The sequence below is a fragment of the Artemia sp. Qi Xiang Cuo genome, chromosome 6 (genome assembly GCF_049724085.1).
Source record: "Artemia sp. Qi Xiang Cuo chromosome 6, ASM4972408v1, whole genome shotgun sequence".
Lineage (NCBI taxonomy): Eukaryota > Metazoa > Arthropoda > Branchiopoda > Anostraca > Artemiidae > Artemia > Artemia sp. Qi Xiang Cuo.
The window spans coordinates 9,400,374-9,525,002 of NC_142799.1; the positions used below are offsets into that span (position 1 = coordinate 9,400,374).

Genomic DNA, 124,629 nt, shown 5'->3' on the forward strand with positions numbered 1-124,629 from the left:
TACCATTTTCCGTCCAAAAATCATTTCTTCTCCTGAAAAATATATATGCTGGAATTGATCATAATTAGTTCCGGGAATGGTTCATCTTATCCATTGAAATCACAATGAGATGATCTATAGTCAATTTACTCCAATTTGGTATGTCAATCAACAACCGTCTTTTTTTAGTTATAAAACATAATTAAAAATAGTTAATTGTGTGCTTGCATGGTTTTGAAGCTTTACATCGACACTTTTTGAATTTTCATCTACACTTTAGTAAAATATGCAGGCATATAACCATACATAGCCTACTATACATGGTTCAACAATGCATAGCATAAGATTAATCATGTATATTTTCAATTCGGCGGTAGAAAGATATCATAAGGAATTCTGAAATAAAATTGTTTCGATAGCAAAAAACAGAAAGCTTGTGAAAATTTACCCAACTTTCAAAAAAGAGGAAAACACCCCCAAAACATTAAGTGATCTTAATGAAAATCCCACCATCAGATTCAGCATATTACAAAGCTTTATGCGTGTTTAATCATGGATGCGTGTTTATTGTTATTTTTTGCCCCAGGGGTGATCATATCAAACCGGTGATTCTAGAAGATCAGGAGAGGACTCATTTGATCGGAAATCAAAAGGTTCTAGTGCCCTTCCTAAGTGACCGAAAATGTTGGAGGGCAGCTAGCCCCATTCCACACCCCTTTTTAATCCAAAGTCACCCGATAAAAATTTTGAGATAGCCATTTTGTTCAGAAGAATCGAAAGATCTAATAGCTATGTCTTTGAGAATGATTTGATCCCTCACAGTCCCCAGGGGAAAGGCTACGAACCATGAACTTTGCCCATTGTTTACATATAGTATTGGTTATTGGGAGGTATACGGATATTTTTCCGGGGTGGGGGGTGTTCAGTGGGAGGACCTTTCCTGGGGAAGGAAATTTTCCATGGGGCCAGATTTCCCGACAATGTTCAGATAAAATAGATAAAAAAGATCAGAGATAAAATAGAAAAAAACAAAAGTTTTCAACTGAAAGTAAGGAGCAACATCTAAACTTAAAATGAACTGAAATTATTACGTGTATGAGGGGGTTTTCCCCTCCTCAATACCTTGCTCTTTACGCTAAAGAATTTTTTAGAGCTTCTAAAAAAGCTTGTTATTCTAAGTAAACAGCAATTGTCCTTCAGGATTCATTCTTAAATAATTGGTACCAAAAGTCAACAAAAGTTTAAAGTAAAGAGCGATGTATTAGGGAGGAGGCGACCCCCTCATATACGTAACACTTTCTCTTCCTTTTAAGTTTTAATGTTGCTCCTTACTTTCAGTCGAAAAAACTCGTTTTTTTATTCAATTTATCTATTTGGAATTACCGTAACTAGGAGATTCTTTTAATATAAATAAATATAATTAACTTACGCTCTTGTCACTTGAGCCTTGTGTTAGTGCTTATCATTTTGTTAATTTGGAGTATTAAATGATAGTGAAAACCTATGTGTGGCATTATAATTACAGCTTACTCTGCTAATTATAAAAAACTTGGAAAATGAAAGTTAGGGTGACTGACTTAATTCTTGTAAAATCTTTGGTTGATAAGTTAATCGGAGCTATTAAGCCATGGACTTAGGTTTAGTAGCCTAATTGTAATCTGTTGAAAGTATTATATTTGAAATCTCGTGGCGGTATTTGCTTATTTTTTATGCTTTTTTTCTTACTTTCACCGCTGTAGCTATTACCACTACTATGGATGTAATAGTCAGGTTAACTGTAAGGTTGAAGGTCTGAATGCAGGTTTTATATATTTGCTATGTTTTGTACAGAGTAAACAATTTATTATAATTTGTTAGAAAATTTTTAGGGATCACATCCTACTATGTACCTTTGGCAAATTTTTCCACGTTTTAATTTTGAGATTTCTGTATTTATTTCATTAAAAAATAGTTGTTGTTTTTTACTAAACCTTTAATTTTTTATAACTTAAAGTCTGGTTATAAAATGTGACATCTAATTTTCGTTGCTGGAATAAAAAAAAAGGTATTTGTATGATATACCCTCTACCACTCAAGAAGCGAAGTTAGGTTAATCCTAATAAAATATACCTAAGTATGACGAAAAAATAATACTTTAGAAACCAACTTGGGTTACATTTTTGCACATTACAGCGGGTAAAGTACAGCGGGTCTACATGCAAGGTGTTTCAGTTACTATTATTCTGATATTATGAAGTAAGAATTGTTTTCTGACTTCACACTGTCCAATACTTTACCCCCACCCCCCTCCCGAAATGTGCAAATTTACAGCCCAATTATATGTTTCCCATATATTCTGTAATTTCTCTTTGTCTTTTATCATGCTAAGTTGAAAGAAAATAGCGAAAGAAACAGTTTAAAGCTCTTTACGTTTTAGTTCGAACTTTGTTCCAATTATTTGAGAATGACCCCTTAATCACAAAGACTGTTTATTTAGAATAAATAGCTCTTATAAAATACTAAGAAAACTTTAGCGTAAAGAGCGAGGTATTGACTAGGGGGCGAGCCCCCCATATGCGTAAAAATTTCTGTTCGTTTTAAGTTTTAATGTTGCTCCTTACTTTCAGTTGAAAAAACTTGTTTTCTTTAATTTAATTTCTGATCATTTTTTATATAAAGATGGGAAATCTGGTGTTTCCTTCATAGCAATGTCCCTTCCCCCATGGAAAGATCCTCCCACGTAACCCCCCGTCCCCCCCCCATTACCAGAAAAAATCCCCCTGAAAACGTTTGTATACTTCTCAATAACCAATACTATATGTAAACCACAGTATATAAATATTAGATTATCTAATTATCTTTATACAGTGATGTAGGCTAAACATTGGGTAAAGTTCATAAGTTGCAGCCCTTTCCCCGAGGACTGTGGGGGATTAAGTCATCCTTAAAGACATAGTTACTATATTTTTCGACCATGTCGAACAAAATGGCTATCTCAAAATTTTGATCGGGTGACTTTGGGAAAAAATGAGAGTGGGAGGGGGCCTAGTGGCCCTCCATTTTTTTCACTTAAAAAGGGCACTAAAACTTTTAATTCCCTCTTACGATATTCTAGGACCACTGGATCGATACGATCACCCCTGGGGAAAAAAAAAAAAAAAGTACACATCCATGATCTTTTTTCTGACAAAACATGCAAAATTCCACATTTTTGCAAATAGGAGCTTGAAACCCCTACAGTAGGGTTCTCTGAAGCGCTGAATCTGATGGTGTGATTTTCATTAAGGTTCTATGACTTTACGGGGTGTTTCCCCCTTTTGTCGAAAATAAGGCAATTTTCTCAGGCACATAACGTTTGATAGATAAAATTAAACATAACGAAACTTACATATTTGAAATCACCATAAGAATCTTATTCTTTTTGTGTATCTATTGGCATCAAAATTCCGCTTTTTTAGAGTTTCGGTTACTATTGAGCCGGGTCACTCCTTACTTACAGTTCGTTTCTGCGAACTGTTTGATTTCGAAAAGAAATTATACCAATTTAGATTTCAAGACTTTTAAAAAACAAGCAAAACATTCTAAAATTAAAAAAAAACGCTGATCAATTGACGGCAAGCCGCCGATCAGGTTTCGGCGGCGCGCCACCACCGAGCATAATTGCGTCCGCCACCTCCAAACTTTATTTCGGGGCGGCTTCGGGGATTAGTTTGGAGGGTGTTAAAAATAAATCAAGACACTAAGTATACTCAGGTTACAATTTCAGAGCATTTTGAGAGGAATATTGATCAAAATATACAATGTATATCCAAATTCTCAAAAGGGCATATCTGTTATTTATCACGAATTTCTAAGGCTATAAAATTTAAACTTTTCAGGGGGAAATTTTGTCTTTATATCTTGTTTATCATTTGTGATAAGATTGTCTTAGGTTATGATTCCTTCACTGAGGCATGTCACAGATTACCTTTTACGTTTAAGGAGATTTGTATGTCATATTAGAGTGATGTAAGCATAACCATAAGATATATTCTGCTTTTATAGGTAATTTACCGTATTTCCTTGGCTTAATTAACGATTTTTTAGGTTACACAGTTACCTCCAAGCGCCACACTTCTGACAAAGTCCCCATCCATACAGTAACTGTAAATCCGCACAGCACAGTAAATTTTTTCCGTACGGTTACAGCTAGAAACACTGATGATCAATTGGTCAAGCATATTAGTAGATATGGTCTACCTCATGAGATCCTCAAAACTGTCAACAGCTGATACAAGAGAGTGCTGGTACGAAAGGAAGGACAAACTAAGCAATTCATGGCTGGTGAAGAGGTGATGTATCATTAGGCAGCAATAAATTCAGCGTCTCTCGAAGAGGGCCTTTAAAGTCCTGAAACAAGTGGGTCCAGTCAAATACGGGATCAAACTCAGTGGGTTGCGGAAAAAGTCAGAGATCTTTTAAGCCGATTTACTTCGTCCTTTCTTCCGATCAGTCATAAGTATCTACATTCTTCGTTCTCAAAATTTACTCTTGCTGTTAGTGAAAAGAATTAACTTTCACTCTCTCGGAGCAAAAAAAAAAAAAAAAAAAAAGTCAAAGAAACTGTTTTCTGGTTTCCTGTGATAAATGACAGCAACGTCAATATATGGGAACCAGACACGAAAACAGAGACAAGCAGGGTGCTTAGAGCCCAGATTCTCCTGATACGTTGATTTCTCTCACAATTTTTTGTATTTTTAATATAATTGCCCCATCTGTTTTCGCAGGTTTAATTTCAAACTTATCCCTATGAAACCAGTACCTACGAGATATGCCTGATAGGCTCTCCCATTAGTTTTTAATAGGAAGGAGGCATTTTTATGGAGGTTGAGGGGATGGGTAGAGGCGTCAGTTGATGAGGCGACAGGGGGCACGTGCCAAACATAGAAATGAAGGATGTAACAAGGTAGAGGGTTAGAGCTTGAATTACCCTCCCCCCTCCTCTCTTAAGAAAACATATTTTTGTAACTCGTAAATTGGTCGTAAAAACAGAGGCGAAAAGACTATTTCTCTTAAAAAAACAAGAAAATATTTCTCTGACTCGCGAATTGGTCTTAAGAATGCATATAAGACGCTTAACCACACCCTCCCACTCCTTCCCAAACAAAATGATTTCGGTGATCTTTTCACCAAATTAAAATTCATTCCCCCCCCTCCTAAAAGCAGCAACAGCCGGGTATAGCCCTGATTAAAAATTATCTCAATTTGCTCACATTTTTGAACTTCCAAGGGAAGAACCAAATTCTCAGCCGACTGACACTCTTGTGGCTGCTCGACGTCAAGGTCAAATATAGTCCTAAAAACTGTTTTTGTTTAGCGGTACAATTTAACCTGAAAATACCCTATGAAATCCAAGACCGAGAGCCTGATATTACTCTAGCTGAAATTCTTAACGCACTTAGTACGCACAAAATCAGCAGAAATTTCGGTTGAGAAACATAAAAGCAAATATTTTCAGACAAGAATTAGTAACGGTAAAAAAGGATCTAGTTCAACCCTATAATAATGAAACCGAGGGCTTACAAGTACGGTTAAAAAAGTAGGACAACGAGAAAAGAATAATAATAAAAGTAACATATATTTTACTTTGTCCAGCCAAAATAGTAGACTTAATTTTAGGTCAAAGCAAAAAACATTCTTCGCAAACAAAATCAGAATAAAACCAGAAAAAGTAATCAAAATTCAGCGCCACAAATTTCAGTCTCTTAACTTTTCCTTGATTTATCTCCAGAGCTGACAATGCTAACAGTTAGCTCTTTGTTTGCGGCAAGTTTGTTCTCCATGACTCGTTTCGGACTAGGAATATCAGGCGTTCTACCTGCAATAGTGTTTTCGGGAATATTTGCATGCAATAGTTGCGTTAGTCGTCTTTGTTGCAAGAGCGAGGGGTTAGGGATTTCTCGAACGCTAGAATTTAAACTCAATCTTGGATTTGACATTGATGTAACTCTTGTATTTTGTTGCAAGTCAACAAACTGACGAAGATTCCCTCTGACTGAATCATTGGTTGACTTGTGACACTTAACTGTTGGTTTTATCACATTTGATGCTTGCGAAGTGACAAAATCTTCTAATCTATCAGAGGGAAATCTTGAAGAAAGTCTAGGGCTTTCTTTAAGGGATGTGGTGGGAGGCCTGTGACCCTGTAAGTGAGCAAGAGCATTCCATGTCAACATATTTCGCATCCGTTCAAACTCAGCTGGGTTTACTAAGGGTGATGTTGCACCACTACCCTGTTTAGCAGCAGAAGCTGCATACATAGCAGCTTGCAACTGCTGCAAGTGTTGTGTTTGTGCAAGCGCCATAGATTGGAGTATGTGATTCTGAATTGAATTCGGATGAGGAGTGCTCATGGTATTGAATGATTGCACAGGGGCGTTACCAAGGGGAAGTAAAGAAGCTTGTTCAGGTTGATATGACTCTTTGTTAGTTGGGTTCATAGGGGTTGATTTTGGGGTAATTCCTCTCTCTGTTATAGTAACAGCAGGCATTTTCGGAACATTGGACATCATTGTTGTAGATGGAGATATTTTCTTTTCGTGAGCACTACAACTCAAACTTTTTGCAGACGATGTTTTTTCTGACAAGTCAAGTATCACTGCCGAAGATTGAGGAGAGGTGTCTCCATCTTTCAGTGACGATTTCTCTGGCTCATTGTGCCTAACAGCTTCAACAAGTCTAACGTCTGGCTTTCTACTACCAGCTAGAGTTTGCACGTTCCGTGCAACGAGTGGAGTAGGAATTTCAGATATTGCAATTAGATTTGGCATTGTCCTAATCGGTCCGCCATTAGAAACTTTCCTTTTCTTGGACGAAGGCTCACTCTCATATATGCTACTTCTCGAGCCAGAAAAAACATCACACTCAACAACTTTCTGACAAGGCGTTGAAGAGACACTTTCTTGAACTGTTGATACTAATCCATTACTAGAACTCTCACACGTAAGTGAAAGCAGTTCAGATGCGATGGTTTGGTCTCTAGATGAGATCGAAAAATCTTTGACAGGAGAACCTTTCGACAGGGCTCTGTCTTTAATTTCTTCCAGAAGTGTGTCAGAAAGAATGTCTAATTTTTCGGGGGCATTTTCTGAGCTTATATCCAAAAACTGTGTTGAAGTACATCGGTCCATTTCATTCAATACCGGTGTTCTTTTTTTGACTTCTTTTTCACAACTATTTTCTGTTTCTGTTGATCCCATTTGCTTCTTTGCTGTTTCTCTTGTATTCGATACTGTGTGCCTTGGGTCAAATAAATGACTAGAATCAGTATGATCAGGTCCACAATGTTTTTTAATTTTTTTTCTCATGTTGTTATTCTTTAATTCAATAGGAAATTTATCTGATGGTTTAGTGCCAATCCTCGCAAGAGGGGGTAAAAAAAAGTGATCAGATCGCAAAGGTTTTAGGTCACTGTCTAGCTTATCTAGTTCTGCTTTATTTTTTTTCTCAAGTTTCAATCCAGGTTTCACTGCAGAGGACAAATTCAAATTATTATGGTTGGGCTCTTTTGGACAATCCTTTTCAGAAGGAGACATAATAAGCTGGAATCCATTACAATTGTTAAATAATTGAGGATTTCTATTCGTTCTCAGTTCATTATGTCCATTAAGCTTTTCTGATTTTACTTTCGCAACCAATTTTAGCCTTTCGCTTTGACTAGTTTCATTTAGACGTTTCTTCTTTGACATGCTATTCATATCTCTCTTCAAATCCGTGTTACAAGTTTCCGGCGCGTGTCGCTTGGCGCCACGTGTTTCTCCCAAATTAGCATCAGAGGAGGACAGTCTAATAGGAGTTCCCTCACTAATTTTAGCACTTTCCTCTTCACTTGTTTCAACAGCTTTATCTTCCTGGCATTCGACTACGGGCGGAGAAGGCTCTGGAATTTCATAATGACATTTGATTTGATAAATCCGATAAAATAGTCGCAATGGCTCCTCCTAAAAAGATAAAATCGTTAGCTTTTTTGGATATACCATTTTACAACATCAATTTTGCCATTTAAGACAAATAAATATTAAGTAGAGCAGTGGTGTGTAAAGAGAAGGGGCACAGGCCCTATTCTCTATTCTTTCTAAGAGATCTAAGGATTATGATCATTTCCTCAATACAATCTAACATCGACACATATACAACAAATGTATTCACCAATTTTTTGGTGTTTTTTTTTTTTGTAAGAGTTTGAGCCTCGAAAAATTACAGCTTACCAAAATAAATTCCTACGAGCAAGAAGAAAGGAAAGGTCCGTTCTTTATTTTTTAAGAACTAGAACAATAAATGATTGTATTTTTTCTATACTACTTCACTTATCGCAAAGTCTCTATATCAACAAAGACATAGACAGTGGTCAGGGATCATATCGTTAGTATGAATAATGATCCCTACTATAATAAGCAGGGATCATATAAGATTCCTACTTATTTATGCAGATCTGAATTCAGTTCTGTGTTGTTATTTTGAGCTTCTTCTTATTACTTGTAAGCTTAAAAAACGAAAGAGACTATTTAAAGTTTAGAATCTAAACGAGTTCCCAAAACTGAGATCCAAAAAACTTACATTTACGCTCTGCTATTACGATTGTAAAGTCAGACTCTTTCTCAAAACTCTATTTTTTTAAACAATAAAAAACTTTAGCATAAAGAGCGAGGCGTTGAGGAGGGGACAGCCCCTTTCATATACGGAATAATTTCTGTTCGTTTTAAGTTTTAATGTCGCTCCTTACTTTCGGTTAAAAAAGACTTGTTTTTTTTTTATTTTATTTCTGAACGTTTTTGAATTAATGCAACTTTAATTTTGGCTCACTTCACATGAATAATTAAAATGAAATTTGCATATTTTTTTTTTTTTGCTAAATGGCTTTCTCGAAATTTGGTTCTGACCTAACTTACGAATTAACTTACGTAACGAACTTCTACACTCATATATTTTTATTACGTATATTAGGAAGTTCGCCCCCTAGTCAATACCTCGCTCTTTACGCTAAAGTTCGAATTTTGTTCGAATCACAAACCCCAGAATCAAAAAGGCCGGTTAATTAGAATAGGTAGCTCTTTTGAAAGTACTAAAAAAAAAACTTTAGCACAAAGGGCGAGGTATTGACTTGGGGGCGAACCCCCTCATATACGAAATAATTTCTGTTCATTTTAAGTTTTAATATTGCATCTTACTCTCAGTTGAAAAAACTTGTCTTTTTTTAATTCAATTTCTGATTGTTTTTTAAATAATGCTGGGAAATCCGGTGCCCCCTTCATAGAAATGTTCCTTACCCCGAGGAAAAATCCTCCACAGAAAGATTCTCCCGCGTAACTCCCCCCACCAGCCCCCCCCCCCAACCAGAAAGAAATCCTTCTTGAAAACGCCTGTACACTTCCCAATAACCAATACTAGGCCTATATGTAAACAATGGGCAAAGTTCATAACTTGCAACCCTTCTCCCGGGAACTGTAGGGGATTAAGTCATCCTCAAAGACATATTCATTAGATTTTCGACTATGCTGAACATAGCATAGGGATGTTCCTTCCCCCAAGGAAATAACCTCCATGGAAAGATCCTCCCCCGTAACCCCTACTCCGACCCCCCACTAGAAAAAAATTCCTCCTGAAAACACCTGTACACTTCCCAATAACCAATAGCATATGTAAACAATGGACACAGTTTATAACTTGCAGCCCTTCCCCCGCAAACTGTGGGGGATTAAGTCATCCTCAAAGATATATTTATTAGATTTTTGACTATCCTGAACAAAATGGCTATCTCAAAATTTTGATTGGGTGACTTCGGGAAAAAAATGAGCGTGGGAGGGGGCCAAGTTGCCCTCCAATTTTTTTTGGTCACTTAAAAACGGCACTAGAACTTTTAATTTCCGTTCGAATGAGTCCTCTCACGATATTCTAGGACTACTGGATCGATAGGATCACCACTGAAAAAAAAAAACAAAAACAAAAAACAAACAAATATACACGCATCCGTAATCTTTATTCTGTCAAAAAAAGCAAGATTCCACATTTTTGCATATAGGAGCTTAAAACTTCTATAGTAGGGTTCTCTGATAGCCTACACTGAATCTGATGGTGTAATTTGCATTAGAGTTCTATGACTTTTAGGGGTCGTTTCCCCCTTTTTTCGAAAATAAGGCAAATTTTCTCAGGCGCGTAATTTTTGATGGGTAAGACTAACCTTGATGAAACATATATTTGAAACCAACATAAAAATCTGATTCTTCTGATGTATCTATTGGTATCAAAATTCCGTTTTTTAGAGTTTCGATTACTATTGAGCCGGGTCGCTCCTTACTTACAGATTGTTACCACGAACTGTTTGATTAAATAAAAAAACAAGTTTTTTTACCTGAAATTAAGGATCAACATTAAAACTTAAAACGAACAGAAATTATGCCGTATATGAAAGGGGCTGTCCCCTTTTCAACGCCTCGCTCTTTACGCTAAAGTTTTTTTTATCGTTTTAAAAAATAAAGTTGTGAGACGGAGTCAAACTTTAGCGTAAAGAGCACGGCGTTGAGAAGGGGACAGCCCCTTTCATATACGGAATAATTTCTGTTCGTTTTGAGTTGTAATGTCGCTCCTTACTTTCAGTTACAAAAACTTGTTTTTTTTATATATTTAAGTTCTGAACGTTTTTGAATTAATGCAGCTTTGATTTTGGCCCACCGTACATGAATAATTAAAACGGAATTCGCATATTAGTTTTCCTTTTTGGCAAAATAGCTTTCTTGCATATTAATTTTCCTTTTTTTGGCTAAATGGCTTTCTCGAAATTTTGTTCTGACGTAGCTTAAGAATTAACTTACGTAACAAATTTTTATATTCCTATGTTTTTATTACGTATATTAGGGAGTTCGCCCCCAAGTTAATACCTCGCTCTTTAAGCGAAAGTTCGAACTTTGTTCGATTCACGAACCCCTGAATCACAATTTCTGATCGTTTTTTAAATAATGCTGGGAAATCCGGCGCCCCCTTCATAGATATGTCCCTCCCCCAAGGAAACGTCCTCCATGGAAAGATTCTCCCCCGTAACTCCTACTCCGACCTCCCCCCCACCCACCAGAAAAAATTCCTCCTGAAAACGCCTGTATACTCCCAATAACCAATACTATATGTAAACAATGGGCAAAGTTTATAATTTGCAGCCCTTCCCCCGGGAACTGCGGGGGATTAAGTCATCCTCAAAGACATATTAATTAGATTTTTGACTATGCTGAATAAAATGGCTAAGTCAAAATTTTGATTGGGTGACTTTGAGAAAAAGAGCATGGGAGGGGGCCAAGTTGCCCTCCAGTTTTTGGTCACTTAAAAGGGCACTAGAACTTTTAATTTCCGTTCGAATGAGCCCTTTCAACATATTCTAGGACTACTGGATCGATACAATCACCCCTGAAAAAAAAATAATAATAATAAATAAACAGACATCCGTGATCTTTCTTCTGGCAAAAAATACAAAACTCTACATTTTTGCAGATAGGAGCTTGAAACTTCTATATTAGGGTTCTCTGATACGCTAAATCTGATGGTGTGATTTTCATTAAAGTTCTATGACTTTTAGGGGTTTTTCCCCTTTTTTCGAAAATAAGGCAACTTTTCTCAGGCGCGTAACTTTTGATGGGTAAGACTAAACTTGATGAAACATATACATTTGAAATCAGCATAAGAATCTGATTCTTTTGAAGTATCTATTGGTATCAATATTCCGTTTTTTAGAGTTTCGATTACTATTGAGCCGGGCTCCTTACTTACAGTTCGTTACCACGAACTGTTTGACAAAAAATACAAAATTCCACATTTTAGGAGATAGGAACTTGAAACTTCTACAGTAGGGTTCTCTGATACGTTGATTCCGATGGTGTGATTTTCATTAAGGTTATATGACTTTTAGGGGGTGTTTCCCCCTTTTTTCAAAAATAAGGTAAATTTTCTCAGGTGCGTAACTTTTGATGGGTAAGACTAAACTTGATGAAATATATACATTCGAAATCAGCATAAAAATCTAATTCTTTTGATGTATCTATTGGCATTAAAATTTCTTTTTTGGAGTTTCGGTTACTATTGAGCCGGGTTGCTCCTTACTTACAGTTCGTTACCACGAACTGTTTGATAATTCCGGTGTCTACAGAATTCCCTTCTCGTGCGGTTTATGATGCATCGAAGGGACAGAGGAACACTTTACGGATTAAGATATCTCACCACTTTAGTTCAATTGGTAGCGCCCTCAAAAAGGGGGAAAATCCTGAAAGTTTTGTTTCAGCCCTTGCTGAGCACATTTATGACCACCCGCACCATAACATTTTTCGGTACTAGCGCATTAAACGTACTGTATTATATACTGTATATGGAATGTCAAACTGGAGATGCTACAGATACCGGGACAGATACCCGCCAGACTGGCAAATTTTCTCAGGCGCGTAACTTTTGATGGGTAAGACCAAACTTGATGAAACATATACATTTGAAATCAGCATAAGAATCTGATTCTTTTGAAGTATCTATTGGTATCAAAATTCCGTTTTTTAGAGTTTCGATTACTATTGAGCCGGGTCGCTCCTTACTGACAGTTCGTTACCACGAACTGTTTGACAAAAAATACAAAATTCCACATTTTAGAAGATAGGAACTTGAAACTTCTACAGTAAGTTTCTCTGATGCGTTGATTCCAATGGCGTGATTTTCATTAAAGTTATATGACTTTTAGGGGATATTTCCCCCTTTTTTTAGAAATAAGGTAAATTTTCTCAGGTGCGTAACTTTTGATTGGTAAGACTAAACTTGATGAAACTTATATATTCGAAATCAGCATAAAAATCTAATTCTTTTGATATATCTATTGGCATCAAAATTCCGTTTTTTGGAGTTTCGGTTACTATTGAGCCGGGTTGCTCCTTACTTACAGTTCGTTACCACGAACTGTTTGATAATTCCGGTGTCTACAGAATTCCCTTCTCGTGCGGTTTATGATGCATCGAAGGGACAGAGGAACACTTTACGGATTAAGATATCTCACCACTTTAGTTCAATTGGTAGCGCCCTCAAAAAGGGGAAAAATCCTGAAAGTTTTGTTTCAGCCCTTGCTGAGCACATTTATGACCACCCGCACCATAATATTTTTCGGTACTAGCGCATTAAATGTACTCTTTTATATACTGTATATGGAATACCAAACTGGAGATGCTACAGATACCGGGACAGATACCCGCCGGACTGGTTATTTCAAGATACCGCTATTAATAATTGGAATGCAAAGAGTAGTTTTCATTGCGTTAACGAGATTAACACTGTTGTTTTTTGGGTTTTAGGGGAGGGGGGACAGGTACCTGGGTTAGGTTACGTATTTAATATATGGTATGCTTTTCCCCCCCCCCCCTAATTTGCAAATATATAGCCCAAATTTGTTTCTAAATTATTATATATTCATCCTATTTTATTTTGTTTCATTAGCATTAACCAAACTTGACTTCCTTAGCAGTATATAAAAGAGTACATTTAATGCACCAGTACCCATTTCTCTTTTACATTACTTCTTGGGTTTCAAATAATAAGGGTGTGGGCCAGTAACATAGAGCCTTTTGAAATACATAAATATCAAAATTTAAATTTGGCCCAGAAGAGAGATATGGATGATTAAAGATAGAGAGATAAAGAGATAAAATAAAGAGATAATGAAAGATTAAAGATAGAGATAAAAGAGTACGTTTAATGCACCAGTACCCATTTCTCTTTTACATTACTTCTTGGGTTTCAAATAATAAGGGTGTGGGCCAGTAACATAGAGCCTTTTGAAATACATAAATATCAAAATTTAAATTTGGCCCAGAAGAGAGATATGGATGATTAAAGATAGAGAGATAAAGAGATAAAATAAAGAGATAAAGAAAGATTAAAGATAGAGATAAAAGAGTACGTTTAATGCACCAGTACCCATTTCTCTTTTACATTACTTCTTGGGTTTCAAATAATAAGGGTGTGGGCCAGTAACATAGAGCCTTTTGAAATACATAAATATCAAAATGTTCTATCTTTTATCTGACGTAGTATTTCCTGAACTAGCTAATTGGGTTCAGTAACCTAATGAATAAAATATTTTTTTTACCAACTCAGTCACTGATTAGTGTTGTCCGAGCAGCATTTTTTTTGTTAATTGTGGAGTTTGATGAGTGCTTACTCATTAATTACTAATTAGGATTTTTTGGCTTTTTTATTCTACAAAGTTTTGATTTTATCTGTTTGTTATTTTCATGGCTTTCCACATTGTTTGGTTCTTAGGTTTTGTAGCTCTTCTAATATTAGGTTTATTTTTTCTGTTTACTTTTCACGTCATTTATTTTTATCCGTGTTTTCGTTCAGAAAATGCAAACGTGTTTCCTTCCTTCTTATACTACTGAAGAAGAGAGGTGGTTGTCCTTTCGAGAGATCCGTTATGCTTCGTCCATTATTTTCGTTGGCCTTATAAAATCTTATTCTCGTTTTTCTTTCCTTTGTTATTTTTTCGATTCTTTCATTATATACGTCTATTTGGTGAGCATAAATAATCAAGGTGACATAACTTATAAATCATTGGCGGCGCATAGCGCTGCTTAAGTAAAGAGCAAAGTGGGCTCTATCTATTATTTATTGATTTTTATTGTCATTGTTTTTCACCAAGGCACTTCGTATGGAAGGAGCACAGTTTATATAATTATCCAGTATGATCTTTCCCTATCTCACCCATTATAAAAACCCGGACCGAGGTGCGAGTGCTCCAGAGAACGTTTTTGCAGATATAAACATAAGCGGCATTAGATCTTTTCACGGGTAGACAAAGAATAATCAGCTACGGCACAAGTACTAACAAAACCACTTGGCCGGCTCAACCAATAAGTGGACAATAAGTGCAGAAATAAGTGGGAGGAGCTTTTTGTTCGCACCGAGAATGAAGAGCCAGAAATCATCTGCAGTAAACTTACTATATACAGTTTATATTATATAAAGTGTGGGAAGGAGTTACAGAAACTTCGGAAGGCACTCATTTGACCGAAAATTGAAAGCCCTGCTGCCCTCTTTGAGAGTTAAAAGACACAGATATCTAGACTGTACAATCATCCTAAGAAATATCTTGCACGAAGAGTCTCCACGTATATTAACCTGCTCCCAGTTCCTTTGTTTAAGCGATTCAATGTATATTTCCCAGTTGCTCGATCAGCTTTGAAAAATAGTGCGAACCTGTATTATTTATGATGGCAAAAACAGAAAGAAAGGGCGTGAGCCGGCGAAGTGGTTCGGTACTTTCCCATCTCCCAGATATGACGTATGACTTGAATGACTGGTGGATCCAGGATTCCTAAAAAGGGGTTTGTGTTAAATTTTTAGAAAATACAGACATTTTCAGTGTTAGCTTGTGATTAACGCTGCAACAGGAAAATAGCCGGAATTTCGTATGCAGTGGGAGAGGGATCCGTGATCCCTCTCCCAAGTGGCAGGACTGTTTGAAATTTGCCACAAAATGTTTCACCACAAAGGGGCAACCGAATAGTTTATGCACAGATTATCTATAAGTTTTCAGAATAATATGTGGTTTTAGACAGCAACATTGCGCCATGGAGCGTCAAAACATTTTTCCTCTTTTCTGGACCATAAAAATGTCTTTCGAAATTTGATATAGGACCTTAATTTTTCTTCTAATTAGTGGTGGAATATCCCTATCCAAGAAAATACCATACGTCTGTTAAGAACTGCGTCATGAAATTCTTATAGAGTTTTCAGAAAGAGACATCAAAAGCATTTTAATTTTGTTATAAGAAGAACAAAAAGTAATGCTTGTTGTTATCATTGTTGTAAATATTCTGCCACGATCTAGCAAATTACGTAAAACTTCTCATCAGAAAGCACTTTTTTATAGCTCATTAAGTTAATCCTCACGATTTTTTTCATTATCTTTCCAGTTTCGGGTTATGTACAAGTTTGGTATAAAACTTGGAATGTTTCAGAATTGTGTTAAGATTATTTGAAATCATTCTAGTTACCAAGTTTATTGTCAATTGCCAATCAAACTTTGTTTTGTCCAGGGCATGTTTGGAGCAGAGGGAGGGGGGTATGGCCCCTCACTAGATCCACCAATGGCTTGTTTGCATAATTTGCTCTAGCTTAATTATCAAGCCTTGATATGACATAGCAAAAGACTTTTGCAAACGCTAAAACAAATGATTTTAGTCATGCGCATTTCTAGAATTTTTTTTTTTGGAGAAAGAGTCCTGTTTTTTTTTTGTTTGATTCTTTGCATTCACTTCTTGTTTTAGTTGCCTTGGCAGAATTAGCTTCGCTTTCTAAGAAAATTGTCCTCGCTTAGGCTTTGAGCGTTTGGTAACAGAATTTTCTAATGCCCCTTTCTGCTTTTGAATATCTTTGTCTTTTGTCTTATCCACCTTTCCACCTGTAAAGGTTAAATATTTGAAAGCTTAATAAGAATTAAGCGTAAATATTTGAAAGCTGGATTTGAATGCCTCTTTCTGCTTTTGAATATCTTTGTCTTATCCGCCGGGACTAATCCATCGAATCTGGCTTGAGTGCAAAGACTTGAACTGGGAAGTTGACTGCGAGGACTTCCCCCTTGAACAATTTATTCGGTATTTTTTTTTAGCAAACTTGCATATTATGAAGTGAAATTTAAGAATCGTGAAATCAACAGAAATCACAACCAAGGAAAATAAACTAATAAGTAATTATTTTAGTTTTTAGTAGATTACAGGGTTGCCACCCTGACCTGGAAGAATTTACTAAATCGGAGAGGAAATTTTTTTTTAGCATTTAGTAAAAACAGATGCGATCTAGTAAATTTTTCCTCTCCGATTTAGTAAATTCTTCCAGGTCAGGGTGGCAACCCTGTAATCTACTAAAAACTAAAATAATTACTTATTAGTTCATTTTCCTTGGTTGTGATTTCTGTTGATTTCACGATTCTTAAATTTCACTTCATAATATGCAAGTCGGTATATGCAATCATAATATGCAATCGGTATTAATAAATAAATGAAACCTAAAGCAAACAGAAATTAAAATAAGTCAAACTCAAAACGAGCAGAAATTAATCTGAGTAGGGTTCTAACCCGTATGATTTCTAAAAGCCAGAATATAATTTGTACTTTACTGAAAAAAATTCTTTTAAATATTTTCACTTTTATAACTTTAAGAAATCAAAAATTAATTAAGACTTTAAGGAATAAATATCAGCATATGGATATTAAACTCACAATACACATTTTTTTCAGTAAATTCGTTTGGATTTTTTTCATTAAAGTACAATTATATTCTGGGTCTTAGAAATCATAGGGTTTAGAACCCTACTCAGATTAATTTCTGCTCGTTTCGAGTTTGACTTATTTTAATTTCTGTTTGTTTTGGGTTTCATTTATTTAATACCGATTTGTGGTAGTTGTATGCTTGGTAGATTATTTGATTCTATTTCTGTTTATTTTTAGTTTAATGGAGTTCTTTACTTTTTTTTAAACTTATTTTGTGCAAAAAGTTTTTTTGGTGAATCAAAACAATAAACTATGTGAAAAAAGGAAGTGATTAAATTTCATTTAGCTGCGAGTCTGTATTCATGCCAACCACATAATTTCCCTTCGAGAAAAAATTGATAAAACTATGGAAATGGAATGTCAATGCGAAGCGCCAAACTACCTAATCAAATGTGATCATGTTATGGCATTGTTCAAATAAAACTTATTTTCACCTTGATTATCCTCATAAATTCATTCTTTATTTTTCGATCCATTCTTAAACCAATGTTATCTTTATATTTTGCATTATTATAGCCAGACCAATTATTTTCCTTTTTTATCTATCCAAGGTATTACATTCTTCCTTATCGACCTTATCCCCTAGACGCTCGATTCGTCTTAATTCTTTTCCTGATTTCCAGGCTATGAATACCGATGCCACACACGTGCCTACCCATGAAAAATCTAAAATCGCTTATGTTTCTCTTGTTTTATGTGTTCTACGGAGGAGCTCCATCCCGGTCCAGCTTTGTCTAATGGTTGAGATAGGAGATGATCGTATTGTCTAAATATCTCTTCTCTGGTCAAAGGTGACTGGAGGGCAACCAGTCCCCCTCTTACGCCACTTTTCCCCCGAAGATATTTGATAAAAATTTGAAAGTAATTTTGTTGAGCATAGTTGAAAGGTTCACTAACGATGCATCTGGGGACGATGATCGCCCACAGCGACTGGGGGAAAAGCTGTAAGTTATGCAACTCGTCCAGTGTCTACATACATTATTTATTATCAGGAAATGGGGGTACGTTTAACCCACGGTGTCTAAAGGCCAAGGGATTCAGGTGAAGCTTTCAGGGAATGTTGAGGGGAGTGTCGAACTAGATCAAAATACACTAAGTACATGCACCTTGTTAAAAGGGTATATCTCAGGAATGGCGAGGGGGATGATCAATCGACCAAAAGACAATATATGCATGCTGCTGCTACTGCTACTACTACTACTACTGCTAAAACCACCACTACTACAAGTACTACTTCTATCGCGACTGCCACTAAATCTGAAGATACTAAGGTGAACATTTCAGAAAATGTTGAGGAGGTAGTTGAGCTAAAATAAAACACGCTATATGCATACTGTCTGTCAAAAGGGTGTATCAGCAATACCTCAGGAACGGCCTAGAGTAATAAGTTAAATTTTCCAGGGCATGACGAGGGGGATGTTAAATTTACCAAAAGATAATATGTGCACACTACTACTTCTGCTACTACTGCTCTTACAAAGAGTACTACTACTACTAAGGCTAAGGGTATGAAGATGAAAATTTCAGGGAATACTGAAGGGGAAGTTATACTGAATCAAAACACACTATGTGCATACAGGTTGTCAAAAGCCGTATCTCAGGAAAGTCTTAGGGCAGTGGTTCTTAAACTTATTTAGACACTGTACCCCTTTTTACCAACAACAATTTTTAGATACCCCTTCTCAGTTACCGGTACTAAGTAAACTATGGCTAAAACATAAAAAGGGTGATTTATTTTTTGTTGGCCGGCCACGTTCCCCCTAAAAAATGTTGCGTACCCCCAAGGGGCACGCGTACCACAGTTTGAGAACTACTGGCTTAGGGTATTAAGTTGGACTTTCAGCGAATGATGAGGGGAATAATCAATTGACTAAAGTACATTATGCACACGCTACTACTACTACTACTTCTGCTGCAACTAGTACTACAACAGCTATTACCACTATTATGACTACTACTAAGGCTAAGGGTATTGACATGAAAATTTCAGGAAATTTTGATGGGGAATTTGATCGAAATTAAAGCATAGTACGTGCATACAGGTTTTAAAAAGGGCGTATCCGCAATATTTTAAGGACGGCTTGGATTATTAGTTTGAAACTTCCATGGCATGATGAGGAGAATGTTCAATAGACCAACAGGTAATATGCGCATAATACTGCTACTGCAAATACTCCTACCACAGCTACTGCTATTACCACTACTAATACTCCTACTTTTAATAATATGACTAGTACTACTACTGATAAAGTTAAGGGTATGAAAGCGAAAATTTTAGGAATGACTTGGAGTATTAAGTTGACTTGTTGGACTTGTTAACTTAGTGGACTTGTTGTGGGGGATGTTGAACTAACCAAAAGGCAATATTTATATACTACTACTTTTACTACTATAACTACTACTGCTACCACTACTACTACTAAAACTAAGGGTATTAGGCTAAGGAGGAAATCTAAGGGATGTTGAGAGGATACTGAACTAAATCAAAACACAATATGCGTATGCAGGGTGTCAAAAAGACGTGTCTGCAATGTCCCAGGAACTGTTTAATGGTATAAAGTTGAAACCTTCAGCATATGTTGAGGGGGATGTTAAAAAAAGGGTGCTATGTGTGAAACTTTCTGGGAAGATATACTGCAGTGAGACTTTCACTGCGGATTTTGGGGTGTATGTTGAATTCGAACTATATGCATGAAGGCTGTCATGAGGGCGCATCAGGAAAATTACAAGAATGGCTGAGGATATTAGCCTTTCAGCGCTACTATAACTACTACTATTTCTACTATTACTTATGCTACAACTACTACAGCTATTGCGACTATTTACGACTGACTGCTTGCGTTTATGACTACTTGCGACTGCGAAAGCTTAAGATTGTGACTCCAACTTTTTGTAACTGCGACTATGACTGCTTGGAAATGCGATGGCGACTACATGCGACTGCTACTACTACTATTACTACTGCCATTACTGCTACTTCTACATCGACAGCTACTACTACTACTACTACTACTACCATTGAACTAAATCAAAAGAGTATAAGTACATCAAGATTATTGAAATGGCACAGATGCAGTATCTCAGGGACGAAAGAGTTAAAACTTTCAGGGAAAGTTGAGGGGGATGCAAAACTAACTCAAAATAAAGGTTGTTAAACCAGATTGTAAAAAGGGTGTCTTTGCGACATCCCAGGAAAAAATCTGGGTATAACGTTGGACCTTCAGAGCATGGTTTTGGCAATCAAACAGTTCGTGGTAACGAACTGTAAGTGAGGAGCAACCCGGCTCAATAGTAACCGAAACTCTAAAAACGGAATTTTGATACCAATAGTTACATCAAAAGAATCAGGTTTTTATACTAATTTCAAATATATAACTTTCATCAAGTTTAGTCTGCCCACCAAAAGTTACGCGCCTGAGAAAATTTGCCTTATTTTCGAAAAAAAGGGGAACACCCCCTATAAGATGCAAAACTTTAATAGAAATCCTATCATCAGATTTAGCATTATAAAAATTCCCAAAGTAGAGGTTTCACGTTCCTATATGCAAAAATTTTGAATTTTGTATTTTTTGCAGAAAGAAAGATCACGGATGCCTATTTGTTTGTCTATTTTTTTTTTTTCAGGGGGTGATTGTATCGACCCAGTGGTCCTAGAATATCGTGGGAGGGCTCATTCGAACAGAAATTAAAAGTTCTAGGGCCCTTTTTAAGCGACAAAAAAATTGAGGGCAACTAGGCCCCCTCCAACGCTCATATTTCCCCAAAGTCACCCGATCAAAATTTTGGGATAGTCATTTTGTTCTGCATGGTCGAAAAATTTAATAACGGCCTTTGTGATTAAGGGGTCATTTCTAAAGAATTGGAACAAAATATGAACTTTAGCGTAAAGAGTGAGGTATTGACTAGGGGGCAAACCCCCTTATATACACATTAAAACATATGAATATAGAAGTTCGTTACGTAAGTTAATTCGTAAGTTACGTATATTTATTGCTAACAAAAACTTTCGTAAATAAAATTAAACAACTTTCGAGAAAGCCACTTAACCAAAAAAAAAAAGAAAAAGAAAAATTAATATGCCAATTTAGTTTCAATTATTCATGTACGGTGAGCCAAAATCAAAACCTGCATTAATTCAAAAACGTTCAGAAACTAAATTAAAAAAACCAGTTTTTTTCACTGAAAGAAAGGAGCAACATTAAAACTTAAAACGAACAGAATTTATTCTGTATATGAAAGGGGCTGTCCCCTCCTCAACGCCTCGCTCTTTACGCTAAAGTTTGACTCCTTCTCACAACTCTATTTTTTTTCAACAATAAAAAACTTCAGCGTAAGGTGCAAGGCGTTGAGGAGGGGACACCCCATTTCATATACGGAATAATTTCTGTTAGTTTTATGTTTTAATGTCCCTCCTTACTTTCAGTTAAAAACTTGTTTTTTTATTTATTTAACATTAAACTAAATCGAAAGACACTCTATACATCCATTTTTATCCATAGACCATATCTACGATATATCCAGAACGGCTAAGGATATCAAATTAAAATTGTCGGGGCATGTTGCGTGTGATGTTGAACTAAACACAAATGGAATAAGTGCACCAGAGGTTGTCACAAGGGTGTGTCTGCAATATCTCAGGAAAAGTTAAGGGAATTAAGCTGAAAATTTCAAGGCATGTGGAGGGGGGATATTATTAAAAGTTATTGCGAAATCTCGTCCAATATATAAACAGTAAGTCAACATCTGGATTCTTAGAGAGAAAAGAAGAAAGATTTAAAATATTCTTTTCTTAACCAATGAAAAAAACATGTCAACTAAAACGAACGGAAATTAATTTTAAAAAGCTTTGACCATAAAAGAAGTTTTCCAAAGAAATGTAAAGAGCTACACTACACCAATGATAAGCATTAATTAAGTCAGAACATAATGTGAACTTTGCTGAAAACATAATAAAGTTTAAACATCTTCTATTTTTGAACTTTAATAAATCCAAAATTGAATATCAGTATATATTTACATATATATATATATATATATATATATATATATATATATATATATATATATATATATATATATATATATATATATATATATATATATATATATATAGTCAAATAAAGGGATAAATATAGCAGAATAACCTGAATGATCTATCTGAAAATATATTTTTAGAGGTAAGTCAATTAACTAATTATTTGATTTTTTCAATCTTGAATAATGTTAATAATATTCATACTAATGCATAGTTTAGATTTATGGAAGTGTTTGTCTTTTGCTAAGGCAATCAGGAAAGTTTTACTTCTAAAGCTCCATGATAATATATTCTTGATAATATATTGATAATATATTCTAATATATTCTATAGGGGAACGCTCTACAGATATGTAGGGTACCTCCATAGGAGGCACAGACCAAGGGGGGATCTTGTCCCTGGGGGTCCATAATAGAAACTGGGGCACCCTCGCCCCAGTTTCATAATACAGGCGGAGGAGGAAGAAGGCCCCTCAAATGTACACTCAAAAGGTCCCACTGGTTTGTCCATAAGTCCCATGAGTTGCAAAACTTCTCCCTGTAACGGGTTGAATTGTATGGTGACGCAGAACACCGTCGCAGGTGTATCCTCTATTGGATAAAAACTCCAGCAGGGAGCAATATCCAGGTCTATAGACAGAGTCCTCTGCATAGGGCTGCCTCGACCCTTTCAGGGCACCCGTAAGACCAGGGGCCTTGCGGTCAACTCTATTCCCACTTGAGGAGTGGCGTCCGTAAAGTAAATTGTAGCCTAGTAAACGACACAGCATTCGCACGAGATTCTGACTAATGGACAATTTTTCTAGGCTTGGTATGTTTTGATGGGGGCCTTTGGGCTGAAAATCCTCTTCCTAGCTAATTTATCTATTATGAGTTGCCTCCCCGTAGTAGCACAATGTTTGTAGGCATGAATATATAATGAGTCGGAGGTAATAGACTTGAGGCTGTCTGTGCAGGATCTTGACTCTTGTTGATAGAAGAGCATCGCCAAGTGCTGAAAACCATGTTGTGACCAAGATGGGCCCAGGATTCCACAAAGCCTACATTCATGGAGGTCCCAGGGACTTCTTGCTGTCCGGTTCTAAGCCGGCTTAAGCACTTCGGTGTAGACCTGAGAAGATATGTGATCCCCATCCTACACTGGTATCCGGGATCATTGCTTTTCCTGAGGCGAAAATAATTTCAATGATTTAAAGAACATGAAAATTGGAACTTGGAATGTTACGACATTAAAAAATGACTATCGTATCGACATTTTGACTGACGAATTCAAACGATTCGAATTCGACTTATTAGGGATTTCAGAACTCATATCTCATGGGCAGGAAGCATGAAATTAGGTGATATAGAATTTGTTTACTCAGGCAGGAAGTATGAAGTGCATAGACAGGGAGTAGGGCTCATGATGAATAAGGAAGCTGCTAAGTCTTGTTTGGGCTGGGAAGGTATTAATAATAGAATACTAACTGCTCATTTTATGACTAAAAAGATCAGGGTATCAGTTATAGTAGTATACGCCCCTGTAGAACCGACTGACGGAGATACTAGTGACTCAGATGTATTTTACTTACAGTTACAGGAGAAAATAGACAGGGTCCCAGGTAGAAATATGATGTTTTTACTGGGAGATCTTAATGCCCAGGTTGGTAGAAATAGGGATAGATGGTATCCTAGCCTCGGAAAATTTGGTGTAAGAAAAGAAAATAGTAATGGATACAGACTTGCAATTTTGTAGGTATAACAATCTAGTTATAACCAATACGGTGTTTGGTCATAAAACGGCTCACAAGTTTACATGGTATTCACATGATGGTAAGACAGCACACCTTATTGACTTAGTTTTAATAAACCGAAGATTGGCAGAATCATTACAAGATACAAGGGTATTTAGGAGTGCTGTTATTGATGTTAAAAGTAAAGATCACCATCTAGTAGTGTCAAGGGTTAATTTAAAGCTGAAATTTTGGAAGGGTAACTACCTCCCGGGAAGTTATGATGTTGGTAGACTTCAGGATGAGAATTTGAGAGAAACTTTCCAGGAACAGTTGAATACTAAACTTCAGAGTTTAAAATTTGATAATGTGGAAGATGGTTGGAATAATTTTAGAAAAATAATTTGTGAAGTTGCTGAAGGTGTATTAGGGAAGAAGGCTAGAACTGCAGCTAAGAATATTAGTGAAAAACCTTTATGTTTAACAGAAAGGAGAAAGGGCTTCTACAAGAATTATCTGAGTGATAGATCGTATGAAAACAAAAGAAATGTAAAGGAAGTGGAGAAAGCAGTAAAATATGAACTAAGGAGTTGTGAAGTGGAGGCCATGGATAAAATTGCCGAGGAACTGGAAGATGCAGCTAGACGGCATAATAGTAAAATATTGTACTGGCACGTTAACAAATGAGAGGAGGAGTCAATCCGGACTTGGCCCAGTTAAAGATACGAATGGGGTCGCAATTAGCGATAAGGAAAAAACTAAAGAGAGATGGGCCGAACATTTTGAGCATTTGCTTAACCGAGATAGACTTGCAGGGAAAAATATAGAGAAAATTTAAAAAGTTTGTGATACCTTGGATGTGAAGGAAGATTTCTTTTGTGAGGAGGAATTAGCAACAGTACTAATAGGATTAAAGAATAATAAGGCTCCAGGTGCTGATAGGGTGGTAAACGGGTGGTAAACAAATTTAATTAAGCCACTTTATAAGAAAGGTGATAAAAGTGAGTGTGGTAATTATCGAGGCATTAGTCTGGTCTCTGTAGGTAGTAAATTACTTAGTAATATGATACTTTTTAGAGTGAGAGATGCAGTACAAAAGGTTTAAAGAAAAAAAGATTGCAGTTTCAGAAAGAGCAGAGGACGTGTCGACTAAATTTTCACTCATAGGTTAAAAATTGAGAAGTACCTGAGTTTTCAAATAGCTGTCCTCAGTTTTATAGATTATGAGAATGTGTTTGATTCTGTTGATAGAAGAGCTGTAGTAAAGGTTTTATCCTTGTATGGTATACTAGACAAACACATTAAAGTGATTAGTGCTATGTACGAAAATAACTCTGCTACGGTTAAGGTAGGAAATAAGGTTAGCAGCTGGTTTTGTATTAAATCAGGAGTTAAGCAGGGTTGTGTTCTATCCCCCTTTGTATGGATTATTTTGATGGACTTTGTTTTAAGGAGCACAGGAAAGGCAATGGGAGACCACGGAATCAAATGGGGAGGAAAAAGTCTCCTGGACTTGGATTATGCTGAAGATTTAGATGAAAGCGTGAGCAAAATGAATGAAGTTTTAGAGGTTTTGCGAGTTAGGGGGTCTAGGATTGGTTTGAAAATTAATGTTAGGAAGACAAAGTCACTAAGGCTGGGAATAAATGAAGGTGAAAAGGTGACGTTGGGTAATGAAAAGATTGATCAGGTGGGCAGCTTCACTTACCTTGGTAGTATTATTAGTAAAGATGGTGGGAGCATTGAAGATGTTAAATATAGAATAGCCGAGGCTCAGTGTGTTTTTTCACAGTTAAAAAAAGTCTGGAAGAATAGAAAGATAAGTCTGCAAACCAAGATTAGAATATTATAAGCTACAGTGATGACAGTGGTCAAATATGGCTCTGAAGCATGGACGCTCCGAAAAGCGGATGAAGATTTGGTAGATATTTTCCAGAGAAATTGCTTAAGGATTGTTCTGGGTACCCGGCTGACTGACCGTATTTCAAACAATAGGCTATACGAAAAATGTGGTTCAATACCGCTCTCTAGGGCTATAATGAAAGAAAGGTTGAGGTGGCTAGGGCACGTTGTGCGGATGAAGGATGACAGATTGCCGAAGTTTGTTCTTTTCGGCCAACCATCTAGGGCTAAACGGAAAACAGGTCGTCCCGTCTGGGGTGGGAGGACGTCATAAAGAAAGATTTAAAGGAAGTGGGAGCTTCGTGGGCGGGTGTAAAAAGGGAGGCTTTGAATAGATTGGGATGGAGGAGGAGCGTGCGTAGCTGTTTATATATATATATATATATATATATATATATATATATATATATATATATATATATATATATATATATATATATATATATATATATATATATATATACAGGGTGTTCCAAAATGGCTTACCCCATTTTGTAGTCCCATAACTTTGGCAATCTTTGTTGGAATGACCTCAAATTCTCACAGCTTGTGTAGAAACGTTTCAAGTTTTTGTGTGTAATGTTTGGTATTTCTATCTTTTCAGATTAAGATATTCCGTTCAATTCAAAAGAAAAGGCGTTTTGCGTCTTAGAGTACGCTCGGACTAAGTCACCTAAGACACTGCAGCGTGCTTTCTTCACAAAATTTGCAAAGAAGACACGAACTACAAAACAAATTAGGACTTGGCACCAAAAATTTCAAGAAAACGGCTGCTTATGCATATTTAAATCGCCAGGACAGCCATCAACATCAGCAGAGACAGTGGAGTAGGTTCGTGAAGCCTTCCTGCGTAGTCCTCGGAAGAGTGTTAGAAGAGCAAGTGTGGAAACCCACATTCCACAAACAACAGTTTGGCGAATTCTGAGGAAACGATTGCGATTTGAACCTTAAAAGCTTCAGCTCGTTCAGGCCTTGAGGGAAAGTGATAAGCGAAAACGTAAAGAATTTTGTGTTGAAATGCTAGATAAACTCGAAGAAGACGATTTGCTTCTGAAATGGCCACCACGATCACCCGACCTTTCGCCGTGTGATTTTTTCCTCTGGGGCTATGTGAAAGGACTAGTCTTCGTACCTCCTCTTCCAGCTAACATTGAAGAACTGAAACAGAGAATTACAGCTGCACTGGAGACTGTTACCGAAGACATGCTACAGCGAGTTTGGCAAGAGCTCGAATACCGACTCGACGTTTGCAGAGTCACAGGCGGCGCTCATATTGAACATTTATAAAAATCTGTCTTAGAACCAACAAATATTTGTACTTATTTTTGTAAATTTAACCAATAAAACATATGACCTTCAACATAAAGTGTATTTAGTTTCATTAAGATCCATCGAGTAGTTTCCGAGATATGGGCATTTAGAATGGGGTCAACCATTTTGGAACACCCTGTATATGTCAATTTACATTTATTTGTTTTTTTTCCAGTGATTTTGATTTTAATGTGATTTTTTTTTTACTAAATGAGAAATAAAAAAAAATAGCTCAAAATAAGGATTTATTTTCAGTAAAGTACAAATTGTATTCTAGCATTTAGAAGGGATGGGGTGGGGGGGGGGCGTCCGCCCTACTCTTCTTAGATTCTGCTCGTTTTGAGTTTTACTTGATTATTTATTGTAATTTCTGTTCGCTTTGGGTTTCATTTATTTATTGACAAATCAAGGAAATTCAAATCCTAAAATCCAGAAAGTTGTGAACTGCGTTGCATTAGAAGCAACCGGCGATTTGAGTACAACGCAAATGAAGAAAACTTCGTATTAACGAAGACAAGGGATTAATGCCCACCCCCATCTTAGATTCTACTTTTGCTCTATTGAAAAACTATTCTAAAAAATGTGCTCCGTGCTAAAAAAAATGCGAACAAATATTTGTTAGCCTCCTATTTGAATTTTTCCAGAAAGTTTCCTCCCATAATTTCGGGGAGGGAATTCCTCCTTATCCCTCATGAAAGTCTTTAAATCACATAAAAACTTATTTTGAAACAAATAATATCTTTCCCACAATAATAATCAAATTGTTCATGGGAGTAAAGAATGACCCTTGTTAACAATGTGGAGTTAGAAAGCTAACTAGTTTTGTTTAAAAAAAAAACAACTTTAAGTAAATTTACTTGTTTAATCGAGGTTATCCAAAAGCTAACAAGGTCGTAATATTCATTTAACAAAAGTACAAAAATTTCGCGATATTCGAGAAACAGCGGAATTTATGAACCAAGAAGTAGAATTGCTAAAAAAAAAGAAAAAAGAAGGTAGCCTAAAAGCCCTGTGAACTTGCATGTATCAAATGTTAATAGAATTCGTAGTTGTATTACAAAGTACGTCTTAAAACTCAGTGTTTATGAAAAGGGACAAATACTAACACATCATCCAGTATTTCATAGGCAGCGCAATAGCGCTGCGTAAGTAAAGAACGATGTTGGCATAATGTGTTATTTATTTTTTAGTTTGTTTGTTTCCTTTAGACCAGGGCACTTCGTATCGAAGGAGTTGTCTTAGAACGTTCGAAAAGGGCTCTTTCGATTGGAAATTGGAATGGCTAGTGCCGTTTTTAATACCCGACAGTGATTGGAAGGCAAATAACACCCCTTCCGCGCCCACCATTTCCCTAAACACCTCCAATCAAAATTTTGAGATACCCATTTTGTTCAACATAGTTGAAAGATCTGGAAATTATGTTTTTGAGGACACTCCCCCCACAATCCTCAGGGAAAGGGCTGTAAGTTCTGCCCTAGGGGCATATAAGGTTTTTATAGAAAGTGTTGTCGTAGAAACTTCAAAAAGGGCTCATTTTATTGAAAATTCAAAGGACTAGTGCCTTTTTTAATAGACGAAAGTGATTAGAGGGCAACTAAACCCCCTCTCACGCCCACCATTTGCCCAAACATATCCAATCAAAACTTTGAGATAGACATTTTGTTCAACGTAGTTGAAAGTTCTGAAAATTAGGTCTTTGAGAATGAAAACCCCCTACAACCCTCAGGACAAGGGTTGTAAGTTACGCCCTGGGGACATATAAGGTTCTTATAGAAAGTGTTTTTGTAAAAACTTCAAGAAGGGTTCATTCGATTGGAAATTGGAAGGGCTAGTGCCCTTTTTATACCCTAGTTTCATCTTTTATGTCTATATTTCATTTTTTACATTTTTCTTTTGTATTTCTATATAATATTTGTATTGTGTCCTTTGTAAAGTAGAATTGCCAAGGCTCAGGGTTTTTTTTCACAGTTTTTGGAAAAACAAGAAGACAAGTTTGGGAACCAAGATTAGAATAGTGGAAGCTCCAGTGATGACAGTGATCTAATATGGTTCTAAAGCATGGTTGATCCGAAAAACGGAGAAATTTTTGCTAGGTGTTTTCAAGAGAAATTGTCTACGGATTGTTCTGGGTACCCGACTGACTGACTGTATTTCAAACAGTAGGCTGTAGCAAAAGTATTGTTTAATCCCGTTTTCTAGGGCTATAATGAGAGAAAGGTTGAGATGGCTAAGGCATGTTCCGCGGATGAAGGATGACAGATTGCCAAAGATTGTGCTTTTGGGTCAACCCTCTAAGGCTAAACGGAAAGCAGGTCGTCCGAGGTTGGGGCGGGAGGATGTTGTAAAGAAAGATTTAAGGGAAATAGGAGCTTCCTTGGAGGGTGTAAAGAGGGGGGGGCTTTGACAGGAATGGTATGGAGAAGCGTGTGTAGCTGTGTTGGCCTTGGGCGGATTGATGCTAAGGTGAAAGTTATTATTAGTAGTAGTAGTATATGTATACTCTTTTGTATTCATAGAAATCTTGTTTTGAGATTCTTGGTTCCATCAATAGGACGATAGGACCACTAAGGGGAAGGAGTAGATAATATTTGAACCAAAGAACTATCAAAGGACTGGACAAGTGACCTCCAGATGAAAGATATATAGCTCTAGCACCGGAGCAGAGGCAAATGCGTTTCCACAGATATTCTGGCCGTTACTAAATTTGACCCAAATTTTATGATATCCATACAAAATGAACAGTTATCATAAACAATTATTTGCAAACTTCTTTATTTTATAAGCTTTATGGTCTAATTTACTCAAATTCTCCGAGTTCAATACGGAACTAATGAGATGGGTTGCAATTTACTTCCTATCCTTTTTTCATTTGGAGGAATATTTATGGCTCAACGTCAAGAGAGAAAACTCTAAACACTAAAATAATATTCTTTTGAAAAAAAAGCAAATAGCGAGGTTAGATGCTTATAGGAGCTGAAAGAACTCAAAATATGAAAAGTCCCATCACACACCCTCCCCCGCCCCCCAATTTAGCAAATGAAAAAGCTCATTTCGACAATCATAGGTAGCGCAATAGCGCTGCCTAAGAAAAAGAACGATGTCAAACCCTAACAGGAAAATCGGACAAGGCTGAGTGAGGTATCCAGTGAAACATTGACATCTAATACACCACGCTATATCCGGAGGTAGGCGATAACTAAATTTGATCCCCTCCTGATTTCTGTTGCCTGTAAATTGGTTTTCTAACTATAAAATCCAATTGGTTTTTACTCCCCCCGCTCTAAGTTACTTTTACTCCCATTGAACACTTCTAGGATAAGACCAGTCTCTACTCTCTTACCAAAACGCAAGTTAAACTTCAGCTACACTCCAACCGAAGCTTAACCGAGTGGAATATCAAGAAGAATTCAAAAAAGAAAAACAATTTAGAACGAATTGCACAACGATAGACATAAAAGATAAACGAACAAAGATTGCGGATGGGCGCAATTATGGATGGGATTTCACACCTTCAGCATCTCCTGGTCACTGAAGTCTGATATAAATTAAACTAAATTAAGGATAAAGAGTAGCAGGAGCGGATCCAGGATTTTTTTTTTGGGGGGGGGGGGCACAAAATAGGTTGATCAAAAAAAAAAGTTAGGGGGGAGCGCAAAATAGGTTGATCCAACAAACTTGCGTTAGGAGCACGTTTAATTAACGCAAACTTGAGTTAATTAAGTAAATTACACAACTTTAGACTACGCTAGGGGGCGCGCGCCCCCTTTGCCCCCTGGATCCGCCACTGAACAGTAGCAAACAATAGTGATAGAAAAGTAAACTTTAGCATACAGAGCATGTGTTTTTTTTTCGGGGGGGGGGGTTCAAACCATAAACTAATTAGTACTTAAACGAAAAAATATAGAATGTACTCTGAATATAAGTGGGGCTGCTAACCTCCCCGTTCCTCGTTTTGCTCAAACTTTTAACCTGCGCATCCAGGAAAGTATTGTCGAATATAATAAATATAAATAATTGGAAATTATAAGTCTTGTATTTATTGACTGCATTTCAAAACATTTGGACTGAATATAGCTTCATTTCAGGCAATACTTCAGACCATCAAGATGAAAAGGTTAAATTTTAGCGTGTGTTAAAAGGGTTTGGCAAAACCCCTTCATATTTATGGGTCATATATATTTTGGAAAGCTTTATCTTTAACTAAGTGATTATATATGTGATGAAGTGTTACCTGTGTCCAAGATGTTGCATAAGCAACATCTAATAAATGATACTCCGGTAACAGAAGCTCAGAATGACATAGTATATCCACCTGAAATTTAAAGACTGAAGATAATACGCTGTTTTTAAAGAGAAAAATAATTTTTCTCAAGATTTTCCTTGAGGTTAAATACAAATTGATTCATTGGAAAAAAAAAAACAAAGAAAAAACGCTCAAATAAATAAACGTGTCTAGGAGATAAAGTGGAAGAACGTAAAGACATTTCGCATTTCGCTATAAGAGTGTTCCACTATGCATGCATGCCTGAAATGCTTGTGGGCCCGGTTTTCGCTCCTTATGTCAGGATTTTTATATTTGTGTACTTTTTAAGACGTTTTGACTTATTCCACTTATGATTTTCAAGATACCTTGCAAATTTGCAGTCAATGACCATGTGTTTTACACCGTTACAATGTTTCATTAGAAACCTTTGTTTTCTTTTTCTCTTTCATTATTTATGCTCTTCTTGTGTCTGTTTATTAACTATATTTACGGATTTTATGGAATGTTTTATTTGCACATCTTTATAAATGTTACGGTACTCTAGAGCTCCCGATTCATTTTATGTTTCTGGCATGCATATTCTTTCTCTCTTTCACCAACACCTGTAAGAAGCTTGACTATGTTTGTTCAGCACGAATCTCGGGTTTTCATCTCCGACACAAAACGAGAGCAGCTAAGTGATTTTTCTCTGAATTCTGGGAAAGTAGATTTCAGCTTTTAGTTTTCTGTCGTTTTTTCAGATCTTCATCCAGGCTGTACAAGTTATGGGGAGACCCGCCAATCAATTACAGAAAGTTCGGCTAAACAAACTAAAAAAGTTTATGATGGATAAAATAAAAGTTTTAAAAAAAATTTATAAGGAACATCGCTGTAGCCTAATTCCAAAACGCTAATGAAGATTTTGAAACAAGATCAATGAAATCTTAAAATATGATCATTAAATCTGAATAGCTCTCTGGCATAAAATGGGAGAAGTCGAATGGTTTTTCTAAGATTTCTGGAAAGTAGGTGTCCGCTTTTGCGTATATCCGACTCTTTTATAATATCTTTTATTATAAAAGAGCCGGATAAACGCATTTATCTGTAATATCTGTATATCTGTAATATCTTTTATCCAAGCTCTGCAAGTTATACCAAGATTGCCAAATCAATTCTATACAGTTTGGCCACACAAATTAAACTACATTGGACGACATAGGGCGACCGTCTAAGGTATTGCATCCCCTTAAGACAAGGACGTATTCAGGGAAGGGGGAAGGTTAGGAGGTTTGAACCCCCCCCCAAATGTTTGTCACACTCGAAAAAAACGTGACAAATGAATGTTAACAAATTTTTGATGAGCTTTTAAAGTTTTTTTTGTAGCCCCCTTCCCCCAAAAATTCTTTTGTAACCCCCCGTGGAAAAAATCTTGGATATGGCCCTGCATTAAGAAGCACAAATTTTTTTGTTCTTTATGTTTCTCTTTTTTCTTTTCGTTGAAAAAGATGCAGATGAGTGAAGCTGCTGCAAAAATCTGAAATGTTCAAAAAAGTGTCTCTAGGGCAATAAAATTCATAGAGCCAAGGGAGCAATGGTCACAATTTCTGCAAATATCCTATTTAAAAGCAAATGCTTCATAGATAAATTTTAGTAGAAAGGCAGGCATGTTACATCTTGTTGATATCAGCATCATCCAAGAATTTTGACCAGTTGTATATTTTTAGGGCAGAGCCCACTCAAAAATACAGACTGGTGACCTCGTCTTTTAACAAGTGACTGTTCAAGAACAATTTAAGAAGTGAGGTGACCGCCCCAAATCAAAGCACGGTACTATCAGACATGATATTACGTTTCCTTAAAAGTTGGTACCTATAACAGGGACATATGCAGCTAGGGGAACTCGTCCTCTCTGCCCAAAAAACAAAATGTTCTTAAGTTTTATGGATAGTTCTTATTCAAATTATCGAACAAAACCTACTCTTTTATTACTCTCCCCCCCCCCTCGAAAAAAATCCTGCGTACGTATCTGATTTAAGGAAATGTTATACATTTATCAAACAGTTCGATGGTAATCAAACAGTTCGTGGTAACGAACTGTAAGTAAGGAGCGACCCGGCTCAATGGTAACCGAAACTCTAGAAAACGGGTTTTTGATACCAATAGATACATCAAAAGAATCAGATTTCAATGCTGATTTCAAATATATAACTTTCATTACGTTTAGTGCTAGCCATCAAAAGTTACGCGCCTGAGAAAATTTGGCTGATTTTCAAAAAAAGGGGGAAAGACCCCCTAAAAGTTATAGAACCTTAATGAAAATCACACCATCATATTCAGGGTATCAGAGAACCCTACTGTAGAGGTTTCAAGCTCCTATCTACAAAAATGTGGAATTTTGCATTTTTTGCCAGAACAAAGATCACGGATGCGTTTTTATTTGTTTTTTTGTTTTGTTTTTTTTTTCCACAGGGGTGATCGTATCGCCCAGTGGTCCTAGAATATCGTGGCAGGGCTCATTGGAACGGAAATTAAAAGTTATAGTGCCCTTTTAAGTGACAAAAAAAAGGAGGGCAACTAGACCCCCTCCCACGCTCATTTTTTTCCCAAAGTCACCTGATCAAAATTTTGAGATAGCCATTTTGTTCAGCATGGTCGAAAATATGATAACTATGTCTTTTAGGATGACTTAACCCCCCGAAGTCCCCGAAGGGAGGGCTAAAAGTTATGAACTTTACCCAATGTTAACATATAGTATTGGTTATTGGGAAGTATACAGAAGTTTTCAGGAGGGTTTTTTTCTGGTAGTGGGGGGGGGTCGGGGTTTATGTTGGAGGATCTGTCCATGAAGGAAGTTTTCATGGGGGAAGGGAAATTGCCATGAAGGGGGCACCGGACTTGCCAGCATTATTTATTGGTTATTGGGAAGTATACAGACATTTTCAGGAAGGATTTTTTTCTGGAGGGTGGGGCTGCAGGAGGGGGTTACTCGGGAGAATCTGTCTGTGGAGGATTTTTTTTTGGGGTAAGGGACATTTCTATGAATGAGGTGCTGGATTTCCAAGCATTATTTAAAAACGATCAGAAATTAAATTAAAAAAAAAACAAGTTTTTTTCAACTTAAAGTAAGAAGCAACATTAGAACTTAAAACGAACAGAAATTATAACGTATATGAGGGGGTTCTCCCCCAAGTCAATACCACGCTCTTTACGCGACAGTTTTTTTTAGTGATTTCAAAAGAGCTATCTATTCTAATTAAACGGCCTTTGTGATTCAGGAGTTTGTGAATTAAATTTTTTTTAACTTTTAACGTAAAGAGCGTGGTATTGACTAAGGGGAGAACCCCCCCCATATACGTAATAACATATACGTAATAAAAAAAAACAATAAAAAAACAAGCGATACGGCTCAATAGTAATCGAAACTTTTAAAAACGGAATTTTGATGTCAATAAATGTATCAAAAGAATGGGCTTATAATGCTGATTCTAAATATATAAATTTTATTATGTTTAGTATTACTCATCAAAGGCTACGAGTCTGAGAAAATTTACTCGATTTTTTAAAGAGGGGGGAAAAATCCCCTACAAGTGAAAGAATTTTAATGAAAATCACACCGTCAGATTCAGCGTATCAGAAAACCCTACTACATAGGTTTCAAGCTCATATCTGCAAAAATCTGCAATTTTGTATTTTTTGCCAGAAGAAAAACATACGAATATAGAAGTTAGTTACGTAAGTTAATTTGTAAATTACGTCATAACCAAATTTAGAGACATCCATTTAGCAAAAGAAAAGTAAAATATTTATGCAAATTTTGTTTACTTTTTCAATAACGGTGAGCAAAAATAAAAGCTGCATTAACTAAAAACGATCAGAAATTAAATTTAAAAAAATAAGTTCTTTAAACTGAAAGTAAGGAGCGACATTAAAACTTAAAACGAACAGAAATTATTCCGTATATGAAAGGGCTGCCCCCTCCTCAACGCCTCGCTCTTTACGCTAAAGTTTGACTCTGTCTCACAACTTTATTTTTTAAAACAATAAAAAACTTTAGCGTAAAGAGCGAGGCGGTGAGGAGGGGACAGCCCCTTTCATATACGGAATAATTTCTGTTCGGTTTAAGTTTTAATGTCGCTCCTTACTTTCAGTTTAAAAAACTTGTTTTTTTATTTAATTAAAATCAGGAGCAAGGAATATTTTAGTCTAGTCAATTTCAGAGTTCGGGGACCCAACCTCTTCTCCACCTTTATAGGAGAAAGTTAGGTATGTCATATGTATAAATCTCGGCACTTGTGTCTTATATCCACCACACTCAAGTTCTATCTATCATAATAGATAGATACCGACATTTAATAAAGCTATATTTTAATTAAATATTTAGTTGGTATTATGGTTATGTTATATTAGGTTACATATTTAATAGAAATGCGCTCTGGGCGGCGCTCCTTCTATAATTCTTTGTTGTAATTTCCATATTTTTGTAACTAAACTGTTATATTTTCATCATATTTTGGTATATATCATTATGACTAACCTAACTTGAATTTTTGAGTGTGTACTACATAACAAATAAGTACCTTAAAATACACCTACATTGTAGTTTATCTCTCTCTCACATTTTATTCTCTCACAGTTTATCTCTCACATTAAGCTGATTATCACCAAGTACATACTGAAATACAGAAAGAAGCTGTTTCTACTCAGACCAAGAACTTGAGCGTGGTGGCTATAAGACACAAGTACCGCAATTTCAATGTTAGCATTGATATGAATTTCAATTTAGCCTTCCCCAGAATATAGAGGGTGTCGTAGAGAGGTCATGTTCTCTGAGAGAGAACCTGAGAGATCATGTTCATTGAATATAAAATTATAGTGACAGTTTGGACGCACTTAAACAGATTGAACAAAAACAAAAACAGCGGACACAACTTTGATCGTAGTTCAAATGTGAAGTAACCAAAGTTAGAGCAGATTTGCGGTTTAGAAAACTGTTATCTGTGGTTGCAATTGGCAAGTACGACAGAAAATGCAACTGTCTCAAAGTAAAATTCATTAAGATCCATTCGCAAGACGCCCATCAAGTGCCATAAAAGGAATCCACGGAATTCTGTCAGGTGTACCCAAATTAAGCATCAATGATGTTTACAACCCGGGTATGACTGAGAACTGGTTTAATATAATAGATGCTACATGAGATCAACTGTACACATATGGCTAGTTTACACTAGATTTTTAAGGCTGCTAAAACGATTAGCCAATGAAAATAGACATAATAAGGGGTTTCACTAACCTTGTAGCGATGTTCTAGATCATATTTGAGACGAATGAACTTTTGCAAATGGCCGATTGTCACGGCTGCTGGACAATAGAGATATCTCTTGCCAAGAACCTAGAATAAACAGATTGAAATATGGATTCAGGTGTTATTGAAGTAAATTGAGTTGTTTACTTACCATATTAATTAAATCTGTAAAAAAAAAGGCATTGAAAACATACTGTGTATTTTCTCTATTTTACCAGTACTATAATCTTAAGTGTCAATAATTATTTTACAACAAGAACGATATCATTAAATGTTAGTTTTTTCGATACTAATTTGAATAAGTTCAAAATGGAATGTACTTGCTCAAAGCAGTGGCGGATCCAGGGGGGCGAGGGGGCAAGCCCCCTAACATAGTCTAAAGTAGTGTAATTTACGTAATTAACGCAAGATTGCGTCCATTAAACTTGCTCCTAACGCAAGTTTATCGGACCAACCTAATTTGTGCCCCCCCTAAAAATAAATCCTGGATCCGGCCCTGGCTCAAAGACAAATCATCCTTGCTCGAAGACCCATGCAAATACATATAGCACAAAAAATATATTGAATTTTCACAGCAGATGGTCTATATGTGCGAAAATTTAGACAAGCAATATCTCTATTTCTTGCACTTAGATACTTGTTTTATAGACTTCGTCATTTTGATTGGTGTACGTTGCGTACGACTCCAAGCACGATTTGAGTATTATGCTTTTGACATGACCATTTTCTAGTATTCCCCTCTATACTTTGTTTTCTAGCTTAAAAAACAAAAGAAAGGGTGTATCCCATTTGAGCGCTTTCCCATTTGAGCGCCATGGCGCGCAAATGGGAATTTCCTATTTGCGCGCCGTATTTTAATTAGTTCAGTTGTGTCCCATTTGAGCGCCAGATAATTAGGTCAGGTGACCTAATTGCGTAAGCGATTGCACAACCGTTTACCCACAAAATGCAATAGGATTTAGTGTGGGAGCATATTTTTTTACCCTCTTATAACAAGTATTTAATGATGCCAGGAACAATATTTCTGGTTAGTATTAATAAGTCAGTTTGACAATGAAGAGCTCCAAGAATAAACAACTGCTAGAACACGACGGTTTCGTCTACAGATTCGATAAGCCGATTTCTGGAGGAAGAAAGAAGAGCTGGAGATGCATGAAGAAGGGATGTCTCGGGCGGTTACACACTGATTCCAGCGACGGCTCACCAGTTTCAGTTGGTACGCACGACCACAGCGCTGATCCTCTGCAGACCCAGCAGTACAAATTCCGGTCAGACCTTCGAAGCGAGTCAGCCCGTACTACTCGTCCGATTCCCGCTATCTACGACGGCCAGGTCGCAAGTGCTGCTGCCAGTGGGCTGAGTGCTTTGCCTCAGTTACCCTATAAGCACGTGAAGTCGTCCATGTACAGATCACGAAACAAGCTGATACCACCACTGCCCGCTGATACTATATCCGTACCGACGCCCTTGCCCCAGGCTTTCAGTGAGACGTCTGCAAACCAGAGATTCCTCCTCTTTCAGCTTCAAAATAACGCTGCGATTTGCTTTGCAACCGACGAGTCGTTAAGTCTGCTTGAACGAAGCCCGGAATGGTATATGGACGGCACCTTCGACTCAGCTCCTTCCCCATTCGGCCAGTTGTTCACCGTTCACGTTTTCTTCGGCGACAAGCAACTTCCCGCTGTCTTCGTGCTCATGGAGAGCAAGTCTGCGCAGCTTTACAACGACGTCTTCAGCGAGCTGATCCTACAGGCTGCGATGAAAGGAGTGACACTTCGCCCGACGACCGTCGTCTCTGATTTTGAGACCGGTCTGCTGACATCCGTGAAGCAAGTTTTTCCGGCCGCCAAGCACCGTGGGTGTTACTTCCACTTTTGCCAAGCAGTAATCAGAAACTTGGGGCGTCACTCAGTCCGTGAGCTGTACATGACCGATGCAGACTTCAACCTCTACGTTCGAAAGCTTCTGGCTCTGGCGTTCCTACCTCCAGCGATCGTCAGAATCAATTCTGGTCCAATCATTTCTCACATCGTTCGTACCTGGCCTTCGGCTCGTCCGTTTGTCACTTACTTCAGCCGTCAGTGGTTCGACCAATGTCCTCCTCATTTCTGGTCAGTCTACGGCATCCAGCGAAGGACAAACAACGACCTCGAATCATGGCACATGCGGTTTAACCGAAGAGTCGGTCGCTACCACCCGAACTTGTGGCAGTTTATCTCTTTCCTGAAGGAAGAACAAGCAGTCGTCGTTTCTGCACGGACACAGCTACTCCAGGGTCATGTCATCCATCGGACGAACAAGAAGTATGCACGGCTGAACGAACGACTCGAAAAGCTGTCGACGGAGTACAGGGCTGGAACTCGAACAGCAGACGAGCTTCTCTTGGGTGTCGCACATAACATTTCGCCGGATGTGTGATATTAGCAGTTTTTGTTTGTATTTTTACCAATATATTAATTTGAATTATCCGTTTTTGGCACGATTTTTGGGTGATTTCGTTCCATTTCTAAACGATCGTTGTGAAATAACTCTAAAAAAAGAGCCGAATATTTCGACTTGACGAGCAAGCCTTCTTCAGCGGCAATCACGCTTCATCCACGCTTCATCCACCGCAAAATCACAATTTTGGGTTTGGCGCTCAAATGGTACTCCGTGGCGCTCAAATGGGAACAAAATTCCGTGGCGCTCAAATGGAACAAAATTCCGTGGCGCTCAAATGGGAAAGCGCTCAAATGGGAACACCCCAAAAGAAAAAGTAGGCGAGTTATATGAAAATTGAGCAAATATAGAAATACCCGTCAAATCCTGGAATTTTAAGAGATGTGGAATATTTTTTTCTAGCGCCCTCATTCCGTGTTTGTTTCTGTTTTTCACTCATTTTCAAATAAACTTGTCACTTCGGTCAATTATTGGCATCCTTGTCACATTATCCCATCCCCCCAAGATTTTGCTCTAAATCCGCTCTTGCTCCTGTACAGTTTCATGGATGGGGTTCCGAAATTTTCCTGCTCCCTTTGTGTGAGATTCTTTCAAGAAATTAGTCAACATTCTTAAATGTATGTTTTATAGGTTTCATTAATAAAACTGGGTCGCCTGGGAAACACTTGTAAATTTTATGACAACAGTAAACACCGTTTTGAGGTTAATTCACGTGCACCAGGACGAAGAGAAATTCCAGGTCCCGTCCACATATTCGAAATCGAAAAGTATACCTTTAGACTTCAGAGAAGGGGCCAGTTATAAATCCCCCGATGTAGATTCCAGTAATTCAGCCATTTTTTATTCTTTTATTATTTATTTTATTTATTATTTTATTTTATTTATTATTTTATATTTTATTTATTATTTATTCACTATTCGGTTCTTAAATGGTAGAATGCCACCACATAAAGAGGCGCATATTATTTACTTTAAACTAAGGATTTTGAATCTATAATCAACATACTCTGATCCTACCCTATATAGTTTTATTTATTCCTTTTAAATTCAATTCTAAGTATGAAGAACAACATTTCTGTTATCTTGCGAGCATCATTAGCGCATCAGCTTCTTTTGACTACTTGTATTCATTTTCTTTAGTTTTTTTTTGTAAGATTTTTATAATTTACAATACATGATTTATGTAATTTACAAGAGATAAACTTACAATACATTTGCAATGTTATAGTTTATAATACAGGACAAGAGCAAGTTTTTTTTATACTTAGAAACCCTGTTTTAGTAATTTAAGGATTACCAGGTCATATATATATATATATATATATATATATATATATATATATATATATATATATATATATATATATATATATATATATATATATATATATATATATATATATATATATATATATATATATATATTTTTTTTTTTTTTTTTTTTTTTTTATATATATATATATATATATATATATATATATATATATATATATATATATATATATATATATATATATATACTTTGTTCTTATCTTGTTCAAGATTAATTTTACAAAACTTTTTACAAAAAGGGGTTTTTCAAAGAAAAGTAAAGAGCCACATTAAACCAAAGACGAGTGTAAATAAAGTAAAGTAATTTCAAGTGCAAAACTACCATAAATCATCATCCATAGATAAATGAAACCCAAAGGAACATAAATTACAACAAACAAGGGAGTCAAAATCAAAACTAGCAGAAACTAAGAGGAGTAGGGCTGACGCCCAGTGTGCCTTCTAAAGATCAGACCATAATTTGATCTTTACTAAAAACAATCCTTATTTATAGCTATGTGCTTTTATTTCTCATAATATCAAAATAAAAGAAAAAATCACCATCATAACCAAGATTACTGAAAAAAAGAACGTAGGATTGACAGTTTAATATATATGCTGATATTCATCCCTAAAAGTCTTAATAATTTTAGAGGTATTAAAGTTAAAAAAAAGAAAACATTTGAAAGGTGTTTTGTTTTCAGGTTTTCAGCAAAATGCAAATTATGATCTGGTTTTTAGAAGGCAGGGAAGTGTCAGCCCTACTCCTCTTAATTTCTGACCGTTCTGCAGGACAAATGCAGATTTGTCCCTAACAAAAAAAAAAAAAAAAAAAAAAAAAAAAAAATCGCGAAGTTATATTTCATATTTTCTTCCCTTTCTTCTTATTTTATCGAACAGTTCGTGGCAACGAGCTGTAAGCAAGGAGCGACGTAGCTATATGGCAACCGAAACTCTAAAAAATGGAATTTTATACCAATAGATGTATCAAAAGAATTGAATTATTACGCTGATTCCAAATATATAAGATAAGTGTTACCCATGAAAGGCTACGGGCCTGAGAAAATTTACCTGATTTTCATAAATGGGGCAAACACCCCCTTATTGTCAAAGAATCTTAATTCTTTGACAATGTCGGTTATTGTCGGTTATTGGAAAACACATTCAGTGTGTTTTCCAACACATTCACATTCAAACACATTCAGTCGGTTATTGGAAAACACATACAAGGGTACTTGTCGGTTATTGGAAACACATTCAGTAATCACGCTTAGGTTACATCTCAGAAAATCTGCTTCATTGCTACAAAAACAAGTGATAGATGATACAATGCGTTGGACCTAGACAGAATGCATTGACTTGTATAATTTGGACTATATATTTGCAAATTAAGGGTGGGGTGGGGGTTGGTTAGGTTACGTTCGATTGGGTTAGGTTATTTTTCCATAATTTTGTTTCCATAATGTTGTTTCTTATTATCATGTTTCGTTATTTTTCATTATGATTAACCTAACTTTACTTTTTGGGTTTGTTTCCAATAACCGAGAAGTACCCTCTAAAGTAGTGGTTTCAAGCTCCTACCTGCAAGAATCTGGAATTTTGTGGTTTTTTTTTTGCCAGAAGAAAGATCACGGATGCGTGTTTGTTTTATTTTTTATTGTTTTTCTCAGAGGTGATCGTTTCAAACCAACAGTCCTAGATTATTGGGACAGGGCTCATTCAAACAGAGATTGAAGTTCTAGTGCCCTTTTTAAGTGACTGAAGTGATCAGGAGGCCTACTAGCCCCCTCCCGCGCCCCTTTCCCCTTAAAATCGTCCTATCAGAATTTTGAGATAGCCATCTCGTTCAGCATAGATGAAAGGTCCATAGCTACATTAGTGGCGTAATTTCGTCAAAATCCTGAGGGGGGCAAAGTTGGGGCCAATTTTCCAAAATCAAGTGAAAATGACAGTAAAAACTAAAAATTCATTCATTTGGTACCATAAAGGTACTATTTGGTACAATGAAAGTTCTTTAAAAATACTTCATAGTACTATAAGGTAAATATGAACTATAAAAATTGACCTGTTTCTGTTGATGCTTGAATTATGCAGGTTTGTCTTAGTTTTGACAAGATTTTGGAAGAAACTAAATTTCAGCTGAGGGCAAACTGGAGTATGGAGGAGGGGAGGGGGGCAAACAAAGGTCTGGGAAGGGCAATTGCCCTCTTCCCCATAGCAAATTACACCCATGAGCAATGCCTTTGGAGAAAACATGACCCCCCAGCCTCTGGTGAAAGGCCTTTAATATAAATTTGCCCACTGTTTACGTATAGTATTTGTTATTGGGAAGTATGCATATATTTTTCAGGTGGAAGGGGGGTTAATTTTCTGCTGAGGGGATTTTCCGACGGGGAGAATTTTCCATAGAGAAGCTTCAGGGGGGGGGGACTTTTCAGGAGAGATTTTACAATGGAAAATTTGCCAGAATTCCTGTACGGAATTTTTTTATTTGTCAAACTTTCTCTATGCCAACTCAATTTTACGTGTGAAGATGTTAAGAATAATTGTTCGGGGTAAACTTTCACCGCGACTGAATTGTCTAGAGGATCTTCTCGTAAGGTATATTTTTCCGTGGAGGTGGAGCCGGATTTCCCGACATCATTTCAAAAAGACCAGATATCAAATAAAAAAAAAACAAGTTTTTTTCAACTGAAAGTACGGAGCAACATTAAAACTCAAAACAAACAGAAGTTATTACGTATGTGTGGGGTGTTTCCCCATCCTCAATGCCCAAAACTTCGCTCTTTAACCTAAAGTTTGAATTTCATCCTAATTCATTAAGACCGACTCCTGACACACAAGGGTGGTTTAATTAGAACAATAAAAATTTTTCAACTACTAAATGACTTTAGCATGAAGAGCTAGATATTGACGATGGGCAACCCCCTATATATGTAATAATTTGTGTTCGTTTTAAGTTTTAATGTTGCTCCTTACTTTCAGTTGAAAATGCTCGTTTGTTTATTTAACTTAGGATGAAAGCCACAACAACCTGCTACTACTACTTCTACTACTAACAGCTCACCGCAGCACCAAGCCACCTGAGGCCAAAACAGCTATGCACCCTCCTCCGCAATCCCGATCTATTCAAAGCCTCCCTCTTTACACCCTCTCAGGACGTTCCCCTTTCCTTTAAAATTTTCTTTATGACATCCTCCCACCCCAGACGAGGAAGACCTGCTTTCCCTCTAGCCTTAGACGGTGGGCTGAAAAAGACTATCTTCGGCAATTTGTTTTCCTTCATCCGCAGAACGTGCCCTAGCCATCTCAACCTTCCTTTCATTCTAGGCTATTATAGCCCTAGAAAGCGAGATTGGATCACATTTTTCGTAGAGCCTACAGTTTGAAATACAGGCAGTCAGCCGGGTACCCAGAACAATCCGTAAGCAATTTCTCTGGAAAACATCTAGCAAATCATCATCCGCTCATCCACTGCTTCAGAGCCATATTTGACCACTGTCATCACGGTACCTTCCAATATTCTAATCTTGGTTGCAGACTTATGTTCCTATTCTTCCAAACTTTTTTCAACTGTGAAAAAACACCCTGAGCAATGGCTATTCTACTTTCAACATCTTCACTGCGCCCATAGTCTTTACTAATAATACTACCAAGGTAAGTGAAGCTGCCAACCTGATCAATCTTTTCATTACCCAACGTCACCTTTTCATCTTCACTTATTCCTAGCCTTAGTGACTTAGTCTCCTTAACATTAATTTTCAAACTTATTCTAGCACCCTGAACTCGCAAAACCTCTCATAGTTCATTCATTTTGCTCACACTTTCATCTAGGATGCTTAAATCATCGACATAATCGAAGTACAGGAGAGCTTTTCCTCCCCATTTGATTCCGTGGTCTCCCATAGACTTTCCTGTGCTCCTTAAAACAAAGTCCGTCAAAATGATCCACATAAAGGTGGATAGAACACAACCCTGCTTAGCTCCTGATATAATATAAAACCTGCTGCTAACCTCATTTCCCATCTTAACCGCAGTAGTGTTATTCTCGTATAGAGCATTAAACACTTTAATGTATTTGTTTGGTATACCATACAAGGATAAGACCTTTGCTTAAGCTCTTCTATCAACAGAATTGAACGCTGACTCATAATATATAAAACTGAGGACCAAAGGTGTTTGACAACTAGAACACTTATCAATTACTAACCAAAGAGTGAAAATTTGGTCGACACATCCTCTACCTTTTCTAAAACCGCACTATTCTTCTCTTAAAACTTTGTCTACAGCATCTCTCAGTCTAAAAAGTATCATATTACTATCATATTACTAATTTGCTACCTACAGAGACCAGACTAATGCCTCGATAATTACACACTCACTCTTATCACCTTTCTCATACAGCGGTTATATTAAGGTTTTCCTAAAATCGTTAGGTACTTCCCCTTTTTCAAAAATCATATTCGTAATCTTCAGTAGCTGATTTTTAACCTCAGAGCCACCATATTTAAGAAACACATTTACCACAATATCAGCACCTGAAGCCTTATTACTTTTTAATCCTTTTAGTACTGTCACTAATTCTTCCTCACAAAACAAATCTTTCTTCACACCCAAGGTATCACAAAATTTTCATTTTCCTCTATCTTTTCCTACAACTGTATATCTGTTTAGCTCATTCTCAAAATGTTCCACCCATCTCTCTTTAATTCTTTCCTTATCATTAATTGTTGCCCCGTTCCTATCTTTAACTCACAGTTTATATAATTATCCAGTATGATCTTTCCGTATCTCACCCATTATAAAAACCCGGACCGAGGTGCGAGTGCTCCAGAGAACGTTTTTGCAGATATAAACATAAGCGGCATTAGATCTTTTCACGGGTAAACAAAGAATATTCACCTACGGAACAAGTACTGACAAAACCACTTGGCCGGCTCAACCAATAAGTACAGAAATAAGTGGGAGGAGCTTTTTGTTCACACCGAGAATGAAGAGCCAGAAATCATTTGCGGTAAACTTACAGGGTAATTTTATAGACTGTGCTTTAACTGGGACAAGTCGGGATTGACTACTCCCTCTCAATTTATTATCATGCCAGTGCAATATTTTACTATTATGCCGTCTAGTTGCATCTTCAAGATCCTCGGCAATTTTATCCAGGGCCTCCACTTCACACCTCTTTAGTTAATATTTTAATGCTTTCTCCACTTTCTTTACATTCATTTGGTTTTCATATGATCTATCACTCCGATAATTCTTGTACAAACCCCTTCTCCTCTCTATGAAACATAAAGCTTTTTCACTAATATTCCTAGCTGCAGTCTCAACTTTCTTCCCTAAGACATTATCAGCAACTTCACAATTTTTTTTTCTAAAATTATTCCAACGATCTTCCACATTGTCAAATTTTAAACTCTCAAGTACTGTTCCTGGAAAGTTTCTTTCAACTTCTTATCCTGGAGTCTACAAACATCACAGCTTCTCGGGAGGTATTTACCCTTCCTAAATTTTAGCTTTAAATTAACCCTAGACACTACTAGATGGTGATCTTTATTTTTAAAATCAATAACAGCACTCCTACATACCCTAGTATCATGGGCGCCCATATGGGGGGCAGGGGGGGGGGGCTGTCGCCCCCCTGGCTGAATGATGTCGCCTGTTTTTTTGTTCTGAGATTCCTTTTATGTAACATTAAAGTGCCAATTAGTCCAGGTTTGCCCCCCCCCCCGGGGATTGAGCGTATGGGCGGCCATGCCTAGTATATTGTATTGATCCTGCCAGTCTTCGGTTTACTGTAACATAATCAATAAGGTTTGCTGTCTTACCATCATGTGAATACCATATCAACTTATGGGTCATTTTATGACCAAACACCGTATTGGTTATAACTAGATTGTTATAACTACAAAAATGCAAAAGTCTGTAGCCATTACTGTTTTCTTTTCCTACACTAAATTTAACTAGGCAAGGATACCATCTATCCCTATTTCTACCGACCTGGGCGTTAAAATATCCTAGTAGAAACACCATATTTCCTGTAACTGTAACTGTAAGTAAAATTCATCGAGTCACTAGTATCTCCGTCAGTCGGTTCAGCACAACAGGGGGATTTACTACTATAACTGATACCCTGAACTTTTTAGTCATAAAATGAGCAATTAACATTCTATTATTAATACCTTCCCAGCCTAAACAAGACCTACTCCCTGTCTATATATCCCATCCTTCCTGTCTGAGTAAACATCAATAGCTTGATTATATTAATAATCTTGGTAATTAAATAATCACCAGCTATGAACAGTTATTTAGTTGATATAAAAGACCAGGTCTCTCCAAAGACAACTGTTTTTCAAGATAAGGAAGGGCCAATGACCGCTATTGGCTACGCTCGAAGAAACATGTTGATTTTTACCACAACCGCAAGTATTTAGTTGATGTCATTTCAAAGCAGGATCATGATAAAGCGGTTACCTGTCTAAAAATAATGGTTCCGCCAAAGAGAAAAATAGAGAATATCTAATATAACTTCTGCATTAGAATAGACAATTTAATTCAATTAATTTACATTTGTGACGTTTTTTTCGCGTGATTTTGTGTTTTAAGAGGGAAAAAGAGTTAACCTCCTAGATTAGCGACTTAAATGAAGGAAACGTCTACATAAAATGAAACTAGTCCCAATAGATTCCTTATTCTATGCTCTTTACAAATATCATATTCGCCTTTTTGATATAAATCCAGATATAGACCGAAACAATGTATTTCTTTGTTGTTTATCATCTCGTGATGGCTACTGTTTTCTTTGTTAAAAATGGGTTTGTTGAATTTCTGACCCGTGAAAACCCCCCGCGGCACCTCGCCTAAGTGATTTCAATAGAATTGTTGGATAGAATATTACTTAGAAATGCGAACAAAATGGGAAGAAAACATGATCATTTGATTAATAAAACCATGTTGTATATTATACAGTGAGAATGTCATTGTATTAGTGTTTTTTTTTTAAAGTTTTGTATATACAATAGGGCTATACCTGGGCCCATCAGGGGGGAGAGTGCATTGTTAAAAACGCCAAGTATATTTTAAAAGAGTATAGAATAGAGAACCTAGTGTTACTACTTTTATTTTAATAAGATATTTCCTTCAGTGGAGCCACTAATCTAAGATGTGGCCAAAAAATAGTCCAACAAATTTACAAAACTGGATAAACTAATGCTAAGGGATAAATATAGACAGAAAATATAATGTAACTTTTGGAGAGAAAACTAATTCCACCTTGTTATAAACAGATTGTTGCAGAGGGCAATAGACGAGCGCATTTTCTCAACAGAACTAGATTGACCTCTTTAAGAAATATTAAGCCAATAAAAAGAACGAGACATTTTTGAGTCATAACATTTCATGCGAAATAACTCCCGCTTCTCTGTGGTTTTGCAGTATTTTGAGGGGAAAACAATCTTGGACAAGATATTCAAGGTTCACATGCTACTGAGAGCAACGAATTGGATAATTACCGAAATGTTCACTACTTTCGCAGTTTCCAAATGATTATAAAATTGTTGCGTGTTTTTCGAAGTTGTACCTCCCTCTGACACGTTGGAACTTTCCAAAACAGGTTCCTGTGTCCGTACCTGGTAGCGAGTGATATACAGATGCATTGTGCCTGACAAATTGTTTATCGTCAAGGCCCATGCCCATACAGGCTATAGTTTCTTTTCTTGACGCAACAAAAATTTTGAAACAAACCTGAAAGCAAATATGTGTATCTTATTTTTAGGAAAGCCATCCTTTGGCTTGACAAATTGAAAATATATGTATACTCTCTTCAATGTCTACGACCTTTCTTCCTCCGCTCTCACCTCTCCTTTCCTCCCGTATCTATTAAAATATGGTCATTCCAAAATCTAATTGGCCAATGTACGAAAATAGGGAATATGTTCATCATTATGTCCTTCAACTAAGTCTTATGAATGGGTATCCACAGAAATACTCTGAGAAAGGGAAGGTGACTATAAATGCATCCAGAGGGAGAAGGGATATTTGAAGAAAAATGTCTATCTTTTTTCATTCATGGAGGTTGCGGCAAATTTTCGGTCTATAGCTCATATAGGTACCCATAGTCTTATGCATAATGGAAGATTGTGGATCATATTTGGATTGCTTGAAGTGCTTCAACAATTTATGTAAAACAAATGTTTCAGACAGAACTGAAAAATAAATATATATATTTTCCTCATTCCCTTTGGCCTAATACACACCATTTACATAGGTTTATTGCGACTGAAAGGAAAAAGTGTGAATTCAGAGAAGATTACTAATGTCCAACTCTTTTAACAGTATTTAATAAAATGAGAGCCTATAGTTTCCTTTTTTTGTGTTTTATTAGGGTTTATAAAGAAGAAATGTCTGCATATTATAATGAACAATTTGCCGCTATTGGCCATCTTATTACCAGGAAATGCAGCAAGGGGTCGCATTTGCTTAGCCATTGGTCTCAATAGGGCTTTTCCATTCTTTGCTTTCAGTTCTCACTGAAATCGAGTCTAGAGTAACCGGTTTGGTGGTTTTTTGCATGCACAATCGGGGTAGCAGCCTGTTCATTATAGGAACCAGGGGCATCTAAAGTCGGAATAGCGACAGGGCCGAATAAAGGGTGATTGGGCCCAATCGGACCCCGCATTTGAAAGGGCCCAGCGTTACCATCAAAATGAACAATAAAAGATTTTGAAATCTAAAGCAAATTGTTTTTTACAATGAGGGATAAATTATGAGTTATTCAAATAATTATAAATACATTTATCTTAAGTATTCATTGCTGGATGAGATTTTTTGATATATTTATTACTGAATAATATACACTTTATAATATAGGTAACTGATAACTGTAAGAGTTCATGTCAAATTTATTGAATTTAATCGGGATAGCCCTATATTAGAGAGATTTTGCACTACGTACTTTAACTACTTTTACGTACGTAAACTACTGTGTAGGTATGTTTTATTTAGATATTTAATATATTAAAAATATATTTAATTTTTTTCCATAAAAAAATTCAATCGAGCCTCGAACCAATTCAATTCAATCCTGAATACCAGCTTACTAATTCTGGTCCCAAGAGAAAAAATAAATAAAATAGATAGCAATAATATCCGCCTGTAACAAGGTGGTAATAGGATTATTGCTAATTTTGGTTCTCAAAGACGTTTATTCAAATATAACCTCTCAAGTGAATGGAAGCTACAGAGTAAATGACCCTTTCATGTTGACTTCAAGAACCTCTAAGAAAACTTGTTAAATTTGGGACTGTAATGCTTTAACCCTCCTGACACACATCCCTGCACCCACCTAACTTTCGTAAATTCTCATCATTTCACGTTTATGGTATTTTTGGGAAGGAGAAGAAGTAAATAAACATAGATTGACTCCAATTTTTCATCTGCGAGCACTTTGTTGATACACATCATCACACCATCAGATTCATCGTATCAGAGAATCCTACTGTAGAGATTTCAACCTCCTGTCTGCAAAAATGTAGAATTTCGTGATTTTTGCCAGAAGAAAGATCATGGATGCGTCTATTTGTTATTTTTTTTCTTAGGGGTGATCATATCGAACCAACGGTCTTACAATATCGAGAAAGGGTTCATTCGAACGGAAGCGCTACTTTGCCTTTTCAATTGACCAAAAATATTAGAGGGCAAGTAGCCCGTCTCCGGCACCCCCTTTTCTCCAAAAAAATCGTTTAATCAAAATTTTGAGATAACCATTTCGTTCAACGTAGATGACAGGTCCAAAAATTATGCCTTTGGAGATAACATATATCTCCTATAACCCCTGGAGATAGGTCTTTAAGTTATAAAATATATATATCTTATTTGTCTTACCTTATCTTTGCAAACTCAATTTTGCATGTGGACATGCTCCGAGGGAATTGTCCGGGGAAAATATTCAGCGGGTTTGGATTTCCAGGAAGTAATTTCCACGGAAGGAGGGATTTCTGGAGTGATCGGAAAAACGATTAGAAATGAAAGTATTTTCAAATGAAAGTATGCTAAGGAGAATTTTTCAGGCTGAATGGTCCGCAAGAAATTTAAACGAAGGGGCGGGATATTTTCCGCGAGGAAGGAATTACCCGGAAGGAATTTTACTGGGGCTGGGATGGGTGTATTTTACGTGGAAGAAACTTTCCATGGAGGATTTTCCCGTGAGGGGAAGGAATTTTCATTGAGGGTGAGCCAGATTTATCGGTATTATTAGAAAAGCGCTCAGTAATTAAATAAAAAGCAAGTTTTTCAACTGAAAGTAAGGAGCAACATTAAAACTCAAAATGAAACATTAAAACTAACATTAAAACTCAACATTAAAACTAAAACTCAAAAACTCAAAATGAAAACTCAAAATTCCGTGTATGAAGGCGTTGCCCACCTCCTGAATACCTTGTCCTGTACACTAAAGTTTGCCTGTTTCTTCCATTTTTTTTAAGAACGGCTCATGAAATACAATTAGAATAGGAAGCTTTTTATAAAGTACTAAAAGCTTTAGCATAAAAAGCAAGATATTCAGGAGGTGGGCAACCACTTCATATACGAAATAATTTCAGTTCGTTTTGAGTTTTAATGTTGCTCCTTATTTTCAGTTGAAAAAACTTGCTTTTTCATATTTAATTTTATATGAAGCTGAACTCTCGTTAACACAAAGAAAAGTACAAATCCCTCTGAAACTAACCTTCTTTGCTTGATTGTGTGCCAAGTTTGTTTCCTCCTCTCTGTCTGCAGATTGTTTCAATTCTTCCGAAGTCTCTCTGTTGCTAAAAATAAACGAAACATGAAGTCATTTTGTGGAATAAAAAGTGGTACTGGTGCGCTATACGGACACTTTTGTATATTGTACACGGAAACCAGTCACGAAAAACCCGTCAAACAAGATATTCCCAAGAGACCCCTAGCAACGCCGTGGTTTCTCAATGAGTTACAATATTTAAACGATCGTTTTTTGGGTTTTATGGGGGAAAAAGGTACCTAGGTTAGGTTAGGTAACGTATTTAATATATGCTATGTTTTACCCCCCTCTAATGTGAAAATATACAGCCCAAATTTGTCTACAAACTATTATATATTCACTCTATATTGTTTTATTTGATTAGCATTAACCAAACTTGACTTTTTAGAAGTGTCCGTATAATACACAAATACCTAAAAAGTTTAGCTATAAAGCCACTAAATCAATAACAAATGAAACACTCGTGTTTTTCCGATATCCTATGAACACGCCTCTTCTACTCTTTAACCAGAGGCGTCGTTTGGAGGTGGCAAGGTGGCATTATTTTCTTCCCAATAATGTGGAGAAAAAAATATTATACATCTCATGCCCTATGACTATCGAGATATGGACCCCTCTTGCACCCCCCACAATAAAAATGCTGGAGATTTGCCCCTGTCTTTAACTGTTACCTGATATTCCAGTTTTCTTTCCCCATTGGTTTCACCCGAGAAATCACTTGTGCCTTAATTCCTCTTGGGAAATCAACGACAGAAAGCCTTTCCATGTATGTTTTACTGCAATGATGTAAATTAAACTTTTATTTCTAAGAGGTTATGCAAGGGCCCGTTGGTAGGAACAGGGCTACTCCTAGAATTGATTGTGCCGAAGGAAAAATAATCCTCACCTGCCACTCAAAAATTTTCATAAGAACTAGGAAATGACTGATACAACTGCCTTGAAAAAAATTGTCATGGTGCTTCCATCCAGCCAGAGTAGCTTACTAAAGCCCCTCTTTGAAATGCCCCAGTCAGGGGCTTATTCAAGGGAATGGGGCAACATCTTGAAAATCCCCAGGCAAATTGGGCAAAAAGCTAAATTTGGGTAAAATTACCAAATTTTCAATATTCAGACAGGAGACATAGCCCAATTGACTCAACTCCCGGACACTTTATATTTTTGTAAGTGTTTAAGTGGAAAAAGGAATCTCTACCATTTTTTTCAAATCTTCTATATTAGAGCAAAAAATAAGTTTCCACATTGAATTTTGTGTAGGCTATATGGATCACCTTTTGGTTTTGGAGTCAATAAGCATTGATTTTCCAGTGTTGCATTTTTTTTGTAGCCTAAGTGTGGTGCAATTATTCACTTAAATGAGTATTGTGCTTACTTTTGCAATTGACACTTGTGCAGGATAAATACAATGGTTTTAAAACGTTTGGTAGATGAACAGTCCTTATGTCTTCTGTCTCAGAAATGATCCAAACGTGATATTTCCCCAACATGACATTATTTTAAGCAAGGGAATATGTTCTTTGCCATTAAGCATGATTACTTAAAAAATATCTTATCTTCCATCGGTTGCAGGGAATTTACGTTTCAAATGGAATCTCATTTGAATATTGTTTTATTCAAATATAATGATACAATAAAAACTTAAAAAATGCATCAAAAATTACTTATATGCATTTGTGTCACGTTTTTAAGAGTCGGGTAAACATTTTGGATGGGAGAAGGATCAAACCCCGTACCCCCCCCCCTCATGGATGCGGCCTTACCTTTACTATATAACGACCCGCATGGAATTACTGTTTCAAAAGGTTACCCATTCCAAACAGACAACGCCTATTGATAATACAAGCTATTACCGAATACCAATTCCTCTCCATTCCCCTCTTCAATTCCCTTTTGTGTGGGTGAAAATCATTCTCATTTTAATTTAAAATGTAAATAACAAATACGGTACTACTTTCAATGGTTGCCAAGGAGAAATGCCGACAGGCACGAAGGGAGGAAAAGGAGGCGGCCGATCAATGCATCACCACCCGCCCCATTATATACGAGATTGAATATTTCTCCCTCGAGTATTAGCGACAATCAAGAATCGGTTGCGAAGAAATCTATTTCGTAGTACTTGCCAAAATGCTTGGATTGAGCACCTTTCAAAATAGACAAAACAAATGGGAATGCAGTAATTGCTGTTGCAGTCTACAAATCGATGACGGTTAAACATTTCGCGGTGAAGAATTGTAAGTAAGGAGCGAGTCGGGCCAATAGTAACCAAAACTCTGAAAAAGAAATTTTATAACAATTAATATATAAAAAATTGGCTTTAATGCTAGGTTCCCAATAAACGATATTCATTAAGTTTAAAGGGTACTGTTCTATTAGCTACAAGACACGCAAGAAGTGAAGTTTGGTTAATACTAATGAAATAAAACAAAATAGGATGAAAATATAGTAGTTTAGAAACAAACTTCGGCTATATATTTGCAAATTAGTGAGATGGGGGGTAAAGCATAGCATAGATTAAATACGTATTCTAGTCTAACCTAAACTAGGTACCTTCCCCCCCCCCTTAAACTCTCTAAAACAAAAGTTTAAATATTAAACGCAGTTAGAAACCACAGTTTGCAATCCAATTATCCATTGAAAGACCCCATTTGACTAGTTTCTTTTATCATCTATCTTCAAGGCCGTACCCAGAGAAGGCGTTAGGGGGGTTTGAACCCCCCCCCCGAAATGTTTGTCTGACTCGTAAAAACGTAAAAAATGGATATAAACAATATATATATATATATATATATATATATATATATATATATATATATATATATATATATATATATATATATATATATATATATATATATATATACGTGTGTGTGCGATTTCCTTTTTCTCAAGGCATTACTTGCTAAAGTTACATTTTGGTTTTAATGAGTCAGGTTTGAGTGGTGGCAGCCCTCCTCGATTTAAGGCATCACCGAACCCCTACTTTTTACGCTAAAGTTTTATAGTGCTTCCAATTTCAATTCAACGGCCATTGTGTTTGAGCAACTGTTTTTCAATAATTGGGACAAAAGTCAAACTTTACCGTGAAGAACGAGGGGCTGAGGAGGCGCAGCTTCCCTTATATATGGAATACTTTCTGTTCGCTTAAAGTTTTATTACCACTCCTTATTTTAATTCGAGAAAAATTTTTTTTTATTTACTTAATATACTCACACATCTACGTAAGTGCGTAAAATTCATTGCAATTAATGACGGACTATTCAATACTGATAAAATGACTTGATTGACCTCATTCAAAGACCAAGGCGGTGCTAAATAAAGCCAGATTTATATTACAGATAAGAGAAAATATGATTATGCATTTAGCCATAATTAATTCATGTAGCGATTAAAATATCTAGGCCATTCTAAGTGTCTTTAAAAGTCGTATTGCTGATGTTATCAAACACTTTGGTAACAAACTGTAAGTAGGTTTATTTTGTACTTATTACAACATTGAAAATAAAAATTAGAGTGAAAAAAAATGATAAGCTTTCAGCAATTAATATTATTATATATAAAAATATTCAGTTTAGTTTTATTACTTCTATCCAAGACTGATCAAGACGCATACAGTTATACAGTTCGTGGTATTGAACTGTAAGAAAGGAGCGGCGCGGCTCAATAGTAACCGAAACTCTAAAAAAACGGAGCTTTGACATCAGTAATAAAAATCACAACGTTATTTGTTATTGGGAAGTACGCATAAATTTTTCGGGGGAGAGGGGTGAGTTTTCTGCTGGGGGGATTTTCCATGGGGAGGGAAGCTTCGGGGGGGGGGAACTCTTCAGGAGAAATTTTACTTTGGAGAATTGGCCAGAATTCCTATACGAAATTCTTTTATTTGTCTTACTTTCTCTTCGCCGACTTGGTTTTAAGTGTGGAGATGTTAGGAGTAGTTTCGACTATGGCAATTCCAACGATGTAATGATTGAAACGACAGACATGAGGGCTTAGGAACAGTGTGGATTTTATTATTATACTTCTCGTTTTAGCGTTCGTGCAAATTCTGTTTTACTCCTTAATAAGTAGTCACACGTCCTTGGTTCTCATGCCATGTCAGGCTATTTGAGTTCAACTCTACTTTTTTTTTAATGTTTCAGCGTAAATAAGCTCTAGATCAACTTCAGTAAACAAAGGTAAAGGCTATCTTAAAAAATCGGAGACAATACTGGGAAAATGTAATTTTTTTTTAGCGCCATTGAACGCCAAAAAAGATGCTAGAGGTCCATTTGACAAAGTCTATACTAAAATATACTTAAGAGCATTCTACAAACAAAGCAAATCAGCTGGAGTTTAAGGAAAAAAAACAATCCTTCAAAACGACACATCAAGCTTTATCTAGATCGAAAACTTTTCTTTATAATATATTTTTTGTATCATACCAGGGCTCAATATATTCCAGTGACAAAGAAATCTTGTCCTTCGGCGAAAAAAACAACATTCTGGAACAAATGCTCCCATCTTGAACTGAATCTGCAAATAAAAAAATGCATAATACTATGAAGGTTTCAAAAATAATTAAACTGCATATCATTTAATATAAAAATATCTCGATCTGTAAAATACAAGTGTAATTTATGGGTCAGCCTTTTGAAATAACTCTTGTGAAATATCTGACGGTACACATTATGTTATACGTTCGTCGTAGGAATAGTCAACCTCAAGATCGATTTTAAATGCACACAGCACTATTCAATTGATAACCTGACTTACTGTTTTAATGCGTTTCTGTATCCACGAAAGCCCCTGAAAGTTCGACTAAAACCCTAACTACTAATCAATGGTCCATTTAATTGATATCTCTCTAATGGCTTAGAACGACAAAAATGTGGACCATCCATCATAGAAGTTAATCTAACAGGGAAGTGCAAGATTGTAACAGTGCCTGTTACTCCTGTCTGGTTCTATCGAACCAGAACTGAACCCTACAGAGATCGAATCAGATTCAAGCCATTGAAAGGAGGAGCAACTATGAACCTATCTCTTTTTTTCTTCAAATATAGTTGGGATCCAACACACCTTTTTTTTTAGCGCAGGTTTGATGAAAATGACTGAGGGATGCCTTTCCCTGCGCTCCCCCATGACGTCAGAACAAGCCTCGACTCCCAAAAGCAAGCTTGGCACTCTAACTTCCCATTAGAATTGGTTAAGATCTAACGACCGGTTCTGTATACATCGTGAAGAATTTGGGGCTTTCTCAGAAATGCCAAGCCCGATCCCGTATTTCAAAAGTCGTAAGTAAAACATCAACTGTTACCCTTTCCCCCTTTTAAGGAAATTTATGACTGGAACTTAGGGCTCTTCACCTACAGATTTTTTTGACTGCTTTAACAACTGAAAGGCATAAATAGGACACTAGCTGCTAACCTCTCATCAACTTTGGTTGAAATCTTATAAAATCCATTAATTACAATAACATAAACCCTCTCCCCATCTCATTCCCCAAAGACGCAGGATTGGGCCTGGATCCAGAATGATATATTTTGATCCAAGATAGGACCATATCCAAAAAAGATAGGACACCAGACCTTAATTCTAACCAAGTCCGATCACGATCAGATAACTTCAATTCAAAATCAAGACCTTAGCAAGACTCGCTAAGGTCTATTTCTATACAGGGCTGTCAGAAGGGCCCAAGGGGCTTAGTACGAGATTTGGTCATGCAGCAATTTCCATTACAAATTTAAATTTCTATATTCTCTGGAAAATTAAAACATTTTTACTAGGAAATTTAGCATAGCCTAGTTTCTTTTTTCCACTAAAATACAAAATTTATGATAGGAAGGAATCTGCATTCAAAACGCCTGAGGAACTTCACGCTGTACTGCACAGCCTGACAATACAATTACAGGGGAGTGCTAGGGGCAGGGGCGTCGTTTTGGGGGGACCGTTGGCCCCCCAGTACTTAAAAAAAATATACAGCCCATGCCCCTTGACTATCCAGATATGAGCCCCTCCGGCTCCCCCCCCCATAAAAATGCTGGAGATTCACCCCTGGCCAGGGGGATGTGACTTGGAATTCTTCTCTTATAATTCTAGTGTTCCTGCTATGACCTGTCATAATAATTTTAGGTAAGCAAGGGTTGAGCCGTGAAGATATGTCCGAGCGGCCCAGCTTTTGCTCTCAACTGTCCTAGTCGATTAAATCTAGAATTTTAGATTTAGCAAAAATTAAAATTAAGTATTTCGACACCGACTTTTCCAGATTTATTTCCAGGAGATCTCTAAAAGAGACATAATTTTGAATTCAGGCTATCGAAAACAAAATTCAACATTCTGCATGATATCCATGGTTCATAGAAGCTTACTTTCAGAGCTAGGTTTGTTTTGTTTTGCTTAATTTTTACACTACTTAGTAGCCTATGTTGAAAAAAAAGCCTTCGAATTTTATTTAATTTCTAGAAAACTGCTGTAAATTTTTGCAGGCTTCACAGTCAACACGTCAGAATTTTCTTTTTATTCGTCATCTCAGCCTCCAAGGTACAAACCACTGATCCTTTGAAAAAAACAAACAAAAAAAACAGAAGCTGTAGTGTCGCTCCGTAGGACTATAGTAAACTTTTAGCTATATTTCATAATATATAGCAAATAGCAAATACATATATATGAGCAAATTGCCCTGGATGGTTGGCCGACAAGAACGGTCTTGGGCAATTTCGTTTTTAATGGCTTGGAATTTCATTCGTAAGAACCAATCAGGTTCTGCATTCCTCATACTGGCTTAAAACTTGACACGGCAGCAACGGATAAGAAGGATGGAGTTATTTGACTTCCTTTTCTTACTTACGATACACTAAGATTAGCCAGCAAAATTCGTAGTAAGATAAACCAAAGGAGTTAAAACAAACTGTTCAACACAGAAATAAAGGACAGCAATAAGCCTATAGGCTATCTTTTTCAATTTGGTCAAAATTTATATAAAAGTTACACGGGGTTAAAGAGCTAAGAGTTCCCTCATTTTCACGGTGATTTCTATCAGTTTTAAGGGTCGCCCAAGCATCATACATTACCGAACGCAGTAACTTTGTTCTCATCACAAAATATCCGCTCTCTGGTGATTTTTCGCTTTACTACAGACGTCTATGCAACATTTGCGGTACGTGATTTATCTCTGATTTCCTTACAGAAGAAGGAAAGAATTTTAGCAAGACAAGTTTCAGATTCTAGTAATAGCGTAATTGATAACAGTTTACCTTCGTCAAAGACACACCAATCACTCAGGAGCTAGGGCATTTTGGTTTCCTAAACCCATCACTTACCCCTGAATTTTGAATTCAAGCTAATATTGAAAAAGAGTGAAATAAAAATGCCGACTTTTAGTATTAAAAAAAAAAGACTTGCAGCACCAACGACTTTTCTTTGCAAATGTACCTTTCTTCAGTTATATGTGAAAACTTGTAGCGGAAAATATACGAAATAAAAAAAAAATGTCTTCTGGCAATGAATTTCATAATTGCAAAAAAATAAACACCCCAAAAATAAATTCGGAAAGTTGCAAAAAATTTGGAAAATTCGGAAAGCCAACTTTCCGAATTTGGCGGAGCTCCTCGCGCTAGAGAAAATCTATTACAAAAAAGCTATATTAACAACATGGGTACTTGTCAGTTATTCGAAAAACACTCAAGAAGCAAAGTTAGGTTAATCCTAATGAAATATAACTAAACATGATAATAAAATAATAGGCTACTTTAGAAACAAAATTACGGAAAGCTAACCAAACCCAACCTACCCCCCCCCCCCATAATTTGCAAATATATAGCCCAAATTAAGTCCAGTGCATTCTGTCTAAATCCAAGGCAACTGTATCATCCGTCACTTGTTTTTGTAGCTATGAAACCGGTTTTCTGAGATGTAACCTAAGCGTAATTACTGAATGTGTTACAAATGACCGACAAGTTCCAAAATATTTATTAGAAATAGAACAAATGTACTGCAGGCAGTAAACCTGCTTCCATATACATCAAGGGCGCCAGCAAAAAATTTTCCAGGGGGGAGACGCCAAAATAATAGTAGCGGTTTGGTGACAGGGAATATACATTTCAGGATATTTTTTTTCGTAGTAATAAGTTGGTTTTTAAATACTTTTAGGGAAAAACTCTCAAATAAAAAGAGAAATTAATTTGCATGCAAAATGAAACAAAATACAGAAAATTTTGAACGGCATGGATTCCTGGCATCGGGATCAATTGATTTAATCAATAGGCTAATGTATTTAATTATTAAGCATTTAATCTTAAAAGAAAATCAAATTCAAACCAAAATTACCGAAAGATTTATTGCTTCCGTAGATTATAGCAAGTGTAGATTTGTCCTTATGCAATATCCCACGCCTTAGAATAGTTTAAAGAAGGAGTAGAGATATTTAAAAATCATTCTGCCCACATAGATACCACGCTTTGATTTTATAACGGCCATGTAAAATATACCTTTTTCATAACAGGACAATTCTCCCCAGAACATTAATCCCTTATAAATTCAGACACTTAAAAAATACAGAATAGCGAAAGAAAAACAAAATTTAGACTTGCTATCCAGCTATGAAATTGACCCTCTTTCTTTTTATTGTTCTATTCAACTAAATAAAATGAACAGGTTCACAAAAAAATCGCCACAAATGCTTGTGATAAAAAACTGGAAGTAAAAGTAACTTGGATCAACATTCACCAAAACTAAAAATGGAATTTTCATGACAATTGCTACGTGGAGAATTTTCTTTGGAAAGGAAAGTTTCCAGAGAGTAAACTTTTCAGGAGAAATTTTACATTGGGTGAATTTTCCTGAATTCCTATACGAAATTTCTTTATACGTCTTGCTTTCACTTTACCGATTCAGTTTCACGCGTGGAGATGTTACGGGTAATTATTCAGGGTAAATTTTTGCAAGGATTGAATTGTCCAGAGGATATTTCTGTGAAGAGGGGGATTTTTCTGTGGAGGTGGAGCCAGGTATCCTGGCGTTATTTAAAAACAATCAGAAATTAAATAAAAAAACAAGTTTTTCAATTGAAAGTAAGAAGTAACATTAAAACTTAAAACGAACAGAAATTATTACGTATACGAGGGGGGTTGCCCTCTCCTCAGCACCTTGCTCTTTACGCTAAAGATTAAATTTCGTCCCAATTCTTTAAAAACGACTCCTGAAACACAAGGATCGTTTTATTAGAACAATAAGTAACTTTTCTTTTAGGTGCCGAAAAACTATAGCGTGAAGAGCGAGTTGTTGAGGAGGGGGCAACTCCCTCATATACGTATTAATTTCTGTTCGTTTTAAGTCTTAATGTTGCTCCTTACTTTCAGTTGAAACAAACTTGCTTGTTTATTTTTATTTAATGAAGCTCAGAGACAAACATTTTTATAAAGGAAATGGAAAAAGTATGTCACTTAAAGTAAAAGTAAATAAAAATGAAAAACGTAAATAATCACAAAAATTACACAAAACAACATCCTACTTACAAAAACTTAGATATAAACTACCAGCATTCGGTTCTGTTGAGCAATGCCGAAGCATTGGACGGATATATTTTAACAATATCGACAGTTTTGACCTTGGTTACCACACCAAAATATTTAATGCCTTTAGACTCTGTTTATAAAAAGTACCGCATTATCAAAGTAGTTTGCAAAGTAAAACATTAAAACTAAGATTTAGAAAATCAAATAAAATTTTAATTCATTATTTTTAAATTAATTTTTAATACAAAAAAACAATATATTTGACACCTTTATACTTCATAACTGTAAAAAATTAAATCTGTTTCAAAGTGACAAGTAGATAAATACAATCACTCCTGGAAAAAGAAAATAAATGATAATAAAACACAAAAACGTATACGTTCAGGGGGAAAATACAGAAATTCCCAGCATTACGTTCAGGGGAAACATTTCTGATTATAGTGGCTTCATATATCAGCTCATAGGTATACTCTTGCAATGCAAGCAAAAGTTGACGGCATATTTTTACCGAAATTACCCCTAATTAATTTGTTTTTCTTGTGTTTTCTATAATTATACGAATTTTCTTGTGTACTAATAACTGCACTAATTATTGATAAGCTAATACATATTTAGGATCACCATAAAAAGCTGATTCTTCGATTGAATGTTATCAATAGTTAGGCTCTTATACTTTTGTTATTCACAAGGATAGTTATTTACTTACCACTCATTAATATGAAGAATTTGATTTTATTTTGTTGCTACTCCAACCAAATCATATAGAAAAAAGGTTTGTGGAAAACTGGAAAGTGGTAACTCAGTCACACATTAGAACTTATTTTTCCTTATTAAGGGTAAAAATTCTATTGGTAGATGACTAGATAGCCAACAATGTGAAAACACACATTTTTTCCATGGTTTTTCCTTATTCTGCTCTCTTCCCTTTGGTTTCCTTATAATCAATTTATAGTTCCAAATTTCCAGGGGACATGGCCCCCTTGTCAGCGCCCATGGTGTACATATTGTGGCCAATTATGGGCCGTGGTGCATTTGATCAAAGCATCACCTTGTAGCCTTGTTCATAAGGAGCTTGTATTCTGAGGTTGATTTATTTTTGAAAATTTTTATTTCACAAAAATAGCAAAGGCTCGAATCTGCTCGCCCAGATAAACACTATGCAAACTAGATTCCAAAAACATGGAAGTCAGCTAACATCATAATTATATCTTTGTCATGCTTATCCTAGCTGAGCCCCCTCCGCCCAATGACTTTGACCCATGCAAGTGCACAGGGTTTCCTTTTGACCCATGTCCTTCTCCAAGATTTCAAGATCTTTATGATCATTTCACATTTTAAATTAATCCGTCTTTCCTCGAATTTTCGTCAAATTTAAGCATCCCCTAAAATTAATCCATATATACGTTCCTGACTGGCATGAATTCTAAATTCTGGCAACAAGCCGTTGGTGTTTATGGACAGGACATAAACGTAATTTAATTTGCATGGTAAATTATAATTCTGTCTGCATGACTTTAAGTCATGTGTTAAAGCCATAAGTAGCTCACGTAATGCGGTGGCAATAGTTAATATTACAAATCCTGCAACGCTAGATTTATTTTACAGTATTTCCTTTTTCGGCCTTCACCAAATCTCGGTTGTGTACCGTAATTGTTTCTTTATTTGAAACTCTGAAATGAAAACGTCCCATCAAGTCGCAATTCCAAGAAAACTACATCTTTCATGGAAATGCGGGTACTTGTATGATATACACCCTACCTAATTTTCTTCTAATATGTTTCTCTGACGCTCAATCCTAAAGAAATATACCAAAGTAAGAATAAAATGTAACACTTTAGAAACAAATTTGGGGTATATATTTGCACATTAGAGGAGGGGGGAGGGGTAAAGTATAGCGGATCCTCCCCATAATGTGCAAATATATAGCCCAAATTATAGGCTATATTTTCCATCTATTCTGTCACTTCTATTTATCTTGTCTTACACTAAGCTGAAAGAAACTAATGAAAAAAAGTTCTATAATGCGTCAATGAATGAACAACTTGAAACGGTAGGGCGTTTATCATACCAGTAACGAAACGCGATACATAGTATTAAGCTGTCACCGGTTATGCAAGCTGAGTGGATTTTCTAAGGGTATGGACCGCTCTCCCCGCGCAAATTATGACACGTAATTTAGAAAAAATGTTGGTTGGTCCTTTGTCTCCTACGTAAGAACTGTCACCTTTGTGGGTAAAAAAAATCTTCTTACAAGATTTTCTTGCCCCTCCTTGAAAGAAGAGATATACCCACCGACCCTCCTACAAATGGCGTCTTTATTGGTGTTCTATGTAATCTATAAGCAACCTTCTTTTCTAGTCCCTCGTTAGAGAAACAATCATCGATTTCATCTCGAGGAGACATTTTGAAACTTTTTGTAGTAGCCGACCGAATTGACTATCCACGGGAAAATCATGTCAACGTCAGCCAATGAGCAGATTATGTAACTAATAAATACCGCCTTTTTATAGGATTAATCAAAGAAGTGATTGCCATTAAAAATAACAGCAATTGATGGGCACAAGCAGGTTTGAACTTACAAATAGCTAATAATTTCCAACATGAGCTATGATGCAGCTAAAGTTACCGTGTTTTTCTTGAAAATCGTAAAAAAATTACCTATTTCATTTCATTGTTTGAAACAAGCAATTTATTTTCAACCCTAAAATGAAAACGCCCCTCCCTCGCGATTTTTTTCAAGTGACCGAACGCGTTAAAAGTTTAAGAAATGGTCGCTGCAACCTCCCCTCTTACTAAGTGACCTATATTAAGAATTCCTCCAAAATTCACATCATGTAGGAATGTTTGTGCATTATCTCATCAATCCTAATAAACCAGCCTAGAGTTTGCCACTTTCCAAAAGGCATACAAGATTTTTATAGCCAACGAGCCCTCGAAGCAAACTGGGCTAAAACTGCACAAAGGGCACATACATTTTCGCAAATATAAATCCAAAGGAGTCTGCGAGGAAAATTTGAAAAATGTCAATATAAAAATTCACTTTTATGTTTTCCTTAGTAAAAAAAATCACGCACACCCCAAACCTAAGCATGGCAAGTCAGGTCCGTAGCTTATCGTTTAAATAGGATAATATTCTAAAACAATATAGATTTAGTTTTTTAGGCCAAAGCTACCTAATTTAGCACACATAAGACGAAATAAAGCTTTGAAAAGCTGTGACGGAAAATACTGAATCAAGTAGAAAAATTCTGATTATTAGTTTTGGGGTCGATCAGCAGGCGAAACAAAAGCCTATTAAAACATTTACGTTCTACAGGCGCGGTAATCACCGTCGAATAACAAATAACTATTGAATGAGATAATTTTCACATAAAACATTGACGATTGGTTTTGTTTCTAATTCAGTGGGTAGCATGGTCTGCCGAGGCACTTCCTTTCAGGCTTCACTTAGGGGAACCCACAAAATTTGGAAGTATAAATTAGCATGGGCGTAGGGAGGGAGGGGGGCAGCTACCCCCCCCCCCCCTAGACCTTCAAATTTACACTAGATATGGCTGAAAAAGCAGACGGTTTGGAAAAAGCAGTTGATAAAACTCCATCACACTGTCGACTGCCCCCCCCCTAGACAATCTGCTGCTTAATGCTGCCTACGCCCATGGAAATTAGCCTTATTTGCCATTTGGTTAGGACAATCGAGAGTGTAAAACCCAACTTCTCAAAGGAACTAAAACAAACTTTCTCTAATCTAGGAGTTACGAATTAAACTCGAAGTCCAGAAGTTGACGAAAAAAGCATGCTGAATCGCCCCAAATATAGATGAGTCATTAGATTTAACATGTGATTCTTTTTAGAATAACATACTGCTGGGATTCATTTTGACCTAAATTGTATTCTTAAGTTTGGATGCAATTCAGCTTATGGATGTAATTTTCAGGCCGTTTAGAATAAAAATTGGCCTTTCCCGGATTTTATTTTCTGGCAAGCTTGAATAAAAAAAAAGAAATAAAAAAAGCTGGCTGGACCATTTTTCCCCTTGTTACATTAGAATCCAGCGTTCGAGTATATGTGCGTACCTTTTTTCCAATAGGCTAGGTTACTACCACTCATATAAATTTCGGTGCCAGGCTTATTCTCCTCATTCCACTTCCTGGCTGAAAAGTCATGAAACAGAGATCGGCACCGCTAGTAAGGATTGTAAAATCCAGTGTCGTATTCTTTACCTTTTCCCCTTTACCTTATTCCCCCCCACCCACAGAAAAATCTATCCCGTAGAAAATTCCCCATATGTAAAATTGAGGAGCCACAGAGAAAGTATGGCAAATAAAAATAATGAAGAAAATAAGGAATTTTGAAACATTCTACGCATAATCAAAAAAAAAAAGAAAAAGAAAAAAAAAGGCAGAATATGTGATATAGAACAGGAGTTGGCAATTATAATTATAGTTTTAAAGCACATTGTAATTATTTTTTTAATAAAATGTATCTTATTATTTTAAAATGGAAGCATCACTGACCAAAACGTCCCTTTAATATTCAAACATTGTGGTCGATTTTAACCCAGAGCCAAGAAAGGTTGCCGACCCCTGGTGTTCTATAGTATTTATCTTCAATTTTTTTATTATAATTCTCTTTTTTCGTGTTTCTGGGGGTTGAGCTCCCACCACGCTTGGAACCAGTCGACCCCACGTGTCACAATTCTGGCACTCTTGGCACAGTTCCAGCGCTTGATATAGTTCTGCAACACGTGGCACACTTTCGTCCCGCATAGCAAGCGCCACCTGGTGTACGAGATCTCCGAAAGAGGGCGCCCTCTCGACAAAATTTCAATAAAGCTAAGACATTTACTTCGTCTGACTGACGATGAAAACTCAGAAGATTCAAAAATTCAAATGGCAGAAATATAAACATTTGGGTGTACAACATTAAAGCAAATCGTAATCAAGTTAATAGATAGAATATTAAATTATTTGTATCTAATAATTTAGATACAAATAATCTAATAAATAATTCAAGAAGTTTTAATAAATTCAAGAAGTTTTTTTTTTTTAGCAAAATTAAGTTTCATCTTGCACCTACTTGTATCTGGGTGTTTCGAATAAAATTCTTTTCGACGCGCCATTTCTGATCGGAATAGTTCAGGTACCATTTTGTAGACGAGATCTTGGAGTGTGCGATCAGGCCTAAAACAAAAACAAAATGAGCAAGAGAGGATATTTGACGGGCTAAGTTTAAATGCGAGCATTATTTATTATCATAAATAGGACAAAGCAAAAAAAAAACTTGATAAAAACAGAAAATTAAAAAGCTATAAAAGCCGATTTAGTATAAAAAGAAATTTGGGTGAAAATTCGACAAATACAAGCTAAAAACAAATGGCCCTAAACAGCTTAAAAAGCTGTAGTAGCTTTCGTTTGAAGAAGATCTGATCAGATGACTCGATGACATTTTACAATATTTGAAAGCAGTCTAACCGATTGTTTTCCAGAAAAAGAGCCCCTCAAAATTAGACATCAAAATAATATGTAATGTTTTCTTACCATTTTTTTTTAAATTCAAATATTATTGCACCTTCTGTTGATATTTGTACCAGGGCCACACTTAAGGGGCCAAAGAGCCACATACGGCTCTAGAGCCGCACTATGCCAACCACTGATCTCATTTGAAGATATTTTGAAGCACCTAACTCAACTCCTACTCCCTCCAGAGGGCACTGATCTTTGATGATCTTTGTGTTACAAAAGTGAATCGTTCAAAATAGGTCTTTATGATTTATAGTAAACAAAAACTGCTGCTATCTTCCATGAATTCAGAGAGAATAGGAATTAGGGCCCGTTCATTACAAATTTCGATTTCGATACGTTAGATATTATATCTACTACATTTAATCGAATTCCTTTTCCATTACTTTTATTTTTTATCGTGTTTTCAATTCTATTGTGGGTGCTTTTGTAGAGCTACTAAAGTCTTCTGGAAAACTTGAGCTATTAATTAAGTGATTGGCTTTGTTTCTTCTGTTGTTCTTTATAGATAGATATATAGGTTCGTCAGCTGATAGACCAGTAACGGTCTTGTAACGGTAATGTAATCCTAGATAATCACAAGGAATAATACATGCCTATTCGAAAAAATTAACAATTTGCAATATTTGTGTCAAAAAACACATGCAAAAAAACTATTTTGATGCAATAAAGATCATTCGAAACTGATTTTCAAAGTTACTAAGAGTGAAATTCTTAGTAATTTTGACTCTAGAAAATCAAAAGTCTGCATTTTTGTCTGCATTTTTGACTCTAGAAAATCAAAAGGAATATTACATGTCTATTCGAAAAAGTTAACAATTTGAAATATTTGGATCAAAAGACAAACGTAGTAAAAAACTATTTTAATATAGCAAAAATTATTGGAAACTGATTTTCAAAGGTATTGAGAGTGCAATTCTTAGAGGAGACTGTAGAAATTTAGTTTAATATAACAAAATTATAAAGACAAGAGTGGTACTTTTAAGACTGAAAAACTTTGAAACGTTGATTGAGATTTAAGAAAATTCATGGAAATATCTGATACAAAATTCAAATCGACCCACAGTTTTTTTTCTAGTTTTAGCATCAAAACACAAAAATAGTAGAAAAACAACCCAAAATGCACTTTTTGGGTGTCATGACACTTTACGATGGCGTTTCAAGTCAAATTTATAAAGCAATTAGATATAAAAATTAGCTTCTAAATGAGCCCTTAAACAGCTCTCTATCCTGTTACAGTAGCCTTCTATTAGGTCTATAGCCTCCTATAGTCTTCTAAAGCATATAGTTCCGTTAGTAAGTAAACGATTTCTGATATCATAAAGGGGCTGGGAGGAGAAATATCCCAAAAGGGGTAATTGCAAGCCTCAGATATATGGTTCTCAGCCACGGAGATTATAAATAGTACCTATTTCGTTCTTCCCAGCATTTCCATTCCGGGAATGATCCTCAAAATGCATTTTTTGGGCACCATATGACACTTTATGACGGTGTTACCATTTATGAAGTTGAATTTACAAAAATCAATTAGACAAAGAAATTAGGTTTTAAACGAAAGCCTGAACAGCTCTCCATGATGTTCCAGGGCCCACCCAGCCCTTCCGTTCTGGAAATAGCAAGCTAATTTTTCTGCGGTGCCATATGGCACTTCACGACGGCGTTATCAAGTCAAATTTACAAATAGCAATCAGAAATAAACATTTTCTTTTCAATGAGCCCTTGAGCGGCTCTCTGTCATGTTCCAATTATCTGCTAGCGGCGAAGAAAAAAAGAAAAGAAAAAGAGGAAAATTCAGTGCCACCCATGCAAAAAAGCGCGTTTCCGTCTTGTTCAAAGCATGGGGCTAGAAATGTCCTAACTATGGTTTTTGACAACTGTAATTTCACTGGTGTATCTAATGTTTTGATCTGATGGCTTTTTCGAGGTGTTTCCGGCTCTTTTTCAAAATCCCTGTAAATTTGTTTTCAACATAACATTTTACTATCAAGATTAATTGAAACAAATAGTTGTCATTTCTGAATCTGCCACGAACGGCAATTCTTTCTTTCTAGACAATTATTAACAAGAAGGCCCAGTTAATACTTCCCGCTCACGGGCCAAACACCTTGATCCGGCGGGGTCTTACTGCACGTAAAAATTAGCTGTGATTCTTCCTCATATGAACCAACCAGCTGGATCATTCCTCAACAGGCTACACGTTTTGCATTAGGCCTATTACCAAAAACGCATCGCTTATTGCAAGGGCTCCTAAAACCCTGTTGTAAACGCAAGAAATGATCTGAAAAGGGCTTTAAGAACGAGCTACAAGCCTAGCTAGCTGTAATATTGATCGGGAACCACAGGGACATGTTATCAATTTGGCGTGAATCGCTGTTTTCGACAATTCTGATGAGCTATCTAGAGTGGTGCCGCCGTCAGTCAAGGGAAACACGCCAAACAAGATAGAGTTGGACTACGCGGAACATGAGGAGACGGCAAATACTGGATGCTTGAAAAAGAACAGCTTTGTCAGACGCAGTAATTCCGCTGAGAACGGTGTCTCAACGGGCGTCAATTCTAAAAATGCGTCTGTAGATTCCTTCAAAAGTGAAGTCAAGAGACACAAACCTAAAGAGGTAAAAAAGAGTAGGCCGTGGCTGATATACTACGACAGGGACATATTAGGTCTCAAGTTATTCGTCGTTTGGTTCCATAAAAAAGCCTAACTGGATTTTTCATAAGTGTCGTCGCCAGTCACTGCACGCCCAGATATTCGGATATTTACAATTACCTGTGATGTCGCTGTAATCTCCTATTGCTTTCTTTAATTTGTTTCTCTTAAATTTGACGGGCTCAAGAACCAAAAAATTCTTTTCCTTGACAAAATAGAAAGCTGATTTATATTTTTTAACCATACGAATATCAAAGGCTACATATTAAACTGTAAAATTTAAAAATATATAAGCTTTTCCGTGTTAGATAAATAGTTAAATTGGCAGTTTCTGTCAAATCTCAGTTTCCTAGATGACTAGTTTCAATATTGTAAAAGGACAATTCCTGTCATGTGTCTGGGTGTCATCCTGGTTTTACTGAATATAAGCTACCAATTAAGATTATTTTAGTCAGTTCTGAATCTGTCCTCGTCGCCTATATACGTTTATTGTTCCAACTCTATTACATGTATGAATAAACATTTTATACTCTACAGATAAACTTTATGAAAGTTAGAGATGCTAGATATCCTCCACCGGTCAAACCCCTTATTGTGGGCCAATACTACCATAGGATTCCGAAGAAGAAAGGCACACTTTACAAAACGTTTAATTTCTTCCAATTCTCAAATTTGAAAATGCTATTTAGCTACAATGTTCGGCCATATATTTATTAGAAATGAAACAACATCTTACCTGATGTGCACTAGCAGCTACTTTTTATTAACCTGTACATCACCCAGGCACGTACGCAGGAATTTTTTTCGGGGGGGGGGGCCCAATTTGTTTCGGGGGGGGGGCAAATCCTTCAAACCCATCATTCTGTGAGAAAAATCAGAAAATTATGGGAAAATGAAAAAAATCGTGAGATTTCTGAGGGGGGGGCCCGGAGGCCCCCCCCTGCGTACTTCCCTGACATCACTATTCATGTATTATTTTGAATAAATATCATTTTAATATATTAATAGCTTATATCTATGGACACCACAGGGCAGAAATCACATCCTAGCTAATAGAAATTGAATAAATGTTAAGCCACATCTCTATTTTAAATTAACTAATCCAAAAATTACTACATAGCATCTTACCTGATTTGCATCAGCGGTTCCGTTTTATGAATCAAGACGTCACAGGCAGGGCAGAAATACATCCTAGCTAATGATAATTGAAGAAATGTTAAGGTTCATCTTTGTTTTAAATTAATTAATGCCAAAATTATTACGTAGCATCTTACCTGATATGCATTAGCGGTTTCGTTTTATGAACCAAGACATCACAGGCAGGGCAAAAATTACTTCCTTGCAAGTGTTTTACTATGCAAGTTTTGCAAACTAAAAAAAAAAACAATTATAAAAAACATAGATAAGGAAATGAATTGGTTAGGTCTTTATTTGAGTCTTTCGGCTACAAATTTGGTCTTCAATTGTTACAAAACTACACGGTAAAAAAACGTACGTTGACGGCATTATTTCACGTTTGATCAGCGTACTTTCTAGTTGTTGGATTAGCGTGAAAATACACTTTTTTAGTGTATAGGTACTTCTGCCGTATTTTTACATTCCTCGAATATATGTATAAAACTATAATATTATAAAAGTATTGACCATGTTTCAAAACCTTTATTAGCGTTTTCAGATTAAGGAGATACGGCACGTTAAAGAATCATCCTATTATGACCATTATAAACTTTTTTTCGTTTGTGTTTCCAAACTGTTTAGAACTGATTGTGCGGTCTTGCCATAGCTTCTAGAGCTTGGATAATATATCCGAATAAACGACACAAAACTGAAAGCCGAGAAAACCATTTAACTTCTCCCATTTTGTTGCTTAAAAATTAAAAAAAATATATTTGTATTTAATTTAAACTAGACTCTCGTTAGCTCTTCGAACAGTTGACACATTCAACAACCCCTATCAATTTTTGCCGAAACCTTAAGGAAATATTTGAGTAATTGAGCAGCTTTGGGGGTTCCCTATGGTGCTGGGAAAATTCTCTTGTGGTAATTTTGTCTTTGAGACGGTCAGCCGACGTAAGGGGTTCACAAAATGATTTTTAAAGTGTCGAATGGCTTTAAGGCACTCCAAACAACATCAAACTGAACGTAATAATTCAAGTCAAGGCCGTACCCAGTATTTTTTTTCGGAGGGGGTTTTATTAATTTTTTTTTTTTGGGGGGGGGGTACAAAAAAAACCTAAAAAAAAATACAAAATTTGTTTATGTCCATTTTTGTTACGCTTTTACGAGTCAGACAAACATTTCAGGAAGGGGGGGGGTTCAAACCCCTAAACCCCCCTGTATACGGCCTTGGTCCAAGTTAAAAAAAGTAAAAATATGAGCTATTAAAGTTGAATAAATACAGTTATTCAACTGTTCTATGATTGTTTTTATGATAAATACAGAACTTAAAGTAAGATGGAACTCCGTCTGGGGAAATAAAGAGGAAAGTTAAATAGATTGGGAGGGAAAAGCGTTGGCCTCAAGCGGCTTGGTGCTGCTTTTTTCCATTAAGGCTATGCATGACGGACTAAAACGCTTTCCCAAGCAGTGGTCACGACCGCTAAGATATGCAACCTAATCTTTCCGCCAAGGTTAAAATGCAGTGCTGCTCCATTGTTTGAAAGCGTACATGGACAAACAATTATTCAGTTCTGTGACCACTTTCAGAAAAGCTAAAAGAAAATTCAGAAGTTTCCAGATAATTGTTCCAGACTGTTCTCAGAAAAAGTATCTCTGGATAGTCGTTCACGCAAAAGTTTATTTTGCGGGGGCGGGGGGGGGAGCTAGAGAAAGCGCAAGAACAGAGAAATTGTATGAGCAAGGACTTTTCTTGGCAGAGTAATAAAAGAATAACTACTTAATAACCATTTAGGGGAAGGGCCATACACAAAGTCTAACACGTACTCTCTTGTTCCCGAAGCCACCTTTAACCTCTATATACAGTCGTTTAAAAAATTGTTGTCAAGAAATGTTAAAAAAGTACAAGTAAAAAGATGGTTAAAAAAGTAAAAACTTGGAACATTGCAGAAAAATCTTAAGAATTCGGAAGAGAAACGGGTCGAAATGCCCTCCTTTTCACGGCGCATGTAATAGGACGAGTGTTCCGATTATACTGGAAAGTTGAGTCTTTCTTTCTCCTGTGTAAAATTCTCGTTGCGGACTATAGAGCACCAATACAAATCCTAGATTGAATTAAGTCACTAAAATATCAAAAAGCAATAAATATAATTATATTTTATATATTAATAGTCTAAAAAATTGTCAGTCTTAAGCTTATGATATTTCTTAAGCAATGAACATTGGACTTTTTTTTTATTTAGTGGTTAGGGGATGGTCATCCATGCCTTCCCCCTTATGAACCCGGATACGCCTATATTCTATCGGTATCTAGCAACTAAGCCAAAGACAGCAATAGATTGGAGCAACAGAATCATTAATGACGGAACTTACAAGAATGTAGACATTCTGTTATTGTAGTAGCATCGATCAAATAGCCAAAACATATTTTACAAAGAAGATACTCATTCAGGTCACGCAGCAGGATTGGCTTGGAAGACATTCTGCACATCTGGAAGAAACAACACACCAGGAAATTCAAAAATTACAATAGTAGGCTATATAATATTACAATTACAAAACAAGTTATTTCAATAACTGAATAAATCTCCAACCTTTACTGAAATCAAATTGATTCGATAGATGACCACTGGATAGCAAAATCCCCGTAGTATATTAGAATATAGGACTATATTATAATAATATAGGTACTTCCTTGTTAGTTAGTACACACTCAAGCATTGAAGTTAGGTTAATCATAATGAAGTATACCAAAATATGAAGAAAATATAATAGTTTAGTAACAACTCTATGGAAACTACAGAAAACACCCCCCCCCCCCCAAATGTTTATCTGACTCGTAAAAACGTAACAAAGATGAATATAGCCTAAAACAAATTTTTGATGCGTTTTTTTGTAACCCCCCCGAAAATAAAATCCTGGGTTCGACCTTGCCCCCCCCACCCCCCTAATGTGCAAATATATAGCCCAAATTTGTTTCTAAACTATTATATTTTTATCCTATTTTTTTTTTATTTCATGGTACTGTTCTATTAACCGGGCTCTTTTGAATACGGCAATGCACACCAGTCAAACAGTTCGTGGTAACGAACTATAAGTAAGGAGCGACCCGGCTCAATAGTAACCAAAACTCTAAAAAACGAAATTTTGATACCAATACATATATCAAAAGAATCAGATTTTAATGCTGATTTCAAATATACAAGTTTCATCAAGTTTAGTCTTATTCATCAAAAGTTACCTGAGAAAATATGGCTGATTTTAGAATAAAGAGGGAAAGACCCCCTAACAGTTATAGAACCTTAATGAAAATCACACTATCATATTCAGTGTATCAGAGAACCCTACTGTAGAGGTTTCAGGCTCCTATCTACAAAAATGTGGAATTTTCCATTTTTTGCCAGAAGAAAGATCACGGATACGTGTTTATTTTTTTTTTTTTTTCAGGGATGATTGCATCGACCCAGGGGTCCTAGAATATCGTGGGAGGGCTCATTGGGACGGAAATTAAAAGTTCTAGTGCCCTTTTTAAGTGACCAAAAAAAATGGAGGGCAACTAGGCCCCCTCCCACGCTCATTTTTTCCCTGCCACCCGATCAAAATTTTGAGATAGAAATTTTGTTCAGCATGGTCAAAAATATGATAACTATGGCTTTTAGGATGACTTAATCCCCCAAGTTCGGGGAAGGGCTGAAAGTTATGAACTTTACCCAATGTTAACATATAGTATTGGTTATTGGAAAGTATACAGACGTTTTCAGGTTTTCAGGAATTTTTTCTAGTAGGGGGGGGGGGTCGGGGGTTATATGGGAGGATTTTTCCATTAAGGAAGTTTTCATTGGGGAAGGGACATTGCTATGAAGGGGGCACCGGGGTTTCCCAGCATTATTAAAGAAAAAGATCAGAAATTAAACAAACAAAAAAAAAAGAAAAAAGTTTTTCAACTGAAAGTAAGGAGCAAAATCAAAACTTAAAACGAACAGAAAATATTACGTAAATGATTGGGTACACCCCCTAGTCAATACCTCGCTCTTTAAGCCAACGATTTTTTAGTACTTTTATAAGAGCTATTTATTCTAATTAACGGCCTTTGTGATTAAGCGGTCATTTTTAAAGAATTGGAACAGATTTCGAACTTTAGCTTAAAGAGCAAGGTATTGAATAGGGGGTAAACCCCCTAATATACGTATTAAAAATCTATAAATATAGAAGTTGGTTACGTAATTTAATTCGTAAGTTACGTATATTTATTACTAATAAAAACGTTCGTAAATAAAATTAAACAAGTTTCGAGAAAGCCATTTAACCAAATAAATGTAAAACTAATATACAAATTTTGTTTTAATTATTCATGTACGGTGAGCCAAAATCAAAACCTTCATCAATTCAAAAACGTTCAAAAATTAAATAAAAAAACAAGTTTTTTTTCAACTGAAAGTAAGGAACGACGTTAAAGCTTAAAACGAACAGAAATTGTTCCGTATATGAAAAGGGGGCTGCCCCTTCCTCAACGCCTCGCCCTTTACGCTAAGTTTGACTTTCTCAAAACTCTATTTTTTTTAAACAGTAAAAAACTATATATATATATATATATATATATATATATATATATATATATATATATATATATATATATATATATATATATATATATATATATATATATATATATATATATATATATATATATATATATATATATATATATATATATATATATATATATATATATATATATATATATATATAATACAATGCATATTATGTTATGAAATGCATTATCCATACAGACGAAAATCGAAAGAACAAGCGAAAGTCCTTAATATCAAACACATACGTAACATACGATACGTGACATACATACAGAAAATAGCTCCATAACCATTCAATTGCCCCAGAGGATAAAAGGATGGACTCCAGGAAGCCCCACCCTAACACCATATATCTGATGAATGTCGAGGCTATTGCAAAATTATCCGTAGAGCATCTGTTCCTATTAAAGACTGAATCTACTGAATGTCCCCCTAGGCCGAAACATTTAAATTCCTTTGTTACCTGTGAATAGGCTATACTGTCTTATCTACTGTTAAAATTCCATTCTTGTTGATCAATTTAAGCAGGAAGATATTTCGAAAACATCGTAATTTCTAAGAGATAGAACTACAATGAAAACATTCATTTGCAAATACAGAACAACAGAAGAATAGTTATTAAAGGTGGGAAGATTTGTCTTGTGAGTGAATGTTTAAGCGGAAAATGATCAATTATTTTGAAGCCGTCAGAGAAATGGCAATTCCTGTAATCTTTTCTGAAGAAAGGCGAAACTTTGGAGGGTTCAGGTCAGGCAAGTAAGCAGAACTTTATTCCAGAGGGGGAGAAATCACAATGAAACTCCCCATAAAATTGGATCTGCGTGCCCCTATGGTTACAACCATGCGTGAAAACATTTCGTACTCCAAAAGAAAAGAGACCATAGCAGTTTCTTGAAGAGACCAAAAAAGCACTTTAAAGGCGTCACTATAAATTTTTTTGGTACTGGTGTATTATCTGTAACACACGCGCGATATTGTACAGCGAACATGCTAAAGAAAATAGGATTCTTTCCCATTATGCGGGCCTCTCGGGTTAATCACTACAGAGTAGGCAACGATAACCCCTTTTTGACGTCTTAATTGTTATAGAGCAGGCAATGATAGCAAGGTTTTCATTGCGTATGCGATATTAAACTGTGGTTTTCTGGGGTTAGAGGGTAAAAAGGTACCTAGGTTAGTTTAGGTTACGTATTTAATATATGCAATGCTATACCCCCCCCCCCCCTAATGTGCAAATATATAGCCCAAATTTGTTTCTAAACTATTATATATTCATCCTTTTTTATTTCATTAGCATTAATCAAACTTGACTTTTTAGAGAGGCCGGCATAATGGGATAGTACCGAAACTAGTCAAACAGCTTTCTTCAACGGACAATTTCTATGCTGAGGATTGCAAACAGTGATTTATCATTGCGTTTAGCCTACACTATTTAAACTTTTGTTTTTTGTGGTTTAGGGGCAAAAAAAGGTACCTAGGTTAGGTTACGTATTTGTTATGTGCTATGCTAAAATATCTAAACTATTACACTTTCATCCTATTTTGTTTTATTTCATTAGCATTAGCTAAACTTCACTTCTCGCGTGTGTTACAGATAATACAAACAGTACTCTTTATTCTCTCCTTTTTTGGGGTAGGGGGTCCTTTACCCTGAACTTAGAGAGAATCTCCGCCCCTTAGCCCCATCTAATTCGAATACCACCCTTGATTCGCGGAACAGCTTATTTTTTTGCATATTTACGCAAGTTTATGTGAATCTTTCGACCAACAATGAAGCCACCAGCCTGCCCTGTTCGTGTACACCAGTGGCTCCCAGCCGATTTTGTGTCAGGCCCCACTTAGGCATTTCTGAATTCCAATGTTCCCCTCATGATATTGAAATTTTGTTGATCAAAATTTTACGCGTATTCACCTGAAGGAAGCTTAAAAAGTCACTAACTTGGTATATTTTTTGGGGTCGTCCTCTAGGTTTTATACTGACGAAAAATATTGTCTTGATGACAATTATTGACATTGAGCACCATCTTTGTTTCTTTTAATTGTTCCGGCGGTGGGACAGAAACTCCTTCTTTTGCCTCGGCTTGTCTTTTGTCATTTTGAAATACATATTACCGAACTTTTTCAAAGGTATGGTATGCATTGGTGACCTTATCCATCTCAAAATCCAAAACCCCATCATCATCGCTATCATTTTCAATTTGTTTGGTTCGTTTTATCTCTTATGAAAGTACTAAAAAAAACTTTAGCGTAAAGAGCGAGGTATTGACTAGGGGGTGAACCCACTCATATACGTAATAATTTCTGTTCGTTTTAAGTTTTGATGTTGCTCCTTATTTTCAGTAGAAAAGCTTCTTTTCTTTTATTTGCTGATCGTTTTTTAAAATAATATTGGGAAATCCGGCGCCCCCTCCACAGCAATATCCCTTTCCCCATAGAAAGATCCTCCCACGTAACCCCTGACCCCCCACTAACAGAAAAAATCCCCCCTGAAAACGTCTGTATACTTCCCAATAACCAATTCTGTATGTAAACAATGGGCAAAGTTGATAACTTGCAGTCCTTACCCCGGGGAATGCGGGGGATCAAGTCGTCCTCAAAGACATAGTTATTATATTTTTCGACCATACTGAACAAAATGGTTATCTCAAAATTTTGATCGGGTGACTTCGGTAAAAAATTGAGCGTGGGAGGGGGCCTAGTTCCCCTCCATTTTTTTTGTCACTTTAAAAGACCACTAGAACTTTTAATTTCCGCTCAAACGAGCCCTTCCGCGATGTTCTAGGACCACTCGCTCGACACGATCACCCCTAGAAAAAAACAACAACAAACAAATAAACACGCATCCGTGATCTTTCTGGCAAAAAAAGTAAAATTCCACATTATTGCAGATAGGAGCTTGAAACCTCTACAGTAGGGTTCTCTGATACGGTGAATCTAATTGTTGATTGTCATTAAGGTTCTATGACCTTTAGGGGTGTCTCCTGCTTTTTCAAAAATCAGGGCAAATTTTCTCAGGCGCGTAACTTTTGATTGGCAAGACTAATGTTGATAAAATTTACATACTTGAAATCAGCATAAAAATCTGATTCTTTTGATGTATCTATTGTTTATCAAAGTTCCATTTTTTAAAGTGTCGGTTACTATTGAGCCGAGTCGCTCCTTACTTATTTGCAGCCTAGATATTTTGGTGACTTCATACGATTTACTTTGGAAATTTGTAGGAAATCCTGCTAGGAGAGTAATGAGGCATGGCCTAACGCTAAAGAAATTGCTACTGCAAAAGATATTAGGAAGCTGGTTATAGATTTCGACCAGAAAAGTTTCAAACTGCCCGCAATAGTGCCTCGCCTATTCAGATACTGCCCTTTATTACGATAAAATAAAAGTCCAAAATAGGGATAAAATCCTTTTTAATAGACAGTGTATAATAAATTTCACAAAAAATACCAGATATTTCGGTCACATATACAGTGACCGTCATCAGTTTTACTACTGAACAAATAAAAATCAGTAACAATCCCAAAAGAAAATGGAAAGGACCTAGCCGCAGGCAAGCCTCTTCATTTAATTTGGAATCCAACTTAAAAAAGTAAATTAATAATATCAGTTGCAATTATCATTCGAATTGTCTTAAGGTTCCTATATCAAGGAGGCAGATATAGGCTAAAAGTTATTACAATAACTGAAATACAACGCTCTAATGTTCTGTATCCTACGTAATTGGTGCTAAAAAAATGGACGCTAACCTTACAGAAAAAGAATGGAATGGTTGGAACATATTGAAGAAAGTCTAACCAAGGCCTTACGAGAACGAAGGTCTCCAAGAGGGCACCCACTCTCAGAAATCACGTACACCAGGGGGCACGCAACAAGCGTGGCAGAAATGTGCCAAACATGGGGGGAACTGTGCCAAACTTGACAAATGTGTCCCATGCTGGGGACAAAGATGTGTAGTTAACCAACATAGTACATTTAAGGATGCTTATGGAACAATTATTGAGTTAAGTAATACTAACTCTGTTTAAGGCAGGTATCACAGGTCGCGGAAACGAATTATGATTAAGGAGCGAGTCGGCCCAATAGTAGCCGAAACTCTGAGAAAAGGAATTGCAATAAAAATTATTACATTAAAAGTATTGAATATTTATACTGATTCCAAATGAAAAAAATCATTAAGTTTAATGTTGCCCATCGAAAGCTACGAGCCTGAAGAAAATCTGCCCAATTTTCCAAAAATGGGGAAATATCCCTCAATCTTGAGAAAATCATACCATTAGATTCAGCACATGCGAGAACCCTACTATAGAGTTTTCAATCTCCTATTTGCAAAAAAGTGGAAATTTCTCCTTTTTTCCAGACGAAAGATCACGGATGCGTGTTTATTTGTTTATTCCCAGGGATCTTCGCATCGAGCCAATGGTCCTAGAAAATCTGGAAAGGGCTTTTTCAAACGCAAATAAAAAATTCTAGTGCCTTTTTTAAGTGGCCAAAAAGATTGGAGGGAAACTAGCCCTACCTCCACGCCCCTTAATTACCCAAAGACATCCGATCGAAATTTTGAGGTTACTGGGTTGTAAGTTATGGAATTTGCCAATTGTTTATTTATAGTATCTATTAATGGGAAACATACAGAAATTTTCCGAAAGGAATTTTCCGCGAGTTTTTCCTCAGAGGGGCTAGGGGAATTCCCGGTCTTATCAGAAAATGACGAGAAACTAAAAAAAACAACAAAAAACACATTTTTCGACTAAAAATTAGGAGCAGCATTAAAACTAAAAACAAACAGAAATTTTCACGTATTTGAGGAGGGTTGCCCTCGTTCTTACCACTAAATTTCGACTTGCTTGTTCAAATTTTTGAAGTGCTTAAAAAACTTTAGCGTAACGATCTACCGATTGAGGCCCCTCCCCCTAATATACGGAATATTTTCTGTCAGTTTGAAGGTTTAATATTGCTCCTTACTTTAAGTCGTAAAAGTATTTTGTTTTAAATATAAACCTAAAATGAACTGGCGAACTAGCATAATAGTGCAATAATATTCTAGCGCCTTGATAAAGACCTAACCGATTAATGGTTTGACCTATCAGATAGAAAGAAATGACCACCATTACAGATGACCTTAAAAGCTACAAACCTATTTTCCTCCCTAGGCTAGAAAAATCTTCTGGCAAACAACAGAAGTTCAAGTATTCCGCTAGAACACGAGAACAATACGAATACCGCTAAAAGAGTTGACGTCGTAAGGACTGGAGGGCGGAGTCAGGGGTGACACTTCGCACGTTCAGGAATTGGTTTGAGTAAACACAATCCGATTGATGAAATAAGTGACCAAAAAGATTGAAGGGAAAACATACCTTCTTGCACGCCCCTTTTTTCCCCAAAGACATCCGATCGAAATTTAGAGGTTAAATGGTTGTAAGCTTTGGAATTTGCCTATTTTTTATTTATAGTATCTGTTATTGGGAAACATACAGAAAATCTTCGGGGGTATTTTCCACGGAAGGGGCAGGAGGACTTCCCGGTCTTATTTGAAAAATGACAAGAAACTAAATAAAAAAAAACAACAACAACAACACATTTTTCAACTGAAAGTAAGATGTAGGCTAACATTAAAACTTAAAATGAACAGAAATTTTTCAGTATTTGAGGAGGTTTATCCTCGCTCTTTTCGCTAAATTTCGACTTCTTTGTCCAAATTCTTTAAGAACGATTGTTGAATCACTAATACCAATGATTTGAGGAGGGGGAACCCCCCTTATATACGGTATATTTTCTCTCAGTTTGAAGGTTTAATGCTTCTCCTTACTTCAAGTCGTAAAAATATTTTTTTTTTTTATTTAATTATAAAAGGAGCTGGCGAAACAACATAACAGTGCAAAAATAAAAATAGAATCGTATATAAAGCTTTGTTGTTTCTCATTTACAAGATTATATTTTAAAAATGAATAATGCTAAACATAGCAAAACTAATGGCTGATTAAAGAACAAGCAATTAAAGTTGCCATAAAGATTAATATGGGATGTTTACAACAACAAAATTGTCAGCAAATGAGTTTGCCAGCAAATAAGGCCTAGAAAGACCAACAATTCTTTTTTAACGGCTTTAAACTTACAACAATGAGTAGATTAGCACCCGTAATTAAAATGTTACAGCTTAAAACTACGACTAATCATATATCTTCAAAGATTATTAAAAATTAACTTAAAATCTAAATTGCATTCCAACAATTTAGTTGTTAAAAAGAAAAGTAAAAAAAAAACTTTACAATTATTGCTACATTTAAAACATAATAAAACTGTGTAGATTTAAAAGAATATAAACTCATTTAACAGAAAATGTTAAAAAACTGAAAGACCAATTAAGAACAATCTTAAAATCAAAAGTAAACAAAGTAAAGTTGTTTAATGCGTCAAACTTAAAACAAGCAAAAAGAACAATAAACTAATAAAAAGAATCAAAAACGAACTAAAACTAATGAATAATCAAACCAAACGAAAGAATAAACGAATTCAAAATGAAGAATAAATTTAAACTCAAACAAAGAGAAATTTTCATGAATAAGGTTGAGGCTATCACCCTATTAAGCCTCCTAAAGGCTAAGAATGTAATTTTTGTTTAACTGAAAGAAAAATTCTTGAAGCCTTCTTCTATCATTGTATTATTGTAAAATCATAGTCTTAAATTCCAGGAAATCTGTTGTTTTATTTATTCTGTTACATTTGGGATATTTGGCCAGTTCAGTTTCATAAGTGCTACAAACATTAAATGTTCAAAAAAAGCGCCCATAAAAAATATAATTGAAAGTCGCCAAAGTGTTTATTTTAAGAAATGACTTTTTTTTCTTGTATCCTATTAGTATTGTGATATTGTTCCGTTTTTGATTGTTGATTTTTTGAACAATACACTTTTGGATATAGTTTCCACTAACCATAAATAAGACTCTAATGCTTAGAAGGGTAGAGGGACAGCAACCCTGCTTTATTTGTGGTCGTTTTTGTTTGTTAACCTTGATTATTATTGAGATTTTACAAGAAGCAGGTGGGACGCTGTCCTTTTACACCTTTTGAAGGGACGGTGGTCCAACACTTATTTGTTGTAATTTGTGTCGTTGTCGTTTTAAGCGTTTATGACAGCGTTTTATGACGTTCACGTTTATGATCATGATCACAATATAAATCCGAGCCCGTTGTTAGACATCAATCAACATTGATGGTAGGCATAAAGTACCTTCCTGCTACTTCTGACAACTCACCGAAGCACCAAACCGCCTGAGACCAACACAGTTACGCACACTCCTCCTTCATCCCAATCTATTCAAAGCATCCCTGATTACACCCTCCCAAGCATTTACAATTTCTGTTAAATATTCCCTTACGACATCCTACCACTCCATTTGGAGAAGACCTGCTTTTCGTTTGGCCCTAGATGGTTTGCCGACAAGGAAGATCTAGGACAATCTGTCATCCTTCATCCGCAGCTCCTGGGAAAATTTTTCCGCTGTTAGCTCTCCAAAATTACGATAGGCTCCAACAAATAAAAAAGCAACAGGTTCCTCCCAAAAAGTTAAAATAAACGCCAAACAATTTTAATTCAGCTGTTACGAAAGGATTTTTTTGAACTTCCATGCCGTAGTTTAAAGTTTAGCCAAACAGAAATAATTGACAATTGCTTTGAAGTGCAAAAAAACCTTAAATAAACATACCGATCCCAAATCGTCAAATCAGATAAGGGTAATCCAGTGCGAGGGAAAAATATTCCGTTTGTATTTATAACGGAAAAATATTCCGTTTATTTAGGGGCACTACAAGTGCCCCTAAATAAACAAAATTGCCTTGAAATGCTTAGGAACAAGAGCATGCCAATAATTAGAGCAGCTGAAAAAGAGAAAATATCACCTAGTGCAAACATATGTGATGTTTCTACATTATCCACAAGTGAAATATTCCTTTTGATGGGTTAAATGGAGTTGGAATTAACGAGGATTTGGTTAAACAGGGGTGAGTTGAACGGGGTTGAGAATAGAGATATATACATACCACCTAAACTTGATTGTCCTATCAGAATGGATCAATGGTATAACTAATCTTGAGATTCTCACACAAAACAAAATCCACACTTGGCTCTGGAAAATGCGTGGATTGTCAAATTTAGTTGTTTTCCCAGTGTCGATAGGTATCCAACAAAATACCTCAAAGGGGCGTGCCATCCCTTGCATTTAGTCCTCCACTCGGGAGAAATATATATATATATATATATATATATATATATATATATATATATACATATATATATATATATATATATATATATATATATATATATATATATGTATATATACATATATATATATATATATATATATATATATATATATATATATATATATATATATATATATATATATATATATATATATATATATATATATATATATATATATATATATATATATATATATATATATATGGCAAAGGTAAGGTTTAAAACAGCTGACCGAGAGGCCATTATAGTCCCCTCTCCTTTAGCTCAAAGATCAAGCTCTGTTGCCGCCTTACGTACATCCTTAAGGCAAATCGCACCCAAAAAAACCTTTATACCGTATACTCAATGAATAATGCATCCATATCTTCATCCCTGATTTCAAGTGCTAGGCTATATATCGCGGCTAAAATTATTCTAGCACTTTCATAAAGACTTAACCGATTAATGGTTTGACCTATCAGATAGAAAGAAATTTTAAATGACCACCAATAGAAATGACCTTACAAGCAACAAACCTGTTTTTCTCCCTAGGCAAGATAAATCTTCTGGCAAACAACAGAAGTCCAAGTATTCCGCTAGAACACGAGAACAATACGAATACCGCTAAAAGAGTTGACGTCGTAAGGACTGGAGGGCGGAGTCAGGGGTGACACTTCGCACGTTCAGGAATTGGTTTGAGTAAACACAACCCTACTGATGAAATAATTCTTTAGGTGAATGTTCAGCGAGTTCAAAGTAGGACGAACTGCTAAGAAGGAGTCCAAGTTCAGCACATAACATTTAAGGGTTGGATTCGGAGACACACCAGCAAACCTTGAAGAACTTTGAGTCAACCCTCCATAATATTCGGAGAGTAAGCTGGATTCGATTATTTTGTTGGAACAGGCATTAGCCTAATAATTTACTAACTCTATAGCCTTGCATGATGCTGAGACGGTAATATTTATACTTGCACCTATTCCAACCGTCGTTAATTGATGGTTTACATATCAGATAACAATGGGAGAGCGTATAGAGGCATTTGGAATAAATTTTTGCATTAAAAAATGCATTTTCATTTAAATCTAGTAAATATGAGTGGTTGGCCACTTTTGAAGGAAACATTGCAAACAACCGAATTCTAAAATTTTTTTAAGACCTATCAGATTTTAGTGATAAGATGGATAGGTAAAAATGCCTTGAAAATGCGAATCAAAGAAGATTGTTGTGCATTATATAAACCCGGAAATCGTCTAATTTCACTTGGAAATAGCCAATGTTTCAAAGAGCTTTCAAGCTTATATAGGGCTACATAACTGATAATGCAAAAATATCTGACACCTAATTATGCACGAGCACTGTTTTGAAACAGGAAATCCGGATTCATCTAACAGAAAAACATAAGTTGTTCCATTAAGGCAAATTTTTTGCCTTAATTATTTATAGAAATTTAGGAAAGCATGTACAATAGATATGAATATCCCGGGCAAAAATAGACGCTTCTAATCTGCTATGGCTTTCATTAAAATATGATGAAAAAATAAAGGTTTCCGGGAGAAGTATTTCCTTGGCAATCCAGAGCAAAAGGTTAATTCATAAGGAAAACAGACGAGTTCAATAAAAAATAAGAAATCTTTTAAAATTCCGCAAACAGACTTTTCTATTCACTGAACTAAACCTCGGAAGAATCAGAATGCCACTTCGGTAGTTAAAACCAACAATTGATAATATATAGGCTACAAGTCGTACCATATTGGCACTGCTCACAACCTAATTAGTCCAAGAAAAATTGCACATGTGACGCATCAGATTTGCAAGAAAATGTAAAAAAATCGTCAGTTCTCTAGTCCCAGAATCAATAAACACACCTGAAAATTTTCCCTAACAAAAACTAAATCTTAGTAATCATTTAAACAGGCTTTTGAATAAGTGGAAAGACGTATTTAAATGGATAGACGAATAAATTTGTGATAAACTACAGACAGCGTGTGCTAAGGTGTTCGAAAGCAGACCGAATCTGTTATGCTTGTCTGTCTCTCCATTACCAATACATATTGTAAGCATTCTTCTTAGATACCTGATGGCTGTGTTGCAGTGCTTTTCCATATTTGGGAGTCACTCGGACAAAAAAAGGAGTCCCAATTGAATACACTCAAGAGAACTCGACAAAATGAAAAAAAAATGAAGAAGCAAAAGGAAAATACAAATAAGGTTAGGTTTTCAGCCAGCGAAGAACAGATACAAACCATATATTTCGGCAAAGATCTCCACTAAGCTCCCTTGTGTGCTGAAAAAGAAAAGCTAAATATCAACTAAACAAAAACCTAATCCTTGACTCAAGGGCGGATCCAGGATTCTTTTTCGGGGGTGGGGTACTAATTTTTGACTCAGTTTTGGACTAATTTTTACCTAGGTTTTACTAATTTTCGACTTATTTTCGACTCGGTCAAAAATTTCGGGGGGGGGGGGGTTCAAACCGGGTAACCCCCCCCCCTGGATACGGCCTTGCCTTGACTGTAAACAGAAGAAAAGCAGTCATCAGTAAATATATATACGAGTCCTTAACTAACATAGAGACAAGGTGAACATACTACTCGATGCTTTTTTTGCGCTTTCTTAATACAATATTCGTTCATAATTAATCGCAATATAATACTATATGTGGCACTATACCACCCAACTATAACATATAATATATTTTTATTAATCAGATTATCATGTTTACTTCTATTATTATCTGCATTCATAAATTGGTACCAGTAAACCAAACTTCACTCGGTGAAAAGAAATACAGTATTTTTTTAATTCATTTGGCAAAACAACTTTAATTTCATTTTGATTTGCAAACCCTTTAGTAATCTTTATATAGAAAAATCATTCAATACAATCGACAATCGAACCTGGGAGTTCCCCCTACCCCCTGACAATTTGCCCCACGTATGTAAACGAGCAGCCAAAGGGAAAGTTTGACAAATGGGTATGCTACTTGTTAATTAAACGAAACGCAACCCAGAACGGAAGTTAGGTTAATCGTAATGAAATATCACCTTTATAATATAATAAGGGCTATATATTTACACAATAGGGTGGGGGTAAAGTATTTGGACAACACCATTAACCCCCCCCCCTAACATGTAAATATTGGTACGAATTATACAAGCCCAATGCATTCTATCAAACATCACTTGTCTTAGTCGCTACTAAACCGATTTTCTGAGACCTAACCTAAGCGTATTTCTTGAGTGTGTTTCGTTGAATTAACAAGTACCAAAAAATTAAAAGAATGAAGAACAGAAGAGATTTCGGAATATTTCCCCTAAATTCCAAAATATGGGAAGAATATCCTTTAATATTTATTTTTACATTCTTATTTCTTCTAATTATCTTTCTTCTCATATTTTTGAGGGTAATCTAATATTTCTTCTCGTGTTTTTGAGGGTTGGGTGATCATGGCAGGGTAAAAGGTTAAAGGAAGTAATTTGAAAATATGAAATTAGTTGGAACCGTAGAAGGGTTACCCTATGATGGAAGTACACAGAGATAACAGACTGGGACTAAGAAGTAATAGTGATTACTTCCTGTGGTCTTGGACTGGTACCGACATCTTAGTGCATGATACCAGTTCACCTCTTGTGATCGGAAACGTGTGCCCTAGGCGTACTATAGATGATTTCCCCGTCTGAAGTACCTTTGAGGGGCGTGTTTGTTTTCGGTACTAGGGCATTAAACGCACTCTTTTCTATACTGTATATGGAATGGCAAACTGGAGATGCTACAGATACCGGGACATATACCCGGTCATAAAACAGTTGTTAGAGTGGAATTGAGTGAAACGGGTGATCTAATATGAAAAAGTATATAATATGAAAAACTATGTTAAAACTACAATTTGGAATTTGCCAGACAGAAAAAGAGGCAGTTGAATCTTTACAGGATAAGGGGTTATTGCCCAAGACAATCTGGTTAGGTTAGGTTACGTATTTAATATATGGTATGCTTTACACCCTCCCCCCCCCCCTAGTGTGCAAATATATAGCCCAAATTTGTTTCTAAACTATTATATATTCATCCTACTTTATTTTATTTCATTAGCATTAACCAAACTTGACTTCTTTAGCAGTATATAAGAGTACGTTTAACGCACCAGTATCTTTTTTCTTTAGCTGAATTAACATAAAATGGAGTCAAACTCGAAGTTAGCATCAAGAAAATGTAATATGGTCAGAACGCCTTATCTCAAATCAGCAAGCATATTAGTTTATTTAACCTTTATCGTATTCTGCTATGATGACTCAAACACCAGCCTTATTTGCTGGTTCCCATGTGGTCCTTGCGTCTGAGTTCGAGCTTGTGGTCTTTGCGTCTGAGCCACAGCTTCTGAATTCGGACATTTTTTCAGGAGGAGGAGGGGGAGATTTTTCAGGCTGGAATTGTCGGGGAAATTCTTCAGGAGAGGGGACACCGGGTAGCCAACAATCAAATTAAAAAAAAAAACATTCAGCAAAATTGAGTGTAGATGTTCCAGCTATTTGTGACGTTCATGGAAAAATTATTTCTCAAAAATTAAGGCTTTCACCTCTTTATAACACTGGCTACAGAACTGGGATATAATTATGACCAATCAAGGATATGACCCATTGTTCGTTTGATAAGTAAGATTCTAAATTTGCGTGTGTATGTATTGGATTCAGGAGCGGATCTAGAGCAAAATCCTGCAGGGCCAAATCTGACAAGGGCGCCAATAAGCAAAATCTTGGAGGGTGGGCCAATGTGACAAGGGCACCAATATGCAAAATCTTGTGAGGGGGCAATGTGACAAGGGTGCCAACAATTGACCAAATTTATTTTAGAAAGAGTCAAAAACAGAAGAAAAACAAGGAATGAGGGTGCCAGAAAAACTTGGGGGCCGGGGGTGGTTGGGTACAGTTGCAAGTGAAACAATTATTATATTTATAAAGAGCATAAAAAAGACTTCGAGTAGTGAGTTCACCTTTTCCCTAAGTCAGTAATGGAATCTTGTGCATATTTACAGTGCTCGTCTGGTATTAAACTGCGCATCTAATTTGCGCGTTAAAATTTGCGCATTGCATCTAATTTGCGCATTGAAAATCAATGCTCAAGTTAGATTCCTGTATAAACAAATAAAGCATCTCTAGAGGTTGGGTAACAAACTTACTAAGTGCTTCCTGCCAGATTTTGGAGTGAAATTTGGGGTCATTCTTTCCCACCTGTAGTGGAATTATTCAAATAGATTTACTTAGCGTAAAACCCTAGAGAAGAATAAGAATGCAGGATTACAGTGGTAAGCTCAGAAAAATTATTGTCCTATATCTCACCTTAAAAAGTGTTTATTTTCATTTAAATTTACGGTAAATATTAGTAGTTGGAATGCAAATAATTTCTGAAGGAAATGTGGTAAACAAATCGAATTGGTATAATTAAAAAGAGTATAAAAGGGAAATTAATGATACTACCACTAATTACTTAATAGGTTTCCTTTAGAGTTGATCCATCGCAAAATATTTACCAAATCTAGGCTACTCTTATGTTACTATCATGTTTAGCACATAAGATGACATCCACAAGAGTATAACCAAATAGCTAAATTCATGCACTTTAGACAGGGAAAACTCTAGATGAAGGGATTTATGCTACTGAAGAGTGGTTGCTTAGAGGAATGTAACTTTCAGGAGTGAATTTAGAGCCCAGCTTCTATTACATTCCAGGAAGGCGTTTTCAAGCTCTTACTCTACTTCTTCCGTTTTTACAAAAGTTTAGAGAATTGTATAGAAGACAAATCCTTGCTTGTCTTAACTTTAAGAAAACTATTTGTGCAGGCAATTATAGCTTGAATCTATTCTTCAGATCTAAGTTTTGGAAGCACGACTCAAATATTTAAGCAGGATTTTCACCAACGTTGAGATTTAATTTCGAATTAAGGTTTTTTTTCTCTATCTCATTTCAAATCATGTAAATGGAAATTTAGGAAAGTTATGAGACTACACTGTCTTCAAAGTTCATTGTGCTGTAGATCCACGTCTGAAAGTTTCAATCTAAACCCCAAAGCTTGTCCAAGTTTATCTCCGGTCCCCCTTTAATGGTTTCATATGGCCCTAGGCTACATAAAGAAACTCATCAAAAATAATGGAATTCCTTATGGAATGCAGTAATTACCATTCAATCATATTTCCTCCCCTATTTTTATCTATTTAATAATCAGTTTTCATAATTTATTATATTACCTTTTTCCACAAAACCTAAGGCTATATGAGACCCAGGAGCCAATGAAAAAGATTGAAAATCTAAAATTGAGATGTTTTTTTTTCCAAATTTAGATTTCCAAATTTCATAGGCTACTATTGGCCATCCAGGGCCAAAAACATACTCTGGGAATGTATTGCCAAGCTTCTATGCTAACCCTCTTCTGATTTCTAAGTCCTAGGAATTCGCCTATTTGACAGGTCTAGGCTATGTCTTGATGCCAACTATGGAACCTATTGCAAAATACTTGATAACTTCAATTCCGTTGATTTTGAATTGAAGTTATCAAGTATTTTGCAATAGGTTGTATAGTTGACATCAAGACATGGCTAATTGTAGACAGAGAAAAGTTAAGACAGATAGTCCAAGTAATTGAGAGGCAAATGTTTATATGACTGGGGCACGGGTAAATGGCAGGAGTATGCATGACTCTTTTCCTTTTGACTCTCTACCTATTGAAATTTTGACAAAACATCATTTTACATTAAATTTCAGTTATCACTCTCTTTTTCTCAGGTTTTAGTTTTGAAAATGCCATTCCTGTTATTTGAGTAGAATTGTAGGCCATAACAATGTTTTTTTTTCCAAATTTTGGAAATGCAGGCCTATTTGCTATCTCATAAATTGGGAATTAGAAAAGCTTTGATGCTGAAAACCGTTTTGTTGTACTTCATTTAAGTAGAAAATCGATTTTGCAAGGTTTCACTTTTATAAAACAAAGATTTTTAAAGGTCTCTATCCTCTAGATGAAGTGGAAATAGGTAGGCCTACTTTAAAGGGTAAATTTTTGTGGGAAAGTTTAAACTTTCCTCTCATTTACATTAGAAATAATATTTACCCCCAACCGCCTAATGTGCAAATATATACCCTGAATTGGTATATATAGGGGTGGGGGTGAAATTTATTTCCGACAAAAATGATTATTATATTTGGAAAGAGCATAAAAAAAGCCATCGAGTATCGAGTAGAATGTTTACTTTATTCGTAAGTCAATAATATGAATAACGAAAAATTTACTCTTTAAAGTATCTTCCCAGGACATAATTTAGTTTGTAGACCCATTCCTGAAAGTTGAATTTTCCTAACCCCTTTCCAAGATAGCTAAACTAGAATTTACCCTAAAAATGTCCTTTTTCTAGAACTACACACTAAAATACCCCTAGCCTACTTACAAAACAAAATTACATACAAAATCACACTGCCAAATCACGCAGATATTGTTTAGTCCAACAACACTCCTATCTGATAAAGGTTTTAACTCAGACTGCAAGAGTTTGCTGGTTTTCCCGCTTTCCTTGACACTGAACAAGCCATCTCGTTTCTGATTGGTCAATATTGTGACGTTACTAGATATCAACCAATAGCGAAAAAAAAGATTTAAAAGCGAATAGCTACTGGTGAGCAAACACACAATAGTCATATATCCGGGAGATTAATTAAGATGCCAGCTGTGATCTGTCTAACAAACAACCTGAGGCTTTGTGTTTGAAGAGATTATACCCCGGCGCAACGCCGGAGCATCGACCGAACACCGCCAACGAGAGGCCCGGTTGATCGCCGCCGAAGTGTCGTAACACCGCCGGCGCGCCGCACGCGGAACGCCGCCGGCAGAAGCGGCGGCGTTTGGTTAACTTTGAGTTAATTTTGCGGCAATTCTTTATTGCGTCAACCGCAAAGTCAGAGCTTTTCTTTTCTCGTGTGGTTCAAGGCCGTATCCGGGGGGGGGGGTTACCCGGTTTGACCCCCCCCCCCGAAATTTTTGACCGAGTCAAAAATTAGTAAAACCTAGGTAAAAATCAGTAAAATTAGTCGAAAACTGAGTAAAAAATTAGTAAAACTCCCCCCGAAAAAAAAAATCCTGGATCCGCCCTTGGTGTGGTTAAGTGTTTCAATTTTCCTGATTAGTAATCAAGCAGGACTGGCAATATCCCCGAATTCGGGGATTTTCTCGAAAATCTATGTCACCCCTAAAAAAAATTTAGCTCCCCGAATCCCCGAAAATCACCCAATCATGGTGTCACCCCTAGTGATTTATCACTAGTTACTATCCCTGCCAAATATTACTTTGTATGTCACTCCTTACTTTCAGTTAAAAAAAAACGTGTTTTTTGTTTAATTTCTGAACGTTTTTCAACTAATACAGGTTCGATTTTGGCTCACCCTGCATAAGAAATTAAAACACAATTTGCATATTAGCTTTGGCAGATTTATTCCGGATATCAACAGTTTCAAGCTAAACAAGTTTTCAATAGAATCGGATGTAGTTCTTGCTGAAATTTGTTGAACTTGTATAAGCAACTAAGCACATATTACAAGCGTGAGTACTTTGGGGTGGAAGATTGGAACATTTAGTAGTTGAAGTTTGTTACCTGTAGTGCCCCCCCCTTCGTATCTGCAGATTGTATAATGGCAAAATACAAAGAGTTCGATCTTGTCCTAGTTTCTTTTCAGGGATACCCCTTATGGCCATCAGTAGTTATTAAAACCACTAAAGACCATAAAAATCAAGCTAGATACCTAGTCTTTTGCTACGGTACCCACTCTGAGCATTTTATAGCTGAAGCTCATATCCGCAACTGGAATGAGCACTTTAAAGAAGCCTGTACAAGTACAGATAAAGATGTAAATAAGGCTTTTGAAGAGCAGCGCCTATTCCCTGATATTTTCAAGACTAAGAGTAAAACCTACTTGTCTCTACCCAAAAAAACTAAAGTAAAATCCAGCCTAGCGCCGTCAACTCCGACTTCCGCAGCAGCATCAACTTTAAAGGAAATAATTAATGAAACTCAAGAGGAACTAATGAACACTAAGTCCAACTTAATGAGTGACATTTCTCTTGTCGAATCAGACACAATGAAAGACCGCCGAGCTTCTGAAATTATCAGTGAAGATATTGTGAACGAAGTTTATAATTCTATTTCCCTTGAATACAATGCTAAATTTGAAAAAATTGAAACAACCCTTCAAAGACTTTATAAAGCTGTGAACTTGCTTGAAAATAAAATTTCTATAATAGAGGACAGGGTTGACCAACTTGAGCAGGATACCTTACTTGGCACCCTAATTTTCTACGGTGTGAAACCAAACCCCAATGTGGAATTGATGGATAATCTTAATGAAGTGATAACACAAATAATGGGCTTGCAAGATTAAAAAAAAATGGACCTCTTAAAGGCTAATCGATTCCGTCAGCCTGCTACTCAAACTGAGAATGTGAAAATTGCCCCCATCCTGGTAAAATTTTCAAACTTGGATATTGCTCGAAAAGTGTTTGCAGCAATAAGTAAGTTGGTTAAGTCAGGTGTATTTGTGTCTGAAAACCTAACTAAAAAGCGTCGCGATCTATTAAACGCAGCTCGCAGCTCCTTTGGTCCAAGAAGTGTTTGGTCTGATCATGGACAAGTTCTAGCCAAAGTTCCGGGTGAAACTCGTATACGTAAAATTAACTATTCTCATGAATGCATTAGTATGTGACTTGTTAGTATTTTTCTTATTTTGTAAATGCCTTCCACAGTTCATTGATTTTCATTTATTTACTTTATTTAATTTTTTCATTTTTGTTTCTCTTTCAGTGCTAATGGTTCATTCCGATAATACCTGCTGTCCAATTAGTTATTTGATTGTTTGTAATCCTTTGACAGGTTTTTCTTTTGCAATTGATTTAAGTAAAGATTTCTTTTTGGTTCATCTGGTGACTTTAATAGACTCCAAGTAAAACCTGTTTTTGTGAATTTTTCAAGCCATGAGAGTCGGCTTTGGAGTTTGAATACAATCCTTTCGATGTAATTAGTATTGTAAATAATTATGTGGGTCAGGCTAATCAAAGTCCGATTAATATAAACCCTATTTGTTATAGTAAATATGTTTCGGATTTGGGGGGGAGAGGAGGTTACCAAAGGAAATTATTCTCTGATAGCATTTAAGTTTAACATTCAGGGTCTCTCCTCGTCAATTGATAATTTAAGACAAATTGTTTCTGATGGACAGCCTGATGTTGTGGGTTTATGTGAGACGTTTTTAATTAATTTTTTAATATACAGAGATGGTTAGGGGCTAGGTTAAGTTGGGTCAGGTATTTAATATAATGCGTTGTGCGTGGCCTGCTTTCCATAATTCTTTGTCGTAATTTTCATAATTTTGTTTCGAAAGTATTATATTATCACCATGTTTTGGTATACATCATTAGGATTAACGTAAGTTCTATTTTTTGGGTGTGTTTCTTTGAATTGACAAGTGCCGAGTTTTCATGATTCTTATCAATTTTTTATATGCAGTGAATTCAGTTAAAAAAGTGTCTAGCCAGGTAAAGAATCTTCATTTATCGATGTAACCATACACAATATGTATGCAAGATATTTATGCATTTGTGGCCAAAAATTTCAGTGGTCCATTTGTACATCGTAAATAATTAATTTGACTACATTGCATTTCCAGCTATATTTAAAATGACAAGAAAGTATAAAAACGAGTAAAACTTTTGACAATAAACAGTCATTTGATTTTAAGTATATTTATAAATTCATTACCAACACCAGAAAACAACAGAGAATAGTGATAATGAATAACAATCTACGTTTTAATTTAACTCCACCAATTATCTTTTCGAAAATAGTTTCAGGACTTTGTGCGTATTTATGGGTGCATGTGTGTATGCTCCGTAATGCTCCTATGGAATAAATACAAAAAAGATCTTGGGGCTTAGTGTCCTTCTTTACTCCTTGAATATGGTCAGATTTTAATCCTCTAATGGCGTGTCATATTGTTTGGAATAAGTTGCCTGAATCAGCTCGAGGGTGCCACTCATTCGGTTTGTTTAGGAAAAAGAAAAAAAAAGAAAAAAAAAATTGTTAAAAATTTTTGGCTTCGTAGATGTTATTTTTATTTATGTTTTTATTTCATTTTTTTTTTTTTTTTTTTTTTTTTTTTTTTTTTTTTTTTTAGTCTGTTTAATCTAATTAATTAATTTAGCTTATTTATTCTATTTTTTCTATAGTTTTCATTGTATCTATATTTTCTTTTCTTCTCCTTTGTATGTGAGTAAGTGTTTTGTTTTTCATTTTTGAGTAAGCATTTCATGTCTTCCCCCTTTGTACAGGCCAATTAGCCTTTGGGGGAATAATAGCATGAATATTGTATGTGTATATATAATGAAGAATAAAACTTATCTTACCTTCTCGTCAATAACTTGCTCTTTGTGCTAAAGCTGTTAGTACTTAAAAAAAAACTTCCTATTCTTATAAAACAGCCCTCGTGTTTCAATTTTAGTAAACAATCAAACTTTAACGGAAAAAGTAAGGTAATGAGGTGGGGACGGCACTTCATACATAGAATAATATCTGTTCATTTTTCAAATAATTCCGGTAAATGTGGCTTTCCGTCTACGGAATATACCCCTACCCCTCACGGAACTCCTCCGTGGAAATTTAATCCAACGTAAATGCAACCCCCCCTTCTGACAATACCTTCCTCGCTGAGAATACCCCCCCTCTCTCTGTAAAAGTGCTTGTGGACGATTCACCCTGAAAATTCTCCTTACCATTTTTCCATAGGAATAAGACTTAAGTTTATAATCGGTTTCTCGGTCACTCCGGAAATGCCCCCTTCCGTGGAAACTATTTCCCAGAAAATAAAACGCGCGGAAAAAAGCCCCCAGATAATCCCCCCGGAACCTCTCCATATAAAATGTTTGGCAAAGAGAATGTAAGACAATTAAAAAGAATTTCGTATAGTAATTCTATCAAAAACCCCCAGTGTAAAATTTCCCCTAGAATAATAATAATAATGTATTATTAAAGCTTTTTTACAGCCATATACAAAACAAGAAAGAAAAGAAAAAAAAGAAAAAGGATAAATAAACTGAAGACATATTAAAATCACTATCCTCTTAATCAACATTCATACCTTTCAATGCAAAATTTACCACACTTACTACTGTCTATGGTGAATCTGAACTTAAAATCCTCCGAAGTAGCCAATCATTACCCTCTTTCAAAATTTCTCCCCTTATGTGAGAAAGCCGCCGGCATCGCAGGAGGAAATGACCCAGCCCAAAACCAATCTCACCACATTTTGGACAAGTACGCTGCGTTTCCGGACCTTCTCTAGTTTTCCAAACTTCTTTTCCTTGTATTGCGTAGACAATTGGCTCGAAGCTGAATCCACGTTTTCATATACTTACTAGGTAATCCCAGCTTCAAATATGTCTCCTGTCCATAGATCCGCTTTATATCTCTATACAAAGTAAGACTAGTCGACTTATCTAAAGCTGTCCACCAAAGTTGAATTTCCTGGTCGTGCAATCTTGCTTGGAATTCCTTTATGAAGTTTTCTTGGTCCAGTGGTCCCTGTCCTCCATTCCACGCGTCTCAAAAGCCTGTTTCCTGTAGTATTTTTCTGGTCTGTGCTGTCCAAGTGGTTTTACTTTTTTGGGTGAGAAGATCTTTATAAGCAGCCAGAATAAGTCTTTCCTCGGGTAAATTCAGGATTTTGAGCCAAAACTTGATCATCTGTATCTTTCTTCGTATTTTTAAACTGTAGATGCCTAGGTCACCTTTCAATACTAGAGAGTGAGTTGTTTTATGCAGCCCATATGCGTGCATGTAGTATTGTAGTTGTTGAGTTTCTAATCCTTGTGCAGTCTGGTAGCCCCAAATTTCTGCCCCGTAATGCAGTATGGGTAAAACTTTTGTGGTAAATATATGCTTATGAAGGCTGAGATCGCTTATTCCTGTTGTAACGTTGCTTCTGTAAATACCGAAAAGTGCATTTTTCCCTTCTGTCGTAGTTGCTGATATATGTTGTGTCCATTTACCATTTCGAGTTACTGTAAAGCCCAAATATGTTGCTTTCTCTTCTATTTTTAAAATTTGACCTTCCAAATAAAACTTGGGGGGTAGCTCTGGTTGCTTTTTGTTAAATATCAATATTTGGCTTTTCGATACATTAGCCTTCAGTTTCTTTTTCTGCAGATATTCTGCTAGGATATTCAGTAGAGACTGTAGATTTTCCTCAGAATCAGCCAGTAAAATTATGTCATCTGCGAAAAGCAACATTGAAAGATTCAAATTTCCAAGACGAAGTGTTGGTGCCCATTGGCGTTGGAAGAATTGCATTATATCATTAATAAATATACAAAATAATTTTGGAGATAAAGTACTTCCCTGTAAAACTCCCTTACTTACAGGAAAAGAGGAAGAGACACCCTGTTGCGGAATTTTCACAAAACTTTTAGTCCATGAATACATCGAAGCTATTATATTCATAAACTGATATGGTAATCCAATTTCACTCAAAGCTTCAAACAACAAAATTCTATCTACGTTATCAAACGCTTTCTGTAGGTCTATAAGCGCAGCGTATAATTTACTATTTCCTTTAGAATATTTTTGTATCATTGCATTTAAAATGAATACTCGATCCACTGTCGAATATCCCGGTCTGAATCCACCTTGTGCTTCATTTAGAATACTATTCGCCTCCATCCATTTACCAAGCCGTTTGTCCAAAATTTTTCCCCCACTGTTTAAAAGACTTATAGGTCTATAGTTTTCATGAACGGCGGGGCTACCTTTTTTAAATAGGGGAAATACGAGTGAAGTCTTCCAAGCTAGTGGCCAATGTGTCGTAGATATTACTAGGTTAAGCAATGATGTTAACACGGGGATGATGATATTCCCTATCGATTTAAATATCTTAACTGGGAGTCCGTCTGGCCCAAGTGCTGAGCCCCCTCTAATCTTTGGAAGTGAATCATTTATTTCTTCTGGGGTAATGGGTTCAAAGAGGGCGTAATATGTTTCTCTAAGATGGAAAGGTCCTTTTTCGCAATATGCTTGATTTATCCCTTTCCTCTAGGGTGTTGTTCGTTTTTTCTGCATCTTTCTGTTGTGATTGAAGATAAGATGGCCATGTTTCCGGTGGTGGAATTTTCAGGGAATCGTTTCTTTGTTTATTGGATGACATATTTTTTAACTTATTCCAGAACTCTTGGCTGTTGCTTTCTTTAAAACTCTTACATAAAGCTGCCTGTTGGTGAAATCTGTATTCTTTCTTTTTCTTTTTAATTAGTTTTTTATGCTTTTTTCTTGTTTGCCTATATTCTGTTAGCGCAATATTTTTTTCCTCTTCCTCTCCCAAGAATTTTTTTACTGTAAGGAGTAGAATAATCAGGTTTGAACTACTTTCTTTACACTCTTGGTCATAAAAATCTTTCTGTTTCTCTTTTCTTGATTTCATAGATGTTAGCACATTACTTGCAATTCCCATAAGTCTTTCAACTACTTCAACTGATTCTGATTTCGGTACTTCCTTATTAGACCTTAACTGGCTCATTTCCTCTTGTATTGGTTCACTAAGAAAAGCCTCTTGTACAGATAGCCATTGTTCTTTCGACCATTCGCAATAAATCGGGGCGGAATTTTCTGCTTGTTTTTTCTTTCACCTTTATCTTTAGCCAGTATCCTATTTTGATTCATTGTTGACCTTCTACGTCCATATGCTTTCATATCATATTCTAATTTAAGTGGGAAATGATCAGATCCAGACTGATTGATTACTCTTGCATTAATCGATTCAGCCTCAAGTCCCGTGTCCACCAATACATAATCAATTAAACTAAAACAAGGTCCAGAAACGCAAGTGTACTCACCCAAATCGCCATCTTCTCCAAATCTACCATTCCCAATCGCTAGCCCATGACCTCCGCACAATGCAAGCAGCTTCCTCCCCCATGAATTAATTCTTCTTTGTCGATCCTGGCTACTTCGTAGGATAAGGTAAAGTGAAGGTATCATCTCACATTAAGGGTCATCTTCATCTGAAACAAAATCTACATTTAATTCTTGTTGTACGGAAGTATATGCGTTAAAATCACCTGATAGAAAGACAAAATCACATGGGTAATGAGATTTCACTTATCTCAACTCTTCCTCTAATATATACCATGTATGCTTAGTACAGTATCAGCTATTTTCTGGTGAAACATATACAAATCCAAAAATAAACCATTTTTCCAGAAATTTTCCGTGCAACCAAATCAAGTTTTCAGATTTGCTTGACAGACGACGCAAATTTTTGAACATGTCACTCTTTACAACTATTACAACCATTCCTCTATAGTATGGCGATGTAGCCCTGTCCACTCGAAAAACTTCGTATCCACGCACTATAACACCTTCCTCTGGCAACAACCATGTCTCTACAAAACCCGTCACCATTGCTGTCAAAAATGAATTATTTAAACACAACTCTCTCTTGTTTCTTAAACCTTGTATATTCCATATGACTAAGGAAAGTTTTTGTATACGGCTTGTATCCTATCCAGTAAACATGAACGGTGGCTTTTCGTGTGGGATCTGTGACCGTCGGTTTTTCGTTTTTTTGTCCATTTTTGAGCCATTGTTCGTTCTTACACTTCTTTTCTCTTGTCTGTGGTCATCACGGGGGGTTATAATAGGATCTAAACTTCTTTCCTCTTTTACTGACCCTTTGTTTAGCCCGCGACCGCCTCGTGTGGCAGGATCCGCAGTAGTCATTGGCCTTTCGTAGACAGTTGCATCACTATCGCTAGCGTTACTACTTTCTATGTCTGAACAAGAGTCTCTATCACTTGAAGGGGATCGTATGTAGGCCCGACGAGGAACAGAATCCCATTTTGAACTATCAACTCCGGTCTGTTGCTGACCATTTGCCGATTCTGTAGCCTCCACGACCTTTTTTTTTTATCAAAATCATAAAAAAAATCTGGTTGTCTATGTAAATTTTTGTACCACGCAATCTCAATTCTCTGTTTTCACTTATAGCTTGGGTTATCAGGGGTCTTAATGCTTTTTGGGCCTCCCTTTCCTCTGGTGTATAGTCTTGGGTGACTGAAATTCCATTTCTTTTAAACAGTTTAGCATTACGTAGGACAGCATCACGAGTCATTTTGGTCGTGAATTTAACAAGGATAGGGCGGGGGTTCGAGGGTCCTCTCAGTCGAAGAGCATCTCGTATTTCATTGTTTGATGGTGAAAGGTTGGGCACAGAATTGTTAATACATACTATAATGTCCTCACTTAGTTTAGAGTTCGGATTATTTGGATGCGGCATCCCATAGAACATAAGATTGGTTTGTTTTAGTTCCTTTTCCAATCTAAAATTTCTCTTACGTGACTCCTTTAATTCACTCTTAATTTCTGCGATTTCTTGGGATGAATTTACTTGATTTATGGCAAAGCCCTGCAAATTAGATTCTATCCCTGCCAAAATTGATTGTGCATTTTGAATGCTTTTCGTCAGATGTGGAATATTTGAAACTGCTGTTTATATTTCCCCTAAAGTCTGGGCAATGTCCTGATCTCGCTTCATAACTATCAAAAGACATAAAACGAAAACTTACTCGCAAGTGGGGCTATTTCGTAAACACGTACGGCCCCCCGGTTTCCAACAGTGCAAGTGTTCAAAATCTTTCTTCAAATGCCAAATCCAATCCAGTCAAAAAAAAAAAAAAAAAAAAAAAAAAAAAAATCCAATCTCCGATATTTGAATGCCTTCAGGTAATTGCGTAAGATTTAATCCTTTGCAAAATATTTGTGACCTTCACTGGCGGATGCTGAATGAGAACTGAAATTTCAATCATCAGATCATTCACTCATCAGAAATTTCAATGCCAAAGGAAGATCCTCCCCTGAAAAATTCACCCCAAGCACACCCCCTCCCCCAAAAAATGGCTGTATGCTTCCCAATAACAAATACTATATGTAAACGATAGGCAAAGTTTACAACTTGCAGCCCTTCCCCCGGGGACTGTGACGGGCCATTTTACACCTAAAGACGTAGTTATTAGATTTTTCGACTATGCTGAACAAAATGGCTATCTCAAAATTTTGATCAAGTGATTTTGGGAAACATACGAGCGTGGGAGGCGGCCTAATTGCCCTCCAATTTTTTTGGTCACTTAAAAAGGGCACTAGTACTTTTTATTTGCGTTCGAATGAGCCCTCCCGCGATATCTTAGAACCACTGGGTCGATACGATCACCCCTGGGAAGAAAAAACAAATAAAAACGCATCCGTGATCTTTCTTCAGGCAGAAAAAAAAAATCCACATTTTTGCATATAAGAGCTTTAAATCTATACAATATGATGGTGTGATTTTCATTATGATTCTATGACTTTAGGGGGTGTTTCCCCTTTTTCGAAAATGAGGCAAACATTCTCAGGCTCGTTACTTTTAATGGGTAATTATTTATTTTAATGGATAATAAATTAAACTTGATGGAATTTATACATTTGAAATCAGCATAAAAGTCCGATCCGATTTGTGTGTACTCCCTTTTAATTAGATTCCTTGGATCTTATTGAATGCCACGGCGAACCTATTATCATTTATTTCAAGTATTATGCAAGGGTTCTGAAAGCAAGGGTTATGCAAGAGTTCACAGCCATTTTGTTTCTACCAGATTTCTACTTCTCTTGATGAAGAAAAAGAAGACCAGCATCCAGCCAGCGACTTGTGAAGTTTTTAACTCATGATAAGGCCCGAATATATTGTAAATTTAAGCTGAGATTTGAGAAAGACTGATGAAAACATTAAAGTTTGCGGTCAACTTTGATCGCGCCGACGGCACGCCGCCGCTGCTATTTTTGGCCCCACCGCTGCCGGTCTTCCTTATCGGCGTAGCGTCGGGGTCTAGAAGAGTGTCATTCACTGCTGAGCTGGAAAATCTGGAAAAGTTTGGAAGTGGTCGTTGTTTTGGTTGTGACCGCATTCATTTGAATCATGGCTATGGCGCATTCAAATTTTTTTTTAATAATACCAGAAAGAGTTATCATCAACTGTCAAACTCTCTCCCGTGTATTATCACTATGAATATTGAGCAGCCAATAAACAAAGTTCGCCACACCAGGCCAATGTTCCAACCAGCCCTCAAAAGCGACATGAATCCGAATTATCAACGGCACCGAAAAAACCCATTCAGAAGACCTCCATGTTACGTTCCAGCTCCCTCCCATTTAAATTACCAAATCAGTCCATCTCCTCAGTCCCGTTATTTACATCAAATGGACCCAAGAACTTACAACAAGTCTCCAATAGCAAATCAATAAACCCTGGTATGATACACTGCTCCTCCTCCTGCGCATTTACCAGAATCCTTCTAGCGAATAGAAGGTCACTGGTAAATATAATGGATAAACTTCAAATTAGTCTTGACAAAAACCAGATTGATATTGCTTGCTTAACCGATACACAGTCTGCAGCTGAAGACTTTTGCTCCATTCCAAATTATATTTCCCATTTTAAGCCCAGGATAGACAAAGATGGTATTACTATTTCCCCAAATACATCCAATCAAAATTTCGAGATCGCCATTTTGTTCAACGTAGTTACAAGTTCCGGAAATTAGGTCTTTGAGGATGAACCCCCCCCCCCCCAACGCCCCTCAGAACAAGGTTTGTAAATTATGTCTACGGGACATATAAGGTTTTTATTGAAAACGTTGTCGTAGAAACTTCAAACAGGGCCCATTCGATTGGAAATTGAAAGCGCTAGTGCCCTTTTTAATATTCGAAAGTAAGTGGAGGGCAACTAACACATCCAAGCAAAATTATGGTGTTTGCAAGTCCAAGAATTTGTCTTTGTTGGTTTGAATGTCTAAAGTGCCTGTCTTTCTCTGTTTGTATGTATGAATCTATTTGTTTACATGTCTGGGTTGGTGTTTGCAAGTTCAAGACTTTCTCTTTGTTGGTGTGAATATCTAAATCGCCTATCTTTTTGTTTTGTATGACTGATTTTTTCTGTTTACATGTATGGGCTGGTTTTTGCAAGTCCAAGAATTTGTCATTGTTGATTTGAATGTCTGAAGTCACTTTCTTTCTCTGTTTTTATGTCTGAATTCTATTTGTTTGCATGTTTGGTTTGGTGTTTGCAAGTCCAAGAATTTGTCTTTGTTGGTTTGAATGTCTAAAGTGCCTGTCTTTCTTTGTTTGTATGTCTGAATCTATTTGTTTGTATGCCTAGGCTGGTGTTTGCAAGTCCAAGAATTTGTCTTTATTGGTTTATATGTCTAAAGTGCCTGTCTTTCTCTGTTTGTATGTCTGAATCAATTTGTTTGCATGTCTGGGTTGGTGTTTGCAAGTCCAAGAATTTGTCTTCGTCGGTTTGACTATCTAAAGTGCCTGTCTTTCTCTGTTTATATGTCTGAATCTAGTTGTTTGCATGTCTGGGTTGGTGTTTGCAAGTCCAAGAATTTGTCTTTGTTGGTTTGAATGTCTAAAGTGCCTGTCTTTCTCTGTGTGTATGTCTGGATCTATTTGTATGCATGTCTGGGTTGGTGTTTGCAAGTCCAAGAATTTGTCTTTGTCGGTTGAAAGTCTAGAGTGCCTGTCCTTCTTTGTTTGTATGTCTGAATCTGTTGTTTGCATGTCTGGGTTGGTGTTTGCAAGTCCAAAAATTTGTCTTTGTTGGTTTGAATGTCTAAAGTGCCGGTCTTTCTCTGTTTGTAGGTGTGAATCTATTTGTTTACATGTCTGGGTTGGTGTTTGAAAGTCAAGAATTTGTCTTTGTTGGTTTGAATGTCTAAAGTGCCTGTCTTTCTCTGTTTGTATGTCTGAATCTATTTGTTTGCATGTCTGGGTTGGTGTTTACAAGTCCAAGAATTTGTCTTTGTTGCTTTGAATGTCTAAAGTGTCTGTCTTTCTCTATTTGTATGTCTGAATCTATTTGTTTACATGTCTGGGTTGGTGTTTGCAAGTCCAAGTATTTGTCTTTGTTGGTTTGAATGTCTCAAGTGTCTGTCTTTTTCTGTTTGTTTATCTGATTATATTTGTTTGCATGTCTGGGTTGGTGTTTGCAAGTCAAAGAATTTGTCTTTGTTTGTTTGAATGTCTAAAGTGTCTGTCTTTTCTCTGTTTATATGTCTGAACCTATTTGTTTACTTGTCTGAGCTGGTGTTTGCAAGTCCAAGAATTTGTCATTGTTGGTTTGAATGTCTAAAGTGCAAGTCTTTTTCTGTTTGTATTTCTGAATCTATTTGTTTGCATGTGTGGGTTGGTGTTTACAAGTCCAAGAATTTGTCTTTGTTGGTTTGACTGTCTCAAGTGTCTGTCTTTCTCTGTTTGTGTGTCTGATTCTATTTGTTTACATGTCTGGGTTGGTGTTTACAAGTTCAAGAAATTGTCTTTGTTGGTTTGAATGTCTCAAGTGTCTGTCTTTCTCTGTTTGTGTGTCTGAATCTATTTGTTTGCATGTCTGGGTTGGTGTTTGCAAGTCCAAGAAATTGCCTTCGTTGGTTTGAATGTTTAGGTTAGGTGTAAATAAATATTAATAAATAAATAGAAACATTTCTCCATGTTTAAGTTAGGTTAGGTTAGCTTATCATGCGCGCTCAGACAGACACTTTAGACATTCAAACCAACAAAGACAAATTCTTGGACTTGCAAACACCAACCCATACATGCAAATAAATATATTCAGACATACAAGCCGAGAAAGACAGGCAGTTTAGACATTCAAACCAACCAATACAAATTATTGGACTTGCAAACACAAACCCAGACATGCAAACAAATAGATTCAGACATACAAACAGAGAAAGACTGGCACTTTAGACATTCAAACCACCAATGAAAAATTCTTGGAATTGCAAATATCAACCCAGACATGAAAACAATAGATTAAGACATACAAACAGAGAAGGAAAGACACTTTATACATTCAACTTACAAAGACAAATTCTTGGACTTGCAAACACCAACCCAGACATGCATATAAATAGATTCAGACATATAAAAAGAGAAAGACAGGTACTTTAGACATTAAAACCAACAAAGACAAATTCTTGGACTTTCAAACACCAACCCAGACATGCAAACAAATAGATTCAGAATTATAAACAGAGAAAGACAGGAACTTTAGATATTCAAACCAACGAAGACAAATTCTTGGACTTGCTAACACCAACCCAGACATACAAACAAATAGATTCAGACATACAAAAAGAGAAATACAGGCACTTTAGACATTCAGACCAACAAAGACAAAATCTTGGACTTGCAGACACAAACCCAGACATGCAAAAAAATAGATTCAGACATATAAACCGAGAAAGGCAGGCACATTAGACATTCAAACGAACAAAGACAAATTCTTGGACTTGCAAACACCAACCCAGACATGCAAACAAATAGATTCAGACATAAAAAAAGAGAAATACAGGCACTTTAGACATTCAAACCAACAAAGACAAATTCTTGGACTTGCAACCACCAACCCAGACATGCAAACAAATAGATTCAGACATAAAAAAAGAGAAATACAGGCACTTTAGACATTCAAACCAACAAAGACAAATTCTTGAACTTGCAAACACCAACCCAGACATGTAAACAAATAAATTCAGACATACAAACAGAGAATGACAGGCACTTTAGACATTCAAACCAACAAAGACAAATTCTTGGACTTGCAAACACCAACCCTGACATACAAAAAACAGATTCAGACATACAAACAGAGAAAGACAGCCACTTTAGACATTCAAACAAACAAAGACAAATTTTTGGACTTGCAAACATCAACCCAGACATGCAAACAAATAGATTCAGACATACAACCAGAGAAAGACAGAAACTTTAGACATTCAAACCAACAAAGACAAATTCTTGGATATGCAAACACCAGCCCAGAGACGCAAACAAACAGATTCAGACATACAAACAGAGAAAGACAGACACTTTAGACATTCAAACCAACAAAGACAAATTGTTTGACTTGCAAACACCAGCCCAGACATGCAAACAAATAGATTCAAACATACAACCAGAGAAAGACAGACACTTTAGACATTCAATCCAACAAAGACAAATTCTTGGACTTGTAAACATCAACCCAGACATGTAAACAAATAGATTCAGACATACAAACAGAGAAAGACAGGCACTTTAGACATTCAAACCAACAAAGACAATTTCTGGGACTTGCAAACACCAACCCAGACATGCAAACAAATAGATTCAGACATACAAACAGAGATGGACAGGCACTTTAGACATTCAACCAACAAAGACAAATTCATGGACTTGCAAACATCAACCCAGACATGCAAACAATAGATTCAGACATACAAACAGAGAAGGAAAGGCACTTTAGACATTCAACTGACAAAGACAAATTCTTGGACTTGCAAACACCAACCCAGACATGCATATAAATAGATTCAGACATACAAAAAGAGAAAGACAGGCACTTTAGACATTAAAACCAACAAAGACAAATTCTTGGACTTGCAAACACCAACCCAGACATGCAAACAAATAGATTCAGAATTATAAACAGAGAAAGACAGACACTTTAGACATTCAAACCCACAAAGACAAATTCTTGGACTTGCTAACACCAACCCAGACATACAAACAAATAGATTCAGACATACAAACAGAGAAATACAGGTACTTTAGACATTCAGACCAACAAAGACAAAATCTTGGACTTTCAGACACAAACCCAGACTTGCAAAAAAATAGATTCAGACATATAAACCGAGAAAGGCAGGCACATTAGACATTCAAACGAACAAAGACAAATTCTTGGACATGCAAACACCAACTCAGACATGCAAAAAAATACATTCAAAGATGCAAAGAGTGAAAGACAGGCACTTTAGACATTCAAACCAACAAAGACGAATTCTTGGACTTGCAAACACCAACCCAGACATGCAAACAATAGATTCAAACATACAAACAGAGAAAGGAAAGACACTTTAGACATTCAACTGACAAAGACAAATTCTTGGACTTGCCAACACCAACCCAGACATGCATATAAATAGATTCAGACATACAAACAGAGAAAGACAGTCACTTTAGACATTAAAACCAACAAAGACAAATTCTTGGACTTGCAAACACCAACCCAGACATGCATATAAATAGATTCAGACATACAAACAGAGAAAGACAGGCACTTTAGACATTAAAACCAACAAAGACAAATTCTTGGACTTGAAAACACCAACCCAGACATGCAAACAAATAGATTCAGACATACAAACAGAGATGGACAGGCACTTTAGACATTCAACCAACAAAGACAAATTCATGGACTTGCAAACATCCACCCAGACATGCATACAAATAGATTCAGACATACAAACAGAGAAAGACAGGCACTTTAGACCTTCAAACCAACAAACACAAATTCTTGGACTTGCAAACACCAACCCAGATATGCAAACAAAAAGATTCAGTGATACAAACCGAGAAAGATAGGCACTTTAGACATTCAAACCAACAAAGACTAATTCTTGGACTTGCAAACACCAACCCAGACATGGAATCAAATAGATTCAGACATACAAACAGAGAAGGAAAGGCCATTTAGACATTCAAACCAATAAAGACTAATTCTTGGACTTGCAAACACTAACCCAGACATGCAAACAATAGATTCAGACATACAAACAGAGAAGGAAAGGCACTTTAGACATTCAAACCAACAAAGACAAACTCTTGGACTTGCAAACACCAACCCAGACATACAAACAATAGATTCAGACATACAACCAGAGAAAGACAGACACTTTAGACATTCAATCCAACAAAGACAAATTCTTGGACTTGTGAACATCAACCCAAACATGTAAACAAATAGATTCAGACATACAAACAGAGAAAGACAGGCACTTTAGACATTCAAACCAACAAAGACAATTTCTTGGACTTGCAAACACCAACCCAGACATGCAAACAAATAGCTTCAGACATACAAACAGAGATGGACAGGCACTTTAGACATTCAACCAACAAAGACAAATTCTTGGACTTGCAAACACCAGCCCAGACATGCAAACAAAAAGATTCAGTCATACAACCAGAGAAAGACAGGCACTTTAGACATTCAAACCAACAAAGACAAATTCTTGGACTTGCAAACACCAACCCAGACATGCAAAGAAATAGATTCAGACATACAAGCAGAGAATGTCAGGCACTTTAGGCATTCAAACCAACAAAGACAAATTCTTGGACTTGCAAACACCAACCCAGACATGCAAAAAAATAGATTCACACATACAAACAGAGAAAGAGAGGCACTTTAGACATTCAAACCAACATAGACAAATTCTTGGACTTGCAAACACCAACCCAGAGATGCAAACAAATAGATTCAGACATACAAACAGAGAAAGACACGCACTTTAGACATTCAAACCAAGCATGTAAGCTAACCTAACCTAACCTATGATTTTGGCATTTCCGTGCCAAAATTTGAAATTTTGTCTTTGATGTTTCAATTGCGTACCGTCATCTATATATATTGTCCCCACCTCAACACCTAGCTCTTTACGCTAAATTTCGATTTCTGTCCCAATTCTGTAAGAACAACTCCTGAAACACAAGGGTCGTTATAGAATCGACCCAGTGGTCCTAGAATATCGTAATAGGGTTCATTCGAAACATTGTATTTTTTTTGCCATATATATAAAACTAATTTTCTAAACTATAACTCTAAACTAAACTAAACTCTATACTAAAACTCTAAGCGAAAACTAAACAAAACCTCTATACTAAAACTCTAAACGAAAACTAAACAAAAACTCGAACACCACTCTTGTTAATTTCTGCTTGTTTTGAGTTTGACTCGGTTATCTATTTCATTTTCTGTTCGTTTTAGGTTTGATTTATTTATCAATGTTGATTAGTGGAAGTTTTACGATCTATATATTATTCGGTTTTATTTTATTGGTCTTTTTGGTTTAATGGAGTTCTTTACAAATTTATGCTTTACCTTGGAAAGGCCTAGAGCTCTTGAGCACTACTCTTGTTAATTTCTGCTTGTTTTGGGTTTGACTCGGTTATCTATTGTATTTTCTGTTAGTTTGGTTTCAATTTATTCATCAATGCTGATTTGTGGAAGTTTTACGATCTATAGATTATTTGGTTTTATTTTATTGCTCTTTATTTGGTTTAATGGACTTTACATTTCTTTGAAAAACTGGGACTTTATCCTAGGACGCAAACCTCCTATACTTTTAGAGGCTAACCGTATTTTTAATTTGTTTCAATATTCAGTAAACTGTAAATTTATACTTTACCTTGAAAAGGCATAGAGCTTTTGAGAACTACTCTTGTTAATTTCTGCTTGTTTTGAGTTTGACTCGGTTATCTATTGCATTTTCTGTTCGTTTTGTGTTCCATTTATTTATCAATGCTGATTAGTGGAAGTTTTACGATCTATAGGTTATTTGGTTCTATTTTATTGGTCTTTTTTGGTTTAATGGAGTTCTTTTACATTTTATTGAAAACTGGGATTTTATCTTAGGACACAAACATTCTATAGTTTTAGAGGCTAACCGTATTTTTACTTTGTTTTAATATTCAGAAAAACAGCAAATTTATGCTTTATCTTGGAAAGACATAGAGCTTTCGAAAGCCACTCTTGTTAATTTCTGCTTGTTTTGAGTTTGACTCAGTTATCTATTTTATTTTCTGTTCATTTTGGGTCCAATTTATTTTTCAATAGTGATTTACGGAAGTTTTACGATCTATAAATTATTTGGTTTTATTTTATTGCTCTTTTTTGGTTTAATGGAGTTCTTTTTAATTTCTTTAAAAACTGGGATTTTGTCTTAGGACGCAAACCCTCTATAGTTTTAGAGGCTAACCGTAATAGGGTTCATTCGAAACATTGTATTTTTTTGCCATATATATAAAACTATTTTTCTAAACGATAACTCTAAACTAAACTAAAACTATAACTAAAACTCTAAACTATACTAAAACTCTAAGCAAGAACTAAACAAAAACTCTATACTAAAACTCTAAACGAAAACTAAACAAAAACTCGAGCACCACTCTTGTTAATTTCTGCTTGTTTTAAGTTTGACTCGGTTATCTATTTTATTTTATGTTCGTTTTGGGTTTAATTTATTTATCAATGTTGATTAGTGGAACTTTTACGATCTATATATTATTTGGTTTTATTTTATTGGTACTTGTGGTTTAATGGAGTTCTTTACATTTCTTTGAAAAACTGGGATTTTATCTTAGGTCGCTAACCTTCTATAGTTTTAGAGGCTATCCGTATTTTTACTTTTTTTTAATATTCAGTCAATTGCAAATTTATGCTTTACCTTGGAAAGGCCTAGAGCTTTCGAGCTCTACTCTTGTTAATTTCTGCTTGTTTTGAGTTTGTCTCAGTCATCTATTTTATTTTCTATTCGTTTTGGGTTCAATTTATTTATCAATACTGATTTGCAGAAGCTTTACAATCTACAGATTATTCAGTTTCATTTTAGTGATATTTTTTGTCTAATAGAGTTCTTAAAATTTCTATAAAACATAGGATTTTTTCTTCGGAGGTAAACCTTCTATAGTTTTAGAAGCTAACCGTATTTTTACATTGTTTTATTATTTAGTAAACTGCAAATTTTTGCTTTACCTTGGAAAAGCCTAGAGCTTTCGAGCACTAACCTTGTTAATTTCTGCTTGTTTTGAGTTTGACTCGGTCATCTATTTTATTTCATTCTTGTTTGGAGTCCAATCTCTTTTTCAGGGATGATTTTCGGAAGTTTTACGATCTATAGATTATTTTGTTTTATTTTATTGCTCTATTTTTGGTTTAATGGAGTTCTTTAAGTTTCACTGAAAACTGGGATTTTATCTTAGGACACAAACTTTCTATATTTTTAGAGCCTAACGGTATTTTCCTTGGTTTTAAAATTTATTAAACTGCAAATTTATGCTTTACCTTGGAAAGGCATAGAGCTTTCGAGCACTACTCTTGTTAATTTCTGCTTGTTTTGAGTTTGACTCGGTTATCTATTTTATTTTCTGTTCGTTTTGGGTTCAATCTATATATTATTTGGTTTTATTTTATTGGTCTTTTTTGGTTTAATAGAGTTCTTTACATTTCTTTAAAAACTGTGATTTTATCTTAGGACGCAAACCTTCTATAGTTTTTGAGACTAACTGTATTTTTTTACTTTGTTTTAATATTCAGTAAACTGCAAATTTATGCTTTACCTTAGAAAAGCATAGAGCATTCGAGCACTACTCTTGTTAATTTCTGCTTGTTTTGAGTTTGACTCGGTTATCTATTTTATTTTCTGTCCTTTTTGGGTTCAGTTTATTTATCAGTGCTGAGTTGTTAAAGTTCGACGATCTACAGAATATTGGGTTTTATTTTATTGGTCTTTTTTGGTTTAAAGGAGTTCTTTACATTTCATGAAAAATCTAGATATTTTCTTGGGACACAAACCTTCTATAGTTTTTGAGACTAACTGTATTTTTACTTTGTTTTAATATTCAGTAAACTGCAAATTTATGCTTTGCCTTGGAAATGCTAAGATCTTTTGAGCACTAATCTTGTTAATTTCTTCTTGTTTTTAGTTTTACTCAGTCAACTATTTTATTTTATTTTCCTTTTGGGATTAATTTATTTATCAATTATGATTTGTGAAAGTTTGAAGTTCTGCAAAATATTTGATTTGATTTTATTAGTCTTTTTGGTTTAATGGATTTCTTTACATTTCTTTTAAAAACTGGAATTTTGTCTTAGGATGTAAAACTTCTATAGTTTTAGAGGCTAATTGTATTTTTAATTTGTTTTAATATTCAGTAAATTGCAAATTTATGCTTTACCTTGGAAAGACATAGACGTTTCGAGCACTACTCTTGTTAATTTCTGCTTGTTTTGAGTTTGACTCGGTTATCTATTATATTTTCTGTCCTTTTTGGGTTCAATTTATTTATCAATGCTGATTTGTGGAAGTTTTACTATCTATAGATTATTTGGTTTTATTTTATTTCTCTTTTTGGTTTATTGGTGTTCTTTACATTTCTTTGGAAAACTGGAAGTTTGTCTTAGGATGCAAACCTTCTATAGTTTTATAGGCTAACCGTATTTTTACATTGTTTCAATATTCAGTAAACTGCAAATTTATGCTTTACCTTGGAAATGCATAGAGCTTTCGAGCACCACTCTTGTTAATTTCTGCTTGTTTTGAGTTTGACTCGGTTATCTATTTCATTTTCTGTTCGTTTTGGGTTCAATTTATTGATCAATGCTGATTTGTGGAAGTTTTACGATCCTTAGATTATTTGGTTTTATTTTATTGCTCTTTTTTTCGTTCAATGGAGTTCTTTACATTTCATTGAAAACTGGGATTTTATCTTAGGACACAAACCTTCTATAGTTTTAGAGCCTAACGGTATTTTCCTTGGTTTTAATATTCATTAAACTGCAAATTTATGCTTTACCTTGGAAATGCATAGAGCTTTCGAGCACCACTCTTGTTAATTTCTGCTTGTTTTAATTTTGACTCGGTTATCTATTTTATTTTCTGTTCGTTTTGGGTTCAATTTATAGATTATTTGGTTTTATTTTATTGGTCTTTTTTGGTTTAATGGAGTTCTTTACATTTCTTTGAAAACTGGGATTTTATCTTGGGACCCAAACCTTCTATAGTTTTAGAGGCTAACCGTATTTTTACTTTGTTTTAATATTCCGTAAACTGCAAATTTATGCTTTACCTTGGAAATGCATAGAGCTTTCGAGCACCACTCTTGTTAATTTCTGCTTGTTTTGGGTTTGACTCGGTTATCTATTTTATTTTCCGTTCGTTTCGGGATTCAATTTATTTAGCAATGCTGATTGGTGGAAGTTTTACGGTCTGGAGATTATTTGATTTGATTTTATTACTCCTTTTGTTTAATGAATTTCTTTACGTTTCTTATAAAATCTGAAATTTTGTCTTAGGATGCAAACTTTCTACAGTTTTATAGGCTAACCGTATTTTAACATTGTTTTAATATTCAGTAAACTGCAAGTTTATGCTTTACCTTGGAAATGCATAGAGCTTTCGAGCACCACTCTTGTTAATTTCTGCTTGTTTTGAGTTTTACTCGGTTATCTATTTTATTTTCTGTTCTTTTTGGGTTCAATTTATTTATCAATGCTGATTTGTGGAAGTTTTACGATCTTTAGATCATTTGGTTTTATTTTATTGCCCTTTTTGGTTCATTGGTGTTCTTTACATTTCTTTTAAAAACTGGAATTTTGTCTTAGGATGTAAAACTTCTATAGTTTTAGAGGCTAATCGTATTTTTAAATTATTTTAATATTCAGTAAATTGCAAATTTATGCTTTACCTTGGAAAGACATAGAGCTTTCGAGCACTACTCTTGTTAATTTCTGCTTGTTTTGAGTTTGACTCGGTTATCTATTATATTTTCTGTCCTTTTTGGGTTCAATTTATTTATCAATACTGATTTGTGGAAGTTTTACGATCTATAGATTATTTTGTTTTATTTTATTGCTCTTTTTTTGGTTTAATGGAGTTCTTTACATTTCATTGAAAACTGGGATTTTTTCCTAGGACGCATAACTTCTATACTTTTTCAAGTTATTCGCATTTTCACTTCGCTTCATTGGATATTAAATAGCAAATTCATGCTTTGTCTTGGAAAAGACACGGGGCCTTCGAGAAATAAAAATGTTCATTTACTCTTCTTTCGGTGTATACTCAGTCGAATTTTGTATTTTCTGTTCGTTTTGGGATCACTTTATAGATTATTTGGTTTTATTTTATTGGTCTTTTTTGGTTTAATGGAGTTCTTTACATTTCTTTGAAAACTGGGATTTTATCTTAGGACCCAAACCTTCTATAGTTTTAGAGGCTAACCGTATTTTTTACTTGGTTTTAATATTCAGTAAACTGCAAATTTATGCTTTACCTTGGAAAGGCATAGACCTTTCGAGCACCACTATTGTTAATTTCTGCTTGTTTTAAGTTTTACTCGGTTATCTATTTTGTTTTCTGTTCTTTTTGGGTTCAATTTATTTATCAATGCTGATCTGTGGAATTTTTACGATCTATAGATTATTTGGTTTTATTTTATTGCTCTTTTTGGTTTAATGGAGTTCTTTAAATTTCTTTTAAAAACGGGAATTTTTTCTTAGGATGTAAAACTTCTGTATTTTTAGAGGCTAATCATATTTTTAATTTGTTTTAATATTCAGTAAATTGCAAATTTATGATTTACATTGGAAAGGCACAGAGGTTTCGAGCACCAATCTTGTTAATTTCTGCTTGTTTTGAGTTTGACTCGGTTATCTATTTTATTTTCTTTTCTTTTTGGGTTCAATTTATTTATCAATCCTGATTTGTGGAAGTTTTACGATCTATAGATTATTTGTTTTTTTTTATTGCTCTTTTTGGTTTATTGGTGTTCTTTACATTTCTTTGAAAAACTGGAATTTTGTCTTAGGATGCAAACCTTCTATAATTTTATAGGCTAACCGTATTTTTACATTGTTTTAATATTCAGTAAACTGCAAATTTATCCTTTATCTTGGAAAGACCTAGAGCTCTTGAGCACTACTCTTGTTAATTTCTGATTGTTTTGAGTTTGACTCGGTTATCTATTATATTTTCTGTTCTTTTTGGGTTCAATTTATTTATCAATGCTGATTTGTGGAAGTTTTAAGATCTATAGATTATTTGGTTTTATTTTATTGCTCTTTTTGGTTTATTGGTGTTCTTTACATTTCTTTGAAAAACTGGAATTTTGTCTTAAGATGCAAACCTTCTATAGTTTTATAGGCTAACCGTATTTTTACATTGTTTTAATATTCAGTAAACTACAAATTTATGCTTTACCTTGGAAAGGCACAGAGCTTTCGAGCACTAATCTTGTTAATTTCTGCTTGTTTTGAGTTTAACTCGGTCATCTATTGTATTTTGCGTTCGTTTCGGGATTCAATTTATTTAGCAATCCTGATTGGTGGAAGTTTTGCAATCTATAGATTATTTTGTTTTATTTTATTGCTCTTTTTGGTTTAATGGAGTTCTTTACATTTCTTTGAAAAACTGGAATTTCGTCTTAGGATGCAAACCTTCTATAGTTTTATAGGCTAACCGTATTTTTACATTGTTTTAATATTCAGTAAACTGCAAATTTATCCTTTATCTTGGAAAGACCTAGAGCTCTTGAGCACTACTCTTGTTAATTTCTGATTGTTTTGAGATTGACTCGGTTATCTATTTTATTTTCTGTTCTTTTTGGGTTCAATTTATTTATCAATGCTGATTTGTGGAAGTTTCACGATCTATAGTTTATTTTGTTTTATTTTATTACTCTTATTGGTTTAATGGTGTTCTTTATATTTTTTTGGAAAACTGCAATTTTGTCTTAGGATGCAAACCTTCTATAGTTTTAGAGGCTAACTGTATTTTTACTTTGTTTTAATATTCAGTAAACTGCAAATTTATGCTTTACCTTGGAAATGCATAGAGGTTTCGAGCACCACTCTTGTTAACAAGTACAAGTGGTAACACTATCGGAAACGTATGCATACATTGTCATGACAGTTAGGAATTAAATTTCTTTGGAGTACCAAAAAATTCAACTCTTTTGATGGTAGATATGCGAGATTGAAATCTCCGGAGATGATTGCACTCAAAGAGAATGCCAACATAAAAATAATGGTTGATGAAGAGGCGCATCTTCTTGCTAGTGCTTGTGGTAACATGATACCCAGTGTTAAACCCTATCGTCAGCTTTCGGGTATTAGCATTCAACGGAAGGTCAAAAGAAGACAGGTGTACTCTTCTACTAATATCATAAACCATATCTTGTCAACGGGACGGAACTGTTACCTGTGTAAAAACAATGTGATATTAGACAGCGAAATTGCTGAAAAAATTAAAAGGGCATTGCTAGAAAATATCACTAAGGAATATAAAGATGAATTGATGAAAAAAGTGCCAGCAAACGTTACTACCATCATTGATGATATAGTCAATCAATCTAATAATAGCAAAGATGAAATGCATATTGAACATGTGGATAACCCCCCAGTAAAAATGTGTTCACATGATTGTGTTATTGTAGCATTGAGTGCTGACAAGGAGGACTCTTCGAACTATAAAACAAGTACAAGTGGTAGCACTATCGGAAACGTATGCGTGCGTTGTCTTGCCAGTGAGAGTTTAGATTTCTTTGGAGTACCCAAGAATTTCCATTATACACATTCTGGATAATCGAACGTATCATTTCCAGAGATGATTGCATTCAAAGAGAATGCCAACATAAAAATAATCGTCGATGATAGAGGACAACTCCTTGCTAGTGTTGGTGGTAACACATTACCTACTGATACATCCTATCGTCAGCTGACAGGTATTAGCATTCAACGAAAGGTCAAAAGAAGAAAGGTCGATGATAGAGGACAACTCCTTGCTAGTGTTGGTGGTAACATATTACCAACTGATACATCCTATCGTCAGCTGTCGGGTATTAGAATTCAACGGAAGGTCAAAAGAAGAAAGGCCTACTCTTCTGCTAACATCATAAACCATATATATTGTCTACGTACCGGAACTGTTACATGTGTAAAAATAATGTTGTAATAGACAGTGAAATTGCCGGAAAAATATAAAGGGCATTGGTAGAAACTATCACTATGGAATATAAAAATGAATCAATGAAAATCAAAGTGCCAGCAAACGTTACTACCATCATTGACCAAACAGTCAATGAACCAAAAAATATCAAAGACGAAGCGCATTATTAACCTGTCGGTGACACACCAGTAAAAATTGTGTATGACTCAAAATGTATTAATGATTATTCTACTGATTACGAACTAAGAGAAGAGAGTAACTATAGTATCAAGAAAGAAAATGATGAACTATTTTATGGAACAGATTCAAAATGTTCAAAGTTGTTCTATGATATTAATAATGTATAATAATATATTTTTGTACTAATATCCTATATGACATTATTTCATTAAAAACATATTATGCATTACGTTGTTATGTGTTCATTATTTTTACAGTATGCTAGCATATCAAACGTTTAGAATGTCTATTAAAACATCGGGGATGTAAGAAAAGGAATTTGCATACATCATATGTTGGATAGATAGGTTAACGTGGAGAAAATCTAAGTATCAGAATGAATAAATTCTTTATCAGTACATTTTGTTGGATAGGTCAGGATAAAATTGAAAAAATCTAAGTATTAGAGTGAATACATTCTCTATCAACATCCTTTGTCAGATATGTCGGTTAACATTATCAAAACCTAAGTGTCAGAGTGATGAAATTCTGTATCAACATCTATTGTCAGATACATGGGATAACATTGAGAAAATCTAAGTATCTGAGTTAATACTTTTTTTCTATAAGCATCTTTATCTGATACAACGGATAAAATTGAGAAAATCTAAGCATCATAGCGAATAAGTTCTTTATCAATGTCTTTTGACAGATACGTTTGATAACACTGTCAAAATCTAAGTATTATAGTGAATAAATTCTTTTTCAACTTCTTTTATCGGATACATCAGATAACATTCACAAAATCTAAGCATCAGAGTCAATAAATTCATTAACATTTATTTTATCAACATCATTTGTCGGATAACATTGACAAAATCTATGTATTAGAATGAATAAATCCTTTATCATTATCCATTGTCGGATAGGTCATTATGAAAAAATTGTAAGTAAGTAACAAACTCTTTCTTGAATTCACCTCTTGGATACACAATACAGGAATTTCATTCATGAAATTATGAAAAAATTGTAAGTAAGCACCAAAATGCAGAAATTTCATTCAAGAAATTATAGAAAATTTTTAGTAAGTAACAAACTCTTTATTGAATTCACCTCTTGGATATACAATACAGACATTTCATTCAGGAAATAATGAAAAAATTGTAAGTATGTAACAAACTCTTTCTTGAATTCACCTCTTGGATACACAATACAGAAATTTCATTCATGACGTTATGAAAAAATTGTAGGTAAGTACCAAAGTCTTTCTTGAATTCACCTCTTGGATACACAATACAGAAATTTCATTCATGAATTTATGTAAAAATTGTAAGTAAGAACCCAAATACAGAAATTTCATTCAAGAAATTATAGAAAATTGTTAGTAGGTAACAAACTTTTTATTGAATTCACCTCTTGGATATACAATACAGAAATTTCATTCATGAAATTATGAAAAAATCGTGAGTAAGTACCAAACTCTTTCTTGAATTCGCCTCATTGATACACAATGTAGAAATTTCATTCATGAAATTATGAAAAAATTGCAAGTAAGTACCAAACTCTTCTTGAATTTACCTCTTGGATACACAATACAGACATTTCATTCAAGAAATTATGAAAAAGTTGTAAGTAAGTACCAAACTCTTTCTTGAATTCACCTCTTGGTTACACAATACAGACATTTCATTCATAAAATTATGAAAAAAATTGTAAGTAAGAACCAAAATGCAGGAATTTCATTCAAGTAATTATAAAAAAATTGTAAGTAAGTAACAAACTCTTTCTTGAAATCACCTCTTGGATACACAATACAGACATTTCATTCATGAAATTATGAAAAAATTGTAAGTAACTAACGAACTCTTTCTTGAATTCACCTCTTGGACACACAATACAGACATTTCATTCATGAAATTGTGAAAAAATTGTATGTAAGTACCAAACTCTTTCTTGAATTCACCTCTTGAATACACAAGACAGAAATTTCATTCATGAAATTATGAAAAAATTGTAAGTAAGAACCAAAATGCAGAAATTTCATTCAAGAAATTATGAAAAAATTGTAAATAAGTAACAAACTTTTTCTTGAATTCACCTCTTGGATACACAATATGGAAATTTCATTCAAGAAATGAAAAAATTATAAGTAGGTAACAAACTCTTTCTTGAATTCACCTCTTGATACACAATACAGAAATTTCATTCAAGAAATTATGAAAAAAATGTAAGTAAGTAACAAACTCTTTCTTGAATTCACCTCTTGAATACACAATACAGAAATTTCATTCAAGAAATTATTAAAAAATTGTAAGTAAGTAAAAAGCTCGTTCTTGAATTCTCCTCTTGGATACACGGTACGGAAATTTCACTCAAGAAATTATGAAAAAGTTGTAATTCTTGAATTCACCTCCTGAATACACAATGCAGAAATTTCATTCAAGCAATTATGAAATAATTATAAGTAGGTAACAAACTCGTTCTTGAATTCACCTCATGGATACACAATATGGAAATTTCATTCAAGAAATTATGAAAAAAAATTTAAGTAAGTAACAAACTCTATTTGAATTCACCTCTTGAATACACAATACAGAAATTTCATTCAAGAAACTATGAAAAAATAATTGTAAGCAAGTAAGTAGCAAACTATTTCTTGAATTCTCCTCTTGGATACACTATACAGAAATTTCAGTCAAGAAATTATGAAAAATTGTCTGTTGAATTTAGTTTAGAGTTGTTATAGATGGTAGCACACCCGCTCAGACACACAGTCGTAGTGAGAGAGACATGCAAAAAGTTAGGTTAATTTAGAGTGGCCTTCATAAAATCCAAGTTCTATTCATTTTGACTTTATACATCGTTACGTTGAATTTAGGTTAGACCGATTTTAGATGGCAGCACACCCGCTCAGACACACAGTCATGGTTAGAGAGACATCCAAAAAGTTGGGTTAATTTAGGTTCACTTAGAGTGGCGCGCCACTCTAAGTGAACCTAAATTAACCCAACTTTTTGTAAAGTGTAGACTGTTTGATCAATGGTAGTAACGTTTGCTGGCACTTTGTTTTTCATCGATTTATCTTAATATTTCTTAGTGATATTTCCTAGCAATGCCCTTTTTATTTTTCCGGCAATTTCGCTGTCTAATATCACATTATTTTTACACAGGTAACAGTTCCGTCACGTTGACAAGATATGGTTTATGATATTAGTAGAAGAGTACACCTGTCTTCTTTTGACCTTCCGTTGAATGCTAATACCCGAAAGCTGAGGATAGGGTTTAACACTGGGTATCATGTTACCACAAGCACTAGCAAGAAGATGACCCTCTTCATCAACTATTATTTTTATGTTGGTATTCTCTTTGAGTGCAATCATCTCCGGAGATCTTAATCTCACATATCCACCATCATAAGAGTTGAATTTTTTTTGGTACTCCAAAGAAATTTAAATCCTCACTAGCATGACAACGTACGCATACATTTCCTATAGTGGTCCCAATATTACTTGTTTCACAGATCAAATACTTCTCCATATTAGCATGCAATGGTATAATGGCACTGTTATGTAAACACACTTTCATAAAATTCTCCACCTCCACTTTTTTAAAGATATGAGTTATGTGTTTATCCTTCCACTGCGTAAAAATCACTTACACAAAAATGCATAGAGTACGATTAGTAGAGCCGCAAGCATATTTCATGCCATTTTAAGATACGTAAGAAAATAGAAAAAAAATTGAATAATTTCCCTCAAAAAAATTCAATCCCAAAAAAAAGTGATACTACAAACATTATTTTTCTAATCAAAAAGTCATGACTAACATATCTATACCATTCTCATTTTGAGTTTCGAAAATATTAAATGCGATTTTTTTATGTTTTAAGTATGTTTTATGTCACTCTAAGCCATGTAAAAAAGTTGAAAAAGTACCATGTTAAAAAAATAATAATAAAAAAAACTTAAAAAAAGAAACAAAAGAAAAAAAATGGGGGGAGGCCCAAAAAGTAGGGGGAGGGGACCCCTTGGAGGTTGGGGATAGGGGAACTTTGGAGGTTGAGGTCCTTGGTGGTAAGGGTCATTGGTGCTTACGATCCTTGATGGTTCATACTCATAATCGTCTCACTACTTGATTTCCAAGGATTTGTAAGGAATGTTCTGAATTTCTTAATTAACATTCCTTTCTTGGAATCTACATCTCTATTAGTATCAACTTTTTAGTATACCACAATGCTAAGAGCATATTTTATGTTGACAACACTGTTCAGATGGTACTTGTGTATTATACAGAACACATCCGAGAACTTAAGCTATGTCAAGTCACAAGGTCATCTTGTCATCGTTTCCGTAGATTGATGCCTAGGATGTTATTCCAAATTTATAAGAAATTGCCTATGAGTTAGCAACCCCTCCGGGCTTACCTTAACTCGTAGGCAGTTTAACCCTATTTTACCACCTTCATACAATTCAATTCGCAAAGGCTATACCTTTTTTCGGAAATTGAGTTAGTTTACGCAATGATACAACTTTTTATCATTATTAGATACCTTTTTCGCAAATTGATTTAGTTTACGCAATGATACAACTTTCAACTTAAAATAATTCTGACTGTAGCATTCCGTTCTTTAATTAGCAGCGACACGTTCCTAAGCAAACCAACGATTTTTTTTATATCTAACACCATATGCTATCAATTCTGGACAAGATGCAAGGTACCTTCAGCCTAGAGGTTATTAGTGTTTGACAATTTTTGACTCAGAAACAGGCTCGGCTTGGCTGTATTTTTAGTAAAAACATTATTTATACGAAAAAACATGATTATCATACCCTAAGACTGAAACCAGTATTTTTTACAGAAAAGTGTATTAAACCTTTGAATACGTAACTTGATGAAGTCGAGTTTTGGCTATTGAACCTTGGAAAATATGCCTAAAAAGGCCTATAGTTGTAAAATATATAGATACCTACCCATTGTAGAGCATGAACCCTTAAACCTACATATATCTTTTTATGTAATTCCCTATACATTTTTGATTGGCCCAGAAATAGGTGTTGCATCAGAAGCCTGTCTGGCTGCATCATACAATCTCGTCCCTGAATATCTAGTTCCAAATATAACGTGTTTGCTCGCTTTATAGGTCCATTATATAGAGGGATTGGTCGCTTTATACAACCTCCGTTGATACTGTATACATGCTTACTACTAAGATCATATAACTAAAATTCCGGTGTCGACAGAACCCCCCGGGCCCGGGGGCAGGGGTTGTAAGTTATGCCCTGGGGGCATATATGGGTCATATGGAAGGGATGCTCGTATCAACTTCCAAGAGGTCTCATTTGATCGGAAATTGAAAATTCTAGTTCACTTTTTAAGAGTCAAAAGAGATTGGAGGGCACCTAGCCCCCCCCCTCTCCACGCCTTTTTTCCTCAAACCCATCCGATAAGAACTTTGAGCTTTTTTTTTAAATAGTTCAAAGAACATATAACGACAACTCCAGGATCAACACCGCCTCCTAGGACTTGAGGCAGACATTCCTAGTTATGCCTTGGGGGCATATGAGGCTCTTGTGGAAGGAATAATCATGAAAACTTCAGAAAGGGCTCTATGGATCGAACAAATTAAATTCTAGTTCAGTTTTTTAGAATCAAATGAGATTGGAGGGAACTAGGCCCCCCCCAGGGCCCCTTTGCCCCAAATGCATCCAATAAAACTTTTGAGACAGCCATTAAGTTAAAAATTGCTAAAAAATCAGATAACAAAACTCAGGTGTCGTCACAATCCCCCAGGGGCCGGGGGCAGACGTTGTAAGTTATGCCCTTGGGCATATATTGTTCGTATGAAAAGGATGCTCGTATAAACTTCAGAGAATGCTCATTTGATTGGAAATTGAAAGTTCGAGCTCACTTTTTAATAGTCAAAAGAGACCCAAGGGATTCCGCCATGCCTTCTTTTTCCACACCCATTTAATGAAAATTTCGAGATAGTCATTTTGTTAAAAAATATAGTTCAAAGGACGGATAAGAAAAACTCTGGTGTCAATACAACCCACCCAGGGCCCGGGGGAAGGCGCTCTAAGTTTTACCCTCAAGGTATGTACGATTCTTATGAAAGGGATGCTCGTATAAATTTCATAGAGGGCTCATTTGATTGGAAATTGAAAGTTCTAGTTCAGTTTTTAAGAGTCAAAAGAGTTAAGGGCAACGCGCCCCCCACGCTCTTTTATATTTCAAACCTATTCACTACAAATTTTGAGCTAGCCAGTTTTTTAGAAATTGTTCAAAAATTAGATAACAAAAACTCCCCCAGGGCCCGGGGGATAGGCGTTGTAAGTGTTGTCCTGGGGGCGTTTATGGTTCTTATAAAAGGGATGCTCGTGTAAACTTCAGAGGGGGCTCATTTGATTGGAAATTAAAAGTTCTATTTCAATTTTTAAGAGTCAAAAGATATCTGAGGCCAACTAGCCCCCTCCCCTACACACCCTTTTTCCCCAAGCCCATCCGATAAAATTTTTATAATAGCCATTTCATTAAAAATATTTCAAAGGTCAGATAAGAAAAATTCCTTTGTCGACGGAACCCACCAGGGCCCGGAGGCAGGCGTTATGAGTAATGCTCTAGGGGCATATATAGTTCTTATGGAAGGGATGCTCCTATAAACTTCGGAGAGGTTTCATTTGATTGGAAATTTAAAGTTCTTGTTCAGTTTTTAAGAGTCAAAAGAGATCAGAGGGCGCTGTCATTGGCGCTTTACTGAAAACTATATGCGTCTTGATCAGTCTTGGAAAGTATAAACAACATCAAATTGAATATTTGATGTATAATGATATTAATTGTTGAAAGATCCATCAGTTCAAGAATTTATTTCACTGTAATTTTATTTTTATTTTCAATGCATTAAGAACTGGAAAAGAAAATATCTGTAATATAATCTGTTTTCAGTTAAGCACCATGAGGCAGTTGGGTTTTAGTTTTTATTTACAGCTAGGAAATAAAGCAGTATCCAAACACTTGTTTGGAGTGAAAATATATTCGTTCTTAACAACTTTAAAAAGAGCTAATAGATTAACTAAATATTTGATGCATATTGATATTAATTGCTGAAAGCTCATCAGTTCAAAATTTTGTCATAAAATTGGGTTTTCAGCAAAGCTCCAAGGGTGTAGTAGACTTTAGACTTTTAAATTGAGAGATGCAGTGTAAACCCAAAATCATGTTTGTGGTGATTTTTGTTCGTTTCATGCCTGATTTGCATATTCAATTTAAGCTCCCCTTGTTTAAAGTTTTCTTTATTAATTTAAAATAATATCTCCAGTAGTTTTATTTCCATTGATTGTTTATTTAATTTATGTTCGTTTTAAGTTTCATTTATGCTTCAATAGGAAAAAAATTTTTTTTCGTTTTAAGCTTGATATTCATATTCAATCTAAGCATTACTCGCTTTAAGATCTATTTATTCATTTATAATATTACTTGTTGTATATGTTTGCTATGATTGGTCATTTAATATCTATTCGTTTTGGGTTTCATTTATTCTTTAATAGTAATTTCTGGTCGTTTTGAGTTTGAATTTAAAAGGTATTTGTATCTGCTGAGCTTAAGTTTAAAATGGCCTTTACTTTTCTTTGAAAAACTTATTTTTCGGAAGGTTTTTTTCAATTAATTTTCATAATAGGCTACAAGTCTTGACTTTGTGACGACAAAGTATCCAAATACCAGCATTTTTATAGCAGGAGACGAAAACAAACTAATTCTTAATTATATGTACAAAGATGAGAAGCTTAAGTAAATTGTTGATTTCCCTACTACATAAGGTAGAACCAGTTTGGATGTTATTTCCACCAGCCTTAAAACCTATCACAATACTCAAACTTCCCTTCTCCCCTCGGTGGTAGCTATCATTTCATGCTATAATTGGAGCCACTGCTTGTTTTAAAACAAATTACTCAGTTTCTGAATTTTCGTACCAGCCAATCACAAATCGAGGTCTTTTTTATTTTGGATTACATCTGAGAGTTGGGATGATGTTGTGTCTTGTGTAAATCTTAATTCAAAGGTTAGTTTGTTTCAAACAAAATTAACGACAAATTACAAAAAATATTTGCCAAAGGTTACCGAGAGTTCAGCTAAACCTTACATTTCATCTAAACCTTACATTAATGAAAATAAAAGGACTAACCCATCTGAAACGAAAAGTTTCTCGTCTTGGAAAGAAAGATGATGCCTTAACCCTCCGTAAACAAATAAAGAAAGAAATACGTCGTGCTGATTCTCGTTATGGTAAGAATAAATTTGAATAATTTCCGAGACCACACTGGTTAATCATGATAAAACACAAAATCGCGATGAAAGGAGAAAACGAGGACAATAGACAGCCAGTGAAAAAAATTGAAAAAAAATTCGTTCAAAACCTACGCTTTACCGTCCTCGGTGCAGAATAAAATTGACAAAAATATAAAAAACCAAACCTTAAAACAAAACACAAAACTAAAATAGGATAACCCTTTCTGAGCAATGGTGAAAGGGTTACCGTTCCACCGACTCCCATACCAGCTAAACATAAAATATATCGCAAGAGTTTTTTTTTCCGAGTTTTGTTTAGTTCTATAATTGCCAGGAAAACTAGTCATTAATTTTATTGTTATCTGTTTAATTTTTTCTATTTGATTTTTTAACTAAGTTTTTACTCATCTTTTTTATGTATTTTGTACAATGGATTGTTTTGACGTGAAGGTCAAATCCTTTCAAAATGAAATATATATATATATATATATATATATATATATATATATATATATATATATATATATATATATATATATATATATATATATATATATATATATATATATATATATATATATATATATATATATATATATATATATATATATATATATATA

The 124,629-nt window shown here is 35.6% G+C and overlaps 1 protein-coding gene across 2 annotated transcripts; it reads right to left on the reverse strand.

The window, feature by feature from the left end:
• Positions 1 to 5,562: 5,562 nt before the first annotated feature.
• On the reverse strand, positions 5,563 to 90,416 carry LOC148950844 (uncharacterized). 2 transcript variants are annotated; one of them, XM_089090039.1, is made up of 9 exons: positions 90,368 to 90,416; positions 72,457 to 72,574; positions 70,242 to 70,338; positions 65,875 to 65,978; positions 55,729 to 55,819; positions 51,257 to 51,338; positions 36,772 to 36,870; positions 31,470 to 31,550; positions 5,563 to 7,937 (listed from the first exon to the last, which is right to left on the reverse strand). In XM_089090039.1, the coding sequence occupies exons 2-9, from the start codon at positions 72,572 to 72,574 to the stop codon at positions 5,703 to 5,705; spliced, it is 2,907 nt and encodes a 968-aa protein (XP_088946165.1). In that variant the 5' UTR covers positions 90,368 to 90,416; the 3' UTR covers positions 5,563 to 5,702. The 2 variants fall into 2 exon arrangements, with proteins under 2 accessions (XP_088946165.1, XP_088946166.1); XM_089090040.1 differs by having other exon boundaries at positions 90,351 to 90,389.
• Between the last annotated feature and the right edge of the window lie 34,213 nt (positions 90,417 to 124,629).

Coding starts and splice junctions, on each gene's coding strand:
- LOC148950844 (XM_089090039.1), bottom strand. CDS start 72,574: ATGTGCAGAATGTCTTCCAAGCCAATCCTGCTGCGTGACCTGAATGAG. Junction 70,339..72,456: donor AACAGAATGTCTACATTCTT/GTAAGTTCCGTC, acceptor TTTTTTTTTTAG/TTTGCAAAACTTGCATAGTA. Junction 55,820..65,874: donor TTCGAAACACCCAGATACAA/GTAGGTGCAAGA, acceptor TTTTATTTGCAG/ATTCAGTTCAAGATGGGAGC.